Below are 124,976 nucleotides of genomic sequence, written 5' to 3'. Positions count from 1 at the left end.
ATTATTTATTGATCAGGCTAGCCAAATTATCCATTAAAAATGTCATCAATTACAGATGCACATACAGTACATCTCAGAAATTTTGGATCAATTACTATTATGGTTTATTAAAAAGTGTAATCTACCTTGTCCGATCTTATTATTGGCACTAGCCAATGCGAGGTCCATAGAATCCATAAGTTTGTGGAACTTGTAGTTGGAGGGGTGAGTGCGGTAAGCTGTGTTCACTCAGGATCCTTCCTACCTTTGCAGTCTCTACAGCAGTGAACCAATGGGCAACCCATACCCATTACCCGTGTGCAGTTGTACTCACTCTTGTACTCAACCTAGGAACAAAAATTATACTGTTAAATCCTACTTTAATACTTCACTCCAACAGGTTATGAGCTACCCCGCCATAATAGGATGTGTTGATTAAAAGAGGATGGACTACATCACTGGAGCTGACGTTCATGGAGCGAGCTAACGCCAGGTTCATGGCATCAGGCAGCAGGGTGTAATGATGAAAATGTTGCTTGTATCCTGCATTTGTCTGAACCTTTGAGGCAGTTTTGGCTTGTACAACACTCAACATGTCCACAGGGGTATGGTACTTCAGCTTAGACTTGTGGTAATCCTTTTTGTAGTTCCTCTCGCTCTGTATCTTAGCCACTTCCATGTAGTGCACCAGCAAGGGTCGTCCTGGAGGCTACGGAAGCCAACATGGTGGCCTTTCGCTTTCTCATATGCCAGTTTATACTTGTACTGTTATGGCAGAACATGGATTTATCAGAAAAGATTAATGATTTTGCAAACATATATTAGAAGTACTAAGAAGAAAATGGATAGGATAATAGGATATTTACATTGCTAGCAATATTCCTGCCTGCTTTGGCAGCCACAATTGAGATAGCATCTGGTTTGAGGTCATAGCCTTTCTTATTCATTTCCTCAAGGCCAGCTTTGTAGAGTTTCTGGAAATACACAGAAAAGGCAATGGAATATAGCACACTGGACTTTTTAAGTTTTTTTTTTGCTTTGATTGTTAATTAGGATCTTTTGAATAAATGCAATAATTAGTCTTACCTGGCTCATGTTCAATGCATTGGCCTTGGCCAGGACAATATCAGGACTGTCAGGCATCACATGAATCTTGAGCTTGTCCTTTTCCCAGGCAGCATGATAGGATTTCTGCAACCAAAAGCATTTAATTTTTATATATTGACATTTAATTTTAAACCAGTCAAACCGATGAAAACACCCTTAATCCAGACTTGCCTTGCCATGATCTTATTATTGGCACTAGCCAATGCAAGTCCATAGAATCCATAAGTTTGTGGAACTTATAGTTGGAGGGGTGAGTGCGGTAGTTGTGTTCACTCAGGATCCTCCCTCCAACCTTTGCAGTCTCTACAGCCAGTGAACCAATGGGCACCCAACCCATACCCTTAACGGTGTCATTGTACTCACTCTTGTACTCAACCTGGGAGACAACAAAGGTAACGTTTAATACCTTTGTTAAACCCATGGTACCCCCTCTAAATGGGATGTGAAGATCTAAAAAGAGGATGGACTTACGTCACTGGAGCTGATGTTCATGGAGCGAGCTAACGCCAGGTTCATGGCATCAGGCAGCAGGGTGTAATTATTGAAATGCTGCTTGTAACCTGCATTTGTCTGAACCTTTGAGGCATTTTTGGCTTGCACAACACTCAACATGTCCACAGGTGTATGGTACTTCAGCTTGATCTTGTGGTAATCCTTTTTGTAGTTCTTTTCGCTTTGCATCTTAGCCACCTCCATGTAGTGCACCAGCAAGGGGTCGTCCTGGGAGACTACGGAAGCCAACATGGTGGCCTTTTGCTTTCTCATATGCTTTTTTGTATTGGTACTGTGATCAAAAAACAGTGGATTCTAATCAGCCCAGTACATTCATTGAGAAAATGCAATTTATTTTTATTTATTTATTTTTTGATACTGCTGAACAGGACTTTAGCATTTTAATGCAAGATACATTTTACACTTACGTTGCTGGCAATGTGTCTTCCTTGTTTAGCAGCAACAATGGAAATAGCATCAGCTTTCATGTCATAGCCTTTAGCAATGTCCACAAGCCACTGTGCCTTGTAGCGTGACTATAAAATAAGAGGTTTTTAACATATACATTATTTTAGTGTTTCATTGGTAATAATAATATTAACAATAATAAATACAGTAGACATGAGCTAATAAATGAACCAATGTCAACACAGGATCATATTAACATGTGTTTCTCATTTATTTAATTTAGATTTAAATTCTTTTTGTACTCACCTCACTCACAGTCTGGGCATTATATTGGCCTGCAGGAACTCTGGGCATCAGCTGGTAGATTGTACGTGTGCATAAACTTCTCTCCAGAGGCTTTATAGGCAGCCTAAAATGAAATGAAAAGCAAACAAGACCCATAAATCAGTTTTAGATCATCATTATGGTTATCATTCACAATTAATTATTGAAGTATACTTACTTTATTTTGTAGTTTTGTGTTGTTCATGGCCAAAACCATGTTCATCTGATCTGTCAGACTGGTAAATTTGAGCGTACCGGGGTGAATTCTGTAGGACCTCTCATCAAGGGCTTTATTGGCAGCCTTGACCTTCTGAACATCAATAGAACCGATGGAACCCAGCCTGCCTCCTCTGAAGACGTTGTTGAAATCTGATTTGTACAAATTCTATGGATAAAATGGGATCTGTTAATCATTTTGTTAAAACAGCAATCATCCTAAGTTTAAGTATAGTCATAGCCTTATTTAGTTTTGCTCACATCACTCTGGATCTCCATCATGTTGCGAGTCAGTTCCACGTTCATGGCATCAGGCAGCAGGGTGTAATGATGAAAATGTTGCTTGTATCCTGCATTTGTCTGAACCTTTGAGGCATTTTTGGCCTGCACAACACTCAGCATGTCAACAGGGGTATGGTACTTCAGCTTAGACTTGTGATAATCCTTTTTGTAGTTCTTTTCGCTTTGCATCTTTGCCACCTCCATGTAGTGCACCAGCAAGGGGTCGTCCTGGAGACTACGGAAGCCAACATGGTGACCTCTTGCCTTCTGATAAGCAAGCTTATACTTGTACTATAAAAAAAACACAACACAGTTGCATATAAGTCAACAATGCACTCCAACAATAAAATTCAAAATAAATTAAATGTAAGCTTGCTTACATCACTTGCAATATCCCTAGAGGATTTCGCAGCAACAATAGGAATGGCATCATGCTTCATGTGATGCCCTTTCAGAAGATCGTTCTTGTGTGCGTAGGTATAGTATTTCTACAAAGGCAAAAGAAAACACAAGCTTCCAGCTGAACTTGATACTTTTAACCATCTCATTGTCATATACAGTATAATATATGCAGCATTCTTACATTGCTGATATTGACAGCGTTGTATTTGGCTTGCAGAAGCTCTGGTGCATCAGCAGGGAGATGGTAAGTGTGCATGAACTTCTCACCACTGGCTTTGTACAGCCTCTGGAAAACACAATTGACATGATTCAGAAAGTAAACATAAATGAAATATATTTAACCTTCATTATGGACATTCATCATGGACACCAAACAACAGCATGCAATGGTCCCTCACATCGCTTAGCTGCTGTGCATTCAGTTTGGCTTGTTCCATGACTGGGGTTTCCAGAACACTGGTGAACTTGATAGTGTCTGGGTGCTGCCTGTACTTCTTCTCATTGAGAGCTGCAGCAGCAGTCTTTGCCCTTTCCACATCCAGAGAACCGATGGGGATCCAGCCTGTCCCCTTTACGTAGTTATCATAGTCCTGTTTATACTGGACCTAATTGAATTAAACAGGGCATATTAGTTAACATATTTACAGAAATACAAACTTTAACACATCGTTTATACTATATTATTTATATAACATCTAGCTATCAGAAATCATACTACAGGTAATAAGCTTGTGGAAAGTGTGATAATTTATGTAAAAACAAAATGTCTTTATTGTCATTTTTAGATCAACATAATGTATCCTTGCTAAATAAAAGTATTTTCTTTTTCTTTCTTTCTTTCTTTCTTTCTTCCTTTCTTTTAATTTTCTAACTTAACCCCACATATTTGAATTGTATTGTATATGGTCTGTATAATCATTGTTAAGAACAAAGTATGATACTTCAGAATGTGTACATCTAGATTTGAGAGTCGCATAAAGAGTTTAAGATGATTAAATGTTTCTTACATCACTGGAGCTGATGTTCATGGAGCGAGCTAATGCCAGGTTCATGGCATCAGGCAGCAGGGTGTAATGATTGAAATGCTGCTTGTATCCTGCATATGTCTGAACCTTTGAGGCATGTTTGGCCTGTGCAACACTCAACATGTCCACAGGGGTATGGTACTTCAGCTTAGACTTGTGGTAATCCTTCTTGTAGAGTTTATCACTCTGAATCTTAGCCACTTCCATGTAGTGCACCAGCAAGGGGTCGTCCTGGAGACTACGGAAGCCAACATGGTGGCCTCTTTCCTTCATGTACTTCTTCTTATACTGAACCTGAAAGGTATGGTAAATCAACAGTTTATTAATATTATTCTGTTCCACACTGCAGTTTTCTATCCTTCTGTCTCATTTATGGACTTATGAAAGGATCTCTTACATCACTAGCAGCATGTCTTGCTGCCTTTGCAGCTTTTACAGAGATGGCGTCAGGCTTCAAATCGTAGCCCTTTGCAATGGTCTTCAGCCATTCAAGCTTATAGCATTTCTGAAAAACAGAGATGCAATAGATATTTAGAGTCACCAACTTTGCAAAATTAATGCCAAATACCATGAAACACAAGAGCATTTTCACTTACATCGCTTATGTTGTAGGCATTACACCTGGCCTGAAGGAACTCTGGGACATCAGGAGGCAGGGAGTTTTTCTGAAGGATTTTATCCAGACCTTTCTTATAGTGCAGCTATAGTGGGGAAAATATTCACAGATCACATAAACGTGCTGGTTTAGCATTTATTCAGAGCAACATTTAACCATGTTAACTGTTTTTGCTTACATCACTTCTTATCATCTGGTTGACTTTAGCCTGCAGTTGGAGGGGGTGGTCATCTATAGAGGTAAAAGGTACGGTGTCTGGATGCTGCCTGTATTTTCTCTAAGTAAGAGAAAGAACATTTTAAAGTTACGTTGCAGATGAAATTAGAAATCAATTCTTTAAATGGGTAAAAACAGGAAGTGGCATACCTCACTTAAGATCTCCCCTGCTTTCTTGGATTTCTCAGCTTCTATAGAGCCGTAAGGCACCCAAGGCGTTCCTTTGACGTAGTTATTGAAGTCGGACTTGTATTCATTCTGTGGTTACAAATGACAGAAAAATCAGTAACACAAAAAATTAAAGGTATGATTGATCACCTTTTGCTATATGGCCTTGGTCATGTTCATAAACATGAAAAATACTTACTTAGTTTATAATGTAAATAGGCTGCACATTAAAGTAGTGTAAATAAAGATCTTATCAAATTAAATTGGTATTTCTGGCTTTATTCCATGTCTTTTTGAATAGAGAAATCATCTATATTCTGGGGTACTCCTAAAAAAAAATTTCTTTTTATGTAAAATTCTGTCTTTTTCTTTCAGGACCAAAATACTGACGACTAATCCTGAATTCTAAATAAAATAAATACAAATATTAATGATACAACCCACTTTTGACTAGAATTTATTTATGTATTACGATATAAAAGAACATCAGGCAGTCGACCAAGGGAAAAGACAGCTAAATGCATAAATCTAAATGTAAAGTAAGACTGGTTTCATGGTTCACTGCTGTGATGTTAGGCTAATGGCTATTTAAAAAATACAATCTTTTCAATGAGGCTTTCTAAGTTTAAATAGGAAATATTTCAGTACAGGAATGACAACTGCACTTTGTCAACACTGATCTTGTGAATCTGTGCTCATTCCAGTGTGTCTAGAGCAGCAGGGATCCTTACATCACTCTGAAGAGCATTGGCCTTCTTTGCATGGTCCAGTGGTATGCTGTCATAAGGGAGGAGGTAACGGTTTGGGATATTCTTATAGCCAGTCATGCTGGCAATGGCCTGAGATTTCTTAGCAAGTGTCACAAGCATCATGTCCAGTGTAGTATGGTACTTGGTCTTCATCTTCTCATAGTCTTTCTTGTACTCACGCTGTTCAGGAATATTTCGGAGGATCAAAAAATAGACTGTCAGTACATACAAAACTTCAGGGTTGGGTATACAAGCTATTAGTAATGCACTGCCTGAAACTTACCTCGCTTTGGATCTTAGCAACATGCACTGAATGCATCATCTTAGGGTCATCTTTGATGCTGAGAGCCCCAATCATCTGCCCTCTGTTCTTCTCATATTCCTTCTTGTATTTCACCTAAAATTAAAGACCATATCAGTGTCACAATTACCTGAAATATTTTTCATTGGTCATTCAAATGACCCAAATATCCAATTTACTTACATCGCTGGCGATGTTAGTGTGAGCACGGGCTGCAAGGATAGAAATTGCATCCCCTTTCACCTCAAATTTCTTCGCTTTTGCTTTTTCCCATTCATACTTGTAACAGGTCTGTGAACATGAAATAGAGAAAGTAATGCATTATGATCAGGTTTCAGTCAAATTCACTGCTATGAATGAAGATGGAATGAACTTACATCACTAAGGTTATAAGCATTAACTCTAGACTGAATGAAGAAAGGGTAATCCGCAGGAAGGTAACACTTAAACTTCTCCTTCTCGTATTTTTCCTTGTAGTTGAGCTGTAAAAACGAGAAAAAGTGTCAATGATAATATATTCTACATCAAACGTATTACTATAATGGCTAGTAAAATTATATCTTGCATATCATGTTCATATCAAATTATGTATACATTACACACTGTCACACTGCCCTAGAAAATGTCCCAGTTTTTTCCTAGTGCTGCATGATTGTGGTGTTCAGTGAAGCAGGACAAGCTTGATAAACACCACTAGACGGTTCCTCAGTCTCAAAAGGATTGGCTTTAGTTGTTTATTAGGCTTTGATTGTCTGCGACTTACCACTTGAAAAAACATACACAACAGCTTTAATAATATGTCCAGGGATTTACTCTATTGTCAGCAGGACTGGGATGACAACCGCATTCTAATGAATGCTGGGATTTTTCTAGGGCAACATTTGACAATGTCCATGAACCACCTGGTAAACTTGGTTTCTTTGGTTGTATTTAGTCATAATAATTAAAGCTGTTTACGTACATCACTCAGTTGTTTGGCGTTGATGGCAGCTTGCACTTGAACAGGGGAGTCTGTCACCTGTGTGAACTTCACCTTGTCTGGATGTTGACGATAAACTTTCTGCAAAAAGAAACACACACACACAAATCACCTAATGTCAGGTTCTCTACACTGTAAAAATAAGTGTAATTTTAACTGTAAAATTTTGTAAAAACGCTACGGAAAAAAACTGATAATAGGTTAACAGTAAGTTCCCGTACTATATACAGGGAAAAACTGTAAAAGATCTAGCAAAGCATTTAATGTAAATTTACAGTAAAATTCTGTTAATTATACAGCTTTTAGAAGTAAAAAAAGAACAAATCAATGTATAATTTACAGTCTAAAACTGTAAACTGATATTCCCAGAATTCCCTGCGTGACACTCCACGTTTGAAAGTATTTTGTTTAAATAATCATGTTTTTAAATAGTTCTTGTTATCAGTTATGTACATTTGAGCTTTATGTTACATCTTCTGTTGCTTAATGAAAGTTTTTTGCATTATTTAAGTATCACGTGTGTTACCATGATGGTGTTTTGTGTTTCCATAAATGTGCACCTTCTATATGTTAATATATACTTCTGCTTGTGGTGAAGCTACTTGTGATGAGCTTTGATACTTCATGTGGCTTTCTCTTATACAGTACCATCTTTATTATTATGGTGGTTGTCAGTATTTTCAAGGTACAAAACAGATTTAATTTTGTGTGTTGTTGAATTTACTGGTTTATATTCACATTTTCTTGTTTGTAAATTACAGCTTTATATTGTAAAATTAACAGTTTTTGATGTAAATGTGTTTACAGTTTTCTGTATTTTTACAAAATTATTCTGGCAACCACAGCTGCCAAAAAGTTTTTGTAAAAACAACAAGAAATTTTTTACAGTGTACCCACCCCATTAAAATATATATATATGTGTGTGTGTGTGTGTGTGTGTGTGTTCTTACATCTTGACATTGCTGAAGCTTCTTACTGGCCTCATATTCAGGTGTAACTGTTTGAGGGAAGAAACACCTTGTCTTCGCATCCTCATAATCAGCTTTGTAGATTTGCTTTTAAAAGACAGAGAAAGCAAGTGTAAATACACAAAAAAAAAATTCTTAAATTAAGAATATGGTAATATACACATGTATACATTAGGTCATGGGTTCCTCAAATCTTGCCCTGGAGAGCCGATGTAACTTACATTATTCTTCAGTTCTTCCATCTTCTGGCAGTGAACTGTAAATACATCTTCATAGCTACCAACATAATGACCCTTCACCTCATTTTCATACTTTTCTTTATATCGGATCTGAGGAAAGAGACCAATATAAACTTCAGATATGCAGAAATATCAAATGTTTGTAGCAAATTTTGATTTCATCTCTTACATCATTGAACTTCTTCAATACACTGTCCATCTTGAATTTGGGAGTGTCGCAGTAATTGATGCTGAATCCCCGGGACTTTTCATAATTAGCTTTATATACTTTCTAGAAAAGGCAAAACAAAGGCACGTCAGCAATAAGTCAACAAGTTGAGATGAACTTGACGTATTTCAAGACAGGGTTGTTTAAATTCTCTAAAGTAACATCATGAGAAAATGATGAGAGGAAATGCTTTATAATACTCATTTTGAACACTTTAGGATCATTTTGGCTTAATGTATGTCCCAAACAGTGGCCACACAGATAGAATTACATCCAATTATCAGGTCTGATCAATGTAAATGAGCTACATACAGTAGTTACACTAACTGAGTAATAAAGCTATAATCCACACCATCATTGACACCGAGCTCTGCTTAAGATTTTAGACAAGAATTTCCTTAAATAATGTATTTCAGCTCCCTAAGGCTAAATTTATCATGCGCAACTTTAGTAAAAAGCTCTTAAATACTAATCATTTCCTGTCATAGCAGAAAAAACACTTTAATGATTAAGATCTGGATTAACATACATCACTCAAGATGGTGCCTGCATATCTCAGCTGTCTGAGAAGGGGGTTCTCTGTAGCAGGGAGAACGTTGTAATCGGACGTTGCTTTTGTCTTCTCATAGTCCTTCTTATATTTGACCTGTTGAAGTGGAAAAATTCATTTAATAAATGACAAATATTTGTGAGACTGATATGAGACATGAGTTCTTGTCACTTTTTTTTCAGTCAACACAAAGTGTTCACATCAAGTCCAGTAATTAAAATTGGTCTCTGTTTTATTGTATAGCTACTGTGCATAAATATACTCTGGGTCTAATCAATAGACTGTATAAAAACATGGACGTAGTGTCCGTGACGTCACCCGTAGACTTCTGAAGAGTGTTTTTGAAGCCTAAAGTGTGCAGAACAGGCCATCGCCATCTTGGCAGCAGCGCGTCACCGCTCGACTCTCCAAGACAATCGCAAATGGGCAAAAGACGGGAGTTGGTTGCTGAAGCTACGCACACCTAGCGCGACAGCATTGACAGCAGCGGCAATCCACCTGTCACTCAAGTGGCCACGCCCTTAACTATGCATAACTTTAAGGCTTAATATAATTTAAACGGATGAGTTATAAAAAAATTCACCTCCCCTCACAGTTGTCATGAAGGGCAAAATTAGCAATATAGACCAAAATCATTTTTTGCACCAGCCTGTAAAAACATGTTTTTTTTTCTGCTGTAAAGTTGGGCATTTTAACATTGGGAGTCTTTTGGACTGACTCCCTTTTGTAGCCAGCCTCAAGCGGCCGGTCGATGAATTACAGGTTTAGTCATTCCTTATTGGCTTCATGAGAGAGAGCGCAAGGTTGGCGTTCGGTCTAATCATAGACAGTAAAAGAAATGGACACAGCGACCCCATTGGATTCAACGGAGACAAGTGAAGTCAATTAGAAGCACTTCCTGGGGGTCGGGCGTACTGCGCAGACTCAAACTGAGCTTGATGACGTAGATGTCACGTGAGCAACCTGTCTGACAATTGTAAGTCTTCTAATCGCTGTGCCAAGAGAATTTTTTTTCTTTAATTCTTTATGCCTCCACATACCTCAGATAGCCATATACACAGTAAAAGATTGCCTGCGAGCTTCTCCTCCTGTCCATACGGTAATTTCTCTACTGTGCGACAGAGTCGCAGGTTATGATGCAATCGTTAGCCTATTTTTACGAAAACTGCTTCTACGCGGCCATAACGTAAGATACAAGGTAATGGAGCCTTTTATACATTTTCGTGTTTCTTTAGAAATATGGACAAATGGAGTCTTTAAACGCCTCAGATGTAAAGTTATTCGCTGTCAAAGTGACGCCAAAATGAATGGGAGTCAATGGAATGGTAACAGCAGATGGGGGTCCACTAGCCAATGGCGACACCCAGGGCTGCTTCCATAAAATATGAAACCCTGCCACTGCCCCCCCCCCCCTCGGGTCAAATCCTGACATTTTTTATGTCCTCATTTGTGATGCAGGCAATGAGAAATCAGTATGCAATGATCAACAGCGATAACCAGATCAGACATCTGAATCTCTGGACTGACTCATGATTTGTTTAAAGATTGATCACGGAAAGGTTGTTTCATACATTGAGAAAACATGACTATCGGCAAGTGCTACCTCACTTTTATTTTTAATTTGGAGGCAATGCTAAAATGACAGAATGTTTTATTACTAATTTAATTTTTACATATCTTACATTTCCTAAAAAAGAAAAAACATTCTGCTTATGTCCAAGTTTAAATGAAAAAAAAAAAACTGATTTTCGAGTAGTATCAGATTTACAGACTCCACTATGTGTGTGAAGGACAAGAAAGAAAAAGGTAAGGAATGAAAATAAATTCCCAAAACTTACCGTACTTGCAGCTTCACGAGCCTTTTTATTGGAAGCGTATGTTGGTGTGTCTGTTTGCATAAAATAAATTTGGTCTTTCATATCTTCAAAATCAGCCGTATATTTTTTCTGGAGAGAAATCAAAGTGTGACACTTAGTTTTATACGATTTTAATATTGAGAACTTTTTTTTATTTTAATAAAATGCATGTTTTACTTTGAGAAATGCATTTAATTGAAATATTAACATATCAGAATATGTTTTGGAAAGCGTGATGGATTTCTTGCACTTACGTCGCTGATGTTGTCCATAGCCATTCTAGCAACAGCGACATCAAAGTAAGGGGTTTCACACCATTGGCCCTTGACGTTCTTGTTGTAATCCTCATGATATTTAAGCTGTGATGTATTAAAGAAATGTTTTTCATTATTTCTAAAGCTTGCATTTCATTCTCAAAAACCTTTGCGAACACAATCGATTTTGCAGGGACAGAAGATATTTAAATATAATACTGTAGAATATACCAGTCAACTGCTATAAGTCAGTTAAAAGGACTAAAAAGGACGTTTTATTAACACTTCAGGAAAATGGAATTTCATGGAAGTCTTACATTACTACGATTGGCGAAGTTTTTCTTGGCCAGTTCAACCTCTGGGGGATCAGCCAGACATGTGTACTTTGCCTTGCGCTCATTATGGCCCTTCTTGTACACAATCTGTGAAGGCAGTGAACAACAGATATTTGACAACACAACACAATTTCATGATGATTTTTTTTTACATTTTCTTTAAGTTACGCAGTAAAATATCACAAGTTTACTCACATCACTGAGGTCATGTTGGGCCTTGGCCACCCTGCGCAGCTCTGGACTGTCACTGTATGGATAGTACATGGTTTTATCCTCATCCCATGCCTCTGTGTACAGTTTCTGATAGGGATATTCAATCATAGTAGAGGGTGAATCAGCCAGTAATGACAGTATAAATATCACTTTAGTGCTTTAGACAGGAATCAGAGGTATACTTTGCTGTAATTTGCTGCATTCTTCACAGCAAGAACCAACTCAGGGGCATCCGGAGGAAGCAAGTACCTATCCTTAGTCTCATCCCATTTTTGCCTGTACAGAACCTAGAAAAGACATATATAAAGAACTTATGTTATGACTATAAAAAACACTAGGAAAGGAATCAGCATTACACTAATTGGGTGGTCACTGTTGTGACACAATAACTTACTTTGCTGATGAGTTCAGAGACGTGCTTCACATGAGCAATCTCCCGAGCCTCACCATCATAAAGGCTGGTGGTTTTAGCCTTCAGTCCTTCCATACGGTATTTCACCTGGTTTACCAAAAATATTCATGGTTTGTAAAAATTTACAATATCCGATAGAATTAAGAAGCATCTGGTTGTGTTTTATTAGAAGATCTCAACTAAGAAGTTTATTTTTATTTTATTTTTTTAAACGCGACATAAAGATGTTGCAAACTATATTCTAACAGACTGAAAAAAATCCATCAAGGGTACATACCTCACTGAGCTGCTCCTGGGCCTTCTTGATGCGAATCATCTCAGGTGTGTCAGCCGAAATGGCATAGGGCTGCCCCTTTGATTTTTCATATGCCTCCCTGTACTTATTCTACAAAAAACATACAAATTCAGTTTGCATTATAGAGTAGGCAAGATAAGACTGGTAAGACAGTTCTGTTACTTTTGATTAATTTAATGTATTTTAGCTGAATAAAAGTTTTAAATTCTTTACAGAGGTTATCGGATGCCCACAAGTTGGTATGATTATTTAGGCTCTGAATGAAAAGTCTATAACATAGTTTGGTTAAAATTTCTCAGTGGTATGGTAAAACAACACCCTTTTTACCCTGTCAAAAAAAGCTCTTTTCAGAGCTTTTTTTTTGCCGCCTTAAATGCAAATGAGCTCTGCTCACCACGCCCCTCTCTTTCCGAGCCGCTGTCTGAGAGATGTTAAAATTACAGCCGCATTCATTGTGAAACTTGCTAACTAGCACGTAATTAGGAAAGGCTATTTGCAAAGATTCTTTAAAAAAAACGTATACCGTATTTTTCGGACTGTAAGTCGCACCTAAGTATAAGTCGCATATAAGTCCAAAAAGCCGCCATGAGGGGGAAAAAACAAATATATAACTCGCACTGGACTATAAGTCGCATTTATTTAGATCCAAGCACCAAGAGAATACATTAACGTCTACAGCCACGAGAGGGCGCACTATGATTTCAGTAGACTACAGGAGCACTGAGCAGCATAGAGCGCCCTCTCACAGCTGTAGACAGTAATGTTTTCTCTTGGTTAATCTCAAATTGATTTTGATAAATAAGTCGCACCTGACTATAAGTTGCAGGACCAGCCAAACTATGAAAAAAGTGCGACTTATAGTCCGGAAAACTCACTTCTTCTGTAGGTGAGGCTGAATCACGAATGATGTGCGTGAACATAGAGGCGTTTAGGTAGATCGGGGGGTGCACTCCCTACACTAACAACTAATAATCCACTGCGTCTTCAGCTGCTCAGATGGTGGGAGTAAATGACTGCTGTGTTCATTATTACATCCAATACCAAAACACTTTATTTGCTTAGGAGTCATTGTTGTCTACCCCTGCTTCGGCGTTGAAACAATGGTGGGTCTAAGCCAATAATAACCACATCTCGGTCTAAGGTAAAACACTAGTGTCAGTCAAAGTATAGTGGGAGGGGCCTATGACGTCACACAAATAAGAAGCTGAGAATGGCTTGATTTGAGAAAGGGGTAATGATTTCAGTAGAATTATATATATATATATATATATATATATATATATATATATATATATATATATATATATATATATATATAACACTTGGTGGATTTTTATAATTATAGGGTGTAACAACATGTAAAAGTGCATTTCGCATCCGATGACCCCTTTAAAAACTTACTGGATCCAATCTTCTGAATGATCATTTGAATCTAGCAAACCCCAACAGATTCTACCTAATGTCTGTGTTTATTCCAATGGTTCTCAAACTGTGGCTTGTAGACATGGTGTGGTAAAATGCATTTTTATGAGGAATTTTTTAATTATTAATTATTCAATTCACAGTTATGAGCTTCATTTGGGATCATTAACAGTAGTGGTCTAATGAATTTAAATGAACTAAGAACAAAACAGCAGTAATAGCATAAAATATTTTCTTTGTTGTTCGCTTACATGGCTGTACTGGTCAAGCATCTTCTGACTGTGTGCCAGATAAGGAGTCATGAACTTGGAGGTGTCCACCTTCACCTTCTTCCTAACCGTGCGTTTGGGAAGACCACCAGGTCCAAGCTTAAAGAACAGCAGTCAACATTTAAGACAGATAAAAATGGTTCAACGAAACATCTCTAACATCTTTCAGATGTGCATCATTTCATCATTGAAAGCCAAAGCGGAAAATTACATCACTTTATGGGGAACAGTTGGAGGACCAAAACACCGAATTTTCAAATATATAAGCAATCAAGCAGCATGATTCTGTACAATTTTATTTAGCCTATATTGATTTACACCAAAACAGAAAATGGATGAGATAAAGATTGTCCATCACTTACCTTCAACATACTCTGCATTTGTAAACCATGCAAATTAGTATTTTACTTTTTATATGCCAAATGAGGGAAAAGATTGTACAGAATTCTTTAAACTTGATATTTCACTGACAGGTTAGGTTAGTTTGTATTGGGTAGACAGTTATTTTATTAACATTCATTAAAAAACATGCTGAAAAACTACAGAAAATGCACTTTTGGGACAGTCAAACCAAGCACATTTAGCATTCATTTTCCCACATAATACTACAGCATAGACTGACATAAACTAAAAGTAGACATCACATTAACACACATACAGAAAGCTCTATTACCAAACCCTCACTGTCATCACTAAAGCGCTGTGGCATTTGCATGGCTCTGAATCATGGGGGCTATTTTTTTGGAAATGTGCTTTAAGAACTTACTTTGAACATATTATTCTGTTTTCACAGACTCATGAATTGTTAAACAAGGGAGTTTGTTTAATAATCCACTCTTTAAGTCGGTATCATTAAAACAGATCTTACTATTAAAAGCAAAGCTGCTATGTGAAACGAATATGAAATAGCCCCCATGGCATGTGAAGGGACGCAGATCCTTTTTACCAGGGTAGATCATTTACCTCAACACCATGAGACATTGAGGTGGTCGTGGTGGTGACTGTTGGACCCTCCTCATAGTAGTACTATAAATATAGGAAAAACTCTGGCCTTTCAAAATGATGATCACACACTTTAGGGAAACACTACAGTGTGACTTTTTCCTGCTCTGGGGAGTTTCCCTAAGTTTAATACAATTTCCCATTGCCAACCAACTAAGTTGCTAACAGGTTAGCAACTATGCTTTTAGGAAACGCACCCCTGGTTATCATAAACTGTCCAAAACACCCAATGTGAACAGAAATACTTGCATACTCACATTTTAAGCTTAACATATCAAAAATAAATTTGCACCTGTGGACTAAAGACTTCTGAAGCTTAAGCAAAACAACTTTGCATAGACTTTATTCTATTAATAAATAAATGTTAATATTAATCTTAATTCGTGGAAATGGTATCTTGTGTTTTTCCTCAGATGTCAGCAGTTTCCCCGCTTAGTAGTTTTGGGTGAATAAAATCTAAAAATAACCTGTAATGATGCTTTTGACTGATACGGGTCTTCCTCAACCAAATTAACCTATATTGATCTACAAATACATTGTTGCTTATAAAAACATCACTTAGTATATTGTGTTTAAATGTTAATTGAATATCTTAGTAGCTGTTTAGGGATTACAAATTTTATAATGTGGTTGTTTTCCCAGCAGACCTCTGACTATAACTGACAGAGCTGATTGACAAGCTGGTGCAGAAGCACCCTAATGACCTCACCACTATTATTTGCAGCTATTGTTATTGTTATGGTAAAATATTCCTACTGGTATTTAGTCAGATATCATGACAGACTCTCTCAAACTGTCATTTTTGGATGCCACATAACAAAGGCCTTCAAAGAAGGCTTCAAATATTGTGGAACCAGAGCAGGAAAAAACACTCCAAATCTATGAATTTACAGGAGCTAAATGCTTTTTTTTTTTTTGGACTAGTGGACAGCAGAAATACATATACACACACCTAGGTTTTCAGATGCTGTGTTTTGTATAAGGTTTTACCTATGACAGACTGGATTCAGGAGACGGAAAATGGTGAATATTCATTCAAATATGGTGTAAATCAAAATCTCTCTCTCCAGAACTTGCAGATGTTTTTTTCCACAGGTCTCATCCTCCCCCAACCCCCCAAAAGCATTTTAACAGCATGACGTCGACAGCAAGTGGAGTGTAATTTACAACACGGCTCGTCTCATTTGCCTCTCTGCAAGTCTGCCGTAGATGTCCACTTCTATATTTGTATTTCTGGAAAGAACAGCTCAGCAAATGCTGAAGGCTGCTTTTCCATTAATGGGGAGAAAATCATATAAAAATAAAACCTTGCCTGAATTTGAAATCTACTTTTTTTATTAACTATAAAACACTATAACCTATAAATAATAATAATAATAATAATAATAAATTATACTATTTCCCAACAACTGTAATTGAAAAATCTGCTAAATACTAAAGTACAAAATGTGAATCTCTGCTTTCCACGGATCCATTGAAAGAAGCCACCTTAATTAACAGTTACAGTCCTTTTCTAAGTGTAGATGAAAGTAGTAGTGAAATCAGATCATATCTATTCCAAAAGATTCTGTTAAGATTCCCATCTTCTCAAAATGCAAGATGGCGAATTTCCATTTCATGTTAAAGGGGAATCCAAAAGCATTAGTTTGAATAGTTACAACAGAAATAGAGATGAAAGTATACAAGGCCTACTTTAACTCTATTTCTTATGGAAATACTGAATTAAAGTATCAACCTTCTGTTTTCACTCTTCCATTGAACACTCAGACAGACACATTTACAATTCATACAGACAGTATTTCAATGAATAACATGACACATACAAACTTCTGGAAGCTTCAAGAGGAGCTGTGGTTAAATCTTGGTATATTTCTTTATAATTACAAAAAAACGATATGCAAAATTGCTCTCATTAAGCACTTGCTATTCAATTTGCTTTGTCTACATCAGCTCGTAATGAAGCTTGCAGAGGATTTAGTTGCTCTGAACAGAACATAATCCCACTGTTAGTATAAAAGTTGAGAGTATTATATCTAACAATGGTTATTTCCATTCAGGCTTGCAGGAAAACATTACATTAGCATGTTCAGAATAAGATCTTATCAGATTATGACAAACTGCTGCAGGGGTCATTATTTAACTGTCCTGTGAATGATGGTTTGCCATGTAATTGATATCTTGTTAATATATGTAAAGAATTACATCTATTGAAGAGACTGCATTGATACATTAATTACTGGGAATAAAACATTCATTGAATGGAATTTACTGCACTAGAGCCTCCAAGGAAGAGGTCACTTGAAATGGGATCCAATGCTAATCATATATGACATGGGAGCTCCAGCTGAACTGCTGACGGTGGAAATATCATAGATCACTATTCATAGGGTTAGCCACTATAGCAATAGGACTGAGAGCGATGGGGCGTAAAGTTAAAAAGCCCATATAAGTTATTCAAGAGGCTAAACAAAATAATTCAGAGCAGCATTATTGTCATTCTTTCAATGAATGAGGGGACGACCTTTTAACAGATGATAAAATATGAACTGCAAGGCATCGAATCTGTATCTTACCTCCTCCATAATCTCTTCTTCATACTCTTCTTCTGATGCCATCTTCAAACAGATTTAGTGAGTCTACACAAGCAAATGAAAAACTGTCAGACACTAGCAATGGTAATCTATATAGCACATATGTAACTAAATACTAAAAGCATTTAACAAATTTCTGTTGCAGACAGTGAAAAATAAACAGCTGATTTTGAATACATTTTAATGCAAATAAAGCGTAGGTAGATAGAGTAACCCTTACTATAGGATTTCAATTTCACCAGGACTTGAAGCACACTCTTAACTTTCACAATGCACCAGAAATGATCTGTGCATTTTAATGTTAAACTTAAAGAACCAAACTAAAAAAGTGTAGATGCTGACGTACCTTTACTATAGAAGGTTACAGTAGAATTTCAGCAACCCTACAGTAAAGAAAGGTGTTTGCTTTCCATCCACTCGTGTCCCAATCTGCTATTCCACTTTATGTATTCCTGCAAACCTAAACAAAAACAAAAAACATGTCACTTTTCATCTGACTGAGATGATGCTTTAGTGTGGATAGATCAACAAACGTAAAAATTCAAATTTTGTGCTGAAATCTTCCTGTAGGCCTTGGCAGGTGAGAGAGTTTGACACCTAAGACCCCCCCAAAAATGCTGCACCTCCTTGAAGCCTTGCGACAGCTGCTCTGAATCACTCCATCTATTTGTCGTGTAAGCTAATGCTGCAGCCTGATTGGCTGACTTTGTTTAGCTATGTGAGCTCCAATACCTTCTGAGGCTGGAGGTTAAATTTAGGTCTGACCACTAACTACTCTTTTTTAGGACCCGACTCCTAGAAAATGACATCAAATTATGGTTTTCTACGCATTTTCATCAGAAAGATTGAGAGGAATGTGGATTGGACTTAAACAAACTCCTGTCCATGAGATGAGTTGCTTCAGAGATTCTTCCAGTAAAATCAACGTCCAGGAATAAGTTTCAGCTTTGAGTGATTGGTAAATTTCTTGTTCCTGCAATGATGCCCAATAAAGTCAGACGATTCTTATCAGGCCATGGTTTAAGGAGCAGCATCGCCCTGAGCATCACTTCCATCTACCAACAGGCTGTAGAAGATGATCAGTCCAACTGAGCAGGCCATGCAAAGAGTGCTGGAGAGTGAAATCTGGTGTGATGTTTGATTTCATGGTTTTTTCTTTGCTTACCGGTGACTTTAAAGTTAAAACGTTTCCCAAGCTGCCAGAGCCTCCCCAACTCTTCCCTCCTGAGAAATGCTGGGCAACAGCTCACAGATGCAATGGGACTCCAGTTATCATGTGCTGCTATCCACCAATCAGTGCGCAGTACTCTCAGGTTTCGAAAGCTAAATATATATTAGCGACCCTTCAGAAAAATGCACCTGTTCAGCAAATCATAATTAATACAACTATGAGGAAGAGAAAGGAAAACACTGTAAAATACCTGGTTTTTTTTTAATGATGAATGCGGGGATGTTGCATGCACCAAGGGTTCTGTGGAGGTATGTATCAGGAGTAATAGAGATCCTGGGGCAAAATGAGGTTTTTCTCTGTGAAGATGGCCAGAGAAACTTCTTGAGGAATGGAGCCCAGAGGCTGAAATCAGATCAAGCTGGGGGCAAGAGGGAAATAAACTGTTGACTTGTTCACCCAATTACAATCATCTAGAGAGACTGACAATAAGAATGATCTGATTCTCAGTTAATATTCTGTCTATAGGCACTATACTCAATGCATGTGCACATTCCATCATACATGCATTACATAGCTCAGTACAACATTAATCTTCACATATTCCCTTTATATTTTCTTCTGGATTTTGCCTAAATGTTCTTTGACAATATTTTTGCCCAGACATGTCTTTAATACGTTATATTTGTGAAAGAAGTCTCATACAATTTCTCGCAGTTGACTTATGTTTTTGTTAATACCAGATGGGAATAATAGGGGGTCTGAGCACCCTACTTAAGGGTTTAAGTCTGGCAAAAGTATTTCATTTTTATTTTTAAGTAAATATATGTTTCAATAGGGGTTTTAGAAATTTCAGTAAGGTTTAAAGTTAGATTACAAATTAGTAAGAGCACAATCCCCAAATGTTACTCCAAAATCCTTGTCTGATGACAGACCATAGAATCGTTTTCCTTGACAATATTTCATTAATTATGTAATGTGTATTTTTATTAACTGTTCTGGGGTGCCTTTCCCAAAATCATAACCTGTAAGCAACTAACTTAGTAGGTTGGCAATGGGAAATTGTATTGGAACCAACAAAGTTGCTAATTTAGCAACTATGCTTTTGGGAAATGCACCCCTGAATGCCAGATCGAAAGAATCACTTTTACCCTGAGGTCTGAATTAGTTCACGAATCAGTTTGACTAACGTGCTTAATCGTTTGCAGTGGATTTTGTACATATTTAGGGATGACTTATAAAATAGAAAACAAAAAGAGATGGGAATATTTACCTACAGCCCATTGCAGAAATTGGTCACTTAGCGTTATCGTTTTCATCGAAACTGACTCTTTTCTGACTCTGCTGCAGTGAAAGGCCATTAATTATGCCACATATCCATAATAATATTAAGATATGGGAAGACATTTTGTTTGACTACTGTTTAAAACTACAAACGCACCTAGTAAGTAGAAAACGAACGTAAAAGACAGAAAATAAGCGCCAAGAGTAATCCGCTCTCGTACTTTCCATTAGGATTAGCAACATAAATTATGTTTATGCAGTACTTTGTGCTGCTCCCGAAAATTAAATGCCGTACCCCCCTTGAAAATCATTGTATAATTCGTAACACTCATTAGATTATCTAAGGGACTCGTTAAAAAAAAATGCTTTTTTAGCAAGTGCCTCAGATGTCTGCAATGCATCTCTAAGTGCTTCTGCAGACAGCCAGCAGCTCTCACCATTCTGTGCTCTTTCTTTGGTGTCTCCTGATGAGCATGTTACAGTATTAAAACTATTCAGGGACGCTCAAAAATACAGCCGACACTATTTTAAAAGCATCCTGTGGCTGTAATGGGGTATCATCATGTTGATGTTCAACCACAGAGGTCATAGATCTATTTACTTTAGCCCATTATATCATTGCGTCTCAGGAACAATTTGAGCAATACACGGCTCTTATACACCTCTAAGGACGTGAAATATATTAATTTGATAGTGACGTCCTCCAGCCATTCCCACTCAAAACTCCTGCAGTTCTGCAGATCTCCACTGTGGGGCGTCGTGACCGAGCTGAATGACAGAGGCAGCTGGGACTGTGTCAGCTCAGCGTTTCAGACTGTCCTCATATCCATGCTCATATCTCATCTCTGCAATACCTAGCACTGATCACATCAAAGGACAAATTTACGTTTATATACACAGCATATTCAAATTCACATTAATTTTTTTTACATATTTTATAAAAAAAAGCTTACATTTGGACTATATATGTAATTTATTCTAATGATAAAAAAAAAAAAACATTTTAACCAATTTGCAAAATTTCCACAATGTATTAATTATGTGGCATAACAGCATTAACACATGTCAAGGGTTTCACACATCAGGGTTATTAAAAAAAGAAAAAAGAAAGTCACTTGAAATCAAATTGATGTTAACTGAAATCCAATAAAATATTTAAATAATATATTTTATTTCAGGTATTTGCAACATTTGTAATTTTCGTTTATTTTAAAATACGAAACAATAACGAAAGCAATAAAGTTAATAAAATACATTAATGTATTGAAAAAATACAACTATGACAAGACACACAAAAAAGCGAACTAAAAATAAAATGAAAACAGAAAATATAAAGTAATAAAAGCTTGGTAAAATAACTCATAGAAGCTATAATAGTCTTTCAATAATCATAATAATAACAACTAAAATAATTCTGTCACAGACTAACCACTGAAAATAAAACTTATATACAGCTAATGTGTTAATTCTATAGATTCTTTGCTTGCTAATTAAACTATGGCTGACATTTTCAACCTGTGTCACATTTTAAGAAATGGAAATTTAAGTGATGATGCAGTTTGCCTGACTTATAATATCAAGGACTGGACTGACCAGTACATTGAAAAATAGCAACATCTATAGCAACATCTATATTAACTGGTTTTATTATACACACACACATATATATATATATATATATATATATATATATATATATATATATATATATATATAGCACCACGGAATCAACTGAAATACATCCGTTTATACCAACAAAACCACATCTCTCACTCTGAAAAACAAAACAGTGTGCTACACAGATGCAGATACTGTGCTAGAGGAAACCCGTTTACCATGATCCCAGCAATTAAACTTAAAATATAATTAAAAGTCTGCATGAACATTATCTGCAAAATCAAATGTCTGAAAGTAGCTTAGTTTGTATAGGAATTGCATTGTCACAGTATAGTGGAAATGTCATTGTGCAGTGTTTTTGAAATATTAGTGTATATCAAGTACACAAAGAGTTTATGCATTTTAACAGACTCATCGATGTGTTGTCCTGCTTCAGATAGATACAAAATGACTATCAGGATAATAGTGTCTTGCCTGTCATTATTAGGTACTGATGTTCTACATGAGATCAGTCGAGGGTCAAGGACTCTTCAGTGTGAAGAGGACCAGAATAACAACAATTAAAGGCTGTTAAAAAGAAAGCTGAACACTAAAGGTAAACTTAACCAGGTTACAGAAAGACTTTTCCCTTAAAATTGTCTTAAAAAATAAATTAAAAAAACAAAAATTTGGCCATTTAATTATATTTTAAGATACCGTTTAAAAGTGCATTGTGTTTGTCACCAGTGACAGCAAGTAAAATTTCTAAATTAATCTATCCACATTAAAAATATCTGAAAATAATAATTGAACACTTTCTCTTCACATTTAAATAAAACTACACTATTAAAATCAAAGGTATTTAATTTGCATTGAAGGTTCAATGAAGAACATTTCACATCCATAGATCCTTTCCTTTGACCAAAAGCTTCTTTACATTTTATAAATCTTCTTAACACCAAAAAAAGTTTACTTCAGGAACCAAAAGTAAACTTTTGGGAGCCTTGTTTTTAAGAGTTTTTAAATGTATTCAAATGTTCTGTTCTTAATAAAAAATAAAGAATTACAATATTAACCTGCTCTTAAAGTCCGAATTCTGTGATAATATTATATGTTTGGTCTGTGGTATGCATTGAAATGACAATAATTTTAGTATAAATGTTCTGCCAAGATTACACTAATATCATTCTTAAACATAACTTTTTTCTTCCAAGTTAAACATTTTAAATTCCTTTTTAACAATTAACATGAGAAGTTCTCTTTCAACCACGTGTCGCCCCCTAGAGGTAACCAAAGGACCGAGACAAATAACCAAGCTCAACATGATCTATTATGACAGTACAGTACTTAAAGCTCCATAGGGAAAAAATCTGTAGATAATTAAAGTGTAATGATAAAACAGATAAACAGACAGATTTTTATCATGACAGATAAAAACACTTTATTTAGTTGTATTTTACATAAGTGCAGTCTCCTCTTGCATGGTAATGGGTCTCCTCCTAACTGCAGAGGAGACAGAGAGTCAGGTGCAGGCACAAGGTTAATGAAAATACTGGACTGTACACACTGGGCAACACCATGTCAGCTAGCTGGGCAAAGCAGTGAGGCCACTCCAGGTAGGGTTCTGCTCAGCTAGAGACCAGTTAGTCCAAGGTCTGTGCAACCCTCGTTACTCTTTCAATGGCCATTCACACAGAAAAACACTGAGTTTATGCTGTCTTGCAAGTCCTGACTTTTTTTACTTAGTTAGTTGCAGATTGTTTGTTCACAGGTTTCAATAATCTGTAATAAATAAATCAAACAAGTTCTGGTGACGTCGCTGGGTCACCTTCACAGTGAGCGACACCCGGCCTCCACGTCCAGTGGGAAAGATAGAGAGAGCACACTGCTATCTGAGGTCAGAGGTCATCTTACTCGCAGCCGTGACATCATCCATTCCAGACCCTGACAGAGCCTGCGGACAGGAAAGAGACATTCAGCTCGGCCAGTTAACAAAGCTCCTTTCTGTCTGTCTGTAAATCGGACAAAGAAAGACATTTGTGCTTTCTGTCTGTCAGTCACAGAAAAGCCTCTGAACTAATGACCCTGGCCATAAAATGAGGTGCAGCAAACATTAATGACCAACCAGACTTTCTGTTACGAAATCCACTGACTTTCTGGATCAAATTATGACTTGAAACTTGTATTGTATTTAAACATTATTTTCTGTGCATTATGGGATCTGAATGCATCCAAAAAGCAGTCAGACTTGAGTTAGAAAAAGGTAAATTGAATCTGCTTCGATACGTTTCATGAAATTTTGCATTGGCCAGGGTTATCCATGGAAGCTAATTCCACTATAAAACAAACGTCATGCTTTGGTAAATCAGTCATAACACTGAAATCTAAATGATGAGATAAAAAGTCACATTTATGCTATGTTTCCACCTTTTGTCTTAATTTTTACTTTTAACACCAATTTAAACCTTTTTTGTCAACCTTTTTAATGCTTCATCTCATTTGAACTTTTTGTAATAATTTGACTGCCATAATTTTGACATTTCAATTTCAACATTTTGTCATAATTAGGATAATCTTTTTTTCATAATTTTGACTTTTGTCATAATATTACCAAAAAGTCATTATGACAAAAAGTATAAATTACAAAGTGTGTTTTCTTTTACTTATGTGGTGAAAATAGGCATCTTCCATAGTTGTCTGTTTGATTTATTAATAAAAACAAGCACTGACTAGAAACACAAGGACATGTCTGCATTTGTCTGATGGCAATTGCTGTCTAAGCAACATTTAGACATCTAATACTGATTCATCACTTCTATCGATGCTAGTTCTATATTCAGCCAAAATAACTACAACAGTAGACTTTCACATAATCTGTGATTCATTACACTTTTCTACTGATGAAAAAATAAAATAATTTAACTGGATCTCTGTAAAAGATATTTTTTGTGTGGCTCTGTAGGTTTTTGTGGCTTTACCCTTCTCCAGTGAGAGCACAGCAGGCCTGGATGTGCCACTGATGGTCTTTGACAGAGGTAAGCTGAAGACTCTGGGAAATCTCAGCAACAGTCAAACAACCCTTCACATCTTGCTTGTTGGCGAAGACCAACAAACCAGCTTTTTTCAGATCCTAATAAAGAGAAAAGAGGAATTGAAATCAAGCAGCATGATGAAAACCAGACAGTCTCAGAATAATCCCTTCAGCAAATATGTGTGCATGAACACCAGTTCTCATAGTGCCATACATATACTCGCCTCATGGGCTAACATCCTGTAGAGCTCCTCTCTGGTAACTGAGATCCTCTCTCTGTCTGTGCTGTCCACGACCACGATCACAAACTGCACAGGAGAGACACATTAATGACACGTACTCTTTATAATTCAAGATCTTTTCACAGTGGTCTCAGGGTGTCTACCTCTGTGTTAGTGTAGTACGTGTTCCAAGACGAGCGTAACGATTCCTGTCCTCCAATGTCCCACATAAGGAAATGTGTATTATTGACCACAATCTCTTCCACATTGCTGCCTATGGTGGGTGAAGTGTGCACCACCTCATTCATAGAGCTGGAGATGACAAAAATGACATGGAGCACAAAAAGATCAACAAATAGGACACTACAACAGATACAAAAACACTACAAAATGAGGCTGTAATTTGCATGTTGTAAATCACACAATTGCATAAACTTGTGAATTTTTTGGAAGAAATTAAATATTCTATTCAGCAAGAACACATTCAACTGATCAAAAGTGACAGTACATACATTTACAATGTTATATAGGTTTCTATATTAAATAAATGCCGCTTTTGAACTTTCTATTCAAGAAAACCTGAAAAAATATCAGTTTTTTCGCAGAAATATTAAGCTGCTTTTAAAACAGCTTTCTTTTATCATTTATTATTTTTACTGACCCCAAACTTTTAAATTACAACATTTTAAATCAAGAATGGACTACTAGATTATAACTAGTGCAATAGTACTTACAACTGATAAAGTATGGTGGTCTTTCCTGCATTGTCCAGCCCAACAATAATGACTTTGTGCTCTGGGGGAAAAACAGGAAGACAGTTAGGCTACATGTTTTAGTTAACACTTTAGATCATACCCAGCATTGCAGCCATTCATCTTTGATTTGAGCTAGAATATTTAATACACAATCATGTGTAAAACCAGTATTTGACTGTGTTATTGAGCAGTGTGTCATGATCCTACACACACAGTAACTCAAGTAAAATGGGTGGTGTCAAAGTCTTTTCTTCAAACAGAAAGGAACTGAGAGAATCTAACTGAATAATGGCCAAGCCCAGAGAGTAAAATATGCCGCATGTCTCAAACACGTTTTAGCTGCCCTGGAGACCAAAAGATCCAGCCTCAAAGGCACTGTTTATTAGCTATATTAACCACAAACAGTTGTGTATGAGATGATACAGTGCACTTTATACAGTCAACTTATTATCTGATTTTAAAAAGCCTGCCTAGCATCTTAGTAACATTTCTCAAGTGTAATATTACTATGATTATTATGCTGTGTGCAGCACCATTAACCATGTTGCAACCAATTAAATATCAAATACTAAAAGACTCTGGATAGAGTTGTTTGCACCTGTAAATGAGTCAAAGGCATGACAGTCAAGCTGACGTGGTAACACATTTGAGTGTGTGTAAAGGTGGCTGAATAGTTTCCACAAGAGAAAACAATGCTTAGCTGCACTTGCGACAGAACTTTGCATACCGCACTTTATCAAGCCTGACAATGGCAAAAGCTTATGTAGAGCTAATGCAAATATCTTAATCTAATTTAATTGACTGTCTCATGCTAAATAGCCAGCACTTTTTTTCTGCGCCAAGGTCCACAAAACATGCCCAACAGAGGAAACAGGTTTTATATAATACACATATCAGTCACCTTTTTGGGGTGGTCTCTTCATATAGGAAAAGGGATTGTGAAAACTCATTTGGCTGGACATTAAATAGAGGTCGATCACAATTATAATTTTGATAAAACCATTAAATAGAAAAGGGAAATGAAATCAGCATCCACAGACAGGATGTGGGGAAACATTTGAAGAATTGCTGAGATTCAGATCTGCTAAAACTGATGTGACAAAAAAGGTAAAAGGTTGATAAACTTCTTAGGCATGATAGCCGAATATGATTATTTCAGTAAAGATCAAACCACAATTGTCTGAGAACAGCTGTGAATGAACCAGTTTTCAAAGGATCATAATTCTCATCTCACCCTGAACCTGAAGATGACTGACAGACAATATGAATAGGAGAATAAAGAGAAAGAAACCAGAAAGACATCTGATCCGAGTTAACACAATGACCATGAATAGACATACAACAGAAGAAAACACTGCACTCCACGTCACTACTACAGACCTGAATAGGTATTCAAGGACATTCAGACACACCCATTCAGACGTGTTACAGAATGAGTCACAAGTATGCACACTAGATAGATCACGGTCCTTTTTGGGGACACAGAAACTTTGGTCTCTCAAAAGATCATTCTGTAGATAAGACCTCAGTCTTGCTCTTGATAGACTGGGTCATTTCATTTGAAATGAACAAACAAAAGAGGAAAAGTTCAAATGAAAGCATTCCAATGAGATGCTTTTACCAAGACACTGTGAAACTGATGACATCATCATGCCAGCGAAGCATTCATACGTCACAGAAGGTTCAAAGGTTAGGGTGGATTTTAATTTATGAGCTTTAGTACTTCAATCAAATGTTCTGCTTTATCATTCCTTGTATTCACAAGAACATACAAAATGGATTAAAACCTAGTCCTTTGTTTTTAGCAGAAAAGATAATGGCTAAATGGCACATTCAAATATACAACTGTGGGGACATTTAAATTTAAAAAGATGGCTGGAGTTACATGGTTCTGGGTCTCACTTTCTAGCAGAGCTCATAAACAGGCATGACAAGGTCTCAATTTTTTTTTAATGATATCTGTAAATTATCCAACTTTAATATAAGCTTTTACTTGCCTTTTTTATTATTTTTTTAAAACTGTGAAATACAAAACTATGACAAGCCATCCCAAGACTATGAAGAGTCATTTGTGCAATTCCTACAAACCATAATCTATGTAACCAGCCAGGCGACTTTAGTCTGTGACATCAGTTAGATCATCTGTGGATGTGACAGAAAAATTTTTCATTTGCAAGACATTGACAATATAAATATACAATAGTAATGCACAAAGTTGACAAGTAAAACAAAAAGACAGAACTAGACGGTTTATTACAGTGCTGGTGGATTTCATTTGCAGTGTCAACTATCATGACATCTACCCTAAAGAGTAAAGACTAAGAAACATCTCGAAGAAACCTTACACTCACATTCTCAAAGTTTGTTCCTGGAAAGTTTAATTCTAGTCTGAACAAGAATAGACATGAAACTGAAGAATAAACAAAGAAAAATCCAAGTGGTACCAAGTGCACATGAAGGGCTTAGAATGTATCCATTCCCAGCCTCTGATTATATCATCCTATCACTTCTATCAATTGCATGAAATGTTGTGAAAGAATTGAAGCAACTGTGTTGAGGCAATTCTGCAGTGTGATGCAAAACATGGACAACAAAACACGGATGTGTGTTTTAGGCATGGAAAGATTTAGTTTAGATGTTTGGGGTCGGTTAAATTTTATTCAAAAATAAAAATAAAATCAATACCTTACCGTTATTTAGCAAGGATACTTCAAATTGATCAAAAGTGACCATAAAGAGATTTATAATGTTACAATAAATTTATATTTGAAAAAGTAGCACCATTTTCCACAAAAATATTTAGCAGCAAAACTTTTCAGTGTAATATAGACAAATGATTCTCGAGCAGTAAAACAGCATTAATTGGAATGATTTCTGAAGGATCATGTGACACTGAAGTAATGATGCTGAAAATTCACTTTTGCCATCAATAAACTAAATGACATTTTAAAAGATGTTAAAATAGATAGCCATTCTTTTAAATTGTAATATTTCACAATATTTCCTGTATTTCTAATCAAATGAATACAGCCTTGTTGAGCATTAAAAATCTTACCAACCCCAAAATTCTGAACAATAATAAGTCACCATTGATGACTTACTATAAGGCTACTTCATGTAAACAAAAAGAAATAAAACAGACTATTGAGGGTGCTGCACCGACTGTAGGCAACAGTCTCCAACTCTCACGTTACAAGGCTCTCCCGTATCACAATGATCTGTTCAGCTAATGAGTAAGGTGAGACCTGGAGAGAAACGTTCCACTGGGTTATGTTACAATGTGCACATGCATGCTCAATTCCCCATAAATTGATGTGCAAATCTTTCAAACAAGATTATACTTTATGGATATCCTACACCATGTATAATAAATGAGAGACCACTGGCTATCCCATGGACTTGTGTAACCAGTAATGCTGACACAAACCCCAGTGCTTTGAGGATTACACAGGCTGACCAGCGCTGCAAAATGCCCAGCATGCACAATCACAGAGAGGAAAGAGGCACAAGTGTTCAGGCTTAATAATGCAATGGGTGTTTCACCTTTTGATTCAAAGGCTGGTGAATAAGCAGGTTAGTCTATTCTCAGTGCTGACAACTGACTTTCACATTCACTTTATATTGATTTTACCTCATATGGTAAGTTGTATGTATTTGCAGACGAAATACATAAAACCAAACATGTCATTGCATAGGGGAATATAACAATACTCGAATATAAAATGCCAATAAATAAGTTCAACCACATTTTATTCTTATACGAAAATAACATTAGCGCGTCAGAGTTTGACATGTTACACAACAATTACCTATCAGCAAGTAAAAAATTTAAATATCAGGGCTCTAACCTCCATGTCAGCAGTCAGTCCTGAACCATCTTAGGCAGGTTTACTGAAGCTTTATCGACTGTTTTAATGTAATGACACTTTCTCAGAATATTTTTGTATTTACAACATGGTTATAAATGTTTCAGTCGTACATAAGCATCGCTGTTTTAAAACGAAACTACAGCAGCAGGTTAGCAGACACTTGCTAGCTATTAAACCCCATATAGCCAGTCAATATTTAAACTGAATGTTATTTAATTATTTTTATAAATACACTATTTCCCGTACCTTGGTGGTTAAAAAGCCTCCATAATTTTGTGAAAAGGATTCCCATCGCTGGTGTCCGGCCTTGGGCAACGCCACCCAGCAGCAGAGAGAGACTGAAAATCTATCTGTTAGCCAGCTAAGCTAACGATCCGGTTCAGTAAAAAAATAATGCTGTCGGTAACAGTTATTCACTCCTTTAATGTTCTCCCCATAACGGTGTCCATGTTTCGTGAGGAAGGGATGTCTAAATCCTGCATCATTTCAGTGCTGTCACGTCTGGAGGTAAGGGTAACGAGGGCGTTCATTTGGTTCTGCGGCAGCGAGACGAGCGTCTGAACTCGAACTCAATCAGTACTGCTAACAGCCACGCAACACTCACCGGAAGTGACTCGCGCGGCCTGCCTCTAAATCTATTGTGCAGCATCTACCTATGGCCTCTACCTACCTAGGCAACAAGCAGGACACTTAAAATGAGCTTGGAATGTTCCGCATGTTGTATGAAATGCGATCTAGCTAGGTGGCTTACTAGGTTTTGAGCTACAGCCTCACTCTCACTGACAACATAGTGGAATGATACTAGAGATAGTATTTCTACGAACATGTATAATGAATATGCGACCAGGTGATCTGTTTAAAAAGTCAAATGCAATGCATAAAAACGACGAATAAAATAGAAAAACATTTGTCCTATGTCTATATGTCTTTTATGAAAGCAGTTGTGCAGTTCATTAGGCCTACATTTTATAAAATTAATGAATAAATATGATCCTTCAAAAGTCTTTTTTAAATGATGACCATTGTCTATTCGTGATTTTGGTTGCTTTGCCGCTGACAGCTCTGAGTGAATACTATAATTTATTAGTAATTTACCTTGAAGTAAAAATTAGCATTTCTTTTATCTCTATCCAGGGGCATAGCACCAGATGTTGGGCCCCAGTCACACAACACCTCATCAATCATAATAATAATAATAATAATAATAATAATAATAATAATCAGTATCATTACCCCCGTTACCCCTCTGTTTGATGGCCCTGTCTCTCATCCGCTTGCTTAACCTCTGGTAAGCTAAAAAAAAAATGTGTACAATACACACAGTTTATACTTTATTTAACATATCTTGCAGCTTTCTTATTCACATTTCTTGTATAATTGTATCTATGGTGATTATTTCGTACACACTAATTTTATTATTATTATTATTATTATTATTATTATTATTATTCAATTATCCAAATGATTTAACACCTCAAAAGTTGTTTGAGAAAATAATGAAAGATATGACATTTATAAACATAAAAAATATAGGCTTTATATAAAATAAAAGTGTAAAAAAAAAAAAAAAAATCTATATTTTTATTTAGATATTCTTGTCAAAGCCTGGTTCCAGTACCAAAATGTATTTAACAGAGATTGTCATATATATATATATATATATATATATATATATATATATATATATATATATATATATATATATATATATATATATATATATATATATATATATATATATATATATATATATATATATATATATATATAAGAAATACAATAAAAATACTTTTTTTGAAAGTTGAATTTGAGCAAAGACAGCAGAGGGCGTCTGGATTACCAGCAACATGCGTGAAGAGAAGATCATTGCGTCATTATATTGCGACGAACTGAGGAGGGGCAGATGTAAACGTGCATGCTGATGAGTCCAATTATAACAGACTGTTTGATTCGCGATCACGACGATTAATAAACTCTTTTTTTTTATCCGTTTACATCCATACACTATCATAATAGTGTATATTTTTGGAGCAGCTGGTCACAGTAAAGAGCGACGCATAAGCCAGCACATTTGAAGATGTCTGTAACGGAGATGTTTAGCTACATCCAAGGATTTTTGAGTGCCGATCAAGATATTCGAGAGGTACACAACTGCACTTACACGTAAAAAAGATTTCCTTGGAGAAAAAAAAAGCAACGTGAAATTTGTTTGTTTTTTTATGCAAGTGTCGCAGATCCTCTGCGTAAATTATTGATTTCTCAGTTATATTCACAGCATAACTATTTGTTACTTCTGAATTAGATATAGTAATGTGCAACGGATGTCAAAGTCTAGGCAGAAAGTTCTGCTAATCTCTTTTTGAATTTTGCTGTTAATTTATCTTTCTGTGCTCTTCCTGTAGGACATAAGAAAGGTTGTCCAAGTTCTGGAGCAGACAGCGAGAGAGATCCTCACTGTTCTTCAAAGTGTCCATCAACCAAGCGGTTTCAAAGACAGTAAGTTAAAATACTTGATCTTTTTGTTTACCTAATGTCTTTTCTAATAGATTTTCACTCCCTCGACCAGTTCCCAGCAAGTGTTTGAAGGCTAGAGAGCTGTTCTGCACTGTAAGAAACCACACTGGAGAGCTGAAAACGAAGTTCCCTGTGGAACAGTACTATCGGTTAGTGTAGATGCCTCTTAAATTATTTTTTTTCCTTTAGTGATTGAATTGATCATGCTTCTAGCCTTCATAATTATATTAAAGACTGGCACATCCTCATCTTTCCGTAGGTATCATGAACACTGGAGATTTGTTCTTCAACGACTTGCCTTCCTTGCTGCTTTTGTGGTATACCTGGAAAGCGAGTCCTTGGTTACACGTGAGGAAGTGGCAAAAATACTTGCAAGTATGTAATGTTCACGTTTATTTATATTGTCTCTATCTTAAATACTTGTGAGACTGTTGTAGATTGATTGTTACACATACGCAGTTGAAGTCGACAGAGAAAAAGGGTTTCATTTGGATGTGGAAGACTATCTTGCAGGAGTTCTTATTTTGGCCAGTGAGCTGGTAAGTGTTTTTTCCCTCAAATTCATTAAAACTACCAAATGAATCCTCTTTAGCAGCATTGATGTACCTGCTACTATATTTAAACACACATGCTTACATTAACTTTACATTAAAGGTATCAAGACATGGATTTTTTATTTATTTAAATATGTTCCTTTAAGTTCATTTACATTAAAATAAAATAAAACGTTTTTTAAGGGCTGTGTCCTTTAAGGCTTCTCAGTAAACAGCTACTGTTTTTATTGGCTAACATCATTGCATAGGAAACAATATCACCGTCCTCTCACTATTCTATGCAAGTAGGTGGCATTAAAATAAAACCATCCACTTGTTTCTGACGCTGGGATCCTTTTGAAGGCTGTACAGAGACATAAATGCATGACAATGAACATGCTTTACTCTTCCATTTGTCCTGTTGTCAGCAGACTCAAATGTGTTGAGTACATCAGAAATGGAACAAGTTCCTTTATACTGTGTCCAGTGTAGAAAGGGTCAATGATTATAATGGGTTTTGACCCCACGCTCTCATTCAGTGTAGACAAATGTCAGTCATTAAGCGAATGACCGCTGATGGGCGGGGCTTGTGGTGTGACAATGTATTTCCGAAGATGGTGTACTCATATTATTTACGAATTGGAGAAAGTGCAACACACAATATAGTGGAATAGTCCTGCCTTTTCTGTAAAAGAGCCATTTGCCAATTGATAAAATCATTGCGTTACTGCAGCTGCCGTTAAAATCTCAGGTTGCTATAGAAACAGTAATTTTCCCAAGGCCCCATTTACTCTAGTGAAAAAATAACGCTATCAGTGGTATTCATCTTTAACTATAATTTTTGGTTTTCACTTTTTTGGGCAATAAATCACACTTATGTAAGTGTAGGAAGTCATACTGAGCAAGTTTGTAATTATAATTGTATAAAGTTATCCTATAGAGCATACCGTTGATCTGCATTTAATGCAGACTCGATGTCTAATTTTTTTCAGAATCTAAACACTGGTGAACAAACATTTCAGGTTCAGGTAGAATTTTATGACAAGTGGCAACCAGAATTAAGTTTCAATCACATTTGATGATGTGTTAAAAACAACTTCAGATGTGAGCAGCAGAATGGAAAAATTAAGTTTTCAGGGTGCAGTTCTATTAACTTGAGCATGCAGATGTGCATTTATGATATTTCGGGGCATTATTGTGGTTTTTGCCTTCTTGATGTGAAATAAACTTTGGCAAGAGCGGAAGGAATGCGAATGCAATTAAAAGCACAATGTACCTGTTTTTTTTCCATTTAGTCGAGGCTGGCAGTGAACAGCGTGACCGCTGGTGACTATGGACGTCCGCTTAGGATCTCAAACTTTATCAATGAACTTGACTCTGGCTTTCGGTTGCTTAACTTAAAAAACGACCCTCTTCGCAAGCGCTATGACGGCCTCAAGTATGATGTGAAGAAGATCGAGGAGGTGGTGTACGATCTCTCCATCCGAGGCCTTGCCAAGGAGCAGGAGTCCGGAGGAGATAAGTAAGAGGAGGTGTGGGAATGCAAGCGGCTGCGGGGCACTACCCTTGCTGGGATTCTCCACAACTGGAAGAGTGGTTAAACCTGTCTGCGAGCAAGTTAGCGGAGGAAGAGGGGAGGGAATGGAGGTCTTGAAGCCCCAGCAGCCTTGGGCGATATCTTTTTTTTTTTCTTTTAAGCCACCTGTCCTCAAAGACTGAGATTAGTTCAGGTTTTAGTGAGGAGATCTTCTCTTTCTCACTTTTGTTGAGAGATGCTTATGTACAGATGCATTTTTTGCCTGTTTTTTTTTTTTTGTTGTGGGGGGGGGGGGGGGGGGGAGTTGGATGCTTTTTACTATTATTGATGTTTTTGTCTTGGCCATGTCTCTTGTGAATCATTGTGCAGTTAAACAAGAAGGAATAAAAACATTTTTGGGTGGAAGATACTTAAAAAATGCTGTTAAAATCAAAGTTCCGTGCCTGTTTTGTGGCTTTATGTCCAGTTGAGACATCAAGACATTTTCTTGATGTTAAACTATAGAAATATTACATTTGACACACACCTATGCTCATTGATTTGTTAGATTGGGTTTCATAACCAAGCACTTTTCTGGAATGTAAAACTTTTCTGTTCAAATCACATTATACCATAACATATCTTGCAAAGGTGTACATGTGCCAAACTGTTTAGTTCAATGCCGTAAAAACATATTCAATCGTTAAATCATCTAGTGGTTTCCTTTAACCACTGGTTTGCTGTGTGTACATATTTATACTTTCATGTATTTTAGTTCATCCAGTAATTATTATTTACTCAACCTCAATGTCACTCCAAACCTGTCCGACTTATTTTCTTCTTGGGAACACAATATGTTTTTATCCATACGAAGTCAACAGAGGTCCAGTGTTGTTTTGGACCCCATTGACTTTAGTTATGTGGAAAAAATGACTGTAAACATCTTCAATATCTCTTATGTGATGCACAGTAGAACTTTAGGTTTGGAACTACGTGAGGAAGAGTAAATAATGATAGAATGCTAATTGTTTGATTATTACTTGAGAGCAAAGTGATTTATTAGTGCAAATTTGACCGCTGGTTTATCACTTCTGCTTTTCGGTTCATATGTTTCTTTCCTTTTGTTCTGGCATTTATATTGTTATGCATGCTAAATCTGCAGATAGTGTCGTTTTGGGAAGAGCTATGGAAAGATAACACTAAAACCTTCCGAACAAATGTTTTCAAAGGACAAACTGACAACGCATTTGTATTCCTTTGTAAAGGTTTATGGCAACCTTTATGTTTCTCCCTATTTAGTTTGTGGATTCTTAGTGCATTTACTTTTTTTTTTATTGCTCTTCTTGTTGTGGCTTCTTTGTGGGTGCATTTCTTATCTGCTCTTTCAGTGGTTTTGGGGGGCTTTTACTTAAAATGGTTAAAAAGAAATTCTCTGCAATATTGCTTTGTATTCTTCGTTTCTCCCCAAAGACAGATTTCTCAGAGAGAGATTTCTTATCTTTTCTGAGTATTTGAAGTTGAAATGCCTATGTTCATGTGGTGGTTCAACTTTCCACTGGAAAACCATTCGCTTGTTCACTAATGTTATATAATAAAGATTCACATAATAATGTTCTCAGAAAATATGGAATCAGTTGAGAGAGAAGGATACTTTCATTTTTAATTGTAATTCACAATATTTTACACACACACACACAAAAAATATTAAATTAGGATTTTTAAGAATGGAAAAAAGTATTTAACAGCTGGATTGGTCTCAGTCTCAGTCTCTGGATTGGTCTCAGCTCTGGCAGGTTCAATTCTTTTCATTGTGTAATGTGGAAGCTACAGTATGATATATTTAACAGTATCAGTGCCATTGGAATAAACGGTAAATATTCATGTTGAAACCTAAACACCTAAATCCAGTGACCGTGACAATTTTACCCATCACTATTGAGTTTATACATACAGAGAGACCAGAATGACTGTGATTGATTGCTATTGCTGAAGTCAACTGTGGTTCTTTTTCTCTTAAAGCTAAAACAAGCTTTAAAACAAAGTACAGTAAAGCTTTGTAAACTGCAGAACAATGTCCTCACTCCAGTTGTAGGACCTTCGTGTTAAAGTGCATCAAACAAAAACGGTTAACATTTAATGAGTTTTCATAAAGCACAGTCTGTATATCAACGGGAAGCCAGAAAATAATAGCAGCTACTGAAAAATGATACATCTGTTTCTCAATTTGACAGAAGGCCTGATTCGTAGGTAAAAGTAGAGGAAAAACTTGAACAAAATAGTACTTAGGACTCATTCAGTATCAAAGAAACAAAGGCACATATTTCCTCCCCAACAGAGATCGCAAAGAAAACAAAATTTTTAATTATATGCTTCAGAATTTTTGGGGGAAAACATCCAACTGACAGTTTTCTATTTAAAGTATGTATTGCCACAGATGGTTTCAGCACAACCTTTAATGTGGCAATGATAATACATGGTGCTACACCCTCATTAGACTGTGGAGAAAACATACCAAAAATCTTTGCTTACATCACTGATCACAAGAATATGGCTACCTGTGAATAAAAACAGCTTGACTGCTGCTACATAATACAATAAAGATTATTGCTGTTTTGTAAACCAGCACAGTGATACAAAAATGAGAACTGCTCCTGAATGGCAGTGGGAATAGATGCTAATGGTAGAGAGAGAGAGGAAAAGGGGAATTACAATAATCCGAAAAAAAACCCAGTTTTACCTCAGTCTTCATACTTAAACACAGGTTTCCATAGGTTTCTGTTGTGCATACTAAAAAGTCCACATAAAGTCCATCCAATAACAAACATGTTCCTTCGTGCTTATCACAAATACCACTTTTCTTTTCAGTAGAAAACTGGTTGTACAATCAGTGTTTTACAAGTGCAGCAGTGAGGCGCCCAACAAGGCCCTCATTTTGGTATGCCAAAGGGCATTACTTTTTGCTTGACAGTGGGTTTTTCCTCTTCCCAAATGTCATTTACTTGCTTTCCACTCATACAAAGTGCCCTCCTGCAGTCTATATTAATTTCCAGTCAAATCACAGTAAAACCTTGCAATTTAAAAGTCCATTGGTGGAGAACCTAACTATCTACTTAGATACGGTTCTCCCACACAAATACTGTTTGCTCAACAAATATTGATTTAAATTTTTTTTTTTCAATTATTTACATCAAAGTTATACTGGGAAGGGATGTGTTGCTGAGGGCTCAGTCTCAAGACCGGCTCTGGGTCGTGTTAATCATGATATTAGGGAGTGCATTGCGTCTCTTTCTCCAGGATCCCAAATCACAAGCGTATCTCTTGATCTGACGAAACCATTGCTGAGTGCGAGGTTTGTCAGACGCACGGAAAACTAAGGCCTCGCGTCGGATGTCCAGCACCTCGAAGGTGTCTTCACAGTCGGCGTCGGTGGATACCACGCAGTTTGCCAGATGGATTGGCTCCCGTAACACAGTGAACTTCCCGCTGCTCTTGTCCTTGATGAGCACCAGTACACCGTCCTGCACCGTCTCTAAGGTCTCCAGACTCCCTTCAGTCACCGTGTCTGTATTGCGCAGGGTGCGTACCATGAGTAAACTCTGAATGTTCTGGAATTTGAGGGATTTGCTCCCCTTCTTAAGCCACTGGCCATCGGCGGGCTGCGCCAGTTGAAGTGGCCCCTCCATGATGAAGCGTGTGCTCTCTCGTGTCCAGCCCACCGTCTTCATCGACAGCTCTCTCATCTCAATGTTAATGACTTCTCGGTTCTTGCGACTGTCACGTCGGAAAGAGCGCAAGGACCATGTGGCGGTTCCCTCCTGTTTGGTCTTCATGTTGATGTGCTCTAGATGGGACTCCACGCGGCTCTTGGCCTCTTTTAAGCGAGAGTAGTCTGGGTGACATTCGTTGGTGACCTTGCTAATGCGACTTAACAGTAATGGGTACTTGGTCACCCGCTGAAGCGGCGCCATGAGGAAAGAGCGCAGGTTCATGCGTCTGAGTGCTGTGTTGTCATTCTGGGACACGTCGAGGAATATCCTGAGGGATGTAAAGGAGTAAACTTTCATATACTTTCAACTTGAGTCACATATTGTATTGAACATTGTGAGTATACATTTTTGGTGCTGATTTAAGTATGTCATACAGTTAACTAGCTAGTTTACGAAATTATGGCTTAATAATAATTTCTAGTTATTGCGAAATAAAAACTTGATTTTGGCAACAAAAAAAGAGCACTTTACTAATTACAACCCACAGATCATAACAAACAGCAACTTTTAAAAAATTAGCCTTCCCATTTTTGCCATTATATTGTTCATTCAAACTGATTTGCAAAGGCACACGAAACAAGTGACGGGATATAACGCATGAACCAATCACCAACGAACAAAACCAGCCATGGTTCTTAATGGTGAAGCTAGTAAAATATTAAGTGCATAGTGCATGTACAATCCTGAAAGATTATATTTGAAAAGACCTACTAACTGATGCTTAACTACCTTTATTTGTAACACTGAATGAGCAATTTATATGATATATTATGTGTACCTAAGAAGCTCTTTTCTTTCTCCAGTGTGTTGAGCATGTTGACAGATGTGGACTGCTGCAGGCAGTAGGTCTGAAACGCTGGAAGCATGTTGACAAACTCCAAGAAGATTTCCCCAATGCACACACTCTGCAGGTCCTCATCGCCCTGTGGGAAGACAGTCACAGTTTAATTTAGGTTTACCAATGCCATCACTTTTTTTGAGCAGCCATTACTTGAGTCTTGAGTGATGCATAATCATTCAGAAATCATTCTAAAATGCTGATCTGGTGCTCAAGACTCATTTCTTATTATCAGTGTTGAAAACAGAAGAAACATCGCATTCATATATATACATATCCTAAAAAAATTATGACAATGGGAAAATTGGGCCCCATGCCCCAAACAGTTGAGCACCATAGGTCTAATGATTTCCTAAAATTCCCCAGAAATCAGTAGATTCTTAAACAGACACTTTTGTCATGTTAATATTGAAATGGCCACATACTGGCTTGGCAAAAAGTCAGTCCATCACTAGCATTCGGTACCTGATCAAAAGCCTGATCGATGCTGTCCTGCAGGTGCTCTGTGAACTTGTCGTTGACATCAATGAGCTCTTGAACATTGCTGAAGACCACGGCCAGCTGCTCTGCAGTGAGCAGCCCTGCACTCTGCATGGGGCAGTAAAACTCTTCCTTGATGATGCGCAGGTCCTCTCCATAACTCGACTCAGTGTTGAGAAACTCTAGGATGGCCTCTTTGCGCTCTGTGCGTAGCTTGGAGCAGCGTTCACACATGCCTTCCTCGTGGGCCCCCTCTTTGTGTCCACAGTCGGGACAGGGCTGCTGAGCGTCCCAGGCCCTGAGGGACGGCAAGGGTCTCCTCCAGCCCCGAGCCAATCCAGGGCCGATGCCGCTGTCCACACGTTCTACCTCGGCTCCGGCACTGTGGCGGATGCGACGAGGCTCTTCCTCATCTTCACGCTCATCATTCAAGCCTACGACACCGCTGTCTGCGCTCAGGCTGCTGATGGTACTCCAGCGGTGCTGTGCTGAGCGCCTCACACCCAGGCCCCTGCTCCTCTCCTCACCTCTGGGCTCCGAGCGGCCCCTGGCTGAGCCTGGCACTGATGACAAAGAACAAACAGGGTCAGCTCGCAGAATTTAATAACACTAGTTACATTAATAACATACAGATAATCCAAAAAGTCTAATAAATTAAATGTTAGTTTTAAAATTACTTGCATCGGGCGAGTAGAGGTAAAACAAAAAGAGACCAGAAAAATGTACTTTAATATTTTAATATTTAAGAAAATACATTTGAGGTGTTCTGAACTTTAAAAGATTTCCATGAATTTACCATGGCAGAGGTAGATTTACACAGAGTAAAAAAAAAAGTTAAATACTCTTAGTATATACTGCCATTCGAAAGTTTGGGTTCAGTAAGATCTTTTAATGAAGTGATACAGCAATTTATTTGATAAAAAAACTGTAAAATATTATTACAGTTTAAAATGCTCTTTTATTTTAATACATTTTGTTTAAAAATTTAATTTATTCCTATGAAAAAAGCCCTTACTCCAGTCTTCAGTGTCACATGAACCTTGAGAAAACATTTTAATATGTTTCTTTGCTGCTTAAACATTTCTTATTATTATCATCATTGTTGAAAACATTTGTGCTGCTCAGTTTTTCTGTGGAAACCATGATACATTTGTTGCTGTTCAAGTGAACAGCATTTATTTTGAATCATTTAGTAAAAATGTCTTTACTGGCTTTGTTGTTAATTTAATGTATCCATGCAGAGTAAAAATATTACTTTTTTTCTTAAAAAAAAGAGAATGACCCAAAACATTTGAACAGTAGCGTAAATAGCCTCTTGTTTACACTAACTGGTAAAACACCTGAGAAATGGTAAATAGAAACTGCCAAATGATCATGCTATAATAACTGAAATTATTATATGATAATAAATCAATACTTTTTTAAATCTATACTTAAGAAAGAAAATGTAAAAAAGTTCCTTTTTAAACTTCTATAACAAATTATCTTGTTTGAAATAGAATAACATAACTGCTCAAAATAATAAGGACTGTAATCTATCACTATTTCATTAGTTCTACATGATTATCGAAATCCTAAAATAGCCAGAAACAGTTAAATATTGTAATATTTTGTAATCCCAATACATTTAAAAACAACAAATAATGGAAAATATCCAATCTGGTGCTGATACAGTATACTGTGCACCCCTAATTTGATACTATATATGTACATGCCTTTACATCTAAAAACTGCTGTGGTGCAGAAACATAAAAGCAGTCCTCAGGGTAGAGGTCATGCATGTGACGAACCTACAGTAAGAGCCACCAGTAAAGCCAGGTTTTGGTAAAAGCAGAGTCTAGTAATAACAACTAAAGTGATACCCTTGGGTTATAGACAAGCAGGCCTAAAAAGGGTTTTTAAATGAAGTATTGTCAGTTCAAATCTAGGACACGAGTGAAGTTTACTTACAGCAAGAACTGTGAGCAAAGCTTAGTGCAGCTGAAAGAGTCTTACCACTGTCCCTGTCTCTGCGGTGAATGTGCAAGCGTGCCGCAGCAGCGATCTTCATCTCCAGCTGCTTACGCTTGGTGGCGTCTGCAGGCATGGGGTCGCTGTAGTGGGGCCTCAGACGACACTCACGCTGGGCCCTCACTGACTCAGCCAGCTCATAGGCCGCGTCCGAGCTGGAGCGTCTGCAGCCCGCCCCAGAAACCTGCTGATAGGATGGAGATCTGTCAATCAACAGTGCACATGGCAGAGCACTGGTCTGAAATGTGTGTGTGTGTGTGTGTGTGAGGGGAGAGTTTAACTGTGTAAAACCTCAATGAAGGCAGATTTGATCCCTAAGCACATATGAGAATATGGAACCACTAACTGTTTCAGACATCGATCAGAGTCACTGCATTACCGTACATCCAGAGGGTGTAACATTACCAAAGCTTTTAATATATTGTGGTGGTAAGTGGAAAATTCTTTGCTGTGGCTTTTCATGCCCATTCACGGTTTATTAAAAAGTCTACTGACAGACTCCAAAGACATCAAATTCATCTCTTTTCTCAATAGAAATAATTCAGAAACCCAGTTTTCTTTTAAAACTGGCCTGTCTTATGGTTTAAAGTCACTATTAATAGTACGGTTCATACATAATTGGAAATTGGTAATCATTCTCTCAACCCCATGTTTCTCCCAAACCTGCATAACTTACTTTTTCTGTGGAATATAAAATATGACATTTTGAGAAAAGTCTCAGTGTTTTTTGTCCATAAAATGGTAGTCAATGGTAAACAAAACAGTTTAGTTACCGACATTCCTCGAAATATCTTTCATGTTACGCAGAACAAAGTCAGACCTAATTTTCCTAACCCTTCCTAATCTTATTGTTAATAACATGCCTACAGATGCTATTTCAAATAAAAAAATTGGGTCCCACTTTATAATAAGTGTCCTTAAGTGCTATGTACTTAAATTTAAATTAATCATTTGGTACAATGCACTTATTCTGTACATACACTGTACTTATTTTTCAAAAATAACACCTGCACACCTGCATTTAATTAAATCAGTAATTAATTTCTGTAATTACATTTATAATTATGCTGTTGACACACCCTTAAATGCACTCATATCATCTGTCCCTCATATCCCACCTCAATAGCAGCAGAAGTGTTTTGCAATACAATATGAGCACAATAAGTACATTGTGGTTATTTTTGACGTAAGTACATAGTAGTTAAGGCCCTTTAACATAAAGTATGACCAAAATTTGTCTTTGTATATAATATGTCATCAAAAAAACAACAACCTTGGAACAACTAACTACAGAGAGAAACTACAAAAAGAATTAGCTACACTCCTCACACAACTGTCCTTTTTGGCTAAAATCACCAAGATCATCTATTTGAATGATCCCTGCAAATAACTAAGATTTTTAAGTGATCCAATAAAGTCTAAATTCCTTTCACTCTTAACTCTGTCACATTGTCGATATCAAATGAGTTGACTTTAAAGGCACTCAGACTGACTACATCTGCCTCAACTGACACAACTGATAACCTTTAACCTTTTAAACATCTGCAATTCCCAAACGACATTTCTAAGTCATTAATATTGTGTTTCAAATGCATCTGCTATAAACACATCTATGGCCTAAAACTCTCAAAAGGTTGCTCGACAACATTAGGTTCTCAAGTGTTAGCGATGCACAAGAAACAAGACACGGTGGCTTCAGGTGACGTACAGAATTATTAATAAGGCAGCTGTTATCTTAATTAAAGACAGAGAAATGCAGAGGCGGAAGAAGCATCTGTGCACAACAGCTGACCAATGAATCATAGGAACATTACGCATGAATGCCAGCATTCCTCGATTTCACCCTTAACCTCAAAAAACATACAGCCAGTCGTATGGCGTGAATGAATGTGGCGCAATGAAAAGCTGGCCGGCATCTCAAGCAGCAGAGAGCATCAACACACAACCTGACATAGAGTACAGAAGAAATGTAAAGCAGTTACCAACATGAAACCTGGCTCTAATCCTCCCTGCGTGTTGCTCTTAGCTGCGGCTCTGTGCGCTCCGCTGCATGTCTGCGGTCGCATCTACCGTGCAGATTCCTCTGCAACCTCAGCTTCCCATGCACCCTGATCACATTCCCGTATATGCACGACAGCCGCCGCTGTCCTCATTCAGAGGTGATAATAACCAGAGGTGTGCATGAGACAGCAGCGTTCCTTACGCATTCTGTCGCCGCTTTGCCCCGTTGTCCCACGGGCTCGGTGCAAGCCTCCTCTCCGCAGGCCGATGTTGTCATGGCAACGTGGGCAGACTGATGGCTGGGCTGGGGAGCGGTGATGTCAGTGACGTCATTCTGCTCACGCGACAATCGCACGGAAGTCTCGGCTGCAATCTCTGCACTGCAGCTGGAGCAGCGAGGGAGAGAGAACACAAAGGGAGGAAAATAGGAGTGTTAAATTGGAATTACAAGTCCTGATTCTCTGCTCCTTCACGTGCCGTGCTGTAAACCCCCATCCCCCTAGAGAGGACCGGTGCCCCCCAGACCAGAGGGGCTCACGGAGGACAGCAATTAGACACATCAATTCACATTAAAACCTGAACTCTTCACTGCAGGGCTCCGAATCGGAAACAAGCTAAATCAATCTTTTAGATTTCTTTGTGTGTGTGTTAAGTAGAAAAGGAGCTTATGTATCCATGGATGAGTAAATAACAGCACATAACAGACAGGCAAACATTGGTGTAGTTTTTGTTGTTTTAAGCTTACATATTTTGTATTGTTTTTTTTCTTCTTCTGGTCATTCTCACTGTGCACTCAATATGCTATTAGATTAACAAATGGGGTAAAAAAAATATTATCTTATATTATTTTGCTTTAAAGGCAAATGTAGGGTAAATGTAACAGTTTGGGGTAAGTACATTTTTATTTTTGAAATAAATTATTACTTGTATTTAGCTAGGATGCATTAAATTAAAGTGACATTTATAATGTTACAGAAGATTGCAGTTTCAAATAAATGCTGATCTTTTGTACTTTCTGTTCATTAAAGAAGCCTGAAATGTATTGCGGCTTCCACAAAAATATAGTTTTCAACATTGATAATAATACGAAATGTAGCTTGGATACCAAATCAGCATATTAGAATAATTTCTGAATGATCATATGACTGGAGAAATGACCACTGAAAATTCAACTGTGGCATCTATAAAAAAAAAAAATATATATATATATATATTAAAATAGTAATTGGTTTCATTATTTGAATATTTTTATTACATTTTTGATCAAATAAATGCAATTTTGGGGTGCAAAGACACTCTAAAACAACATTACTGTTCTCAAACATTTAAATGGTACTGAATCTTATTTTAACTTACTTGCCTTTTTTTTTGGACAGGACAGTATAGAGTAAGGAAACAGGAACAGGAGTTCTGTATAGAGTAAAGTATACTATATAGAGTAAGGAAACAGTAAAGCATTGGGTGGAGAGAGACAGAAGCAGGATCACGACACGGGATTCAAACTAGGGTCGCTGCGAGTGCAGTTGCGCTGTATGTCGGTGCACTAACGACAAGGCACCGATAAAGTATCTTACTTTAAAGATATTTAGATATTTTACTGGAAAACAAGAAAAAAATGTGAAAAGGGCCCCCCCCCCCTTTTTTTTTTGCAGTGTATAAAATCAAAGACATTATTTTAAAATGTAACATTTGTGGATGAATGCTGATGGCTGTGCATTTAGTGTTGAATAAACAGACTTTTAAATATACTAATCAGCTGTTTGTCCCAGCCATTGTTCATATACAGACGTCCCTTAGGACTAAAAAAGGTTTTTTTTTGAGTGATCTGTTATAAGGTCTTAATTGCCTCTTCCACATCATTTCCATGTCCTTTGATGCTTTAGTTCCTCATAATCTGAAAGCTTCGCTCATCACTGTCATGGACGCCATCTGAGAATATTGCTGACAGCACAGCCATGAGCTCTGATGCATTCAAAAGAAAACACAAAGACAAAAGAAGCCATGACATCTCACTAGGAAAAGGAGAATCACAAAATGCTGATGTTAATACCTGGTGCGCATCAAATAGCATTTTTCATTTCAACAATAAAATGCGCAAGAGTTCATTCACAAACCTGTAGCCGTGAACTGCCAGTAATGAATACAACGCACTTAAAGTGGCAATAAAACCAATGTCTTTCACACGTGAAAGAAACTGTCATTAAAGCACTGCAGATATATTATGTGTCATTTCAGGAGTCCTGTCTGTGGCCATTAATTGGATTTTTGGTTTATTAAGATAAATAAAGGTGCATAAAAACTCGTATTCCAATGTACTGACAGGTTTTTATAATAGCACTTTTATGATAATGTTCTATTATTTATTTAAAGGTCTTGTCCACCTATACTAACTCAACTCCTCATCAAAAAAAAAATCATATCAGGACAATAAGCTCTCTTGAAATGTGCTCATCCATTCAAGGCAATACAATAAAGTGACTGTAAGCTTAAATAAGAACATTGCTTTGTGACTTGTTCTTTTTTCTTCTATCAAGCAGACAATAAAAGAAAATAACTACATATAAGTTTCATAAAAAAGACCTGGAAGCCTAGGGCTGCTCTGTAGTAAATGAATACCCTCACTTGAGGCACTACGGGACAGCTGGGATATTGGATGTTATATTTAGATGCTTCACAGCCTGGATTGAACTCCTGTCCTGGAGGAACATAACAGTAGAGAAAGGCTCTGTAATGTCGAAAAGCTTCTGACGCACCAGCAGTTAAGCTCTCTACTATGTCTGGAGCAAAAGCGCCTGAAGGAAAATCTATACAGATTTATGCATCCATGCTAAATTTGAGAAGACTGTCAGGGCCAGAGTTATGTGCTGTTATGTTATTCAAATTCCTGTCCAGTTCGCATATTTTAGGCTTGTGTGAAATTTGTGTGTTCAAATCTTGCTGTTGGTGGAAAGGTGTGAACCAGACAACTCAGACAAGACAAGAATCCATATAATACAGTTACTGCCTAAGTGAATCAAAGGGGAGTTGATGGGGCTTGTTGCTATATAGTATCCAATTCCTATTTTTCATTGTTGCTACCGCAAAAATCTGGTTCTCTATCTTTGTTTTCCAGTAATAAAGTGTATCAATAAAACAAAATACATTTCCTTAAGGCTTTAACAAAATTAAAAAATATAAAAACAAAAAAAATGCATTTGCAATTTAGTTTTTTAGGAAATTTTTTTGTTGTTGTTTTAATTTTGTACTGGAAAACAAGGACAAGATGATTAGGACAGGATATTAAATAGCATTTGGAATAGCCATGTTTTCCATTCTTAATATAGATAAACCTGCTAATCATCATATAATATGCCACTATATGCAAATATCACATCTGCTACTGTGTACTTGGCATAAATGAAGACATTAAGAGTCACATCAATGATAGTACATTCACTCTGTTTCTCTGTATACAAGCTGTGCAGAGATTCTGGAATAAATCAATAACACAAATACTGATGCAAACGATACTTGAGCTGCTGTGGGATTTATTTTCACAGTTAACAAGCAAACCTGATTACCATGAGATACACTGATCCAGATGATGTCCATTTTCCTCATTAAACCGCTGAATGATTGGGATGCACAATTACAATGTGGTGTCAAAATATTGGCTTATAGAGATTCTTTTATTAATTGGTAATGGTTAATATCAGATATATACTGATTTATATTTAATATATTTCTCTATTTTTACATTTAAATTCCCTTTTCCATTATCCACTGACACTCAGCTAATCTTTAAAAACACAAACAATTTAAGAACACCGCAATGTTAAATCTTTAGCATATTAATTTCCATTTTTTATTTTGTTTGTTACATTTTAATATTGTGGTACCTTAAACCACTTAAAAATATTGATTTACATTTTTCTTTTATTTATAATTAATTATAAAAATACAAATGAATTTTGATGTCCAACATTCGTCGGTTGTCAGCCCAATTTTAATATCATGGGAGACCCGGATTTAAATTCACCTTATTCTCTCACTACTTCCATAGGTACTATGCCCATCAACTCACCTTTTTTTAATAAGGTCCAGGGCAGATCCCAGTAAGCCATCCCTCATTTTGTAGATTTTGGCTCCATAGCTGGAAAGGTCTGTTCCGTCCAGAAGGATTGCCGGGCAGCAGCTGGATGGGCCATCACCACTCTCCCTGCGGGGCGGGAAGGGGAGAACAGCTACATCTGTGGCCCCAGGGCCTGCTGGGCCCTTTGTCTCCTTGCCTCTTTCTGTAGCAGCTTGAGGGTGTAATGGAGAGCGAGCCACTGGGCCTGTGCAGATGGGTCCTCCTGGGACCTCTGCGGTGGAACTGGGCTCAGACATCTCCGCTTCACAGTGGTTCGAATCCAGAGCTGTGTTGATGTCAATGTCTCTCCTTTCAGCACTTTGCATTTCCTCTGTCTGTATTCTTTCCTCTCTATGCTTGTCGTTACTCTCCATTTCAGAGGACCTGTGGTTTTTAATGGCCTCCTTTTGTCTCATTCTCTTAAACTCCTCAAATGTAGGTATGTGCAAGCGGCCTATCGGGGGTCTTTTCCTCTCAGGGGTTGACTGGGTGGAGTTAGTGCAGATGGGATCTGCCGTATGAGCTTTACTCATGGTACTAGACTCCTGTCTAGAGTTCAGTGCCAAGTTAGGGGTGCTTCGTTGCCTTCGGAGCTGCAGCCGTCGGAGTGCTTCCTGTTTGATCTCCTCGGGACTGGTGATGCGACGGGCACTTAACTCCTGCTGTCCATTCCTGTGCAATGATGGCCGAACCGCTACATCCTGATCACATGGATACAGCGGAGAAGGTGCATTACCAAGCACAGGACGCAAGGGCTTGTGAGGCTCCATCACACGTGTGCTCTGGAGCCGCAGCTTGTCTCGAAGACCCTTCCGAGCATTTCCGTTCATGCTCCAGTCCTCAACCGCAGGTAAAAGCCATTGTGGGAAGAGCGGTATATCCTTCCTCACCACTCCTCGGCGGCCATAGATCGCCATGCCGTCATGGGAAGGCATTAAGCCGTAAACCTGTGGTTCCTGAGGAGGTCCGTCGTACCAGTGGCTGCTTGAAGTGCAGTGAAGTATTAACTCACTGTCCACAATTCTGTAAGGATATGCATTGGGATCTGACACGGCAGCCCAGTGCAGGTTTTCCAGGCTGCGGTAAAGCCGGGTGCCACCGGTGTTCACGCAGCCCTGTGTAAAGCGCATCGCCCCGTAGCCAGACTGGCCATCAGGCTGTTTAAGGGGATGCATACTGCTGGTGGAGCAGTAGACCCCCAGGTTGCTGAGCAGGCCATTGTTGTTGTTGCAGTGGCCCGGAGCTACATCCTGGGCTGGGAAGGGGGGCACGCCATGATGAGGGTAAGCAGACAGTGGGGAGCTGAGAACGGACAGGTCCATGCTGCAGCCTGCAGGAGAGCCTGCTGGGGAGTAATCACATTGTGGGGCTTTCACATCCGGCATGGCCACAGAAAACACTGCCATATTCCAGAAAGGCGCATTGGGATCACAGCCCTGCAGAAATGCACAGACAAGGCTTTGAAATAATATCGGTAGAACAATTTTATATGTTTGAACATCAGTAATTCTAACAATATTTGGTAACACTTTAGTATAGGGAGTAGGGACCAATTCTCACTATTAACTATTTGCTTATTAACATGCCTACTATTAACATATTGGTTTTTCATTAATACTTGCAAAGCATTTATTCTGCTTGACCATATTCTAAATCCCTAATCCTATTAGTAAGCAGCAAATTAAGAGATTATTGAGGCAAAAGTCATAGTTAATGGTAAATAGCAAAGAATGGTTAATATTTAATGGTTAATAGTTAATGGTTAATAGCGAGATTTAGAACTTAAATAAAGTGTGACCCAACATTCTAATTAGAAAAATATACATTATTACTAGGGGTGTGATCCTATGTGTCTCACGAGGCGAGAAGGTGATGATATCCTCATGCAGACCTTTTAGATCTATTTTACATTACACTGGCCCTTTCAACAGTGGTATTATATAAGATATTATGTTCACATTAGGAAAGTGGACGCATGAAAGGTGGGAAAATTACGCAGTGTAGTCTTTATCCAGTCATAAAAACAGAATTCACAATTTAACACGGAATGTCACGGGATTTGTCACATTTTGAATTAATTAATCAAAAGTATGCCATTACATTTAAATCAAATAAACATATGGACTAGTATCTGTAAATATAAAGCTGCAAAAGTTGATTTAAATATGAATCATGCATATTCAGCCGGTCTCTGTTAATGAAGGGCGCAGGCGAACGGTTTCATTTGCTACACACACACTGAAGCACGCGTGATGTATACTACTATACTACTAAATTTAAACAAACGTAATCTTTTATTTTAATCACACTAGATTTCTTCCATGTTTAATTGTGGTAGTAAATCTCCTTTATTTGGCAAAAATATAAATTTTAAAAGATAAATGATGAAATGAATGTTTTATGCCTTCATTTAATAACCAGAAAAATGTAAATACACAACACAGAATTCCTGAGGGGAAAAAAAATCATAAGGCTACTTTAAGAAACGATAAAATTAATAAATTAAGTTGTTTTATGCATTCAAATAGTTAGACATGCTAAAACAGAATTTAGTAACAATAAAGAATCTGAATAATATCATAAAATTTCATAGGGCCCTAAACGTGATTTTTGTTAAATGCTTAATAAATTGATGTGAAAATGTATAAGTTTCATTATTTTAATTAATTAGACTTAACTACTAAAAAGGAGTTGAGAAAAATTTATACCGAAAAAAAAAAACCAATCCAGAAAAATTTCAAAGAAAAAATAAAGGAATTTGGGAAAAAATAAAATGAAATTTAGGGGGAAAAAATTTATTTCGTATCCCTCAGCCTTGCCGCGTCCCCCAGTTTGGGAACCACTGCTTTATTTGTTTAAATGAATACATTAATTGTGTTTATTATATATATATATATATATATATATATATATATATATATATATATATATATATATATATATATGGAAAAACTTGACTGACTGCATCACTTCCACTTTAAAAGGATATTGGTGTTGTTAATTTTTATTTATACTATTTATAATTTTGTGCAATTACTTGTCTGTCAGTTGAGTTTGTAACAAACCTTTTGCAGTGTTTATACCTGCATAAAATGTATTAAAATAGATTTTTGCATTTTTGCAATAAAAAACAATTTTCCCTTATATATTTCATCATTGAGGGTTTCTTTAAAAAAGTTTTAAAATCTCGTCTCGTGGGATAAGTGTCTCGTCACACCTATAAAGTAAACATTTTTGGCTTTTAAATTCTTTAATTTCTTTTGGCTTTTAAACATTTCAATTGTTTTTGGCTTTAGTACAATCGCACTTAAAAATTATAGTTTAGCATTTTGAAAGATGTTATTTAACTTTTCTTACACAGCATAAATGGGTCTTTATTTTTTATAATTGACTGCTGTGATAAAAATATATATAAAAAACTAATTAAACTGGCATACAGTTTCTTCATGGTTTGGCCAAAAAATATATAAATAAATAAATAAATAAATAAATAAATAAATAAATAATCAAAATATGTAAGAAATATATTCCACTAATAATCCTTGGGCATATGTAAGCAACTGAGGATTTTAAAATACCAGATAAAATCTAAAATTACCACAGGCTCAAAATTAATCATGAGGATGTGCTTCCGAGGATTAGTGCAGATGATTCCGAGAATGCAAAATTACATCCTTGAAACATTGACCGTATGTAACATTTGCTTGTTATGCTAATGGCTTGTATGTAAGGGATTCAGTTGCTCACTTGTATAAGCAGCAACCCCACAGACTGACTTCACTAACCCAATAAAAGTGCACTAAAATGGTGCAAAAATGAAATTCACCCACTACACTGTAAAATATACTGGGTTAAATATGGACAAACCCAGCATTTAGGTTGTTTTCAGCCCATGGTTGGGTTTTATCAGCCCATGATTTATATAATCAAATTCATATTCTAAAAATAGCTTGTTCTTTTTCACAAATCAAATGGGGGGGTGGGAGAATGGAGGGTTATGTCGGGAATTAAATACATTAAACCGAGAGGGAGGAAAATAAGAAGGGACAGTAATAAAGAGAGCCACAACACTCGCCCGGGGCTCTTATTCCACTAATCAGATGAGAACCGTGGATTAGCAAGGAGAGCGCTTCTCTTTCAGTAATTAGTACAAATTGCCTTGCTTTGGGCCGCATTAATATCCAGCCATAATCTACAACAGAAATCAGGGTCAAGCCAGGAGTTACAAAAGAACATGTCACAATAATTCCGGGCAGCAGAGTCAGGACAAATCCATCTAGATGAATATTCATCTTCTTCACATTGCCTGTCAGAGAACAACAATGGCATTGCGATTAGATTGAAAAAGGCGGGAAACCAGCGATTTTAGGTGGGGGAAGCCCAGCACGTTCAGGTGTTCAATTAACGTTTGGAGCAATTTAATTAAAATGGAGCTATTGAAGCCCCTCTGGTATTATCAAGCTAATTTCAACGCTCCATTTAGGAGATAAGAAGATTGAAAGCCCCCTTGTTTTTTGTGAATTGTACAGTGGAGCGCTCGAGAGGATTTATCTCGACTAGACTCACTGTCTCAATAGCTCTGCCAGTGTTTTCTTTCGCTTGCGCTTGAAAACTGCTGACGTGTGAATAAACAGTCAATTAACATAAGGAGCTTGTTTAATGAGCATGTGGCACAGGATCAGCTCACGCCGGGCCCACTATGTCCTCTCTCTGTGTGACAGACAGGCAGATGCTCCGTTTCCTATTTTAGCACAATTATTACAGACTCAAGAAAGCCAGAGCAGACAGTCCTTAACTGAGGCAAGAGCTTCATATCAAGCCAAAATACTAGAGATTCAACGACACTCAAACTTGAGGATTCATGGCAAACTAATCAGGTTCCCTGATTGATTTTACATCATGTACTTTATATATCTGGACTATATGGCTATACTTATATCTGCAGGTCCCTGCTAGAAATTGTGTATGTGCAATGTTGGTCTTTTGTTGTGTTAGTCATAAAACTTACCCCATTTTATTCAACTCTGTGCGTGCACCTTTACTCGGCTTGCTTTAGGCTCTCGTTCACAGGCTCTGAGCCAACAGAATCTCTTTTGGTTTGGATTAGAGGTAGACAAACCATCCACAACGCCAGACTGCTGAGACCTCAAGCACAGGCAGCTACAAAAGAAGAGAAAAACATCAATACAGATGTCCAAAAATACTACAAATCAATTTCTGGAACAAACAAAGATCCTGTAGTATTTCTAAGGATTTTGTCTTTCTGTTTTCTCTGAGAAAAAATGCACTCGCTTTGACTGAGGAAATTTTGTTAAGAAGATAAACACTGAATAAAACAGTCATCATTGGGGTTTCCTCTTTATACACACACACACACAAAAAAAAAATTACAAAAAAAAAAAAATTATATAGAGATTATTAAAAATATTATAAAAACGTAATAATTTTCTGGCTTTCTAAGAAAGGTCTAAATATCGTGAAGAAATCAATTATAATAACAATAAAAATGATAGTTTATAATATTTATAAACGAATATTAACGCAAAAAAACTCAAAATATTCCAAATTGCTTGTACTTCGACCTCCTGTGATTTGAGACTTGTTGGCTTTCCAGTTTTATCTCCCCTCGCCTCAATATCAGCCGGAGACCTTCTGGAAATAGTTCCAGTTGTGATAGTGGCATGTCAGGGAATGCAGTTTCAGTGATTTCTCATTACTGAGGAAGACACAGCTCGACCTCCACCAGGACGGAGTCAGGCTTCAGTCAATAAACACGTTCAGTTTCTCTTCTCCTTTACTCCATCATACTAATCGCAAGAGCCCTTGGTGTTTGACGAATGTCTGTCAGTATGTGGTCCAGCTGCTCACTAACACGTCTCAGAGTAACAAAACACTGAGGATTACAGCGGGACAGCCAAATAAGAAGAGGCACCTTTAGAGTTGTCCTTGTCTTATGCATGCACAAACATGATTTATACAAGTATGATTTATAACAAAATGACTCTTATGAGCGGTTCTTTTAATGAATCGTTCAAATTCTTCTCTGAATAAACTCACTAATAGATAGATGAAAGCCAACACACAAATACACACTAAACACCTTTGTATAAAGAAGTGGCAATGCCTCATTATCACCTCATTTTGTCAATTCCACCCAGTTCAATCCCTTGATAAGGAAAAAAAACTAAAGAACTGTATCCACATCTATTCACTGCAGGTGCTTCTTACACTTCCTACACCTGCAAATGTGGAGTTTGTATTATTTTCCACTGAGCCGCTGCTGTAGTAAGGCTGCACATTGATCTATGAAGCCGGCTCCATAGGGAATCAAAGACTAAAAGGTCACATATTGATCATATCTGCAGGTTTGTGTGATAGCACAGCAGGGGTTTTTCTAGGTTTAGGGAGGAGAAAGACATGGAGCTCAGATGGAGATTCACAGTATGATTATTCTGCAGAAGACTGGCCGTTGAGATTGATCTATTTCATCTGAGGTCACAATGGCCACAGTGGCAGATATCAACCTATTTCTAAACACTGGATTTTGTGCTTGGATTTGTGCTTCCACGAAAAGGATTTCCAAGCTGCTTCCAGGAGAAATTTCAGTGAAAGAGGGGGTCATATAAGTACACAGGTTAAATCTGCATTTTTGAGATGAATATACAGTAAGCTTTAGTTGAAATGGAGATGGTTTACGCCACCGGATGTGCCCGGATTAGTACCTGTTAGCGATTTTGCCTAATCCAGCTGATCCTGTGGAAAGCTGATATGCGGGAAAGCTCAGGAAGGTCCAATAGCTATTGATCATTAGCTGCTTATCTCCAGTATCTTGCAGTAAGTTGACTAAAGGCTATATTTACAGTCACATTATCCATATTAGGATTTATGTTGTAAATCCTAAATGTGAATGAACTTGTAATGTATGATTTATAGGAAAGTGATGATCGATACAGATATGTGATGATTCAAATCGTTGGGTTGTTAAATAAATCGAGATACAGTTGGGGTGTGAGTTGAATGGGTCTTTAGAAAAGTCTATCTGGACTTTTAATCTTGCTTCTATGATGTATATTTATGTTGCAGCACTGCTTTGTTTACAGTGGCAACCAAGGAAACACTATACTGCTGCTGTTCCATAAGCGCCACCTGCTGTCAGAGAATGATATTTCATTTCTCATTCTGGTTTTGCTGTCAATTTTGAAAATATAGTTTAATTTAGATAGAAAACTGTTCATGCTGCATGCTTGGATTGTGATTGAAATACAGTGGTTGCTTCTAATTTTAAATGAAAGAGCAAAGGCAAATTCATAGTTTTGTTTAAGATATTTCTTTAATTTAAATTATGTATTTATTGTATTGATTTGTGGTTTGTTATATTATAATTTCACAAAGAATTGTGCATCATTTTGTCCAAAAAAAAATAAACGGACACCTTTCCATTTATACTATAATTTTTAATCTTATTATGGTCAAAAAATAAATAATAATAATAATAATTGTGGTATGGTAAAATAAAAAGGTATCATGAAATCAGTATAGTGAATCATATCATGAGTTGAGTGACACACATTATACATACATTTTTGAACACAGAATCTTAAATTTTATATAATTCTTTTAAATGTTTTATTTTTTTATTATAATTTTTTTTTTGAACACAGGATGTTTGAATACTATTCTTTGTCAATTTATTTAGCTAGTAGAATGACATTAATACACTTAAGTGTCTTTTGAGCCCAAACACTTTTCTGGTCACTCTAAAGCCTGAATGATGCTTCATAGCATTGTTCTATCTTCTCTATCTGAGACGGGTGAAGTAGTCACAGGTGATGTAGTTACAGTAGAAGTGAGTGCTGTATAATCAGAAGCAGAACCGAAGATCTTCTCTATTACCTGTCAGCAGAGCACCGCACTCATTCTGACAAGAACAGCCGAGACAGAGCTGGGTTACGGCTCTTCAAAGTAAGAAGAGACGGCATCAAAACACGTTAGAGTGAGGCTCAGGAGAGGTGAAGACTCAAGTACCAGCATTTCTCAGCTAATTATGCTTCAACTCTGCCATGACAAAATATACTGTCTACCACATCTGCAATATCTGAGCTATATAAAAAGCAATAGTTTGTTACATACAGTAATCACACGTATGCAGGGTGCCCAAGGTGAATACCGTAAATCATGCAGATAAAAAAGAAAAAAAAAAACCTTGACAGTTATATTATAGAGGGTTTGTCTTTTCCTGTAGCTCAAGATTGTTTAGTGAATATTTTATGCTTGCGTAGTGTTAACTGAGCACATGAATAATGCATTTGGTAGATTGTTAGTTTTTCCATAAACACATTAGTGTACATACTATTCTTAAATGAGCTGCTCTTTGGTAATAATGATTGCAGGCTTGACATGCTAGTAACTGGTTCATATTATAAAGCTGTACTGAAGTCATTGCCATCAGTAATTGGTGCACAGAGATGTCATGATCTTGCTTGTAAATCATTATATATCTGGCCAACTATAGACATTGTCTCAAATAACTAGCACAGATCATGTCATTCTAGCCAGCAACAACACAAAGGCCATTTACAGAGCTTGCATTTCCAAGAGAAGCACACATCAATATGGCAATGGATCAATGTCTGCCGGTCATCTCGTTGGTGGATGTGTTTAATTAATGACCAAGCTGCCACATGCAATATCATTAGTGCATGGTTTCATCCTGTAAATTGAAATATGATAGAAATCATATTAATTGAAGTGCCACTTAACCCAATTCATCAGTAAATTCGCTTCCTAAGCTTTAAATGCTTCATATGAGGGCAAATATGCTTATCATACAAATATCCCCATTCTAATAAGATAAGGCCACTGCTTACATAATTCATAGTGAGCCACAGACCAGGATAAGGATCCTCTTTCATGATGCATTGACGCTCTGTGTGATGTAACCCTGACGTTTGTTGATTTTTGCCTTGAGAAGCAGAGGGAAATGAAGCAAGATGATAACTGTCTTTCAGACTGATGAATCAATGCTCTGCAGCTCCTCACAAGGAACCCCCCCCCCCTTCCTGATATAGATAAGTCACACGAACATGATACCGCAGCTCTGAAAGATAAAGCCGGTAGTTATGGATAAAGTGTCAACAGTAGTCGGTACTGCCTTTAGAAACTGTGTGTGTCAGTCAGGGAGAAACAATTATCTATTGCTGAGAAATCGTGCAAACTGGATGAGTACTGGAAACATGGTTTACTGTATATCAGAGTGTGATACATAAACTCCTTTGATGAAGAAAAACTTTTTCATCAAAAAAAAGGTTTTTATTTCAGTAACAAAAATTACAATGAATTCTGGATTTAGTATAATTTAAATAACATAATGCATGAATATGGTTATCAATTACTATAACTGATGTTAAAGGTATAAAGTTGACATCAAATGTGTCCTCAAAAAATGAATGTTTTTCATTTGAATAAAAATACAGTAAAAAAATTAATATTGTGAAATATAAAATAACTGTTTTCTATTCAAATATATTTTAAATTGTAATTTAATCATGTGGTTTCAAATCTGAATTTTCAGCAGTCATTACTCCAGGGTAACACTTTAGAATAAGGTTCCATTAGTTAATGTTAGTTAACTACTTTCGTTAACATGAACTAAGCAAGAACAATCCTTCTACAGCATTTATAAGTCTTAGTTCATGTTAATTTCAACATTTACTAATGCATTATTTAAATCAAAAGTTGTGCTTGTTAACATTAGTTAATGCACTGTGAATTACCATGAACTAACAATGAATAACTGTATTTTCATTAACATTAACGAAGATGAATAAATACAGTAATAAATGTATTATTCATTGTTTGTTTGTTCATTAATACATTAACTAACATTAACTAATGGAACCTTATTCTAAAGTGTTACCCTCCAGTCTTTATAGTGTCACAATACTTCAAAAAAATCTTTCTAATATGCTGATCTGAAGCTCAAGAAATATTTTAGTAAACTCGTAGAGATGGTTTTTAAAAGCAGATAGACTATTGGTTGTCGTGTAGTCAGCCAAGGGCTCTTCATCTTCATTACTCCTAAGTGCGACTCTTGTTTGTGTTTTCATTGGATAATGCCACCAGAATCTCTGGCAACAGTAACAATAACAAAACCAACCTACGAACCTGCCGACTTCACACTTATTAACCTCCTGAGGGAGGGAGAGAGTGCTATGGATCCAGTGTGAAATACTGTGAAGATAACAAGAGAAAACTGTGCCAAGGACAGAGAGGGATGGGATAGGACAGGACAGGACAGGAAGGAGTGATTGATAGGTGAGAGCAGAAAGCCTGATAAAAGGTTTAGGTGTGGAGAGGAGACACAAGCGATGAGAGATGAGTGGTTGTGCAAACATGAGAGAGAGGTGGAGAGACAGAGAATACTGCTGTAAGAAGCAGATGGCCCTTTAGCAGAGAGAGACAGAGATATGGGCTAAACAGAAAATGATAATATCATGGAATCACTGAAAGCTCTCATTTCTCTCACTGCTGTCTGCACTACACTGTCCTGGACATCACAACTTTTACCTTATTCATTTTACCTTAAGAAAATAGAAATGAAAAGCCAAGGACACAACACTACAAGAGCATTAAACTTCATTGAAATATTTGGTCACACTTTATTTTAAAGGTTTAGTTCACCCAAAAATTAAAATAAGCCTGTGTGTTACTCATCCTCAAAGCGTCCTAGGTGTTTGTGACTGTCTCCTTTCAGACAAATTCAATCGGAGTTATAATAACAACTGTTTTGGTCCCTCCAAGCCTTTCAATGGATGGGGGTAGACAGGTGTTGGTTGTCAACAGATCAGAAGACGTGAAATAAAGTGTGCGCATCTGTAATAAAACATCCCTCACACTGCTCCGGGGGGTGAATAAAATCCATTCATTTTTGTAAGATAGATATCCATATTTCAAACGAAATAAAGACTTTTTTCTCACTTCCACTGACTGTCGTACGCAGAAGATGTTCAGGCAGATGATGTAGGACGTATGCGTTGTGTGTGCGCCTCTGAGAAATGCAGGAGCAAAGGGAACAAAGTTTCCTTACTTTAGCAAAGGAAAACCAGTCTTCTCTTGGCCTATATCAAAATCTTCTCACATTTTTCTTTACAAAAACCCATGGATTCACTACAGGAGGCCTTTTTATTCACCCCGGGAGTAATGTGAGGGATGTTTTATTACGTATGCGTGCACTGTATTTGTTGACAACCAACAACTGCTTACCCCCATTGAAAGGCTTGGAGGGACCAGGACAAATTTGTATATAATTCCAATTGGATTTTTCTGAGAGAATAAAGTCACATACACCTAGGATGCTTTGAGGGTTAGTAAAACACAAGCTAATTGTCATTTCAGGTTCAGTTCTTGCTATTAACAAATTTACATTTGTATACTACCTTTCAAAGATTTTGGGGTCAATAGGTTTTTATTTTTTATTTTTTCTTCAGTCCTCAGATCCAATAAATTATTCTTATATGCTGATTTGGTGTTCAAGAAACATGTATCATTATTATCAGTGTTCAAAACAGTGGTGCTGCCATATATTTTTATGGACTCTAAGAACAGCATTTAAAAAATATATAAATCTTTTATAAGATTAACATGGTTGTCAACAGAGCAACCATGCACTGCACAGTCAATACAGCAATCTAAACTACATCATGGGCTGTGGGATTAAATAGATGATAGATATTAACAGCATCATGCTCCTCCTCCAGTAGAGCAAGACTGCTGGATGTCCTCAAGAGCTCCCTGTGGCTGTTATATTTCAACAGCTCCAAACAAACCCTAATAACCATCCATTGGGAGAACATCATAAGACCCACACAACTCTGTCCTAAGGCTCCCTTCCACACAAACACACACTCACACACACATCAGCTCCTTTGTAGTTCTTTGTGAATGAAGAAGGGATCAAAGCAGAGGATCTCCACGCGAAGGTGCCCCTACCTCCGTCAGAACCACTTGGCCGGTAATGGGATTTCATCGGGGGGTGATGAGGTGAGAGTATGATAGGACAGATGGGGGGAGGAACACAAGAGGGGCAGCAATTGATCAGGTGACATCTCCGCTTACTGTACGCTGATATACCTTTCACAGGAAAATGTCCGATCCATCTGGGTAAGATGCACACTGGGTACAATCATCTCCATTTCAAAGTGGAACCATTTGAATGAGACCGCAGCCCACAGTTCCAGCAACAGGATACAAGAACTTTCAACAAAAGCCTCCATTAAGAAAACCCAGCATGGAATACAAAAAATGTAGTGATGATATTAATGAGTTCTCAATCAAAACCACAATGTAAACCTCATATCAGATTTTTCAACCTATAATGAGATCGTTGCAAATGAAATCCTGTTTTACTGCCGTTCCCTTGAGCTACTCAGTATAATTATTCCAAACATTCATCACGCATGAACAACGGCAGTTCAATGCCAATGCCCCACATACTTTGCAACATAACTGTCTCCTCCTGCTGATAACAAAACCATATTCTGGCAGCTCACATACCAGACCGATGCTTAGTGATCTGCAGTGACATAAATGTGAACCTTGCTTCCAACTATTTAGGTCCAGATAGTCTGAGGCAAATTATGTCCTATAGAACAAGACAATGATTGAAACAGATTCATTTTTATTGGATATTTCTCTCAAAAATAAACCGTCATTAATAACGCATGCTTATTCTTCATCTGCATTGTCAGAAAAAAGTTAAAATTGTAACTTTAGGACCAACAGCTTGTCACTGAGTCAGTATCATCACATGTACTTATAGTGTACTTACAGTGTATTTATATAAGAAAGATCTGGTAATACAAGGTAATTAAAGGTACATGGGGTAGGGTTAGGTTTAGGGGTAGGTTCAGGGTTAGTACCAAGTTATTACATAGTTATTGTAATTACTATAATAAGTACAAAGTATGTAAAAGAGGAACAGGACTGTAAAATAAAGTGCTACCGTAGTATTATGTTAGAGTAGTATTATGTGCACCTTTAAAGTACTAATATGAACCTTTAGGGGTACTGACCTCCATCTGATAGTCACTTTACAATCCCATGAGGCCATGGGATATGAGTTATGTTTGGCAGTGAAGTGAAGCAACCGACACTGGTGCCAACATAACAAATGTAGCACTTCTGGATTAGTTTTATACACACAATCCTACTATACAGAACACCATTTCTGAACAGTTGTGAGGTAATCACTTATTGCAAAGAACTGTTGTAAACCTAAAACATTTTTTGCACAAATGTAGACTTTCTTCCATTAAATACAAAAAGGAAAATGTCACAGAATGCCCAAGTTGCTCTTTTCCATACAATGACAGTGGATGGTAATCAGACAGCTAAGGTCACTGCCATAAACAACTTATTTTGAGTAAATGAGGACAGTTTTATTTTATTTCTTTAAATGACACGCCTACTTCAGGAAAAAGATCATCAGATTCCCACTCAAGCGTTCTGCTCTACAGAGATGATGTTATCCTCTGATGAATACTTTGCAAACCTGCAGGTGTCACATCAATTTATTTTCCAATTTCCTGTCTGCTGAGATACCCTCTCTCTTTCTATCCCTCTACTGTCCGACTAGATGAAATATTGAGGGCTTTTTCTGCAGAGCAGCAAACTGGCCCTATTTTACCCCATGTGCACCAGACACTGAGGCGATCGTCTTGAACATCCGGCTCAAGTTCTGTAGTGCTCTGTGGCCCCACAACAACACACAATAAATCAATGAAGCATTTCATTAGAGCAGACGGCTACATCTTCAGCGAGCCGGTGCCCTGTGTATTGTAAAGGTGCACAGCGGCGGACCAGGTCAGACTGAAAGCTAGAACGCCGGTGTTGTCACAACCAAACAGCCTGACCCCTTACTCCCTTCATCACGACGACCCGTCAAGAGGTCAGTGAGGCATGACAACCACACAACAGAAGGATCGTGTGACAGCGCAGCCAGTATAAATGTATTCAGCACTTCTCTCCCTCCCTCCAGAGGTCTATCCTCCGCTTCAGATCTGTCCAATGTCAGGAGCAGAACTATGCAAATGATATTCACAGTGTTCCCTTGTACTGTTCACCGATGGCTGCTCTGCATATTCCAAACTGGAAATTTCCTCAGGTGGGATTTCACTCAAAACCCAATCCATACATAATAAATAAACTGCATATTTTAGTTTTTATTAAAACACTAATAAGAAAAAGATGCAATCTAGTGTATCCACTGATCTAAATTATATCCTGGCAGAAAACAAATGTTCATTAATTTCTCCACAAATCATCCCATTCAACAGGCACAACATAAGAGCTTTTTAAAGCATTAGCCAGTGGCAAAATGATTATATTACAAGTGAAAATCCTCCCCAATCTCCTTCTAAAGTTCCATACCTCTTTCTCATGCAGAAACATCAGGAAGGGGACGAGAAGGCAGAGCGTGTCAGCAGAATCAGCAGTGCGCACGCAGCAGTCTATTCCACTCTGATGTGATAGCAGCATGTGAGCTGCTTTAGCTCTCTCAGCTATTGTTACAGCCGCCAGCTCCGCACTGAGCATGCTCCAAACACCCATCCACTCACCGTTGGCATGGGAACCACTCAAGCACAGACCTCACTTAAAAGGACCTCCCTGATATTCACTCTCTCGTTCTCCCACCTGTCCTCTTGAGGGGGTTTTCCTCGTATTTGTGTCTGTAACCCTGTGAACCAAAGCAAAGCTTTACAGATGAGAATAAACTGATGTAAAAGATCCACTCATGAAGTTAACGGAGCTAAATAAGGCAGTTGTAACTGTAGCTCTGACATCAGTTTCTCAGACATTGTCTTCTGTCTTCAGTTTGATACAATTAAATTCAGTTTAATTTAAATTGATTGAAAAAATGATTTGACAAAAGGAATGTCCAAAAACCAATTAGTGAATTAGCAAGGTTAACAAGTTTGTTTAGGTGTTAATGTTATGTTTATCTATTGTTAAATAGATGTATAAAAATCATATATCTATAATCTTTATATTTAATAAAATAATAAAATAAATAACAATAAACTGGATAAGACACATTTAAAAATAATATATATATATATATATATATATATATATATATATATATATATATATATATATATATATTTATATTAAATAAAAATAAAATAAATACATTTAAAACTACCTAGTTTTTTATTTGTATTATTTTATAATACAAATGTCTATAAATATTTATCTAGAAAATAAATAAATGCAAATCTAAATCTATAAAGCTAGTCTGAAAAATAAATAATTATCCAAAAAATGAATACAAGTTTTATTTAAATTAGCAATATTATAATATAATTATAATAATAGTTGTATTAAAATATACCATATATATTTAATTTAAAAGTTCTGAATTTAAATAATTTAAATAAATACATACATGAATGTGAAATAATAAATAAATAAATACCTATTTAAAAATAAATTATATAAATCTAAATAAATAAGCTACTTTATCTGGGGTTTTAATTATTAAATAAATAAAGTAAATATTTTAAAATCTAAATAATTCAGTTCCAGTAATCTCTACTGGAACGCAGTGCAGGATTGTTCTGTATTCCCATGAGAGGGCTTTCAAAGCATATTGGCTGTGCTGTGTAATTACAGTATGTTGCGTGCGGTTGTCATGACTGGGGCATATGGAGAGAACTAATCCTCCGTGTTACTGCACATGCTTCTCAGCTCCTCCAGCCTTCAGAGCGCTGAACAGACATCAGCTGAGCCTGTCAAGCCTCGTCAGTCTGCTGTAACCCTGAAACTGGATCTCTGGGGCTCAGGGCTGCAGCGGGTTAAGGAAGGGATTTCCTCTTTGCCTCTGTCATACCTCAGTGATGTATTGGGATCAAGAGCAGGAGTTCGGCGACCGATGCATTACCAGCATTTAATATCGAGCAACCTGGAGACACTCAAATTTACACTTTTAACACTTTTAACAGGTTTTTTTTTATGATATGTATCTGTTTAGCACTTTAATGGCCAACCGCACTTGTGGTGGGATCAAAATAAAATCCCAGGTCCCTGTGGTTCAGTTGGGGATGGTTTAATACACTACAGCCAGTAAAGCTTCATCCATTAGCTTGAATGCTTCTCCAGAGGGCTGGATTTACAGTATATAGTCTATTTATGAGCAGTAACACAGGCAAATAACAGACACTATATGGTCAGTGAAACATATCATCTGATTCACATTGAAACACTACAAAAATTTTGTATAGTTTCAATTACATACACAGACATCATTTTTTGGGGGGGATATTTAGCAGCAGGTCTACACTATTCTTAAAAGTACCATGAATACATCCTAATTCTTTTATTGATGAAATTTTTTACATTTTATTAAAAATTATTACAAATATTCTGTTCAAAAGTAATATATTATATATTAAACATACGTAATAATTCATATTTTATGATGGAATTCTTTGTCTGGAACAAGAGTAAAACAACAACAAATCCATATAAAATATAATATGGATTAGTGTAAATTCTAAACACTAGATTAGCTTTAGCAAGTCAAATGAGTTGGACATTGTATGAAGTAGACTTTGTAACAAACGAAAATATTTATATTTATTTAACAATAATTACTGATCGCAAGAATGAATGGTACTAGTGTATCTATAAAATTTTTTTTTACTTTCCCATGACCTACCAAGGTTCAAAGTTTTACTGTGACCACACAGTTTTAATACAAATCGACCCATTGAACACAAAAGTGCCTTCAGTTGAAGAAACATCAATTCAGAGTGCAGTGACTAAAGCATTTTTAAACTGACAAATGCACAAAATGGATCCAGATCTTGAATACACAGTGGTAGTTGGTGGGTCTGGGAGAAGGGAAGCATTAAAGTGATTGATGGGCTTCTGGGCTCAAAGAGAGAGAGAGAGAGAGTCTCAAGCTGGTGGCCATGACACTCAAGAAACAGAGCGGCCACAGAGCAGCGGCCGTCACTCTGCCCAAAGACTCGCCATTCCTAATTTATGAGGGCTCTACCAAGCCTCAATAATTCATATACCCAGCTCCACACAGTGATCACTGGAGCACAGACTGCCTTTCACACAGGTCCAAAAAAAAAAAGAATTAATAAATAAACACCATTCTCTTTCAACAAGATTTGCCTCTCCATTATAAAATTCTTTATTTCGGCAGCAGTGGGACTATATTTGGTACTCTGACGCAGAAATTGCAGCAAGACCAAAAATCTGAAACGGCATTCACAAAACGGTCAAACTAAGCAAACAGCTGCTAATATATAAGGGGTTACTGCAAAAATTCTGATGCATAATGATTCAAAACCAAGTTAAAAAAAATTATTCACTGATGAAACGGTTGGTTAAACCTACAGAACTGTAACTATTTGTTATCCTTTTACTGTGATAATAAAAAAAAAACACCACAATGAGTTCACTGAGAATGCACTGACACATTATTCTATAGTGGCTAAAAACTAGACCTAACTGAACTGAATATTCGTGTAGGATGTCATTAAAATGTATTAGTTTAGCTCTAGGGCTCAATATTCTATATTTGGCACCATTATGGGAGACAATATTGGTGGACGGATGAGAGACGATCAATTGTACCTTGAGAAAAGGGCTCACAATACAAGCTGACACAAATAAAGGGAGAGGGCAGCTGGGTTTAACACACTGACACACATACTGATGGTGCATGAGCATCTCTATCAACTCTATAAGCTGAGCAAAGAAACTGATGTGATATGCATATATAATGTGCCAGATGTGGGTCAGTGTGCATGCGGTACATTGCTCATATAGATGCATATGTTTAATGTGCCGTACTGAAGTGGTGGCTGGTGCTGGCATCACTTCCTGTGCTACTCTGAGCCTAGGAAACAGCATGGGAACTGTCCCACATTCCTCAGACGAGTCACGACTGGGGATGCAAACATGTACAGCAGGAATGTATTGTCATTCGTGCATGGGACAATGTCAGTGAGACTACAAGGTATTGATTCCTCCTCTTTCAATGAAGCTGCTATGTACAAATGACATATGGTTTCGTGTGTGAATGGAAAGTTTAGTCCATTAATGGGCCAGACAATCTAAAGACATGTCAATGGTTATATAACCATAACCAACCCACATTCTTACAGGCAGGATCTGAATGATCGCTCTCTCTGTGGGTTAATGGGTCTCTTATTAAGTGCCCTACACAATGAGAAGAAAAAATTATCATTAAAGGCATTGTTCACCCAAAAATTTTAATTCTGTCATTAATTACTCACCCTCATCTTGTTCCAAACCCGTAAGGACTTCGTTCATCTTCAGAACACAAATTAGAATATTTTTGAGGAAATCTGAGAGCTTTCTGACCTAATAAGATTCAGAAATAGGGTTGCAAAAAGGTGCAAAATTTCCAGAAACATTTCCAGGATTGTTTTGGAATCTTTCAGGGATTTCTGGAAAGTTTCCAGAAATGTACCAGAAACTTTTCACCCCTTTGCAACCCTAGTCACCAAACCGTAAAACGAAAATAATTACTTTATTTAACAATGAAGAAAAAGCCTGAAGAAATTGTTGAAAAAAGTTATTTTTGTTTTCTTGGCACACAAAAATAATTCTCATAGCTTCATAAAATTACGGTTGAACCACTGATGTCACATGGACAATTTTAACGATGTCCTTACTATGTTTCTGGGGCTTGACTGTGGTAGTATCCTTGCTGTCTATAGAGGGTTGGAAAACCCATGGATTTAATCAAAAAAGTCTCAATTTGTGTTCTGAAGATGAGCAAAGGTCTTACGGGTTTGGAACACCATTAAGGTGAGTAATTAATGACAGAATTTTTGTTTTTGGACTATCCCTTTAATTCCCAAGATGGACATCTATCAGTCTAGGTGTCTTCTAATGATACCATAAATTCATATTTGCCCACAAGATCATACCATACAATGTTTCCCTTCAAAACACAGCTTTGTAACCTTACATTAGCTTTACATGCTCAGGGTTAGGAGGTCTGGACAAGCCCTCAAAGAACTTTCATTTTGAAAGTTTGATGTGGCCTCATCATTGAAATGATGCAGAATAACCACAGAGTACCAAAACATAAATAAATAAAAAGTAATCTGCACATTCCGCTAAATTTCATTTACTATATTTTTCTTTTTTACATTTTAAGTGTATACCTTAAACAATCAATTAGAATTAGCCTTTTATGCTCTACACACAATATCCCTGTTTTCAGTCCATGCAAAACATCACTGCACATTAATTTTGCACAGCATAAACAGTGTTTTGCCCTTCTAATATATGGTTGCTTGTCCTCCACGGCAGTGTACGATGAGGTAAACTCATTTGCAATGTTGTTTATTACGGTGCCCAGGGAAGTAACATTGTATAATATAATAATTTCTTAATTCAAAATAAAATATTGATGAATCCATCTCTGATAATCCCGGGTTGCTATGGTCACGCAGGTTTGTTTACGCATTAAACTCATGACCACGAGAAATGGATGTCATTCCCTCAACATAACATCTCGAGGCCACAACAGTAGGATGTCGTTACCTCAACAAAATTATCTTGTGGCCACGACATAATATCACATAATATGTCGTGGCAAATACAAAATTATGTGAACCGAACATGTCCCCTCCCGGGCACCATAGTTTATTCACATTGCAGTTTGCACAGAACAAAATTGTTTTAATATTTATTTAGATTGTATAGTTTAAAATCTGTAGATGTTAAGTCTTGATATCAAAGTCCCTTTAAAACCTTTTATATGATTGCCTTGCTTGGGGTAAGAGAGTCTAGTTCTTCAATAGCAATTTAATGTCTTATAATCATCTGTATACAATTGCCGTTTGTAAATGGTTTCAACCAGCCTCAGGAAGTGAGTGGTATCAGGAAGTGGCCCATATTTGGTCAAAAGGGTACATATTCATTGATTAAATTGAATGAATAGAGTGCTGATTCTAAGTCAACTTTATGTAAAACAGAAGGAAGAGCTAAACTCCTGATGGCATCAGTATTTACACAACAAAAGGGGTCTTATCAAGCCCTTTCAGCAGACATCAAGCACGGTACTATTGTAATGCAGAATATTCAATGCATTTGATGCTGAACGCTATGCAGATGAGCCCCGGTAACAGCCAGGGATGATATTGCGACCAACAATGTGGCCATTTCATCTCTGAAAATTTAGGTTTTTTTTCACCAGCCTTGATGTAGACCGAATATTATGCTTCACACTGAATGAATCAGTAACCCCTTGATGGCCTGTAGTTCGTCAAAACAACTATGAAAAAAACAGTCCTCCAGTCATTCAGAAAAATCCAAGTGATAATGTAAAACAAGGAGCCAAAAAAGCACTGCATGTCTACTGCATTGATGCCTCCGCTGATATAGTAAACTCTTTATTACCACATGATACAGAATATGAAAGGGTCTATTGTAGATACTGCTAAAGCTATAGGGAAAGGGACTGACTTCATTATATTGTATTTTAGACACAAATAAGTATATAAATGAAAACTGTTCATTTAATCCGGGCCCCTGCCGTTTCCTAAATTTGTTTTTCTGGCTAGAGAGGGAGAACATGATTATTTCAGTCATGCCTTTTGCTTTGGAAACAAACCTGTTTTTATCAAGGAGCATGATTGCACAGATCTGCTGATTCAGCTGAACTACAATACCTACTTAAACATTAGACTGTTAATATGAAAGTGTTCAAATGAAAATGACTCCTGCTGTACTACAGAAGGGGAATATGCTGCATTTGGGCTCTCATATGTTCACTCATAATTGAATATCATGAGATTTACTTGCTGGTTTGGTGTAGTCAAAAAATGGGGGGGGGGGGCATAAATGAAAAATCAGCATGAAATGAAAATTCACCTTATCGGTTTTCTAAATGCATATTGCTGATTATATTTAACAGTTCATCGGTCTTTGTTAAATTATTTTTTTAACTGACCTTTGATTTTTTTTCATATAAAATCATCTTACAGTGAAACAACTGAATTATCTTATGTACTGTAAGCAGTAATTCTCCAATCATGTAGTCCTCTTACACCCTGACACTACAAGATTAAATTCATCTGTCTTCATTTCTGAATGTAACAACAGATGCATTGAACCAAGTCCCCACCCTACATTTTTTTCTGTCACTACTCCGTTTCATTGCAACTTTAAACTATGCATCAGCAATGTACAGTAAAAACAGGAGGCCTTTGAACGTTGAGTGCTCATGTTATCATTTTAGAAAATAACATATTCTACACACAGCGGTTCTGCAGACACCTCAATAAGATAATGCATTTTAATAAACACTCAACAGTGAATAAAGCCTATTACAACCTTTCTGACATTGTGCACATTTCTAACAACCCAACACATATTGGTCCTTTCTACTGACAAGGTGACCTAGACTTTATTTAAGAACAAAACAATACAAACACAACAGGGAGGACATTCATCATGAGACGTGTTATATCAGAGCTATATAAGCTGAACAAGAGCTGTGTCAAATGTAGCTGCATATACATATATACACATATCTCGCCCTCTTTAGTCATCATGCTGTGGTAATTTATTCATTCTAAAATCAACATCATAATATGATAATGTAATGTGTTGTTCTAGTTTTCGGATTTTTCTCTCTCAAAATAAATGTAGCATGCCTTGTATCATGGGCAAGGCTAGACTGATATGATGTTGTTCTTGTGGTAGACCTTCCGAAGAACATTCACACTTGACTAGGCAAAACAAACAGTAGCTATATAACGTCATTTGCATCTTAGCTAAGTTCAATTATGGAACATTAAGAGTTTGTTTAAATAAAACACATTTAAAGTAGGTGACATACTACATGTAATCTGCAGGAGATAAGCAAATATGCTGCGAGTGACTCATACTGAGCAGTTCTGAGCTCATCTGTCCTTGCAGCTCTCCTGTCAAGTCTCCAGCTAGTGACCATGATGCATGTCAAGGTCATTTACTGTGTTTTTAGTTTATCTTGTCTATAGCTAAATACAATTTTGATGTATAGTAGTCTACACAACACTGAAATAGGCACTAGATTTCATTTCACTTTAGATCTTATTTATCTCACTACCTTCGTTTGGAGAAGTTGATTTTTTTTTTAATGCCACGATGCATTATGCACATGACCAAATCATCTTTTTAACCTTGCTTAATTGTAGCAACGTCTGTGACAAATATATATATATATATATATATATATATATATATATATATATATATATATATATATATATTTTTTTTTTTTTTTTTTTTTTGCATCACTACTAAACTGCAAAAGTTTGAGGCAAAAAACAGCTGTCGGCTCTCATTAAATTTAACTGCAACTTTATTTGTCCAGTAAGCAACTGAGGAAAGAACAGCAATCCTGTAATGCCTCCCCTGATGACCATTACTTAGATAATGCAGTCTGTGTGCACAGGAGTCCTGATCTCAGCCAATCATTTAATGGAGAACAATCATCCTCTCTCCACCATTTCTGAGTCCACCATGTCTGTGTGCAACATATGCCAATGCCACTTTATTCTAATAGTTTTCTTTCATTACGAGTTAGGAATTTCTTGAGATTGCATGACCTCTAAGGTGCAAGATCAATGTTATGATGATTACATGATAAAAAGATTTTCAATGTGGTTTTAATCTTTAGAATATATATTTAAAATAATATGTTGTGCAGTTAAAGGTATAATGTCCATATATATATGTCATTGGGATCAAATGCAGAACGTCTAATCTAAGAATGTCAGCTGGTCTCCATCTGTTATGGACAAATAATGGCAAATTTCCAGTCATCTTCACCCCATAATTGGTCTTAAGAGTGAAGACAGTCACCCAGCAACCTGCTAATTCCCTCCAATCACATGCGTCTGCTATTGTCTGTCTATTGACTTTTAATGACCATATGTAGAGATATGAATTAAGTATTCAGAGATCCTGCACTTCTTTATTTGCTTATGAATGACATCCAAAAATAAAGCTGTTGCTTTAATTAGGGTATCCTCCTGTGAAGAAATAAAAGCCGAAGCTTAGACTCAGAGAATTGGAGTAAACTGAAAGACGCTTGCAGGATGGAAAACCTCGCTCACAAATAATAAATGAAAACTCGACAGTCCATTCATTTAGTCTGCGCTGTTAATGAACTAAACGCCGTGAATCACATTCATCACAACCGACTCATTCAAATCTAGATACAGGTCCAATGACTGTTTGGTAGATGCTCATACTTACAGTCACTCGTTTCCTAGAGATGACGGCGTGACGGTTTCATCCAAACACGATTCTGCCGGTTACAGGCGGGACACACGTGATGTTTGTGAATGAACCGGCTGGCGACGACCCCCGAGAAAGCTGCCTAGGACCCCGTAATCTGTCTGTGTGAATGGAAATCAGAGTATAGTGTTTTTTCAAAGTACGTAAATGGCATAAAATTGCACGTTTGTGCTACTCTATAGTCAAAATGTGAAATTATTCCGCTGATATGGAAGTATAATTTGTTTAATACGATGTAAAATAATTATTAATTTTATTATTAATTTATTATATGTTAAATTACCAGCTTTGAACATACCTTAAATATATATTTCTGGACTTAAACTACGGCGCAATATTTTTTGTGTTGCTGCTAGTGCTACTGAAAAGCGACTAGAATTTGTTATTTAAAAAGTTCCATTTTCTTAAAGAGCACTAGAGGGCCCCCGTGGGTTGGGGTTAAAAAATGGACACTTCCGTCTGACGTTGCGTCAGCGTTGACTGACAGTGTTCTTAGCCAATTACAGTGGAGAAATCCTCAAATGAAGCGTGACTAACTCCGAAAACACAGCCAATCACAGCGTAGCAAGCGCAAGCAACGGGTCCATACTCCAGAAGTGAGGTGTCTATTTCTGCCGTAGTTGGTATCGAACCAAGCATAAAGTTAAAAACTGGTAACATATGATTACAAAATTGTGATTAGAATGAATGGAACAGCATATTCAAACTTTGACAATCAAGAACACGTGCTCAAACTAGGCGAAACCTTTGAGAAACAACCTAAAAGTGCATTCCACACGGTACGATGTAAGTGTCATGTTTTACATTATCTCTTTATTAGCATATTTATATAAACACATACAAATAAATTATATTTTGAAAAAAGGGTCTGTTTTTTACGTTGATACTGAAACCATAAGTTGTTTTCAAACAATGTGCACAGGCATATGAGAAGGCAGCTTTGTGCTTTTCCACCTTGCGGTTGTGGATAACGTTAGAAGGGATAGAGCAAAAACCAGAAGCTAACAATACATTTATTATTCTACATATTAAATTGTGTTTTATTAACGTCTACACCTACCCCAACCCTAAACCTACCTCTTATAATTCAGCAAAAATAGTAATTGTTGTACAGTGTGAGGAAAAATTACGCCGTATTGATGTGCGCATGCCCAGTAGTTTTTGCTGTATGGCATCTGGTTAACTCATTTTTTAATGTTATTTGGCAATAATAATAAAAAAAGCAAAAATGCGCTTATAATGGAATCCTACCCAAACGAAAACAATTTTCTTTACTCTGAAATGCTGTGGTTTAAAATTAATTCATGAGAAAGTATTGACTTTCCTTCACAATAGGAAACACGCGCCCTCTGTAGGTTCTGCATTGGCACTAAACTACTTCTGATGTCAGCAATTGCACACATGGTTATTATGAAATATGAATGTTTTCTTCCTGATCATAGATGATTTCAAACCAGCCTCCATAGACACAACATGTGAGGGCGAGCTGGAAGTGGGCAAAGGAGAGCAAGTAACAGTCACACTACCAAACTTAGAGGTAGGTTAAGTAACCTTACTTCCACAAAAACAACAACAAAAAAACCTTGTATGTACAGTAACATTGATGATAAATCGGAATCTTCTTTCCCATCAATCTCTACAGGGATCCACGACACCTGTCACCGTATTTAAAGGTTCCAAAAGGCCTTATATGAAAGAATGTGTTCTCATCGTTAACCATGACACAGGAGAGTATCGTCTGGAGAAACTCAGCAGCAACATTGCAGTCAAGAAGACCAGGTATACTGCTTTTGTGTTCCAAATCATATTGATTTATCATTTATTTCATTTTATACTCCGTTAAAGCATTAAAGTAAACAAATTGTCGTATTTGCATTTCCTTACAGGGCTGAAGGAAGCAGTAAGATTCAGTCACGGCTGGAGCAACAAACCAGCAGGCTGAGTCAGCAGATGAAGACCGGCAGTGGAAACAAGCCTCCATCCAGCACCAAGAGTTCTCCTCCTAAGGAGAAAATGTCTCCATCACCCCCCATGGATGATATTGAGCGAGGTACTATGTCTTGACAGTATCTGGAAACACTGAAATTAGGGTTTTAATCAGTTCAGTCAGTATAATCAGCAAGACACCAGCTTGATTATAGAGCCATAATCCAAAAGCATGTGTGGAAATGGTAAAACAGACAAAAGTACATTACTGTTCAAAAGTTTAGGGTCAGTATATTTAAAAATAATTTTTATTTTTAAATAAATACTTTTATTTAGAAAAAATATATTAAATTGATCAAATATGACAGTAAAGACTTAAAAAAAACATTAATTCATAAAAGAATCATAAAAAAGTTGATTCTACAAAAATATTAAGCAGCACAACTATTTTTTAACATTGTGGGGTTTTTTTTAAACAATTGAGCAACAAATCAGCATATTAGAATGATTTCTGATGGATCATGAAGACTGCAGTTATGACTGCTGATAATTGAGTTTTGTGTGTTTGTGTAGAGCTGATGGCCGAGGCACGTGTCATGGATCAGATGAGCAGCGGAGACAGCTCCTCAGATTCCCACAGTTCCTCCTCCTCCAGTAGCGGGGACAGCTCCAGCAGCAGTGACTCCGAGGATGAGGATCGCCCCCCGCATAATGTGGCCCCAGCTCCCCACCAGAGCACCTCTCAAAGCCGTGTGGAGGAAAGCAGCGAGCATTTCATGAACACACTCAGTGAGTTTCAGGGCTTCTGGGTGATCTTGGATGGTCTGCCACTGTTTTATGTGTCTAATATACCAATGTTTCGATTTATTTCAGAAAATGATCTCCAGTTGAGTGAGTCTGGGAGTGAAAGTGACGATGACTAACCGCAAAGATGTGTGGGACACCTGATGCTGAAAGAGGGTCAGGTGCTCAGGAAGTACATTTGCTAGTTAAAACTTTGTGATACCTGAAACCAAATCCCTGTCAACTTCTCAGTTACGACTTCTTCTTTTTTTTTCTTTCCCCCAGTTTCTTAGTAATACTTGCATCAGCACAAGCTGTGCCAATGGACACATAGCTGGGGGGGTTTGCTGTATTAGTAAATTAAGAAAAAGTATTTATTTTGTTGAGAATGCTACTGCATAGATGTTAGTTTTATAGGAATGAGCTATAATTACTTATCCAGAGGTTATAGTATTATATCTGTTTGTGAAATAGCTGTTTAGAAAGATCACCATGGTCTTCTTTTCATCTCTATATTTTTTGAGGCTTAACATACTCAAGCACAAGTGATTTAGCAGCATTTTATAAGGAGTCTTAAGGAGCCCTAGTGCATTAAGATGCCAAGCTCAATCTCAGATCTCAATCTCGCCGACCTGCAATACTTGAATTTGTCTCTTTTGTTGATTCAGAGACATTTGTTCATGACAAACTGTGCCTTGTATATAAGGTGTATTTTGACTATGCATCCCATTCTCTTACATTGAAGTAAACCCATTTATTTTTTATTCCTGCTTGGGTTCCCTAAAATATGATCTCTATTTAGAGGTAGAAGTCTCTGTGTTGTGTATGTCTTACTATCTGCCTCTGGAAGGCCCAAAAGCAACACTCAAACTCTTAAAGGATGTCCTTAGCCAACCTTTCTTGAGCACTAATTGCAAAATATGATGTGCCATTATTATAGCAGGGTTGACTGATGTGGTTAAATGTAGTTCTGTGAGAGGTTTGATCATTAAAATTGTGTGTAGACTAATAAAGATTTGTTTTGTGGTGTTTATTTGTTGATCATTTTATTGTCTCAATATAGCAGCACATCATCATATAGCAGCATCTGAGCTGCAAAGTAAGTATGTTAATTGACCTTCAAGTTATGGCAGAATTAACTTGTTCAAGTCTGACTGAGTATTTGTGAGATAGGAATTATTGCTCTAATTATATTGAAATCTTTTTCAACATTATGCAGTGGTTTATAAGACATGCATCTTTTCTGTTGAGACTAAAGAAACTGTTTGACAAGCATTAGGTTGTTTCTGAAGCGAAGTTACTATGGCCCTGAGCAAGTGTGTCAATATTTCGTTCATTATCTGGCTCTGCTTGGTGTTCATCTTCAGTTCTCTCTTCACAGCAGTTCAGTCAGTGTACTGTTTGAGTAAATGAATTACTCCGGGATATTGTTTTTTTTTTTTCAATGGAGGGACTGAGAGCACTCAGACTAAATCTAAAATATCTATGCAAATTTTGTGTGTGTGTATGTGTGTGTGTGTGTGTACTTACCTGTAACAGTATCTCTATTGTGCAATGCATGGGGACATGAAGTTGTTGATTTTTAAAGGGTTAGTTCACCCAAAAATCTAAATGATGTCATTAATAACGCACCCTCATGTCGTTCCAAACCTGTGAGACCTCCGTTTATCTTCAGAACACAGTTTAAGATATTTTAGATCTAGTCCGAGAGCTCTAGGTCCCTCCATTGAAACTGTGTGTACAGTCTACTGTCCATGTCCAGAAAGGTAAGAAAAACATCATCAAAGTAGTCCATGTGACATCAGAGGGTCAGTTAGAATTTTTTGAAGCATCGAAAATACATTTTGGTCCAGAAATAGCAAATGACTTAAGCTGTTAACTTTTTTTAACATGGCTGACACTCCCTCTGAGTGAAAACCGATGAAACTGGTTCTTGACTCGTGAACAAGTCAATATTTCGTTCATTATCTGGCTCGGCTTGGTGTTCATCTTCAGTTCTCTCTTCACAGCAGTTCAGTCAGTGTACTGTTTGAGTAAATGAATTACTCCGGGATATTGTTTTTTTTTTTTCAATGGAGGGACTGAGAGCACTCAGACTAAATCTAAAATATCTTAAACTGTGTTCCGACGATAAACGGAGGTCTCACGGGTTTGGAATGACATCAGGGTGAGTTAATAATGTCATAATTTGGATTTTTGGGTGAACTACCCCTTTAACACCATTACAAAAAGTAATAATAATGAAAAAACAGGTAAAATCTTTACACATTTCAGATAATTTAACTTATTTTAAAAGGTCTTTCTGTAGCAACACCGAAAAAGGCCAATGCCTTCAACAGATTCTTTGCCGCATTTAATTGATCAGAAGTGATAGTTAAGTCTTTTACATATTAGCCTATTGTTGCAAAATATATATTTATATTTCAAACAAATACTATTATTTTGAACATTCTATTCTAAATCTGCATATTAGAAACGATCTCGAAAGGATCATGTGACACTGAAGACGTCAAATAAATAAATGCAGCCTTGATGAGCATGAGATACTTTTTTTGATCGGTAGTGTGCATTCACTTAAAATTACTGTAATAGGCTACGCCTGTAATGTGCTTATTCCTAAATTGTTGATTATTACGATTTTATAGTAGTAATAGTTGTATTTTGGCAGAAACAATTGTTGTCGTGAAAGTAAATGTTTGTTGTGGACATTAAACAGGAACAGGCTACAGTTACCCTCGATAACAAGCGAGTTCACTCAAGTTCATTTGCAGTGTGGCTATATAAGTTCATATGCAGAGGAGCTAAGAGTCGCCCTGCCATTACAAGGAAGCACACTGCTCTAACAGGACTATTGTACAGACTGAACTGTGCACTGCGAAAATAGACATGCTTTTCAATTCAATGCTGAGATCTGCGTTATTTTTATGCAAGCAGGACTACGGAGGAATAAAATGCCTGACATCGGTATTCTGCACTCGGACGACCAGCACATTAATAACTGGTGGTGATAAACAACAAACCATGGACGACTTGGATGGTCCTAGCTTCCTGACATCATTATACTGGCTCTTTGGGAAAGGTTATTTTCAAACGACACATCAAATGCAGGTAAAGATTCATAAGAAGGTTCAGTTAAGAACACTTTTAATCTCCAAATGATTGTATACTTTCCTGCCGGGAAAGTTATGTTTGGTTTTTATATTGTTGTTTTATATATATATATATATATATATATATATATATATATATATATATATATATATATATATATATATATATATATATATATATATATGAAGAGTTCAGATGCAAAAGCCTCTAAATGCCATCTGAAATTTGCATCTAAACTTAGGATTTTTATCAAGCTCCTGCTTAGGTTGATTCATTTTACTTTAATGGCAATGTGCAGGTCCTTTGCCAGACTATTAGTGAAATAACTGAACATAAATATAGGAGCCTAATAAAAATCCTAATTTTAGATTAAAATTTTAGATGGCATTTAAAGGCTTTTGTGTCTGAACTCTTCATATATAGATAGATAGATAGATAGATATACATATAGATAGTGTGTGTGTGTGTGTGTGTGTGTTTTCTATATTAAACAACACCCTAAAGGGCAGTTAATTATGATGATATGTAACATGTATCTTTATTTAAACTCAAATGTGTAATTAATGCAGATAGAGCACAGCAAAATCTACGGCCCCCTTTGGAAGTCCAAATATGGACCACTGGTTGTTGTTAATGTGGCCAATGCAGACCTCATAGAACAGGTTCTACGGCAAGAGGGTCGCCATCCCATCCGTACTGACATGCCCCACTGGAGAGGCTACCGAAAACTCCGGAATCATGCTTATGGACCCCTCACAGAGTGAGTAACACTAGAGACCCCAGTATTATTGGCAAACCATTCCTCTGTTATTTAAATGCATTGATTGCACTCATATTGCGCTGCTGCATAAGTATACTTAAAAATGTGCAGATGTTATGAAGCCACAAATGTAGTGCACGTCTGAACATGCATTTAGTAACTAGGAGCTTGCAATTGATTGCTTAGTGTTATGGCCCTATAGGTGTGCCTGTATTTTTCACCCTGTGTCTCTGTTAATCTCTTAGGCTCACTCAGAACACTTAGAAAGTGAGTAATGACTGAAGACACACATTGTGTCCGTTGAATAGTAAACCAAAACCTAATGGAATTTGTATGCTAAACCCATTTTAGTGGGAATGAATAGGGCATTGTTTTTGAGATCTTACAGTGAACAATGAAATTGCATTGAAATCTGTGTGAAGGATGACAACTGAGGCAGACGATAAGATAAATGCAAGTGTTAGTGGGAAAACTGGATTTGAGGAGCCATAACAACCTCCAAACATAAATGAGAAAAACGAGGGCTTATTCATTCAGTGTTCAGAGGTCATCTATAAACTGACCATGAGAGCAATGTTTGGAACATATTTCGAATATAAAATGTCCACTTTTTTTGTTATCAAATTATCATGCAAAGATGTATGAGAAAGTCGTTATGCTGAAAGAAATGACAGTACTCATTATGTATTTATTGTCCTGTTTCAGAATGGGAGCGGAGTGGCAGCGCATTAGAAGCATCCTGAATCCCCGCATGCTAAAGCCCAAACATGTGTCCTCCTACACCAGTGCCATTAATGGTGTGGTGAGCGACTTTATCGAGAAGGTGGCAAAGCTTAGGACAACAAAAGGCAACGGCCTTATGGTGTATGATGTGGCAGGAGAACTCTACAAGTTTGCCTTTGAAGGTAGGCTATAACATATTGAGAAATTTCAAGGTCAAGATATTGAATTATGCCATAGAGTCATTCCCAGGCAGACGTATTAGCAGTTTTAATGAATCAGGTGAGTACAAAGGGTCAATGCCACACATTCATGCATTAGATAAGAGAGGCCATCCTATAAAGAGCATTGGCCTTGACAAGTTCATAGCTTCAGGTCATCTGCAGTTGACTTTAGTTAAACTAGTCTAATAGATTAGGGTTATAAAAATACATGGAAAGCAATTATGCTCTAATATTTAGAGCCTTAAAGATAAGATTGTGTACTAGTATTATTGCATTATTTTGTTCCTGTGTATTTTTATAATTGCACACACACATACGCTATAATTTATTTATATATACCGTATTTTTCGGACTATAAGTCGCACCTGAGTATAAGTCGCATCAGTCCAAAAATACATCATGCTGAGGAAAAAAACATATATAAGTCGCACTGGACTGTAAGTCGCATTTATTTAGAACCAAGAACCAAGAGAAAACATTACCATCTACAGCCACGAGAGGGCGCTCTATGTCTTCAGTGTAGACTACAGGAGAACAGAGCAGAATAGAGCTGGAGACGGTAATGTTTTCTCTTGGTTAATTTCTCTTGGTTCATTTCTCTTGGTTCATGTCGAATTAATTTTTTTTTGTCTTTCCTTCATTAGGAATATGCTCAGTGTTGTTTGAAACTCGTATGGGGTGTCTGAATGAAGTGGTTCCTGAAGAAACACAGAAGTTTATCTTCTCTGTTGGGGAAATGTTTCGTCTTTCTCCCATCGTGATCCTGTTCCCTAAATCTCTCTGGCCCTACATGCCTTTTTGGAAGCATTTTGTGGCTGTTTGGGACCATTTGTTCAAAGTTGGTGAGTCTATTACTATTATTTTCATGTTTAATAGATAATGTTTTAAAAATAAAATGTATAAAAAAAATATATATATATTGTTATGAAAAACTTTTTTTCATTGTTGTAATGTTTATTTGCACAAGTTTGGGATTGGTAAGTTTTTTTTTTTTTTTTATGAAGTAAATTAATATTTTTATTCAGCAAAGATGCATTATACTGATCAAAAGGGACAGTAAAGACATTTATAATGTTGCAAAAGATTTCTGTTTCAAATAAATGCTGTTTCTTTTTAACTTTCTATTTATCAAAGAAACCTGAAAAAATAAATTATTGATACTTTCCACAAAAATATTAAGCAGCACAAATATTTTCAAGAAATGTTTCTTGAGTCCTAAATTCAGCTTTCCCAACACAGGAATAAATTACATTTTTAAAATATATTGATTTATTAAATATATGGATATATTAAAATATAATTTTTTAAATTAATATTAATAATTATATAAATATATAATCATAATCTAAAATATTATATATATATATATATATATATATATATATATATACAGTGCCCTCCACAATTATTGGCACCCCTGTTTAAGATGTGGTCGTGGACTTCTAAAAATTAACCTTTTTTTTTTAAACAACATAGAACCCAAATGCAAAAAAAGAAAAAAATCCAAACTTTTATTTAAGTACATGACTTTGGTGTTAAAAAATAAATCACAAATAAAAAAATTATTGGCACCCCTAACAATTCTGCTGAAAATTTAATAGATTTTTTTAATATATATTTTTCTGTAGTTGTTAAAGTTGGTCAGGGTATCTATGAACTTTTAATTAGTAATTCATGACCTGGGGTATAAATATGACGTGACACAGAGGCCTAATTCTCTTACCCATATGTCAACATGGCAAAGACAAGAGAACACACCATTCAAGTAAGGCAGATGTGTGTCGACCTTCATAAATCAGGCAATGGCTACAAGAAAATAGCCACTCGCCTTAACTTGCCCGTATCTACAGTCAGAGGAATCATTAAGAAGTTTAAAACAACTGGAACAGTGACAAACAAGGCTGGAAGAGGTCCCAAGTTTATCTTGCCACAACGCACAGTGAGGAGGATGGTAAGAGAAGTAAAAAAAAATCCTAAGCTGACTATCACAGAATTGCATCAAAGAGTTGCATTTTGGGGTCACAAAGTCTCCAAAACAACCATCAGACACTCTCTACATGCCAACAAGCTGTTTGGGAGGCATGCAAGGAAAGGCCTTTTCTCACAAACACTCACAAACGTAAACGTCTGGAGTTTGCTGAGCGGCACTGGGACTTCAACTGGGATTGTGTGCTTTGGTCAGATGAGACTAAGATTGAGCTTTTTGGCAACAAACACTATAAGTGGTTCTGGCGAAATACAAAAGATGAGTAAGCCGAAAAGCACCGCATGCCCACCGTGAAGTATGGTGGAGGATCTGTGATGCTGTGGGGCTGCTTCTCTTCCAAAGGCCCTGGGAACCTTTTTAGGGTGCATGGCATTATGAACGCTATTGAACTACCAGGACATTTGAAAGATGGGCCGTCATTGGGTCTTTCAGCAGGATAATGATCCAAAACATGTGGCAGAATCTACACAAAAATGGTTCAGCAGGCACAAACTCAAGACCCCAGACCTCAACCCAATCGAAAACCTGTGGGGCGAGCTAAAGAGGAGAGTGCATAAGAGAGGACCCAGGACACTGAATGATCTAGAAAGATTGTGCAAAGAAGAATGGTCAAAGATCCCTCTCTCTGTGTTCTCCAATCTTGTGAAATGTTATAGCAGGAGATTAAGGGCTGTCTTGTTGGCAAAAGGGGGTTGTACAAACATCAGGGGTGCCAATAATTGTGGGACTCATGATTTCAAGTTTTTTTTTTTTCTTAAATGTGTGATTTTTGTTTTACCACCAAAGTATGTACTTAAATAAAAGGTTGGATTTTTCCCATTTTTTTGCATTTGGGTTCTATGTTGTTTTAAAAAAAAGTAGAATTCTTATATTATTTATGTTACTGTTTTAACTGTATTTTATATCCAATAAATGCAGTCTGTGAGAATAAGAGACTAAACATTAAAAAATCCCCCAAACATTTGTACAATACTGTAAAGTGTCTCTAGTTAAACTATACTCAATAGGTCACAGTATGCCAGTCATCTTCAAATATGCAGTTGTATTTTTTTTGGACAGCGAATGAACTAGTGCAGAAGAAGATGGCAGAGATTCAGGAAAGGGTGAAACATGGGCAGCCAGTGGAGGGCGAGTATCTCACACACCTCCTGACCAGTGAACAGATGTCCTTCACTGAGGTTTTGGGAAGCATTACTGAGCTTCTGCTGGCAGGAGTCGACACTGTAAGTATCTTCACTCTTTACGGAGGCAATGCATTTCTAATCTTGCCATTTACAACACATAAGCAATAAATAAGCATCAGTAGTATTTGCAGTGTATTTGAGATTCTACTTTTTTGATACATGCTCATTTAAGACATCAAACACTATTTCCTGGGTGCTTTATCACTTGGCACGAGAGCCAGAGACCCAGCAGAAGCTGTATGAGGAGATTACCAGTGTCTGCCCGGGTGACAAAGTGCCCTGCAGTGAAGACATTATCAGGATGCCATTACTAAAGGCCATCATTAGAGAGACTCTTCGGTATAGTATCTCTCAGTTATACTGTTATAAACGTATATTTAAAGGGATAGTTCACCCCATTGCTTAAAATTGATGCTTAAAATGCACTCACCCTCAGGCGGTCGAAGATGTTGATGAGTTTGTTTTTTCTTTAGAACAGGTTTTGGATCATCTGCAATGAATGGGTGCCGTCAGAATGAGAGTCCAAGCTCTAGTCAATCAGTGGAGAAATTGAAGAAAGTAGTATTATGATTAAAGGACTCATATTTTAGCTAGAAGCAATGGTTTGAAAATAAAAATGTCTTAACAATGTATTTGCTTATTACAAACATTTCACTGCACATAACATTAATTCATGGGCAGGAGTCAACTTGTGGATTATTGTGGTGTTTTTATCAGTTGTTTGGACTCTCATTCTCACGGCACCCATTCACTGCAGATGATTCACTGGTGAGCAAGAGATGCGGTGCTAATTTTCTCAAAATACTGGATGTTCTGATGAAGAAAACAAAGTCATCTACATTTTGACTGCCCGAGGGCGAGTACATTTTTAGTAAATATACAGTTTTGGGTTAACTGTTTCATGAAAATCATGTCAAAGTAATGAAAACAGTGTTGTGTTAGCTTGCTAATGAATCCTCCAAACGTGTTTTCTCAGTTTATATCCGGTGGTTCCTGGGAATGCTCGTGTCGTTGCTGAAAGAGAAATAGTGGTGGGTGGCCACCTCTTCCCTAAAAATGTAAGCTGAAGTCTCTAAAAACAAATACAGATGGAATCTGATGTACATTAATTTGGTACCAGTAAATAGATGTCCAAACTGATCAGCGCGGTTTATGCTGTGTTTTCCAGACTCTTTTCCACCTCTGCCACTTTGCAGTGTCCTACGATGAGAAGGTGTTTCCCAATCCATCTGCCTTCCTCCCTCAGCGCTGGATCCGGGGGGAGAAGCAGTTAAACCAGCATCCTTTTGGGTCTGTGCCGTTTGGCTTTGGCATCCGCGCCTGCCTGGGCCGCAGAGTGGCTGAACTGGAGATGTACCTCCTCTTGTCCCGCGTAAGAACACATTTCACAGTTGTTTCTGTTACAAAATGAAGAGAAGTTCTTGTACCTTACAGAGTTTTACTTTTATAAACCAAAGAGTAAGGCTCAGAAGTCTGAGGCCACATTGAAAATATGGATTCAGGTTCTGATTTTAAATATTTTAATGGGTTTAAATAGTATAAAACCCATGTATGTCAGCAGTGATTTTCCTGACCCAGTTTAGCTGTGTCTGTTTTGGATCCTTGCCTAATCTTCAGTCCTTCACCTTTGGTCTCCTCAACCTCCTCCACTATTAAAGAGATAGTCCTGCTTATCAATGAGTAACTAAGATTATTCAGCATGTTTCCTGTGATTAACTTTAAACTTGAATAAACCGTGCATGTTAAGGTCAATATGACTTCATTTCTTTCTTTTTTTTTTTTTACTTTTTGCAGTTAATTAAACATTATGAAGTGCGTCCAGACCCTTCAGGAAGGACTGTGAAGCCGATCACAAGAACTCTGCTGGTCCCGGCCACATCCATTGACCTGCAGTTTATTGACAGGCAAAAGGAGCAAGAGGAGCCCGTCAAAGCAAATGCTTCTGTATAAATAACTCTGCACTTTTCAAAGCAGTTTGCTTTTAGATGATGTTTACTTGACTGTTGCCTTTTTAAAGGCATTTTTATTTAAAATAACACTTATTTTACTGTTGTTATACAGTATACTGTAAATGTACAAATTTTGTTGTTTTAATGCATGTTAATTAATGTCTTTGTAATTAATGTAATGAATTAATATTAGTGTCAGATGAGAGGATTTTTGATCTTTTACAAAAAATGTCAAATTTTTTTTGTGAATGCACCTTCCTTTTTCAATAATATATTTTATTTTTGTTTTTAGAGGAAATTAATATTTAAATTTCATTTATCTAATTTAGGTTACATGGTTCTTGCTGGTGAGAATACAGTAAGAATAATATTAATAATTGACCACACTCTAACACATGTCTCTCTAGTTTAGTTTCAATCTGAACGCAAACTCCAATGATGCTCCCATGTGAGTGAGAATTGTAAATGCAATAAATTGAAATATTCCAGCTTTTACTCATTTCTGTTTTTGTTCCACTTCTATGTCCAAAAAATTTTGAGTTTGAAACTTTAGGCCTAGGCATTGCACAGGTCTAAGAGCTGATTCAGTTAATTTCATAAAAACGATCTAGAAGAAAGTTAATATGGAATGTGTCAGTGAATTTGCATGATTTTTGAAATGTTTCCATTTTTTTCTATCCCTACCTTTAAAATAAATTCACCATGAAATAGATTTTGCAAGCCCATCACCCATTTGCATTCTCCTTCTCTCTAAAAGTTTATTCTGCAGATGATTTGCCTTTTGATTTCTTAATCTTTCAGTAAAATATATTTTTTTTGTAGCACACAGTGTTTTCATATTTTCCCAATGTACCTGATTTACCAAATATATCCAGCAGATGGTAGTGTTGCATCAAACTTAATGCACTAGAAAGTTGCCAGTGTGAACTAAGGACGTTTCATGTAGCTTATATTTAAATAAACAAATCACAATCCGTGATACATTGATACATCTATCAGTATAGCCATTATTATTCTCCTGCTTTCGTTAACAAACATTAATAAGGTTCCCATTGACTTTCATATTTATAGCTTCATACTATGAAAGCGAATGGCTAGTGGTAACCGTTTGGTCATAATAATTCTATAAAATATCTTCTTTTGTGGAAAAAACGTTTGGAATAACTTGAGGGTGAGTGAATGATCCCAAAAGAATACAGGCAAACTCTAAAATCGTCATACGAGAAAGTTTTTTATGGTGTTTGGGATGTATTTGTATATAATGATGTGAGTTAACAACAGTTTTTGACAGGTATGTTCAATTTATTGACTCGTATTAATATCTCATAGAAAAAAAATACATTTAATGTATTATGACATTATTTGACACTTTTTGGCACAGTCAGGTCTGATTGTACAGGACTTGGGTTAGCAGCACGGACCATGTTTTGATACAAGTTAGTTACATCCATAAACTGGGGATTGTAGCAATGAAATATTATAACAAAACAAAATCCAGAGGAAATTCTTCTTTGGACAGCTTCTACAAAGTTATAAGTGCTCATTTGGCAGCATTAGGAACATTTTCCCTGCTTTAGGTGTTTTATTATGTTCTGAGGTGCTTTGAAATGGGGAGAACAAGACTGCATCAACATTAATGACTGACATCATCAGACACTGACTCAGTCGTACATACTGTGATTCTAGGGAAGTGCAAAATATTTCCCTTCAGTTCATGTCCCATGAATTTTAGAAGGAATCCTGATAGGAGAAGGAATGCATGCAGATGAAGTGGCTTCTAAAATCACATGACTGTGCAGGTTTTTGCCTTGGTCTTGTGTCGATGTGACACTGAGTCTAGCTCAGACCTGTTAGATACACGTGTCGTCCTCTTGGTGGCTCTGCTGGACTTGATGCGCTTTGCATTCTTGTTGTTTTTACTGATGCATGCCAGTGTGGCTATGTGAAAAATGTCCTTCACACTGTTCTCCGACTGCTGCGCTGAGCACTCGATGTAAGGGGCCGAGATCAGTTTGGCCATGTTTGAACCCTGAAACAAATAGTCAAAAATGACTTTATACTTAAATACTTAAAGTCTGCCGTGTGTTACTGCAGGCGGTCTGCTACGGTAATCTATGTTAGATTTAAGGTACAGTTTAAGAGCTCCTTTGTTAAAGATACTTTAGCATCTACTAACACTATGACACTTCAAATACTATGCTAAGGATCTAACTGCAATATTTTCTAGTACAAGGTTTTGAAATGATATGTTGCATCTGTTCTTTTTCTTTCATTAAAGGTGTAAATATTCTTTACTCACCTGGTCATACGATGAAGGAATGTCATTGGACAGCTGCACAAATGTAGCCAGGTCTGCACGCAGGTCTGACTTGCATCCAACCAACAGTACTTTAGTATTGGGACAGAATTCTTCGATTTCTCCCTTCCACTACAGGATTTAAAACGTAGTGTTAGATTGATGACAATTATAAAAGCATACATACTTTAAAAATTCTGATATTACTTGTTACTATTATATATACAGTATATACATATATATATATATAAAATAAAGTAAATTATAAAGTATAAATATTATTTTCTTAATTAAAATTTAGAAATGTTTATTTAAGTTTAAGAAGTAGTGTTAAAATAAAAACAGGAAAAACTCTTTTTTTTTTTAAATAATATGTCTGAATATTCAGTATATTGCAATTTTATTCAAATAAATAATATAATATCAGTAATACTAAGTGATTTTTTCTGTATAATACTGGATTGAGCTGTTTATTTGGAAAATGACAAGCCCCACAAATTCCTTTCTCCAAAGTTTATATGATATCCAGTGATTCTAATCCATGTTTGTTATCCCAGCAGTGTGATGATTTTTCTTCATGACTCTGTGACATGACCAGATACTAACACACATTTATTTTCCCTTCTAGCCAGTGGAGAACCCCAGCATACAGTATAGTGACTGCAGTCCTAGAATCACTCCAGGTGACATCAGCTTTGAGTCGGCACAGATCACTATAGTCAGCACCAACACCAAAGCACCCCAAAACAGCTCATTCTTGCTCTCTCGAAAACTCTCGTCTACCAATGACATCAGAGGTTCCAAAGCCTTCAGTGGCACAAAGGCTCTCTGATTCTGAGACCCAACGTAAACAAGCTCTTACTGGTTGTGGTTCTCCCCCTCATGTGATAGTCAAAGGATCAAAGCCCTCCCACACATTCACTGGACTCTCCTCTCAGATGTCTGGAGATTTGTTCTCATTGCTACAAAGACAGGGCTTGTGACAATATCCCAACCACAATTCAGAGCTACAACAGTTTATAAACATTCAGCACTGAGGAACAAATGTCTTTAAAATCAGCTTACCTTCCTTAGCACATTCTCCAGAGTCTCCGGCCGACCGATATCAAAACAGATGAGGACTGCATCAGCGTCTGGGTAAGAGAGGGGGCGCACGTTGTCATAGTACTGAGACCCTGCAAATAGTCACAAAAACACTGTACTAAGAAATAAATTATTACTTTACATAAACAAATAAATGTGTGCAATAACAGTACAATGGGAAAAATATATATATATTTGATATATTTCTGCAGCTGAATTGTTTAAGGTATATTGCTTTTGGTTTATTCTACTTTGTTGAACCATGGTAATTAACTCTTATTGAAACTCACAATCTATCAAAATCTTTAACAGCCTTATGCAATTTTATTATACATTTTTCCTTTATATTATAGCTTTCTTTTGTCCTTTTTAATTGCGATTTATTTTGAGTTTGAAAAAATGTTTTGTGCTTTTGTCATTTTAGTTATTTGTTTATATTTCTGTTTAGCCTTAATCTGTTTTTATTCAAGCTTTATTATTTTATTTGATTTATTATTTTATTTAAGCTTTATTTCAATTACCAAAATAATTTTAAGTTGAATTTTTTTTTTATAAAACTAAAATCATAAATAAAAGCTTCTGGCGGACATGGCTACTCAGTGCAGTGTGTCAGTATCCATGGAAAGTCATCAGTGAGGAGTACTTTTTTTTCTCTCTTTTCTTTTATGTTCATTTATAGCATGCATATTGTAGAAACACTACTGTTGTTTGACATTCAAAAAAATCTTTGAATAAAGTCTAATAATTAAAAGTGAAAAGTAAAGAATATTTTTCTTATCTATTTATTTATTGAAAGTGTCACTGTGAGTGACTGACACTGGTTGATTTTCTGCGGGGGTCCCTGAGCAAGTCACTGTCCCGCTATAGGAAGACAGCACATGTTCTCATGATCCAAGCCCAGTAAATTAGGTTACAGTGCTATTCTGGGAGGAGTGTTGAATCTGCTCTAGAAAGTTTGTAGGGCTTGAAATGAGTTCAAACCTCAGATCATTAGCCATCATTACTGAAATATTTAAAGGTCTCATTTTGAAATGTCTGGCGATTTCTGATAAAAGGATGGCGAGCAGCTTCATGGGCTGCTTACGAAAACGTAGATGAGGAGCCAAAAGATGATAACTGTAAATTCAGATTACATATATAAACAGATTTCACGATATACAAACAACTATGTTGTAAGAAATCGTGCTACAATCACATACTACCTACATATCTGTAGTTTATTTTGAGAATAGTATTACCTAACATTAACAACATTCATCTGAGTCATTCTAGAAGTGTGGGAGACAAGAGTGAGTCTGCTGTGAAAAACATCATGGACAATCCACGGTGAGTCTGTATTAACTGGATTGGGCTAGATTACTATACCCTCTAAAATCCTTACAAACATTGATTTTGATAAGGAAAACCTGAACCCAAGTCGAAACTAAAACCTTCATTTTTGTAGCTATGTTAATAAAATATGAAAATTATCCATTAACACTCACTTTTAAATGTTTGCTCCTTCGCTTAACTGCTCAGTCTCCTTCAACCTCATCATCCCACATATGCACGATTTCTACTTATGAATTTCATTCGCCTACAGATGAATCATATAACTCTAACAAAAATCTCTGTGGTCCTCACCCAGTCCCAGTCCACCAGAAATGGGAGGAGGTTCATGGCCTTTAGAAAAATCCATCACATAGCCCACAAAGCCCACAAAAAAAAATGCATTACAGTTTCTATAACGACTAAGAAATACATAGGCCTATGTGAATGTGTGTGGAGGCATACGATGGAAGCTTGGATAAAAATCTCTAATTTAATGTCCTCAGAGACATCAAATTAGCTCAATCAAATGGCTTTTCCTCCTCTTACCTGAAGTATCCCAAAGACTGAGCTCAACTCTCAATGTGTCCACCTCAAAACTGGCTGTGTAGTTCTCAAACACTGTAGGAACATAGTTCTGAGAGAGAAAAGCAAAAGTTTGATATTTCACTAAACAAAACTATTAATTCAGGGCTAAAACATAACGTACGTTTTGCACCAATGACATTTAAAATCGAATTCATGTTCATAGGCTTTTCTCTACAAACCTCTGGAAAGGAGTCTTTGGCAAAAACATTCAGCAAAGACGTCTTTCCACACTGAGTGTCTCCGACCACAACTATTTTACATTTCAGATCGTGATGGTGATCCATTATGGACTAACTGAACCTCATCTTCATTCACTGTCGCTGAACATCAACCGGTTGACCTCGAGTCTGCAGTCGGTCCATGTTACAGTATGAGAGAAATAGTCCACTACTCTCTGCTCAAAGTACTCTGGTTGTCCTCAGTGCTCTTCAGGTTGTGATAAAGGTGAGGTATGTGTAAAGCTGAACCTCGGCTCTCAGTACAGGCTCACGCGCATCCTCTAGTCTGTCCGCTGCTCTGAGAAGTAAAGCGCTTCTCGCGTCGATCTGGACAACTCAGTGAAATATACACATACTTGAGTGATGAGCGCAGCGCGAGACCGCCCCTCGCGTCAGCTCACATTCCTGCGCGCTCCAACGCAAGAAAGAGAAAGAGACAAACTCTGCTATAGAGATGTGATTTTGTTAATAACATAAGAGAAAACAGATGTAGTTACAGATATAACATACGATAGTGATCAATTAAACAGCCAGTAGTCTAAATATGAAACCTTTTTAACTAAAAACTGTTAGTTACACCGTGTGGTCCATAAGAGAAGCCTCGCCTTGGCAACTTGTATTTGAACAGAAATGAAGACAGTAATATTATAAAATAGTATACAGTTACAATTAAAAATAACTGTCTGCACTTGGATATATATATATAAAAGAAACGTATTTATTCTCGTGTTGACAAAGTTACATTTTAACAACCTACTCCAGTCTGCAGTTTCACATGATGTTTCATAAATTATCTAATATGCTGATTTTCTTGCTCAGTAAATATTTTTTCTCATTATCAATGATGAAAACAGTTGTGCTGCTTTATATTTTTGTGAAAACCGTTGTTTGTTTATTTATATGTTTATATGTTTATTCATTCATTCATTAGTGCACTCACTCACTCACTCACTCACTCACTCACTCACTCACTCACTCACTCACTCACTCACTCACTCACTCACATTTAAAGGGATAGTTCACCCAAAATGGAAAATTCTGTCATTAATTACTGTTATTTATTACTCATGTCATTCTGAACCTGTAAGACCTTGGTTCATCTTCAGAACACAAATTAAGATATTTTTGATGAATTCCGAGAGCTCTCTGACCCTCCATAGACAGCAATGCAACTGTAATGTTCCAAGGCACAGAAACCTAGGACATCACAATAGTTCATGTGACATGAGTGGTTCAACCGTATTTCATGAAGCTACGATAATACTTTTTGTGTGCAAAGAAAACAAGACAAAAGAGACTTTATTCAACAATTCTTTTCCCTTGCATCACTGTCCTCCACCATTATCGAGAGTCCCATGATACATGCGCATTCTGCTGCTGACCTAGAACACAAATACTGTACATGCCTTGTCTACAAGCTGAGGAAAGCAATCCACATGCATTGTTTTACTCTCATTAATGGCAGCGGACTGTCCCAGAAGTGAAGAAATCACTCAATAAAGTAATTATTTTTGTTTACTTTGCACACAAAAAGTATTCTTGTAGCTTGATACAATCTGGGCCAAAGGAGTCATATGGACTATTATAATGATGTCCTTACCAGCTTTCTGGGTGTCGGTTCTGTTGCTGTCTTGAACAGAAAGCTCTCAGATTTCATCAAAAAGACCTTAATTTGTGTTACGAAGATTAATGAAGGTCTTACAGGTTTGGAAATGCATGAGGGTATAAGTAATTAATGACAGAATTGTCATGTTTGGGTGAACTGTCCCTTTTAAGGCTTCGTCTTCTTTTCCCCTATTCTGCAAATAACTTTCTAAATTGTAATGTAATAGTAATTCATTATGACTCAACACTGAAACTTCAGGAACTGTCTTGACTTAAAATGCTAACCAAATTATAGGATGTTGTCAGGAGATATAGGCATTTGTTCATAATGATGGTTTGGACTCATTGGTCCATTTTGAACCCACGCATTTTGAATTTTGATATTTAAATGACTCTTGGGATGCTTTTTAAGAGTACATATTTTTATACTGTTCTAGAATATGTTTTTTTTTTTAGTAAAATGTGGCAAATTTTGCCTGAATTGACCTTAGTCTATCAAGATATTCATCAACAGACCCTGAGAAAACACATGGTGAAAAGAAAATGTTTCGAAATCCTTGGAAGTGTATTTCAGAGAGCAATTTCTAAGGGTGTTATTCTCTAGAAAATTACAACGAGAAGGAAGTTTAGTCAGCCTATTTACAACAGCTCTCAAAAAGAGCAAATATGGGCAATTACAGCTATATGCACATTTTGTCTTGTTTTATGTCAAATATCAACAATCACAAAAGCCTCAGTCCAGCTGTGATAGTATTTACAATTAAATAAAGTTGAAAATAGGTTGAATATCCTATGATCTTATGATATGTTCTGACCCAATTAATATGAAAAAGCTATGCTTCCTAAAGTATCACTTGTCCCAAAGGACACTCACCGTGAGGTCAATATGCATGATATTTTAAAAGAAAACAGCCATTGGGGGACTTTTTAAACTTATGGGGAGGCTAAGCTTTTGATGAAATGTGAGAAGAATGTCTTGTGGTTGGTTTGTCCTATTTTCTCAACAATTTCGCAATATTGTTGGCTCCCCTCGCCTGCGTCTTAACACAGAAATCACATGAATCATTTGTTTTGCCTTTTCACTCTTGTCTAAAACATGATCATAATAAGCAGGAACAATTAAATCATATTCCCTTTTTCATTTAACAGTGTCATTTGCATGCATTAATTTATATTGTTATTTTTGTAAACATTTTTCAATAATAATCTAAAGAAAAAACGTGTTAATCTCATATACCAAAAAAAATTAAATAATAAAAACATTAAAAAAGTAAAAATACAAATAAAACAGAATTTACACATCAGACTAAGCCTTATTTATTTATTTATTATATGTATTTTTTATATAATTATTATTTTTATATGCTGAAAATATTGGTGAGGACCCTCCTGTTTTTCTGTGTCAGCAGCAGTTTAGGAGCAAAACCCAGAGCAGGAATGTTCTCATGTTGGAGAACATCCAGAGCAAAAAGCTGCTCCATGACTGAATGAATACCACATCCTCACAGTCAACCAACAAGAACTGTCTCCTTCCGGGATCATTTGCAAATCATGATAAATACTTGTGAAATGCTTTTAGGAATACGGAAATACTTGATGATTGTTTTCCCACTTGTGAATTTATTAACCTTGCAACCGAGTACAATATTTGTTTTTATTTTATTAAATACAGCTCTGATCATTGTATACCGTGACAGAATTGCTAGCATGTTCTCATGTGATGAAGAGTATCTGTATGCATGTCTGTCAGCATCACTGTCATGTATGTTTGTGTAATTTCCTTTTCTGTCCCTAGAAACCCTATTGGCCCCAGCTGGTGAAGCTTTGTGCTGACTGAGCAGAAATACCACATGTGCTTTACACAGAACTGAAAAGTCTGAGAGGTAGCGGTCTCTCACTGTGTGTGGAAACATATGGATCTGATAACATCATTTTTCAAACAAGTTATTCACAACCCCCCTCTGGACCACCGGAATATAGAATAACAAACTGTGAGTCTGAGGAATGTGAAAGTTAAAAATCAGGCATTGGCCTTTTTTGTTACAAGGCGGCTCCTCACATGATAAAAGAGCTCTCTGGCTTTAGATTGAGCCAGTGAAGAAGGAAAGAAGACTCTGAGATGGAGGCAATTTGCCAGAAATCTCTTGTTCCCACCATAGAGACATGAAACAAACTAAAATAACTACTGTATAGTGCAAGGACAGTCTAGAAGAAGAGGGTATATATTTAGATTGTAACCATTTCATGAGAGAATATGGGTGATTGAAAGTTTGTGGCAAAGCCCAGGGTCATCATGTATGTTTGTCTTTCTTTTCTTTCTTTTTTTTTAGGGTACACCAGTCGCTGTCCTAGATTTGTGCTCCGGGCAAGATAAAAAAATTACCAAAGAAAATAATATAAACACTTCATTTAGTGTGCAACGGGGCCCGGGTTTAAATATATATATGACATGTTATATCAAGGAAATACAATTTTATAACATTTTTTTATTGCAATATATTAGTACATACTGTATACACCATGCAGTAATTGCGCAAACTAATCTAGAATGTTATATTATGTGACAACCTTTTGTTTTTCTTAAAAATGAAGAGAAAACATTTAACTTTAGCATTATTTGCACTATGAAACAAGTGTAAAAATACAAATAGAGAACATCTGCCCTGTTTTCATCTAATACAGTATGTTCTGCATCATGTAACTGAATCAAATGTAACCTTGACTGGCATTCAAAGCAGCATATGTATCAAGCAGCAATTATTTTAGTCATTTAATATATGTATAATGCATTTCTAAACCAAATAAACGTTTTTCTCATATGGTACTGTCACCATTACTTATTAGCTGCAGGACCGACATGGCTCTCATAATGTGAGCCAGTGCCAGGCGGTTTAAGGAAGCACTGAAAGGATGAAAGCTTTTGTTTTGTGGGAAGATAGCACACCTATCACACATCAGAAAACAAGTCTTATCCACTAAAATCGCACCACTACTGGTACCCTTTTCATGCTCTAATAAATAGTTTCTGCCTCTGGCTATGCTGCAATGCACAGAAAGAAGGTATCTCAGAGTCGAGGTTGATCCAGTGATATAGGAAAGGACAGCATGCAGTGGCTTGTTGTAACTCAGAATATTTTGTCTTTCAAACCCTAGAGATGAACAGTTTCTCATAGTTTATGTATGCATGTGTCTTATCCACTGCTTGTAAAGATGAAAAATATCAACTACTGTATGTGTTTGGTAATCCATCAGTTGAATATATCTGTCAACCATTCCAGTCCTCAGTCACACATTCTTGGGGAGTAATAAAATAATAAATTCTCCATGATTCCAAACAACGATCAACAGGAATCAAAGGACAGTTGTTGATTGCTAACTGAACTGAAAATTAAATTGTGGAGTAAAAATACAAAAATAAATAAAAGAAAAAATAGCTATTTACTCACCCTTAGGTTGTATGAATTTCCTTTATTTTATGTTGAACACAAAAGAAGATATTTTGGAGAATATTGATAACCAAACAGAAGGTATCCACTGACTTCCGTTGTATTTATTACCATTTGTGTTCAACAGAAGAAAGAGAGTCATAAAGGTTTGGATGACAGAATTTTAATTTTTGAGTGAACTATCTTTTTAATAACAATGTAATATTGTTGTAGTATGTAGTGTTCGTTCTGTTGACAATTGTTGCTTTTGTACATTGTAGTATGTTGAATTCCCAATGATATTTCCTCGTCCAATATGAAAATAAGGAGATGGTTGGTTTCCCCCTTGAGGCTGCATTACAGTTCAACTAAACACCATCTTATAAGACAGAAGTTTTCCTGTGCGTTTGAGTATGATTAATCCACACAATCATCAGAGAATGAAGGCCATTGTAATGCTGGAAAAGAAAAGGGCCTCCAACTCCTCCTCAAATTTGTTGCACAAAAGTTGGAAGCACACACTTCTCTAGAAAGAGAGTCACTGTGGCATAAATAAAGATAAGAGTGGTCTTCACTGGAATTAAGAGGCCTAGCCAAAACATTTATGTATATAAAAAAAAGATGACCTCGTACAAATTTAGATTTCAGAGGAAATCCTGCCACATTGCAGATTGGCTCTGTCTCTTTCTGATTTCATATCTAACAGAAACACATTTCTCTTCAGTCCAGTTTTGATGTAGCCTAATTGAGAAGCTGTCAGGTACAGAGTCGTGTGCTGTCATATGAGTGATTCATGACTGTGGTTTTACAGAAGAGGAAATAACTTACTGTTTCCAAGAAAGAAGACATAATAAGAGCCTGTAGAAAGACATTTAAATTTTCATCATGGTGGTTTATGGTTTTAAGAAATAGATATATTGAGGTAGGGAGCAATTTTACATATTTGAAAACTTGTTTGACCACATGTATATGTTTCACAATAAGGTTGAATTCAGTAATATTAATGCTTTTGTTAATATTACAGAATGTTTACAGAATTCAAGGTTAATGTCAATTTATAACAGTTTCCTCAGCACATGCCTTTATCACTGAAAGAACAAGTCATCTTAGGACATATTTTCTGCTTTTATCATGAGAAATAAGGCAGCCAAGTGCCACTAAAAGACCATTGGGGGAAAACCTGAAGCTACTCTAATTTCATTACACCTCATTGGAGTAAGTGCAGTGCTGCAGTTTTACCCTTTAGCTTTAGTACAGCTTTTAGATGTTCAGTTGCCACATGCTCATTGATAGGACTGACAAACGGTGCCTGGTAATGCAATTCAGTGCTTCAGGGTGACCTGAAATATCCTCAGAGTTTCAGAAGAGCATACAAGGCAGCGAAAGCCTTAATAGGCCTCAACAAAAAGCCTTCTGTCCTTTTACAGAAATGGAGACTGTTGCTGTTTTTAGTTTTGGTACATATCACAACTGACCCAAGATGTATGAAAACAGATTTAAAAGGACCCAAAGGGAAGACCATAAAAAAGTCTGTGCAGTGGGACACTATTATGTTTGCTTATCTTTGCTTTGTAGTTATGCAAAAGTAATCAGAAAATTAGGCTTATGTACAGTTGCAATGCAGCAAATGTAATGTTCTTCAGTTTAGTGTGCAGCTTACATTTGCTATAAATACAACTGTGAAAGATGCAATCTAAATCACTTATTGTCATTGTATGTGAACTTTGAAAGCATGCTGTACTTCAGAAAAGCCATATTTTCCATCAAACTAGCTTTAGCAGAATAAAGGAAGAAATGCCAAGACAGTTTTAACAGACTATATAAATCACATTCTCTAGCTGGTCTTACACGCTTGGAAGAAATGGAAAAATCAATATAAATATGTTTGGTTTTCAAATGTCAAATTTTCTTCATGGCTGGAAGTAATGAGGTCTGTACCCAGTCTGGTGCATGGCAGAAAATAGAGTAAGATAAATAGTTTTAAACATTGATGCTTTTATATAACGCTATGTTCTCTGTTACACCTCCAGGTCTTTAGCCTTAGAGGTTCTATAATTTGGATAGTTAGCCTAAACAAAATCAAATATTTACTGTGCTGTCATTGCTTTCTTGAAAAATATTACAATTATTTAATTATTGTAATGTAAAAAAAAAAAAAATCTAATAAAATCAAGTCAAATAATAAAACAAAATAAAACAAAACAAAAAGAGTATAACAGATACCAGCAGATAAAAATTATTTTAATATATATATACAGTATTGTTCAAAATAATAGCAGTACAATGTGACTAACCAGAATAATCAAGGTTTTTAGTATATTTTTTATTGCTACGTGGCAAACAAGTTACCAGTAGGTTCAGTAGATTGTCAGAAAACAAACAAGACCCAGCATTCATGATATGCACGCTCTTAAGGCTGTGCAATTGGGCAATTAGTTGAAAGGGGTGTGTTCAAAAAAATAGCAGTGTCTACCTTTGACTGTACAAACTCAAAACTATTTTGTACAAACATTTTTTTTTCTGGGATTTAGCAATCCTGTGAATCACTAAACTAATATTTAGTTGTATGACCACAGTTTTTTAAAACTGCTTGACATCTGTGTGGCATGGAGTCAACCAACTTGTGGCACCTCTCAGCTGTTATTCCACTCCATGATTCTTTAACAACATTCCACAATTCATTCACATTTCTTGGTTTTGCTTCAGAAACAGCATTTTTGATATCACCCCACAAGTTCTCAATTGGATTAAGGTCTGGAGATTGGGCTGGCCACTCCATAACATTAATTTTGTTGGTTTGGAACCAAGACTTTGCCCGTTTACTACTGTGTTTTGGGTCATTGTCTTGTTGAAACAACCATTTCAAGGGCATTTCCTCTTAAGCATAGGGCAACATGACCTCTTCAAGTATTTTAACATATGCAAACTGATCCATGATCCCTGGTATGTGATAAATAGGCCCAACACCATAGTAGGAGAAACATGCCCATATCATGATGCTTGCACCTCCATGCTTCACTGTCTTCACTGTGTACTGTGGCTTGAATTCAGAGTTTGGGGGTCGTCTCACAAACTGCCTGTGGCCCTTGGACCCAAAAAGAACAATTTTACTCTCATCAGTCCACAAAATGTTCCTCCATTTCTCTTTAGGCCAGTTGATGTGTTCTTTGGCAAATTGTAACCTCTTCTGCACATGCCTTTTTTTTAACAGAGGGACTTTGCGGGGGATTCTTGAAAATAGATTAGCTTCACACAGACGTCTTCTAACTGTCACAGTACTTACAGGTAACTCCAGACTGTCTTTGATCATCCTGGAGGTGATCATTGGCTGAGCCTTTGCCATTCTGGTTATTCTTCTATCCATTTTGATGGTTGTCTTCCGTTTTCTTCCATGTCTCTCTGGTTTTGCTCTCCATTTTAAGGCATTGGAGATCGTTTTAGTTGAACAGCCTATCATATTTTTCACCTCTTTATAGGTTTTCCACTCTCTAATCAACTTTTTAATCAAAGTACGCTGTTCTTCTGAACAATGTCTTGAACGACCCATTTTCCTCAGCTTTCAAATGCATGTTCAACAAGTGTTGGCTTCATCCTTAAATAGGGGCCACCTGATTCACACCTGTTTCTTCACAAAATTGATGACCTCAGTGATTGAATGCCACACTGCTATTTTTTTTGAACACACCCCTTTCAACTAATTCAACTAATTGCCCAATTGCACAGCCTTAAGAGCGTGCATATCATGAATGCTGGGTCTCGTTTGTTTTCTGAGAATCTACTGAACCTACTGGTAACTTGTTTGCCACGTAGCAATAAAAAAATATACGAAAAACCTTGATTATTCTGGTTAGTCACATTGTACTGCTATTATTTTGAACAATACTGTATATATATATATATATATATATATATATATATATATATATATATATATATATATATATATATATATATATGCTTAAAGAGAGTGAAAAGCTGTAATATAGTCGAATGGAACCAAAGTCTCGAGTCCTAAGAAATGTTTTCTATGTTCTGCTGACATCTAGTGTATCTCTGAGGAATTTCATGAACGTTATTTGTCCTTTACAAGCTGCCGTTGTTACGTACTCAAACGTTAAACAAGGCTAGCTTTTAGCAAGCAAACAGCCTAACGTCAATTTCACAAAATTCAGGTAATCACAAACAATTTTGTTACATTTGAATATCGTTACTGACTATCCACAGAGTTCCAGATGATGCGAAACACAGTGTGCTCTCAGCATTTTTCGACTGATTATTAAACGTGACCTCCACTTAGTTTAGCCAGTGTGCTAGTGAGACATGCATAAATATTAAGAAATGTGTCATTAACTGTTTATTTTAATTCATTCTGTTGTTACACGTGTTGGATTCATTTGTAGACGAGTGGATTAGTTTTATATAGTAGTTATATTTATTGTTGTGTAATTTATTGCTTTATTGTCCCTATTATTTTTTCTTTTGGTTAATAATACGACAGAAGCTGCTTTATTACACCTGGCATGTTTCTAACAATCATCTTGTTATTGTCTAGTCCTTAGCATGTTTCATATGAGGAAATGTGTTTTTTTTCAGATGATCTAACAAAACTTTCTCTTTCTTTAAAGCGCATTTACTGGGCTGTTTAGCTCTTCTCTAAACAAAGTTTTGGACATATTTTGCAATCATCCATGTTTTCTTGTGAGGTGCCTAATTAACATTTGCATTTGTTGTGTGTAAATAGCAGTTTTCTCTTTAGTTTAATAAGCATAGCCTTGTGGCTATATTAATGCTTTGTTTTTCCTCCACCCACAGGTGAACTGTAAACAGGAGAAGCCCAACAGGATGACCAGTGTGAGTGTGTGCTAATTGCCTTGTATTATTTAAGGTGGATCTATGTAAACGCAACACAATCTGACATCATATATAATTCACTATTCTCATTTACAACTTTTTTGCTTACATTTGCTTACATCATGTTATAAGTGTTATGTAAGTGCTTGCTGTGTTTGGTCAGGTGCTCTGCAGCAGAGCTCGGCTGGTGACGTACCTGCCAGGGCTTCACGTTCTAGTTCATCGTGTTGCTGGAGCCAGGACTTTCTCTGGTGCGTCCTGTTCAGATGAGACACACCTTCACAGCAGTACCCCTGACACTGGTAAATGAGTGTATTCCTCTGTAGAATACTAAGACTTGAATACAGCATATTTTGCATATGGGATAATAACAACATTTGCTCTTGTATTTATAGTTGATTGTGTTTTCGCAAGGTGTTTTCTAATGTGTGTGCTTGGTATTTCTGTGAGTAGCACAAAGAACAGTGTGGCCGGACGAGACCATGGGCCCGTTCGGACCTCAGGATAAACATTTCCAGTTGGCGGGTAACATGGGTTTTGACTGTCATTTGGAGGGTGCAGTGGAGCAGAGGACCTCAGCGATGGATGACGTGATGCCAGACGTGCTCACTGCTCAGTCCAGCAGCGAGAGGCACGGCTTCATCGTAGCCCAGTTCATCAGTGAGCTTCATGTATGATGCTTTCAGAGTAACTTGAATTGACTGAGTAAACAAATACGTAGTAAAATAATATATTTTTTTAATGGCTGTGAAGTTATTAATGATCATAATCACTCAACAATGTGAATTTGAAAAACAAAAGACTATACAATCATTAAGTTATTTATTTTTTCTATTGCTTGATCCTAAGTATTATCTCATAGTAAATGTAAACTAATACTGTTTATATTAAAATGTAAAATATTATGTAATGCAATGGTGTTCTTGTTCCTACACCACTGTTTAAAAGTTTTGAATCAGTTAGATTTTTTTTCTCTTGGATTTTGAAAGTAGTTTCTTTTGCTAAAAATACAGGAAGAACAATAATAATGGTTATATATCTATATCTATCTATGTGTGTGTGTATATATATATATATATATATATATATATATACATTTACTATTTTGAAAGTATTTAAAAATGTAATTTATTCCTGTAATGCAAATCAGAATTTCTCATTAGCTATTACTCCAGTCTTCAGTTTCACAAGATCCTTCAGAAATCATTGTAATATGCTGATTTGCGGCTTAAGAAGCATTTCTTATCATCAATGTTGGAAACAGTTGTTCTGTTTAATAAATGTGACCCTGGAGTATAAACCAGTCATAAGTATTACAGGTATATTTGTAGCAATATCCAAAAATACATTGTATGGGTCAAAATGATAGATTTTTCTTTAATGCCAAAAATCATTAGGATATTAAGTAAAGATGATTTTCCATGCAGATATTTTGTAAATTTCCTACCATAAATAAATCAAAACTTAATTTTTGATTACTCATATGCATTGTTAAGAACTTCATATGGACAACTTTAAAAGAGATTTTCTCAATATTAAGATTTTTTTTGCACTCTCAGATTCCAGATTTTCAGATAATTTATCTCAGCCAAATATTGTTCGATCATAAATTTCTATTATTATTTTTTAATTATTTTAATTATTTTTTTAGGAAAGTGATAAAACATCCGCAGAACAGAACCTGGATAAAGCAGAGCACTTCTTCGATCATTCCAGCGTGGAGTGTGCCATTCAGTCTTGCCCGGAATCGTTAAAGAAAGGTCTGCATGTTGTTGTTTTAGAGCATGTGAGTTGATCAGATTTAACATGGACCGCTATAAAGCACTGTGACCTTCTGCTGAGGTTATCTGCAGTGTGCTTGAGCTCATTTGTAATGTTCAATGTAAAATGTGACCACAAGAGGGCAGCAATTCCATCCCTAATTTAGGCACTGAGTGGTGGTGGTGTTCTATATCCCAAAATGTAACTGTTGTAGTAAGCAATAATTACCGTACAGATATTTTTATGTATTGTAGCTATCCTGTGGTTATTGTTCATTAATGTTCATCATCTCATTCAGATTTAAAGTCCATGTTCCCTGAGGCCCCGTCGACTGCCATGATGGTGGTCACAGTGACTCAGAAAACACAGAACGACATGACGGCCTGGACTGAGCAAGTGGACCAGGAGAGAGAAGAGCTGCTCGATAAAGTGAGTTCTTCTAGATTATATGATAATATTATTATAAACATCATGTAAAATATGATTTCTGTACACACCTTGCCTTACTGCAGCAGCTGTCACTTAGTATCAACATAGCTCCTGATTAATTCATCATATATAGCCTTTCTCTATGGCTTTGTATTGTCCCTGGGCAAAGTTATATGTGGCTTTAGATCAGTAAAACTCCTTCAGAACGTGTGTGTACGAGAGGCAGAGCTTTGTGACTCAGCAGTTCATGCCTTGGGCTCTCTGTGTTTTTTACTGTCTGCTTCACATCACTGGAGTTCCTGTCTAATCGATGTGGAGCCGTGCTGCAGGCACTGTATTATTCTCATGCTGTTATTTGTTTGTGAGCTGCTGCATTCAGAAAGTAAAGATTTATAACCAAGCATGTGCCAGAACTGAATGGGAGCTCCATGGTTAAAGCCATTCATTATTGTTGATGATTGTGTTGTATGCAGTTCGTTGCAGGGGCAAAGGAGATATGCCATGCTCTCCGAACAGAAGGATTCTGGGCTGATTTCATTGACCCGTCGTCTGGACTTGCAGTAAGTGATATACATGTCTGCTAAACGTTTTCAATCTAAAAACATTGAATCCCTATGTATTTCTATTGCATTTCTCTCTCTGCAGTTCTTTGGTCCATACACAAACAACACGCTCTTTGAAACGGATGAAAGGTATCGCCATTTAGGTTTTCGGATCGAGGACCTGGGCTGCTGTAAAGTGATTCGGCATGTCTTGTGGGGGACGCACGTTTTTGTGGGCACACTTTTCACCACAGCGCCTCCCGACAGCCAGATCATGAAGAAGCTGCAAGGGAACTAAAGTGAATTAGTTAAAGATGCTAAGTCAGAACACTATTCATTTCAACACCAAACCTCAACTTTGAGATGGTTAGCACATTTAAAACATGCTTACATCCCATAATACACTTAGAGAAGTTGCCTAGTGGCTGCTGCTGGAAATTTGTATTTATTTTTGTAGATCGAGAAACACTCTTGGTGTGACTTTTATTTTTACTACAAAGGGAAGTTCTGTGTCACATGTCCAGCATCTTTCAGTCGCTCTCTTCCTCTGTGTTGCCCCTCTTCTACTACAGACCTCAAAGGAACTAAAATGTGACCGCTAAAATGTTCACACCATTGCTCCATTTAAATGTGTATTTAGTATTTTGTCAATACGTTATATTTACAAAGTTTCAGTAGTGATTAAAAGCAGTATTGTCTGATTTCTTCATAGCTTCACAATAGGCACAATAAAGAATTAAGAGTATAACTTGCTGTTATGTTGACTTATTGTTTGTGTGACCAGTTTGGACCTGATGACCTTCACAACCATCCCATAATCTGAATGGTTGAGCTACCGAGATATAAAGCCTTCATCACTCACTAGTGACATGCATTTAAAGTAACTAGTAAATGTGACTAGAGTTGGACTGATAATTGGGTTGACAGATTTTTTTATACTCTATTAAAGTAAAAAAATATATATACTGACCCTAAATTGTTTTACTGTAGTATGCGTGTAAATATAAGTAGATGCATCTTATGTTTTATTTTTATGGGTGTAGGCTGCTGATAATCACCAAAAAACAAAAAAACAACAACGATGAGTTCTGTGCATACTATAACTTTCTGTAACTATACTATAAATGTAGTAGTGTCAATAAAAAGGTTCAGTGAATTATCTTTCTGGATTTTAGTCTCTAACCTTTATGGTGGATATTTTGGCCTTATTAGCCTAAAGCGATCAAAGCTGGCAGCTGCTGTTGTCAGTGTCTCACGGGTGTCATTAGAATTCATTCAAACGCACAACAGATGGACAGTAATCATTCTTCTTTAAACTCTGACACTAGCATTACTGCAGACAGTTCTTCACTCTTCATTAGCACATGCCTGTCAGTCAATTGAATCATGTGGCTCTTACCGCTGATCTCTCCTTGACACAAAGTCACACAAAAATTCTATGAAAGCTATAAAGTGTTTATTTAAATATTTTGCATTATATTATCATTATATATATCTTTCATAGAACATCTTAGTGCATGCATTGAATCTGAATATACTGTACTGTGGTTTTCTTCCAGTGGTAAGCAGCATCTGATCTGGTTTAAGATATTTAAGTCCTGTCATGATGTGTGCAGGAATCAAAGAGGGCGGTTGATCAAAGCTGTGTGTGGATGGTGACATGTTTTAGAGACAGCAGTCATCACCCCATGTCTGTCTGATTGACATGGCTATCAATTAGATGTAATTGTCTTGCTAAAACTTAGTTCCTGGTTTCACTGAATTCAAACTGTCAAACTGAACAACTCATTAACGATATGATTATAATGTCAGCTTGTCCTTTTATCACTCTAAAAGAACAGAGTTTAAATTTATAAATTAACTTTGTGTTGTGAGGCATCTGTTTCTATGTCTAAACTTTGTTTCAAAATTGCATAGCATTGTGTTTCATGTGTATATATAATGCAGAACAAAAAGGTTTTTGTGTTTGTTTTTTGGTTGCTGTATAAGTACTTGCCTGTTAAAAAAAAAAATAATAGTTGATCAAATTTGAGACAGACAGTGTTATTAAATGTCTCTGATCTCACAGCTTTTCTTTTATTGTTGCTGCTAAATGTAAAATGTAAAATGTGTAAAATAACACATTAATTAAATACATTTATTTACATAATCAAATAAAATAATTTTCTTGTGGCATAAATATGAAAAATATATTCATAAACTTGCATTGGGGCAATGATTCAAATCAAAGGAGAAAGTCAGGATCATACATTTTTAATTGGGGTTAGATATCTAGGTCAGCCATCTTGTTGCTTTTCATGAGAAATAAATTATTCAAACAAACCCCCGCCCTACCGACCCCACGTCCTCTAAGAACAGGGTTTCTTTTTTTTGTTGTTGAAGAAATTATATTTGGTTTATAGATCTATGAATTGGATAAAGGTCCTGTTATATCTGAAAGATAAATCCTTGATTTTTAAGAAATGTGAACTGGAATTTTTGGTAAATATATATGTGCATTAGTAATTACAACAACAACAATTGTCAAGAATTGTCAGATGATTGATGGAAATTGGGAATTCCCAGCAAATAACTAGAATGAGAAGGCATATTTTTGAGTAATGCTGAAAAATGTATTGAAGCATGAATGACAATAAAAAGGACTAAGCAATTCAAATTGAGTCGAGACAAAGAAATCAAACACGAGAAATGAAAGTATATCTGCATAAATGAAAATCGGTGTGAGTTGGGTGGGGGGTGCTGTGTCTCCTGTTAGTAAAGTGACAGCAGCCAGCGCCAGGTCTGTAAAGCAAAGGGAAACCTGGTGTCAGAGGTCTGTTCAGACAATGGAACTTTCCCACTCTTATCTGCCAACACCTTCCTGTTTTTAGAAAACTGCTCAGATTTACATTGGCTTGGTCATGTAGAGATGCACACCGTTAAAGATTTGTCTCTGCGCTGGGCAAACAACGGAAGGTATTTTAGCACCGTATCTCTTGTGGTCATAACTTTTCAAGTTGACCTGTTCAACAAAACTAAAGATCAAGTTTTGTTGACTCAGAAGCTCAGAGTCTGTGTATTTGGACCGAACGGCTGCTGGTTTAATGCCAGACATAATGTGTACTTGTTCTTTCAGCGCTGCGTATTCTGACTCCTAATCCTTTTAGGCTTTTCTCTGCTGGAATTTCATTGAATTAGACTCGGATCAGAATGAATTAGAAAACTCATAATGAGTGAGAGCTGCAGCTACATGCACAAAACAGCTGGATCTTCAGAAACAACCTTATTAGACTTTAGCAAACAGTAGATGGGGCTCACTAATGATTAGGCTCATATTATACTTTTTAGAGCAAATAATTATAATTTGATATAAAAGTTTTTCTTTTAGATCTGTCGTTTTGTTTCTGCCCTGGTCTCTCTTTTTGTCAGTGCTTCTTGCAGTGCTGGTTTTTGAACCAGAAGCTATTTTTCGGATTGATAATTCCTATTTTGGTGTATCCTGAATCTTTATTCCCCTGGGTCTGTCATCATGGTGAAGCTGAAGCTGTGATTGTGCACTTCTCTCAGGTCTTCCCATCCCACTGCAGCAGTCTGTCCTGTGAGATTTTCCCACTGTCTCCGTCTTCCTCTGAAGACAGATTTCACACTTATCTGTTGTTGTCTTCACTCTGTCCTGGAAACTGATAGCGTATTCACACACCAAAAGTTACATTTTGTCCAGCATGCATGATTTATTCAGGCACAGATTATTAAATAAATATGAATTACTTTGAATCTACATGAAAGCCTGATGAAATCAAATATTTGGTCAAAACTTCAGTTTTGTGTGTGTGTGTGTACAGTATGTGTTTATTTCTTATGCTCACCAAAGCTGATTCAGTCCACAATAAATATTTTTTGTTATTCTCAATGCTGAAAACATTAACACCATGATACATTAACATTCAAAATGCTGGGGTATGTATAGGGTTAAAAATACTTTTATTCTGCAAGGATGCATTCAACTGTTTAAAAAAGCTTTGGCTGCTGAAAAGGCATCATTTGCTTTTAAATATAAATAAATAAAAAAAACTGATATTTTAAATTGTAATATTCCAAAATATGAAAGCAGCATTGTTAAGCATGAGACAAAGCAATAAAAACCTTTATTATTCAAAACCTTTGACCAGTATACATTTAACTGTACCAGTAATCATTGTTATGAGCAGTCTATTCTAAAATCACTATAAACAACTGCCTTATTATCGGGTGCAATATTAAACCTATATTTTTACGTGTGGCTCAGTCATGCAGAACACAGACAGTTGGCATGTTCCCACAGTAAAGAAAGGCCTGCGTTTGTTTCCATTGCTGCTCAATCTATCCCAAAGCTCGGCATGACCGTACTGAACAGGATATGCTGCCATGCCCTCCAACAATGAGGGTCATTCTTTGGACTCCAGGCCAGGTACCTGAAACCCAACCTGCAACAGCTCTCGATCATTAAAAACATGTTACTGCTCATCTGGAAAGTCAGCTCTAGAGCGGAAATACGACTTTGTATCGGCAGGGAATGAGCCGAGAAACTGGATTACTAAAGCAAGAAGATGAAGGGAGCTTTTGTTTTGATTTGAAAACTTATCTGAATGTCTGTCGAAATGTCTTTTTTATTTCTTTGTTTTTATTCAATTCCTTTTAAATGCATTTAAAACCCTGCAGCTACTCTGTTGTATTGTATTATCCCTTTTCTCTGATAAAGCCAACGTTATGTTACAGAACTGTATCTTTCTGCTATCACAACAGCTGATTGTTACTAAAAACATCCATAAGGTGGACTTCATTTTTAACATGTAGTCCATTTGTGAAACAAGAAGTGCCCAAAAGGTCAGTGGGTGTTCACCTTTGACCTCTGGCACTGGGTTTAATGAGAGTTGTTTCCTCTTCTCTGCCCCATTTCAAACATCCACAACTCCAACATAAATCTGAAAACTCATAAAATAAGACGTAAACCTGTTTAGTCAATATTTGAGTGACATAAACCACTGGAGCTAGATACTTATACATATACCAGCTCTAATTGAGGTGTATGTTTAGGGTATGCCTTTATATTAAAATAAATGTAAAAAATAAAATATATAAATAAAATATGATCTAGATTATATATATATATATATATATATATATATATATATATATATATATATATATATATATATATATATATATATATATATATATAAAATAATTATTATTATTATAATTTTATGTGTGTGTGTGCCAAATTGAGAAAGTTTAGCTTTACCTTTCCTTTTTGAGTGGAAAATGGACAGTGAATGTAAGGGTTCAGAGGAAAATTTACATTTAAGAAAACAGAAATATGTGTGAATAGCCAATGCAAGCATTATTTGAAGAGAACACTGACAAACTCATTTGATTTTGTCTTGTTGAATCATGAGGTGTGTATTTTAGCCAAAACAAACTTAATTAATATTTATTTTATTATCAGTAAACAAAACATCAGTAAACATTTCAACTGAATACATACAACACAGGTAAGAGACCACACAAGTGTTACCGATGTACTCCAGAGGTGTGATTTAAAAACACATCCAAAATTATTTACACAAGAATATACAGGGATATTACAAACAAGCGTAGAAAAAAATATCTACATTTATAAGTAGCCTTGGCACACGATGGCATGCAGCATTCACAATTTTGTAAGTATAAAAAGTTCATGCAACCCTATTTCAAATCTGTGTTATTATTTTTTTATATTAAAGATGAGAGTAAAAACTGATTTTAAAAAACCTTTTTATGTACACAATGTTATAAATCGGAGCTAATGAGAGCACATTCAGAGCCATGTTTAATGCATGTAAGCTCAGATTGTTCGGCCGGGTCTACTCAAGATAAAGGTGTTTCTAAACTGGCACTAACTGGTCCATAATTACCTGAGTAAAGGTTTTCAGCCCTTCTGTGATCACCTTGCCCTTTATGTTGTACTGATTTAAACAAAATGATTCAGTGAATGTTACAATCCTTTTCATAACTCAACAAAAGACAGAGAAGAAACGGGAAATAGCTTCATTTACAGCTGGGCACATCGCCTAAACAAATCATAACGCCTGAAAAAAATAACACTGTCGCTGCAGACTCAACACTTTTTGCTGATTACACAGTCAGCCAGGAATTCTGATTAGGAAATATTACAGTACACAACAATGGACCGACAAATGTGTAGGAACATACATATGTATATCATAATATTGATATATACCATATATATCAAATATATGGATGTTCAATGCTAGTCACTCCACTTCCACACGGCAATCTGTACACAAGTGCTTGCATTATGACACAAATACACAGTGCAAAACTAAACAGAGAATGTTCTTTTTATAGGAGCGAGGAATGATAGATGACACGCTGAACTTGGATCCTATAGGTGCCAAGCCCTTTTCCATGATGACAAGAATACTCGAACAATGAGAGGGCTGGCTGGAAAACTCATGTAGCCTGACCCCCCCCAGAAAAATATGTTCATAGTCAACAGTTCAGCTTCCTACAAAAACGGATGATAAAAAAATAAATATATCTATACAAACGTATAAAATGCGAAACAAGAAAATGTGCAGGTTTGTGTCAGTTTTGCCATAAATATCCCCATCCCACATCCATCACGAAAAACCACTCAGCTTGAGCCAAACCAAACATTAGTATATGATTCATAAAAATGTATTCATAGGAAATAAAAAGTCCAAGAGCTAACACTTCATTTTGAGAAAGGTAAAGCCCACAGCTGACGACGGTTTCCTAACTGACTGCTGTTAAGGTTTATTCCACTCCGGATGATTGTCTCAGTTAATACTGTGGAGCGTCAGGCTGATGATACAGACAGAGAGCAGCAGCGTGGGACTCTGTGCTGGCTGAATGCTGGCGTTAATAGGAGACGTGGTGGCAAAGATGGCATCAGTCTCGTTTCGTGGGAGGGGCATGTTACAGATGTTCCCCTCACAACAGGATGTGCACACCTGCATAAAGAAAAACAAATGATAAATAAGCAGAGATTAAGAAAGGGATCATTTGCCAAAGTGTTAAATGAAAAAAAAATACGTTACTCTAATGACAAGCGGGGAAAAAGAAAATAATGTGGCCACAAATTAAAATGATGTTGTAACAACTTATGATTTTGTCGCCCAAAATGTAACTACATTAAAACAAGTGGACGAATTAGTACATATAATGGCCATGATTTAACTAAAACGAGGGAACGTAATAATAATAAAACATGGCCATAAATTTGGATATATATCTCTTAACTGTTTTGCGGGAAGCGCATTTCCTCTGAAGTTTTGTTGACAGATTATTCACTCAATGCATGAAGTCGAGGACACGCAGCGCAGAGCTAGTGCAAGATGAGCATTTGTGGTTTAAAAGTTTATATATTAACATTGACCAGTTGTTTTGCTAGACCCTTATTCCTTTGTTGGGATCGTGTAGAGACCTCTGAAGCTGAAGTGAAACTACAGTTCGGACCTCCAACCCATTGGTCCCTATTAAAGTCCACTATATGAAGAAAAAATTTTCCATTTCTTTTCAACCAAAGAAAGAAATACATGAACATCTTGGATGACATGGGGTGTAAGTAAATCTTGAGGAAATCTTAATTCTGGAGTGAACTCACGTTGGAGATGGGAAACATTTTAGTCTCAAATTTCTTAAATGTTTCATAAAGATTTACAGCAACTCCTCAGTGTTAAGTGTTTTGGGCTGAATCAGTTGCTGAAGTTTAATAGCATACTTCAGATTAGGCCAGAGTGTCAGTACAGTGCTGCACTGTAATAAAAGGCTCAACATCACCCGTCTGAACATAAACACTAAACAACCATTATTTCAAGTTTACCTACAGAGAAAAAAATCACTTCAGACAAACACAAATAAATGAAACCTTTTTAACCTGAGAATGAACCTTCGGCTTCTAAATTTTCCCTTTTAGTGTAGCTGTGGCATCTTTACAGCGCATTTATCTCTCAATCTGGCCTTCTCACATCTGCCCCCTGCCCTCTGCATAACTCCTGTCCTGTGCTAGAGGTAAAAGGTAAGACACAAAGAGTTCAGGGAGTGACCGGGCGCACCTTTCAGCAAGGATTACTCAAAGAAGGATTACTGAGAGACGGCAGCATAACTTTATGCACAACTTTATCGCATCTGCAGCGAAATCACTTGAGAGGATAAATGGATTAACTAAAGAGTTTAGTGTCTTACAGGCGGCAGAACTATTCACAAATGTGTTTATCAACCCCTCCACGTGTTTTCTTTAAGATCACTTCAAGTACACTGTGTGAAGTGAGATGAGAAGATAAACGTGGATGGATTTCAGCAGGGCGAGCAAAACAAAAAAACTGGATGTGTTTGGTCTGAAACAAAAGTTTCTTGATGAGATGTGAGTTGTATCTCACCTTGTTTCCTTCATGGTCCATCTCAGAGCAGCCTGTTTCAAGACAGTCTTCCAGCGCCACACAACGCTTTGTCACCGACACTGTGTTTCCATCCCAGCTCATCTTATGTTGTGTGTAGCAATATCTGCTCTCTAAAAGTTACAAAGGGGCTTTACTTAGTTTTCTCAAGGACATACAGTATACATCACAAAAGAAAGCTTTCACTTCTTTCTAATAAAGGAGTCAGATTTCAGTGAAAAAGCAATATTCCTCAAGGGATTTTTTTTTTTTTTTTTTTTTTGCAGAACTCGCCCTCAGCCACTTTAAAAATCTTTAAAAAGTGCCCTTGAAGTGTGAGTCTTACAGTAACATAATATTGCACCATATTTAAGAACTATGTGGAAACACTGAACACAACCATATTTGAGCATTCCTGGAAATATATACATTCCATGCAAATGTGCAGATGTTCTGCAGCAGCATGCGCTTAACTGAAGGAATGAATGTCTGTAAGGGGTTACAGCTCCTGGGTCATTAACACACCGCTGTAAATCAGACACGACACAGCACAGAGCCTTCCTTATATGGAAGGCTATTCACGGCAAAAACATGAACTGAATACATATGGAGCAACTCGTGGGCAAAGCAGGTCCTGAAACATACTGACCCAGCTGCATCTTATTCAGTTATTATCTGAGCATTTAATGAATGCACTTCAACTGTGCTTTGCACTTGCACTGTGCTTTGACTATTTAAACGCACCATCACTGATTCATGATAGATTGATAGATTATGCCTTAATAAAAATTGTTGTTTCACAGAATGACAGAAATACTTTTGTTTCAGGATACACAGTGCAAGATGAAATGAAATGATGGGTCTGTCAGAGGACGTAATGGAGATGCTGGTACCTCGTGGACAGTAGCGATCTGGAGCCCAGCGGTTGCATTCATAGTTGTCAAGTGCATCTTCACAAGTAAAACATTTAAATCCTCCTGGATATGGAGTTGCTGGGGAAACATGTATAATAAACAACGTTAAAAGAAATTATTGGTAATGGCAAAACTTTTGGTCAAACTTGCATATTATTATGTGAATTTTTTTTTTTTTTATTGGTGTTGTCATTGTTTGTTTTTGAAAGCATCTTATTCTCACCAAGGTGGCACTTTTCAATTGTATTAATTGTATTAATTCATTTTAAAAATATATTTTAATTAATACATTATAAACAGTAATATAAAAAATGTAATATTATTACAATTTTTTTAAAAAAATCATTCATATTATATTTTACAATTTAATTTATTCCTGTTACAACAAAGATGAATTTCAGAAGCTATTACACCAATTTTCAGAAATAATTCATGAAATCATGATAAGGTACGCAAAAAACATTTCCTATTATTTTTTACTGTTGTAAATCATCTGGCATACAGAACGAGACACAATCTAATCAAGTGCTCTTTCACAAGCATTTAGCTGTCATTTCTTAGGTGAAAAAAGCTCTTGGGAATACAGTGTGCTTTTTCTCTTTCTGGAGCTCCTCAATCAGATTATATAGAAACAGAAAAATCTGTCTCTTTTTTTGTTTTAAAGTTTTAAGAAGAAAAACCTTGTGTTGACCTCACCCAGCAAACATTTGAGAATCTGATCAAGTGACCATTTCAAACAGACCATTCATTCATTCATTCATTCATTCATCCGGACAGCCCTGATCTGTTATTACTTCTTTAGTCTCTAAATAACTCTGTATACGCAAAGCTTTTGACCTACACTTTTTCTGTTACCTCCCCCAAATTCTTGTGACTCTTATAAAAGTGGTCACTCAATAATTAATGCAATGATACAACTGACTATAACCTCTCTTAGACACAGCACAGATTTAAAGGGCTGAGAGAAACATTTTAGGTAAAACAACAGTGAGACATAAACAGTCAGAGACATATTTACAGCCATCTGATGAATATGTAATAATAAAATGATACATTACCCCCCCCCAGCTAATTCAATATGCATGTCTTGTTTGGGTGTTTAATTTTTGATGTCAAAAAAGAAGAAAACAAACAAAAAAAAATTGTAACATAATTGATTGCAAACATGCTTTTGAGTTTTTCAGCTTTTATAATGAGCTTATTTTTGATAGCGTTCCGTTGTGTTTGTGAGCACTCATTGTAAAGTAGTCTTAACTATGCTAAGCAGCTGGAGTGTGTTTTGTTTTCTGAATGATCTCATGTGGTTGTAAATCCACACTTGCCCTCTGTAGTGATGAAACAAAATGAACTCCATCATCATAATAAATCCTCTCCATCAATATGCAACAGCTGGATATCAGCAGGTAACAAAATCGCTGCTAGTACATAACTATATTGGGATCTCATAAGAACTGATTTCTTTTAACCTCTCTCTCTCTCTCTCTCGCTCTCTCTCTCACACACACACACACACACACACTCTCTCTCTCTCTCTCTCAATCCCCGCTGGGACATTGAGCAGATACGGATATCTCCAGCTGCACACTGGTGAGCCAGCACACAGCTAAAAGGATTTTGGGAGGTCCTGCTCACTGTGATGAAAGAGTTTGGGATTTCAGAGATTAATTCATTCAACAGAACTGAAACCAACCTCCAGTCTCTTTCATTATAGCCAAATTGTACTTGAACATTACCACATGTATATATATATATATATATATATATATATATATATATATATATATATATATATATATATATATATATATATTAATTTTTTTTATTTTTTTTTTAATCCAAAGCGATTTACAGTGCATTCAGGCTATCAATTTTTACCTATATATATATATATATATATATATATATATATATATATATATATATATATATATATATATATATATATATATATATAGGAAGAATAGGAATGGGAACCATGAGGAACGTAATGATTCTGGTTCCATTTCTAAATGGAAAATGTTCAGAAAGTCTTATTGCTTTCACTAATATACATTTCCAAAGTATTTGTTTTTCTGTAAGTTGTATATATGTGCTGTATCATACAACTTATATTTGTATTTATCCAAATACTGTATATCTATATATGTTTTAAGTCAAAGACGGGTCAACTGATCAAAAGTAAATACATGAATTAATTTATATTCATCAAAGAATCCTGTAATAAAGCATCTTGGTTTCCACAAATATATTACAGCCCAGCTATTTTCAACACTTATATATTCAAGTAGAAAACAATTATTTTAAATTGTCATAATATATTTTAATGGTAGGTTTTTTATTATTATTGTACTTCCAAATAAATACAGCCTTGATGAGAATAAGAAACTTTTTCTTAACTAGTTGATTATTAGAACGCATATAAGCACATATTAATGCCTTATTCTACATCCCTAATCTTACCCAATAGCTAAACATAACAAGTACCTTAATAACTATTAATAAGCACCAAATAAGGAATTTAATGAGGGAAAAGTTTTAGTTAATGGTGAATAAGTGTTCCCTATTCTAAAGTGCTACCACATTCATGTTTGTTAATTACTTGATTAAGTTTATTTGATGTATATTTAATGAGCATAACAGCCATTTTAAGCATTTCAAGACACAAATCAAATTAGACTCAAAGTAGAAAATCTCGGGCAGAATAGGCTACAGTACACTGTCCCATGGTGCCATGGCTGATGCCACATGCTATAAACAACTGATTTCGCATCAGGAGGGATGATGGGCAATCCATGAGTGTCAGGGTGGGGGATCTTAACCCAGCCGGTATGTCAGCTGAGACACTGAGTTTAGCTACGGATCACTGGCCTGATGCTCAACCACTGATACATCCTGGAACCAACTATTAGGACACAATATAAAATCTAGAACCCCATAAAGGATCTATAGAACTGATTTCTGACTCTTTTGTTATTCCAAATAACCCAGGAAAAACATTAATTATATCCATTTTATCTTCAAGGTTTTGACAGAATCTAAGAGGAAATACTTACTTGAGGGATGGAGAAAAATAATATCTTTTTCCGTGAAGTCCCTCGATTGAACCACTTTGATGATGGCGGTCAGCATCAGGCCCCAGGCCATGAGAGGCCAGGGTTCCATAGCTGGAGGAAAACTCACATGAGCAGGTATCCAGATCCAACACGGCACCTGATGAACAAAACAACCATTTCTTCAGAAAACATACTACCAGGGTCATACGAAACAACTTAACTATAGGCACTAAAGGGATTAAAGAAACAGCTGCTGAAGATAGAAAGGAAACTCTATAGGATTAAATCAGTTCAAAAGCAGTGTTATCCCTCTCCAGAACACCGGGCACAAAGAGGCATGCTTGTTATTCCAGCAAGTGCTTCATTATATCAGTGACAATGTCAGCAGTCTGCCAGTGTCCTGCCCTCAGCAACAGTGACCCTCTTAGCCGTTCGCTTTGGTTTTTGGCAGCAGAACAAACACTCATCCATTGTTTTCAATTACTGAATGCCATGCTCACAATGACATCTTTGACGAACACCACAAAATGGATAGTTATATATTTATAGTCTATTAAATGTGATCAGATTCATTGGATAAGAATGTTCACGTGGGATATTTTTAATAGATTTTATTTAACATTTGCCTAAAAAAAAATAATGTTTAGCATTTTTACTTAAAAGTAAAAACTAATATAAATTTCATTTCCACTATGTATGTTCATTTAAATATTTAATATTTAAATTTACAAAGGTTGAAATATGAGAAGGATCTATGCTGTTTTTTGGTGTGATACTTGTTCAACAGAAATCCTAAAATAAGCCTGGAGAAAAGCACATGGCTTAAACACAGAGCTGTGTGGTTTATGTTACTGAAACGAAAGCTGGGGCAGATTACACATTTTTCAGAAGTGCTTGACTAAACCGCTTTGTGTGCTTTCTTCAGCAAGTCAGATGGCGAGCCAGCCAGTAATCAATCCATTCATTTTGGTGAATCAATTTCCCTAACTCTGTTTACAACTCACAAATTGAATTCCCCATGGGAAAAAAAGCTGACTCATAAATCCAAGCATGAGAAAGCTATTCAATTTACTTTCAACATGAAGTAAAAAATATCCTTCAACAACCAAAAAAAAAAAAAAAAAAGTAAATTAAATGGACCCCACTTTTCTTGTAAAGAAGAACTGCTGTAAAGTTTATGAGATTATATTTTAGTCATCAGGTATATCAGCGAATCAGAGCACTCTTTTCAGAAGATATTTGGTTAATTTACAGCATACCAGACCAAAGCAGCTCATTGACTTTTAATATAAAATGAAGACAACCAGCAGAAAAGTATTTTTAATTTTTTCCCATCTCCATCAGTTCATTCACTTACAAATCTGAACCTGGAAGGCGAGAAAGCACATCTTCAAAGCATAGCCAATTTTTGGTACTTTCTGTGCTTCATTAATAAGGATTTGACCCTCCTTTTATTTAGCAAGTAATTCCCCTTTAATCAAGAGCAACAATCCCAGCATATCTCTGTGAACACAGATGGGAAAAAACCCAAACCCTTAGAACTGTATTTTATATAAAAACTAAAATAATAATAATAGTAATCAATTTTCTTTTTTTCTTTGCATCCATTCAAAGTCAACAGAAATCGGTGCAATCAATGTATTAGAAGGGTACTACTAGAGACTGTAACTGATAGGAGTCCCTAAAGTGATACATGTCCAGTAGGATTTTAATGGCTTTCCTGTTTAAGGCGGGAAAAACAGATTTCCTCGTGTTTATTGTGTTAGCCATGCTGGTCTCAGAAAAATGATTCAACAGACCGACACCGGGCAGCCTTGAGCTCCTGCTGCTGTGTAGCTCCTGACCTCTCAGACAATGCAGAGTGGCACAGCACAGCCATGTTAGAGAGCATCAGGTTTCCTCAAAGTGATCCGCTTTCACCGCTGAAGGTCTAAAGCGGTATTGAAAAGGAACACAGAAGTACATATCGGTTTTCGTTTTTAGCTGTAGATTGGTCCCACAAGCTGTTCGTCAACTGGGAATGACAACAAACAATTTAAGAATGTTTTGACACACCTTTGATAAATGTGGTGATCTCTATTATAAGTTAAGTCTGAAGATAATAAATTGGATTTTCCCCTGGGCTTTCAGTATTATATTAGTAAGAATATAACAAGGGGAAATGTGATTCATGTGGATGCTGAACAGAGATGCAGATGCACGGTGATAAATCTTTAAAAGAAAAAGCCAGGTAATTACTTAAAAGTAATTAACTTAATGACACATTTGTGCAATTGTAGTTTCGACAGAAGAAAAGATTACAGGGACAGTCCATCCAGAAATGGATGTTGGGACATAATTTATTCTCCCTCATGTTGTTCCAAACCTGTAAAACGTTTTTCTTCAGAAGAACACCAAAGGTGATAAGAGTTCATGCTGCTCTGTCAGGGTCCGTCAAGCACCAATAAATAAATAAATAAATGAAAAAAAACAAAAACAAAAAAAAAAACAAACACCATAAATCCAGTTCACAATAAATATTAAAAATAGCACAGAAGTCATATGAATTACTCACTGACAGTAAGTAGTGCATATGACCTCTGTGCTATTTTTAATATTTTAATATCTGACACACCTTAATGTGTGTCAGATAAATAAATGTGGTGACCTCTATAATGTGTTATTTATTATGAGAATAAATAAGTTACTGTTACTTTTTATTGTTACTTATATTTTGGGAGCTTGACAGCCTCTGCTTTCATTTTAATGTTATGGAACAGAGCAGCACAAAAAACTGCTCACTGTTTCACAAAAGAAATGAAAAAAAAGACAACTATTTCAATTATTTAGTGAAATATATTTAGTGTATCTAACTATATCTACTATATCTAACTTTAAAGATGGATATATATGTAACATATATTATCTGGCTATCTAAACAAAATCTAAACTTAAATAGCCAATGCAAAGAGGTTTATTGCATTTGTTCTTAAAATTGATTAACATCATTTTTAGCCAAGATAGAGAGTACCTGCAGGTGAAATAATTTGAATCTCTGATAAAATCACCCCAGTATGAGACTGTGACACGAAGAGGGAATACATTAAGTGAGGAAAGCCTAGAGTAACAAAAATTCATCCTACTGATAAAAAAACATGGATTTGGTTTCAACACACAGGTGTCCTTAGACCAGAGTCGTCTTATTCAGCTTTATCTGTTATTTGTGAGTCTGTTTAAGACTATTAAGCTTCATCCCAGGCCACAACTCAGAACAGAACATGGTTGATAAGAGATCATAATTTCTTCATAATTATTTGAATTATTTTATTTCAAGCGTTGACATTCTAATCACAGTAATGACAACTGCAACTCATGCCAGTCAAATATATTTAATTGAAATACATCCGTTTCCAAACAGGGCACATAACAATTACTCTGACATTCAAAGGCAACCTTCCAGACCAATCAGGAAGTGCCTGAGGTTGAACTTCAGTGCCCCATCTCCTCTAAAGCTTTGCCAGGTGCCTGCCATGAGCAATAGCTGTCATCAAAGCCTACACGCCTGCGAGTCGCTCTGGAAAATGGAAACTGCGGTTGTCGGTTTGTTTAAGCAGACTATTCTGTTGTTTAGAGAGGGTTGAAGAGGACCATGCTGCATTAAAGCACTTTTATGTTCAGCATAAAAAAGATACGACATGATGGAGAGTAACTGATGACAAAAATTTCATTTTTGTGTGAACTATTCCTTTAAGCATAAACTTTCGGTCTCAGATGTGTTCTGCTCAAATGAACTAACAGAAACAAATAAGACTATGCTGAATTTGTTGAAATATACAACTGTTTAAATGTTTGGGGTGGCTATGATTTTTAAAATATTTATGCTCAGAAAGACTGAATTCATTTAATGAGAAATACAGTGAAAACAGTAATATTGTGAAATACTATTAACATTTTATATTTTAATATATTTTAATGTAATTGAAACCTGTGATGAATATGAAATCTAATTTTTCATAAGTAATTACAACAGTCTTCAATGTCACATGATCCTTCAGAAATCATACTAATATGCAGATTTGCTGCTCAATAAATATTTCTAATTATTATCAATGAGGAAACAAGTGTGTTGCTTAATATTTACAGAACAGTATTTATTTAAAACATAACTTTTTTGTAATATTATGCATGTCTTTACTATCACTTTTGATCACTTAATTGCATGTACAAATAATGTGAATAGTAATGTTTAGTTTCTTTTTCTTTCTATTTAGTAAGAAATGCTTAAACCTATATCGCAATTTCTGATGTTTTGGCTGAGGCATTGTTGAAAAAAAAAGAACAATTCACTCCAAATCATGCAAAATTAGTAGTTTGGCTGCATGTATTATGCTACTTTTAAAGCAAAGTGCTTGTTTTAGTGTTTAGCACCTGTGATATGACTCAATGAAAGCCTGACTTCCTCTCTGTACAGCATGACACATCCAGTCACATTCATGTCATCTCATTACTGCAGGTCACCGGCTGACGGCTGAGGAAAGAGGCTCCCAGCAGGACAAGGGCCCTGGAGTTGCTGCCTGAGCCACTGCCAGGTGAGTAAGACTAACTCAGGTCAGAAACACAATACTCCAGGTTGTGAATTGGCCTGTGAATGCAGTCGCTCCCATTAATGGAGGGAAAGAAATGCAAATCCTCTCTTGTGACTTCCAGAACTTGTTGGACCAGATTTCGCACAGGTTTGAGAAGTGAAAGGAGAAGAGCAGCCTGCCACAAACACCTGAATCTCAGTAATTCACCTAGAAGGAAAACATTATACAAGAGGTTGATATTACAATAGCACAATCCTTATCTATGCCATGAATAGAAAATAAATACAAATATTGCATAACTTATTCAAAACAGTTTATTATAAAGCTAAATTCATTGGAAAGCCACAATACGACAAGAACGGACAATAACACAGATGAAGCTGCACATCTCCATTCATTTGAGAGAGCACAGTGCCATCTCAACAAAGCCAAATGCCATCGAGCAATGCCTGTGCCCTATAGTGCACCCGGCCAAAACCAAAGGAGTCACGTTGGATCAGAATCACACACCAGCTAATTGAAATCCTACAAGCATGCACACACACACACACACACACTAATCCGGCACTATTCATTTGAAGTGGTCCAGTTCAGCTGTATAATTTTTAATCCCCTCTTCAGTCTCTTGACACATTCAAAGATCCAAGGAATCGGTCATGTAGCACAGAGTAACACAATGGAAAATCAGCTCTCTGTTTAAAATGATCACCGCTGGAACAATACTAATATGACACAATGTCATATGCTGCATGCTTAAGTTTGGGGGAATACATTTTCATTCATATAACACTTTAATATTCTTGGGTGGACATGAAGTCAAAATGTCAGTCATACAGCTGTCCTAACGTAATAATCCAGAAGGAAGCACCAATAAAGAATACATTTAAAAATAAAAATAGTAGTTTGATTTTAACTTTATAATTTCTTATAAATTCTTAACTTTTTATTATAATTTTTTATTATAATTTTTTACTTGTCAAAGGGTCTCACTGCATGCTTATATATAATGTCGGTAACACTTTAGAATAGGTAACACCTATTTGTTGCTTATTAGCATGCATATTACTAGAATATTACCCATGTATTAGTGCTAATTAAGAACACATTAATGCCTTATTTTACTTGACCTTATTCTACATCCCTAATCTTACCCAATACCTAAACCTAACGACTACCTTACTAACTATTAATAAGCATCAAATTAAGAATTTATTGAGAGAAATGTCATAGTTAATAGTTAACAAGTGTTACCTATTCTAAAGTGCTACCATAATATCTATATTGTTTGAGTTCATTTTATTTCTATTTTAGTTTTAGTTATTTTTTATATATCTAGTTAAACAATTAAAATATGAAATGCTGCCATTTTATATTTTACTGTACTTCCGTTAATGTTTATTTTATTTTATTTCAAGTAATGATGTTTTTTTATGGTTTTCATTTTAGTTTCAGTATTAGATGCACAGTAGTTAACTATGATAACCCGGGTGAGTACATAATAACAGATTTTTTAGTTTTGGGTTAACTAGCCCTTTAATAATTATTTTCTATTTTGACATGTTTTCTCAACAAGTTATTGATTCATCTGTTTTGATTGTGTAGATTTGGGATTAACTAATTCTGCTAGATCATATGAACTCTGCAATAATCTCTCTTCTCTCTTTGGGTTCGGTGAATCCACTGCTTGAAACTAGGAAAAAGACTTGAGCTCTTTGTAGGGCAGGGCAGATACAATAATGTCTTGGCGTGTGGGGGGGTCGGACTGAAGAAGGGATAAAATATCCTTGTGGCAGCTGTAGAAAACCAAGTGGGGGGGGGGGGGGGGTAAGTCTGATTCCCTTGAACTTTGGGCCAGCAAAACCATAACAGAATAAGGGTAAACGGGGGCTAATTAGGAATGTTCATGAAAGGATTTGCTACCTCTTTTGTCTTTGGGGCTCAGATGGCAAAACCTCACATTCTCCCAACAAGACTTTTACACTCCGTGATAACCGTGAGTTTAATCAGCTCTGCTCTCAACTTTAAGGCTTTTGTGCATGTTTTCATGTAAACATCTACAGTTCAGACATCATTGAAATTCAGATCACCTGACACTGGAGGAGCTGGTGATTCAGTCAAAATACCATGTCAAAGAACATTAGTAACATAACTTGCCCAAACATAACACCACTATGTCTGTTCAAGGTCTAAATGAAGGGAATAAGATGAATCAAAAAAAGTGTATGCCTATGTTTTTGCAAAACAGACAACCTGGGGAAAGCATCCACCCATGAAGAAAGAAATGGTTTTGTTGTGTAAACATGAAAGATTTGAGATGGCAGTCAAAAACATACCAGTGTAAAACCTCTACAATTAGGCATGAGGTTTTGAAACTCGTGTCTGCAGGGAAAGTGGGATGACAGGACTGTATTTACAAGGAATGACAATAAGGACAATAACCTCAACTTTTAAAATGTCATTGAGTAATATCAAAGAAATATACAAGAATATACAAATCAGTGTAGACCATTTATTTATTTATTTCAGAAATTTTTATTAAGCATCAGGTTAAAAGCACTTTTAAATTATATGCTTTTTTATATGCTTGCAATATCAATTATCTGCAAGAATTCAACCAAGCATTCTCATGGAAAGAAAAACAGATCAAAGGAAATGGAAAAGCTCTGGAGGCATGCTGAGAAAGTATCTGCTGCTGATGCTGAGGAGGAAGAAAAGTACCCTGCAAGACAACAGCAGGATTGACTGCATACATATACATACAACACATAAAATAATGTGAAATGGCAAAAATAACAGACTAGGCAGTAGTTACATTTACAGTACTAAATGCAATATCATGATCAAATCAAACAAATCAAATATTTTTATTATATTTATTTTTTTCAGGATTCTTCAATAAACAGAAAGTTCAAAAGCATAGCATTTATTTAAAAATATATATATTTTGGAACAGTTTATAAGTCTGCACTGTCCCTTTTGATCAGGTTAATCGGTCTATGTTGAATAATAAATGAATGAACGAGGTGCTGAACGAAATGCTTGATTTCATAATAAATTCATTTCAAAATCTATCTCATTACACTGATATTGAACTACACACTGACTGAGCTGAATGAGCCTTGTTGTTCAAATCCTGGTACAAAGTGTATTAACAGACTGCATATAAAACTTCATATGCAGACAAAAGATGGCAGCAGCTTCACTACAGGGTGCAAAAAGGCCTCCGTAAGACAAATCGGATACATCTGTTCAGTAAAGCATTCAAATGGGGTTCAAGAGCAGCTAATTAGCATCAAAATCTGCCAAAAGCTCCTTAACACCACACAGTTTTACATAGTCCTCTCTGACCAGAATATTCTCCATAGTGACTTATAAAAAATACATATATCATGTGGTAATGCTAAAAAGACTTGGAAATGTAAATAATGGAATAATGGGGCATAACATGCAAAAATAACAGATGCATTAAGAGCGCCAGGCGCCTCAGGCAGACTAGCATGGACTCGGGGATAGCGATCTTTGCCTGGTCACTCATGCAGTTAACGCTAAACAAACTTTGCTAAATAATTCAAAAAGAGCATAAGTAATGCCCAGCGTTGAGGGATTCTCCCTTACGCCCCGATGAACAGCGCTTGTTATGTATTCGGCCCAAAGTGAAGGATCATTATCTAAAGACCATCAGCCTTTGTCAAGTTCCTCGACATGGTGAGGGGAAACAAAGGGGTCAGATGAAGCCATCGCTCTGTCTTCTGCCTCACCGTCCCCATTGAGATGGCACTCTGGGTAATGGAGGGTCCGATCAGCACATGGAGCACTGAACCCCCTCCCCCACCACGACGCTTCATCAGACCTCTGATGGTCACGCAATGGTAAAAAAGGTGATATATTGTGGGTATTACAAGATTATTTAAAGAAAAAAGATGCTCCTGACATCTAGCATGTGTTTAACTATTTAAAGAGAGTAAATGAATAGATAAATTCATGCACAACACCCAGTAACATCGTTACATGTAATGAGCTGGTCAATGGTTCGGAACGACCAGATCAAACATTCCTGTGACATTCCTCCAGCCTGCATCATGCCGTCAGAAAGCCACCCTCATACATCAGTAATAAAGACCCATATTACTCGAAATGCTTCTATACCCTTGTCATTAGAAGGTCTCAAATAACACCTTTCAGTTTCCCGGCTGGCTGTCTGGAGAAACACCTGCCCCGGCTCTAACGTGTTTTCAGGTGATCAACTGTTTCTTGGGGTCAAAGGACATGCAAATATGTGGGCCTTCCTGTCTCAAGTGTCTATAAGGGAAAGTATTCACTCAAAGCCAGTGGAATCCACAAACTGGTTGACAGGTAAAGCTAATCCATCAAACCCAAACTAACAAGATGTCAGATTTCTCTATCACAGTTATTAGCAGGGCTGGATAATACAGATGGAGTTATTGAACAGAGCCAGTGAGAGAGAGTTTCAGGCCAGTTGTGGATATGTATAAACACGATATTTGCATTCAAAATTTGACCCTATCTGTGAAAACCCTAAAGCCATTTTTTTTTGTGATCAACTATTTCTACATAAAATCATCCTTCATAAGGTAAAGAACATTCTGTGAAAATGTAACCTTGATATCTTTAATATTGACTGAGTAAGACTCTGTCAAAGATTGAAATCATAGTGAAATAAACGGCTGAAATCAAACGTTGATGCTTTTTACTGTATCTCATAATTAGATTTTGAAACTTTAGCCAGGATTTCACAGAGAGGTTCACAAATATATAGGATATATGAAGCATTTTAATGCAACTACAAATTATATATTGACCTATATTATATTTTACTTTTGTTGTGAGGTTACAGTGGACATATAGTCAGGGTAAAATACTACTACTACTACTACTATTAATAATAATAATAATAATAATAATAATAATGTATATTGCAAAACAGCTCTGCACTCTTGTTTCTCTTTCTGTCACTCTTTCAGTCACTATAGTGTTGTAATTGTTTCAGTAAAGCCTTGTACTTAGAACTTGCTAATTAGCTGCGCATTTAATTAATCATAAAAGAAGTCTGACCCTTTTCTGAAAACTAAAACATGCCTGAGCATTTATTTTATAACACAAACTACAACTACAGTCTGTATCTCATATTTACTAAGCTTTACTGCTTTGCAAACAGATAATGAAGCAAATCTCTTCAGTTAATATTTACAGAAAATATCACATAAGCCTATGTGTGAGATTGTCTTGAGTTACACCACCCCCATCCAGATAAAGTGAACCAAGAACTAATGGACGATAAATCTTATGCGTGGGTACTGGGATTTTAAGAACGAAGACAAATGCATTTTTCACGCTGGTGAGGACCCTTTCACTTCTTAAACATTTTCTTCTTGAATTCATTGTTCTGACCGTGTCCCTTCAACCAAGACTGCAGCCCCACCACAAAACCAGACCGTCCACAGATGGGCTTTAGACACACATCACTCTATAATTCCATTCTTCCTATGCATGTTTGCAGGAGACGATGCATTTCCTTTGCTTCTGACTGGACCAGACTATAGGCTTTGGTGTATTTAACACTGAAGATGGCTTTACAGATGTACTATATGATTTTAAACCAGTACTGGCTAGATCAGCATTATGCAATAGTTAACATAAACTTATACATTCACATCATATATTAACCTCAGTTATGGTTATTATCAAAATACAGTATACACTATATATATATATATATATATATATATATATATATATATATATATATATATATATATATATATATATATATATATATATTTAACATTTAAATTATAAATGATAACATTATTTCAAGCATTATAATCTAATACTTAGCATAAATGATCAAAAATGCATAGTAAAATTAATTAAACAAAATATGTAATAGTGGTTGTGTGAACAAATATTCCCATGATATTCTTGAATTTGAAGGTGAATGCTACGCTTTACAACAGAACTTTGACTTTGCATTGTTTGAAATTGTCATCAGGGCTTTACCGGTAAGAAAAGGGCTTTCCACCTCAGTTGAAATATTTTCTCCTGTCTAATCTCAAAGGAAGCTTGGCTCATAAATTACTCTGTGGATTTCCTCTCACTGTCTGCTAAGTGAGAATATTTTGCAGTGCTCCTTCCCGTTGTGTCCTTGGCTGCTTGTGTTGAGTCTGTACACACACAACCTCGGCACAGACTACAGATAAAAAGCGCTTCAGACTATTTTTTGCACTGAAAAATCTCACTGTGGAAATGAGCATGGAGTCGTTTATCTTCTCCAGCCCCACGCAGGTGCATTACAACTAAATGAGATTAAGCATCGGCTCTAGAAAGAGAAAAACAACAGC

General features: G+C 36.5%; 10 protein-coding genes across 13 annotated transcripts in view; 4 read left to right on the top strand and 6 right to left on the bottom strand.

Moving 5' to 3' along the window:
• LOC113109269 (nebulin-like) overlaps window positions 1-19,145 on the bottom strand; it is a 19,650-nt gene extending 505 nt beyond the window's left edge. Inside the window, 37 exon segments of the mRNA XM_026272897.1 lie at window positions 245-326; window positions 434-672; window positions 675-744; window positions 846-953; window positions 1,066-1,170; window positions 1,283-1,444; window positions 2,669-2,695; window positions 2,788-3,099; window positions 3,189-3,296; window positions 3,392-3,496; window positions 3,609-3,815; window positions 4,218-4,529; window positions 4,633-4,740; window positions 4,832-4,936; window positions 5,030-5,128; window positions 5,218-5,325; window positions 5,967-6,164; window positions 6,268-6,381; window positions 6,469-6,576; window positions 6,663-6,767; window positions 7,247-7,345; window positions 8,215-8,319; window positions 8,454-8,561; window positions 8,641-8,742; window positions 9,209-9,325; window positions 11,068-11,175; window positions 11,340-11,444; window positions 11,657-11,761; window positions 11,870-11,974; window positions 12,070-12,174; window positions 12,282-12,386; window positions 12,577-12,684; window positions 14,268-14,384; window positions 15,249-15,311; window positions 17,861-17,923; window positions 18,225-18,338; window positions 19,044-19,145. Of these exon segments, the coding sequence (XP_026128682.1) occupies window positions 245-326; window positions 434-672; window positions 675-744; window positions 846-953; window positions 1,066-1,170; window positions 1,283-1,444; window positions 2,669-2,695; window positions 2,788-3,099; window positions 3,189-3,296; window positions 3,392-3,496; window positions 3,609-3,815; window positions 4,218-4,529; window positions 4,633-4,740; window positions 4,832-4,936; window positions 5,030-5,128; window positions 5,218-5,325; window positions 5,967-6,164; window positions 6,268-6,381; window positions 6,469-6,576; window positions 6,663-6,767; window positions 7,247-7,345; window positions 8,215-8,319; window positions 8,454-8,561; window positions 8,641-8,742; window positions 9,209-9,325; window positions 11,068-11,175; window positions 11,340-11,444; window positions 11,657-11,761; window positions 11,870-11,974; window positions 12,070-12,174; window positions 12,282-12,386; window positions 12,577-12,684; window positions 14,268-14,384; window positions 15,249-15,311; window positions 17,861-17,902 (4,276 nt within the window). The 5' untranslated portion in view covers window positions 17,903-17,923; window positions 18,225-18,338; window positions 19,044-19,145.
• Window positions 1,672-2,627, bottom strand: LOC113108131 (nebulin-like). Its single transcript, XM_026270965.1, has 4 exons — window positions 2,489-2,627; window positions 2,293-2,395; window positions 2,007-2,114; window positions 1,672-1,870 (listed from the first exon to the last, which is right to left on the bottom strand). The coding sequence occupies exons 2-4, from the start codon at window positions 2,338-2,340 to the stop codon at window positions 1,769-1,771; spliced, it is 258 nt and encodes an 85-aa protein (XP_026126750.1). The 5' UTR covers window positions 2,341-2,395; window positions 2,489-2,627; the 3' UTR covers window positions 1,672-1,768.
• A 4,196-nt stretch (window positions 19,146-23,341) lies between the features above and the next one.
• LOC113108130 (ADP-ribosylation factor-like protein 5A) lies at window positions 23,342-30,418 on the bottom strand. Its single transcript, XM_026270964.1, has 6 exons — window positions 30,049-30,418; window positions 25,913-25,973; window positions 25,343-25,490; window positions 25,182-25,265; window positions 24,905-25,056; window positions 23,342-23,880 (listed from the first exon to the last, which is right to left on the bottom strand). The coding sequence occupies exons 1-6, from the start codon at window positions 30,092-30,094 to the stop codon at window positions 23,832-23,834; spliced, it is 540 nt and encodes a 179-aa protein (XP_026126749.1). The 5' UTR covers window positions 30,095-30,418; the 3' UTR covers window positions 23,342-23,831.
• Window positions 30,419-31,667: 1,249 nt separating this feature from the next.
• On the top strand, window positions 31,668-35,995 carry LOC113108128 (translin-like). Its single transcript, XM_026270962.1, has 6 exons — window positions 31,668-31,945; window positions 32,205-32,298; window positions 32,369-32,465; window positions 32,576-32,691; window positions 32,776-32,855; window positions 34,145-35,995. The coding sequence occupies exons 1-6, from the start codon at window positions 31,880-31,882 to the stop codon at window positions 34,373-34,375; spliced, it is 684 nt and encodes a 227-aa protein (XP_026126747.1). The 5' UTR covers window positions 31,668-31,879; the 3' UTR covers window positions 34,376-35,995.
• Window positions 34,679-71,297, bottom strand: LOC113108129 (uncharacterized). Its single transcript, XM_026270963.1, has 9 exons — window positions 71,214-71,297; window positions 70,874-71,016; window positions 52,581-52,732; window positions 47,525-49,008; window positions 43,664-43,847; window positions 41,446-41,644; window positions 39,436-40,013; window positions 38,911-39,055; window positions 34,679-38,422 (listed from the first exon to the last, which is right to left on the bottom strand). The coding sequence occupies exons 4-9, from the start codon at window positions 48,976-48,978 to the stop codon at window positions 37,596-37,598; spliced, it is 3,387 nt and encodes a 1,128-aa protein (XP_026126748.1). The 5' UTR covers window positions 48,979-49,008; window positions 52,581-52,732; window positions 70,874-71,016; window positions 71,214-71,297; the 3' UTR covers window positions 34,679-37,595.
• A 182-nt stretch (window positions 71,298-71,479) lies between these two features.
• On the top strand, window positions 71,480-74,657 carry LOC113108127 (ELL-associated factor 2-like). The gene is made up of 6 exons (XM_026270961.1): window positions 71,480-71,701; window positions 72,358-72,452; window positions 72,558-72,694; window positions 72,802-72,965; window positions 73,415-73,630; window positions 73,715-74,657. Exons 1-6 carry the CDS (start codon window positions 71,599-71,601, stop codon window positions 73,762-73,764), a joined length of 765 nt encoding a protein of 254 aa, XP_026126746.1. The 5' UTR covers window positions 71,480-71,598; the 3' UTR covers window positions 73,765-74,657.
• A 1,113-nt stretch (window positions 74,658-75,770) lies between these two features.
• On the top strand, window positions 75,771-84,305 carry LOC113108126 (sterol 26-hydroxylase, mitochondrial-like). 3 transcript variants are annotated; one of them, XM_026270959.1, is made up of 10 exons: window positions 75,771-75,791; window positions 76,559-76,732; window positions 77,305-77,495; window positions 78,201-78,400; window positions 79,084-79,281; window positions 81,486-81,649; window positions 81,783-81,949; window positions 82,587-82,668; window positions 82,779-82,982; window positions 83,405-84,305. In XM_026270959.1, the coding sequence occupies exons 2-10, from the start codon at window positions 76,646-76,648 to the stop codon at window positions 83,558-83,560; spliced, it is 1,449 nt and encodes a 482-aa protein (XP_026126744.1). In that variant the 5' UTR covers window positions 75,771-75,791; window positions 76,559-76,645; the 3' UTR covers window positions 83,561-84,305. The 3 variants fall into 3 exon arrangements, with proteins under 3 accessions (XP_026126744.1, XP_026126743.1, XP_026126742.1); XM_026270958.1 differs by lacking the exons at window positions 75,771-75,791; window positions 83,405-84,305 and adding an exon at window positions 83,189-83,389 and having other exon boundaries at window positions 76,237-76,732; XM_026270957.1 differs by lacking the exon at window positions 75,771-75,791 and having other exon boundaries at window positions 76,238-76,732.
• A 577-nt stretch (window positions 84,306-84,882) lies between these two features.
• On the bottom strand, window positions 84,883-89,389 carry LOC113108125 (rho-related GTP-binding protein RhoE). The gene is made up of 5 exons (XM_026270956.1): window positions 89,014-89,389; window positions 88,796-88,883; window positions 86,921-87,030; window positions 85,859-85,987; window positions 84,883-85,588 (listed from the first exon to the last, which is right to left on the bottom strand). Exons 1-5 carry the CDS (start codon window positions 89,116-89,118, stop codon window positions 85,343-85,345), a joined length of 678 nt encoding a protein of 225 aa, XP_026126741.1. The 5' UTR covers window positions 89,119-89,389; the 3' UTR covers window positions 84,883-85,342.
• Window positions 89,390-98,159: 8,770 nt separating this feature from the next.
• Window positions 98,160-102,826, top strand: LOC113108123 (methylmalonic aciduria and homocystinuria type D homolog, mitochondrial-like). Of its 2 annotated transcripts, XM_026270954.1 has the most exons (9): window positions 98,165-98,254; window positions 98,708-98,785; window positions 98,895-98,933; window positions 99,097-99,235; window positions 99,387-99,604; window positions 100,585-100,693; window positions 100,993-101,123; window positions 101,597-101,683; window positions 101,769-102,826. In XM_026270954.1, exons 2-9 carry the CDS (start codon window positions 98,771-98,773, stop codon window positions 101,961-101,963), a joined length of 933 nt encoding a protein of 310 aa, XP_026126739.1. In that variant the 5' UTR covers window positions 98,165-98,254; window positions 98,708-98,770; the 3' UTR covers window positions 101,964-102,826. The 2 variants fall into 2 exon arrangements, with proteins under 2 accessions (XP_026126740.1, XP_026126739.1); XM_026270955.1 differs by lacking the exon at window positions 98,708-98,785 and having other exon boundaries at window positions 98,160-98,254; window positions 101,769-102,106.
• Window positions 102,827-107,103: 4,277 nt separating this feature from the next.
• Window positions 107,104-124,976, bottom strand: part of LOC113108122 (ly6/PLAUR domain-containing protein 6) — a 19,740-nt gene continuing 1,867 nt past the window's right edge. The window contains exons 2-5 of the mRNA XM_026270953.1: window positions 114,053-114,209; window positions 110,979-111,077; window positions 110,089-110,219; window positions 107,104-108,660 (exon numbers count right to left, since the gene is read on the bottom strand). Coding sequence (XP_026126738.1) covers window positions 108,487-108,660; window positions 110,089-110,219; window positions 110,979-111,077; window positions 114,053-114,161 — 513 coding nt within the window. The 5' untranslated portion in view covers window positions 114,162-114,209 and the 3' untranslated portion in view covers window positions 107,104-108,486. The remainder of the gene's footprint in view (window positions 108,661-110,088; window positions 110,220-110,978; window positions 111,078-114,052; window positions 114,210-124,976) is intronic.

This window comes from Carassius auratus, chromosome 9 (assembly GCF_003368295.1).
Source record: "Carassius auratus strain Wakin chromosome 9, ASM336829v1, whole genome shotgun sequence".
Taxonomy (NCBI): domain Eukaryota; kingdom Metazoa; phylum Chordata; class Actinopteri; order Cypriniformes; family Cyprinidae; genus Carassius; species Carassius auratus.
This window is presented reverse-complemented; position numbering and strand designations above follow the sequence as displayed.

Coding starts and splice junctions, on each gene's coding strand:
- LOC113108131 (XM_026270965.1), bottom strand. CDS start 2,340: ATGCCCAGAGTTCCTGCAGGCCAATATAATGCCCAGACTGTGAGTGAG. Junction 2,115..2,292: donor ATGCCCAGACTGTGAGTGAG/GTGAGTACAAAA, acceptor CTTATTTTATAG/TCACGCTACAAGGCACAGTG. Junction 1,871..2,006: donor GAAGACACATTGCCAGCAAC/GTAAGTGTAAAA, acceptor TTTTGATCACAG/TACCAATACAAAAAAGCATA.
- LOC113108130 (XM_026270964.1), bottom strand. CDS start 30,094: ATGGGAATCCTTTTCACAAAATTATGGAGGCTTTTTAACCACCAAG. Junction 25,974..30,048: donor GAGGCTTTTTAACCACCAAG/GTACGGGAAATA, acceptor TTTTTCCCCCAG/AGCACAAAGTCATTATTGTT. Junction 25,057..25,181: donor ACAGGATGTTAGCCCATGAG/GCGAGTATATGT, acceptor TCTCTTTATTAG/GATCTGAAAAAAGCTGGTTT.
- LOC113108128 (XM_026270962.1), top strand. CDS start 31,880: ATGTCTGTAACGGAGATGTTTAGCTACATCCAAGGATTTTTGAGTGCC. Junction 32,299..32,368: donor ACCAAGCGGTTTCAAAGACA/GTAAGTTAAAAT, acceptor TCCCTCGACCAG/TTCCCAGCAAGTGTTTGAAG. Junction 32,692..32,775: donor AGTGGCAAAAATACTTGCAA/GTATGTAATGTT, acceptor ACACATACGCAG/TTGAAGTCGACAGAGAAAAA.
- LOC113108129 (XM_026270963.1), bottom strand. CDS start 48,978: ATGGCAGTGTTTTCTGTGGCCATGCCGGATGTGAAAGCCCCACAATGT. Junction 40,014..41,445: donor CCGCAGAGACAGGGACAGTG/GTAAGACTCTTT, acceptor CTTTGTCATCAG/TGCCAGGCTCAGCCAGGGGC. Junction 39,056..39,435: donor TCGATCAGGCTTTTGATCAG/GTACCGAATGCT, acceptor GTCTTCCCACAG/GGCGATGAGGACCTGCAGAG.
- LOC113108127 (XM_026270961.1), top strand. CDS start 71,599: ATGAATGGAACAGCATATTCAAACTTTGACAATCAAGAACACGTGCTC. Junction 71,702..72,357: donor TGCATTCCACACGGTACGAT/GTAAGTGTCATG, acceptor TCCTGATCATAG/ATGATTTCAAACCAGCCTCC. Junction 72,966..73,414: donor CATGGATGATATTGAGCGAG/GTACTATGTCTT, acceptor GTGTTTGTGTAG/AGCTGATGGCCGAGGCACGT.
- LOC113108126 (XM_026270957.1), top strand. CDS start 76,511: ATGCTTTTCAATTCAATGCTGAGATCTGCGTTATTTTTATGCAAGCAG. Junction 78,401..79,083: donor CTACAAGTTTGCCTTTGAAG/GTAGGCTATAAC, acceptor TTCCTTCATTAG/GAATATGCTCAGTGTTGTTT. Junction 82,983..83,404: donor TGTACCTCCTCTTGTCCCGC/GTAAGAACACAT, acceptor TACTTTTTGCAG/TTAATTAAACATTATGAAGT.
- LOC113108125 (XM_026270956.1), bottom strand. CDS start 89,118: ATGGATCACCATCACGATCTGAAATGTAAAATAGTTGTGGTCGGAGAC. Junction 87,031..88,795: donor CAGTCTTTGGGATACTTCAG/GTAAGAGGAGGA, acceptor GACTATTTGCAG/GGTCTCAGTACTATGACAAC. Junction 85,589..85,858: donor TTCCTTCATCGTATGACCAG/GTGAGTAAAGAA, acceptor TATTTGTTTCAG/GGTTCAAACATGGCCAAACT.
- LOC113108123 (XM_026270954.1), top strand. Junction 99,236..99,386: donor CAGCAGTACCCCTGACACTG/GTAAATGAGTGT, acceptor TTCTGTGAGTAG/CACAAAGAACAGTGTGGCCG. Junction 100,694..100,992: donor CCCGGAATCGTTAAAGAAAG/GTCTGCATGTTG, acceptor CATCTCATTCAG/ATTTAAAGTCCATGTTCCCT.